Raw genomic sequence first — 109,329 nt, forward strand, 5'->3', positions numbered from 1 at the left:
TCGTTCACCTCCATCGTTGATACGCGCGATACATCAGATCCAGAGGTACGCTCGTCAAATTCGCGACGGCAAGAGCTGCTAATTGTATGAATAATGGTATGTCCTACCCAATCAACCATAAAGCTATGGAATTCCTCCTTGCTGAAGCGCCTAGAATAATGCCCCTGAAGACCAACTCACACTAAGCTGTATTTACTCGTAGTGTGTGCTTGCGCACTGATCTCTCGCTGCGCTGAGCACTCTATTCAATTTCTCATCTCAATTATCTTATCGTCGCTCGGTCATTTGAGGCTCATTACATTCGTCTAATAACTTGTCCATCTCTAAAGGTAAGCGACAATTCCTAAGGACACCTTCAGCCAACATAACACCGAAGTCGCATACGTTTCATACTCTTATGCAACGCCATTGTTGGTAGCAATTGCTGACAATGACCCACTAGCTTTGCGCCGCTCTTTCGTTGACCGCTGTTGACGTCTCGGGAACCATATTACATTCGTTGTTGCGGCGTGGCCACTTTCGAACCCCTACCTTCGTTCAAGATCCCCAATCAGCATTACGTCGCTGGCGGTTGCGTCCAGCTTTTGGGCTCTCGCGCTCTACCTGTCGTTCCGGCATATACTCGACACATCTTGAATTGACAATACGCGCGTAAAGAAAAGTGCAAGGGCTGTGGTATTAGGAGTAGCCTAGGACTGTGACACCCTAAGCGACTGGATACTATTGTAAAAGGAGTTTTTAAGGATTGTGGGGGTTGGCTCTCGAGTTTCCTGGCAACAGATTCTGGCAAAACAATCCTTGTCGCGGTATCGGGCATTGAAGGATGCCAATGAGAACACAAGAACTTTCTTGTCAAATCCTCGACGCAGAGAACCTTGAACATTGCCAAGGGGCCTCCGAGAACTCGGCAAGAAGTTGCTCGTACATTCCATGGTAAGCACAACAGAGCTTTCCCCCATGACAATGGACCACAACCGAGTGGATGACTGAGTTGGGTTAGGCGAAGAGATATACCTACCTTTGGCAATGTTGCTGCTGCGGCCGGTCCTCTCTTCCTTACCGATTGCGCGATTGTTCGGTACGTAGTAATATCAGCCTTAATATGGCCCATCTGACTAATACGTGCTCAGTAAGCTTCTTCCTCCCCACCCCCTACCCCAAACCGGCGGCCCAGATCTTTTCCGATATACAATATTTCGCGCATATTTTATAACGCTCTGAGGCCCTCCACTGACTATTTGCTATGAAAGTGCTTGTGGACAAGCACGGTGTGCAGTGTAAGCAATTCCTTTCTTTCTTGAATTTCGTTTTCAACTGCGGACACAGCGTTACATGACAATCTCATTGCTCGATTCACATTAACGTTGCCCTCGTTTAGGTGTCGAGTTACGAAAGTGTTGGTCAAGTGAGACAAACCATGACTATGACGGGAAAAATGTGATTTCGGTACGACTGCGCCTTCTTGCGCAAGCAACGACTCACCGTGAGCAGTGCCACAATGCGTATCAAGAGAGTAAATCTACCTAACCATGACGCCTCATCTTCACAGTACTGACACAAAGTAGTACCCACGGGGCATCCAGACCCTGTACAGGAGCCATTCCCCCTGCATGAGCAGCGCCCGTATGAGCGCGCGGTGTCGAACCCACAGACGCAGCCAGCACCTGCCAGGTTTGATTCGACTGAGTACCTCTCAACAAAGGAACTTTGGGCCCACAATGAGGTGATGAAAGCGAAAACAGAGGAGACCACCCGTGGGAAAGCTCAGAGGGAGTATAGCGGCCGGTGCTACCTGATGGAAATTCATTGTGGCAAGAAAAAGCAAGCCTTAAGGCAAGCCATTATCACCGTAGCAGCCGCCGCAAGACCTCGATGGCCTTTGCTGAATAGGATTCTCCACATACCTATACTGATTGTTCTGTGTCCTCTGCTTAGCGGGTATTACCGGTACCAATGCCATCCTCGTCACCTAAGTGATACCATACCAATGCCAGCCTCGTCACCTAAGTGATACCATGCCAATGCCAGACTCGTCACTTAAGTGATACCATATATACGAGGTTCGGCTATAGGCCACAGGTTACTGCCCCTTTCGTAGCTGGTCCAGCTGCATAAATCCGTTCCTATCTAAGCCACACAAGCCCACGGTAGCTTATGCGGCCAGCGTGATGTTAGTTGTAGTGTGTTGGCTTTATCTTGTTGCCTGGAAGGTATAACTCTCTTATCACATCAGACACGATGGTTACTTTCACTTGAAGGGCTGAAGTAAGCACGACATAGCAGCACTTCTCCAATTCACTCTTCCTCATGTGCACAGATAGCTCATCCACGCATCAGCCGCAAAACTTCGTAAATGCCGCTAAAACGACAGGAAGGATAGCTTACACTTATGCTGAACACCAGAGTCGCAGCCAATCGCAGGATGATAATTCTCCTGCGCGTGTATTGAAGCCAAGGGACGGCTGCATTATTTTCCTGCATGGAGAGCATAGTCGATCCGCGGATTCGTATGATAGTCTTCGAAGCTGCTAGTCAGTAGAAAAGCACAGATATGGGCGAGTCAATGCGCCGGGAAACGACAGATAGCACCCTAGAAAAAGCGAATAATCCGTGAAGTCAGAACCTTAGAACGTAAATCAATTGAAACATCGCAAAGTACCTATGGTAGTAGAGGAATGTACTGCTGCTTCATGACAACGGCACGGCTCGTGCATTTTCGCCCTACGACGGGAGTACCAATTCGGACCTTCATTTCATGTGGACTTTTTTGACTCTTTTCTTGTTTGACGTGAGTCACTGGAGGTGTCTCAAACCGAATGCGCAATACTGGATGCCCATGGGTTGACCGGGTCGGAACGTGCAGCTAGCCCGAGCCCTGGGTTCAACATAGCTGGCGAAACAGAGCAAGGCCGAGTGTTCAGCGCTGCTTGGCCGTGTCGCAAGACCGCTCATGTATAGTTCTAATATTACGCCATTATCGAAACTGTTATCTCTTTCAAATAAGCCACTTTTCATTGATTTCTGATGGGTGGTGGTTACGAGTATGGCCCACCAGAATCATGGCCTTGGCCTTGGCCCTAGCCACCGGCGGCCCGAGCGGGGAAGTACCGCGTCCATGTCACGCAGCCTACCCACGCTTCAATGCCACCACCACCAAAATGATCCTCTGGTGCTTTACTTTCCTTGCACTCACTGTGAAAATAGCCCTTGCGGCTGGGCGGCCCCTTTTCAAGGATTGTAACCAACTGCCTCTGCCAGAGTCCACTTCGACGGAGCTGTTATACCTACATCGCAAACTTGTCGAGACCGAATCGATCACGAGCAACGAACATGACGTAGGCCAATGGCTCGCGTCTTACTTGCGCGATAAGAATTTCACCGTAGAGACCCAGGAGGTGTCGGAAAACCGCTACAACATCCTCGCATACGGCTCGAAGCGCCACACTACAATCCTCGTGTCTTCGCACATAGATACTGTACCCCCTTTCTGGCCGTACTACCATAATAAGACCACCGATATTATTGGCGGTAGGGGCTCCGTGGATGCTAAGGGCAGTGTTGCTGCTCAAATCATAGCTGTCCAGGCTTTGAGAGAACACCTGCGCGATGATCTGTCGCTGTTATTCGTCGTAGGCGAAGAGACCGGCGGTGATGGCATGCGCGCGTTCTCTTCCTGGTCTGAGCGACCGCAGCCCAATTATGAGGTCGTCATTTTTGGCGAGCCGACCGAGGGCAAACTTGTCTGCGGGCACAAGGGGATACTGAGCTTCACCCTGCATATCAAAGGCAAGGCAGCGCACTCAGGCTACCCGTGGCTAGGTGTCAGTGCCAATGATGTTCTCACCGAAGCCCTTGGGGAATTGTTGGAACTGCGAGAGAATGGGCTTCCGTGGTCCGCGAAATACGGCAACACGACAATGAACTTCGGGAAGATTGAGGGTGGTGTGGCAGCTAATGTAGTCGCAGAGACGGCTTCCGCAAACGTTGCTGTCCGCCTAGCAGCCGGCACACCAAACATTGTTCGAGGTCTTATCGTCGGCGCGTTAGCAGATGTGAAAGCGCGCGTAGAGAAGATGGGTGGCGACCTCGAAATCACATGGGCTGGCGAAGGATACGCGCCCGTGAACATCGATTGCGACATCGAGCATTTTGAAACGATGACGGTCAACTATGGGACTGACGTACCACTTCTGGCAGGCGACCACAGGAGATATCTCTATGGCCCCGGAAGCATATTTGTGGCGCATTCTGACCATGAGGCTCTGAAGAAGAAGGAGCTTGAGCAGGCAGTGCTGGACTATAGGCGGCTCATCGTGGAGGCTTCGAGAATGGATCACCAAGACCAACAGGAATTGTAAATACTGGCACGGACGATGAGGCACTGGACAAGCTACCAGGCTCACACGTATCCATTAAGTAGCCTTTAAACACCACGATGTGTATCTCGAGGCATGCTCGACTATTAACAGCACGGAGCGTAGTCCTGTAATATCTAGACGCGTTAACCAATCCGCTCGAGGAGAACACGGGAACATCCAACTTGTTGATAAATAACCAGTATACATTACATGCGCCGCATGTGCCACTAATTCAAAAATATATAATAAGAATCCTCCGCGAAGTTTCCGATCCTCAAACACATCTATCGATCTTCCTCACGCGTCGCTCTCGCAACAGTCTGATAGGTCCTCTAGCAAGACTTGACGGCCGAGGCGGTGTACTTGCAGTAGTTGGAGGGACCCTTGGAGACGGAGCTGGGCTCATGTCCAGGGGTGGTTCCCTTGAACTCCTCGCAGATGGCCTTAACGGAAGAGGCGCAGGTGGAAGTGATGGTGGCAGTTCCCCCGAAGTTAGGGTTGATACCGGCGAGCAACTTGCCATTGTATGCCTTGACGTTCTTGATCACAACGCTGCGAGAAACGGAGTTCTTGCAGTTACCGCACGCACGGTAGAGCTTGCCGAAGTCCTAGAGAGACAACGTTAGTTTGTCAAGCACAATGGATGCGAGGAAGAGCAAAGGTTGCACTTACCATCACAGTGAAACCGTCAATGGTAACGGTTCCCTTTCCGTTGTGCTGGATGACCTTGTCATCAGCACCTTGGGCACCTCCACCCTTGACGAGCGCGTTGCCATCACCCTTGAGGGACAGAGCGTCCTCACAGACATTGGTCCACCATACATTCTCGATGGTGCAGGCACCCTTGCAGTGGACACCCTCGATCTGGTCTATACCTCTGTCAGTATGTTCTCTTGTATCATGCAGACGCCTGGGATCACATACCAGCACCAATGATGACGTTCTTCAGGGTAGCGCCATTCTCAAGGATGAAGACCGCATCGGCGTCACCGCCCTCAGCCTGGCCAGTGCACTTGACACCACGGCCATAGGTCTTGTAGCCACCGTCGAAGGTACCGGAGACGGATTGCGCCTTCTTGTAGGTGACCGATCCCTTCGACTTGGGAACGGGAAGCGTAGCACGCTTGGTCAAGCTGAAGAACTCGTTGGGGGTCTGCTGGGCAGGACCGGCGGCAATAGGAGCCACGAAGGCAGCAACAGCGGCGATAAGAGTGAACTTCATTGTGAATGAGTGGTGTTAATCGAAATTTTTCAGCGGTTAAGTGGTTCTTGGAGTAAGTATGTAAAAGAATGGAATAATGCTAATGAGAGTGGGTTGCTTCGAGCAAACGAGAGACTGAAGTAGGACAGAGAATGTGAGGCTCAAGAATGAGATGCTTTTCTGGGGATGCGCCTCCCCATGTCTTTATACAAACCCTCGCCCGCTCCCGCTTCGTTGCGCCCTCACAGTACTGACCGAAAACCACAGTGTACGATTCGAAACAGAACGTCCTTCCGGCGCTATGCCCCTGTGATACTCTCTCAGATATCGAATATCTCCCTCTCGAAACACTAAATAACCGCAAAAGGTATCGTGTACCTTGGCGCCGAAGGGCCAGGTTGGACTGACAGCGGCGCAACATGACGCGGGACTCTTGGCAGCTTGGCAAAAAGTCTTCGACATCTTTATTGAGGCCTTCGAGACTGCTCGTCCGCTGGCCGAGATGATTTCCACCCGTCTGGTGAGAATTTCTTCCACCTCGCGTATCGGGGGCAATCCCCTGTACCCTGAACAGATCCGAAATTGCAAGGTTTCTAGAACCGTTCAGCTTGATTATCCACGAATCAGAAAACTGCAGCGAGCGCTAGCGCATGTCTACTGGTACTGAACCATGTTTCATGATAGCGCGCATTAGGACAATGTTCTGACATGACAGGCGATATTTCACCGAGATGGCGGCCGAACTTGAGGACCATGAGATGAGAGCGCAACGGCCGAATCACGATATTCAGGTAAGCAAAATGGCTAGTATCAGACGAAGCGGTACTTTACTTCCATTCGCCTTCTTCTTCGCAAAGGCCCGTCTATTTCAACGAACGTATCTCACTGAACACAGATGAAAAAGGACGTAGAGTTACCAGTTCTTATTCAGTATACCGTCTTTACTTCGTCTAAAATTTAGAAATATCGAGCATCTATCACACAAGAACCGCCAACTCTTCCCTTCCATGTCAGAGATTGGGAACATGCGGGACATGTCTTCATATTACAAGTTGATAAAACCCTGCCGCCGTATGCGGTTTCTTCAGAATAGTAATCTCCTATTCGCGCTAGACCCAACTCGATATCAGAGGCCAGTGAATAAAGGTAGAGGGGAACTTATCTGGCTTTTGAAACCATATAGAGAAATTTTAGGTCTATAGCACAGGATTGGAGCTGCTCGGCAGATTGCACATTCTAAGGTGGTCAGTTTTCCGCTAGTAAGAAACCCCGGGAAAGTCGGGTGGTAAGTTGCGTGGCAAGTTGCGTGCGTCGACCATGAATGCGGACGGACAGAAATTGGTATTGGTGTCGAAGCCGAGCGGCGCGACAGTTGCAACTATGAAGCAGACATGTCCAAGCAACGCGTTCAATAACAAGGCGAAACCGAGAGCGTCTGTTTGCCCTCACCATATTGCACTCGTAAATATCATCCAAAGTGAGAAGCTAAGGATGTATCAACAGCCTACAGTCTCACTGCTGACGTGGTTCTCCGGTGTAGTGGTTGAGTGTAGTGGTTTATTCTCTGCAATAAGACCTATCGGCGATTACCGAACAGCTGATAATAATGGAGCTATATAAGGGAGGCATTGATTCAGATGTCAAACAGCTTCATCCTTAATGCCACCACTGCTACCTCTAGTAACACCACTTCCACCTCTGGTAGCACTATTACCACCCCTGCCACTGCCACTGCGTCCACGATATGATGCTTGGGACACTGCCGGTCTATCAGGCTCCGTGGAGATTGTAACGCCACCACCAGGGGTGAGCAGATTCTTTCCGCCATCAGTGGCGGTCTTCTGACATCCACTATTAGAGGCGGTCCTGTTCTCTCCACCCTTGGGGGGCGGTCCTATTCTCTCCACCATCAGAGGCGGTCCTATTCTCTCCACCATCAGAGGCGGTCCTATTCTCTCCACCATCAGAGGCGGTCCTATTCTCTCCACCATCAGAGGCGGTCCTATTCTCTCCACCATCAGAGGCGGTCCTATTCTCTCCACCATCAGAGGCGGTCCTGTTCTCTCCACCATCAGAGGCGGTCCTATTCTCTCCACCATCAGAGGCGGTCCTGTTCTCTCCACCCTCGGGGGCGGTCTTCTCATATCCACCCTCAGGGGCGGTCTTCTGCTGTTCACCTTGAGAGGCGATCTTGTTCTCTCCACCACTAGAGGCAGTCTTATTATCTCCACCAGTTGTTCCATGTTGAGCAGCCTAGCTAGTCGCGGTTGGTTCCGCGTCGGTAGCATTCCACTCGAGATCTTTCAAGTACAACCTATCGTGCATGGACACCACAGGAGGGTGCGGGCTCGACCAATTTTTATAAACGCGTGACAAAAACAACCTCGGCCTAGCCCTGGGTGTCTCTTGATTCGTCCGAATTTGTTGAATCTGCTCCTCAGAGAGCGGGCGGTGCTGACACTGACAGGCTTTGCCATAAGGACACTCTGTTGTAGTGCCGAAGACGTAACGACACAAACAGAAGTCGTCGGCGCGCTCATTGCCGAATCTCTCCGGATACAACATTGCGTCGTCGAAATCCTTATCACCACTCGGGTAACTCCATGAGTCTTTGATCACGGACACAACTGCGACCTTCGGACGGGGTGTGCATCCCAGAAGCAGCTGTGCTTTAAGGATCTCCTGGAATTCCTGAGCCACAGCGTCACCAGTAACCATCGACAAGGGTTCAATACACTGTTATGGTCAGTATGCTATTTCAGAGACTTACTGCCTCGTCACCGCTTAACGCCTTAGCCACACGGGCTCTCGTGATCTGGTCCCAGTAAGTTGGCCATATCTCGGATCAGCGCAACCTTCGAAGCCAGATCATCTTCCAATGCCTTGTTGGCTTCTCGTAAATTCTTCTCTGTGGCCTGTGCTTTCGATAAAACTTTCATGCAATCAGCCTTCCACTGGTCCCGGTCCTTTATGACTTCTTCTTCTTCAGTGGTCATCAAGCGCAGTTGTTCTGCGGGCTGCGGAATGCTGAATGCGGTTTTGTCCATGTCTGAAGACACCTGGTTGTTTCTTTCGAGCACCTCATCGCGCTCACTGACGATCCTTCCGTGATCTTCCAGTTGCTTGCGCAGCTGCTTACATTGAGCTTCCAGCTGGCTGTTCTTTTCAAGCGTCTCATCGCGCTCACTGACGATCCTTCCGTGATCTTTCACTTGCTTGCGCAGCTGCTTGCATTGAGTTTTCAGCTTGTTCTTCTTCTTAAGCGCCTTGTTGCGCTCACTGATGATCATCTCGTGGTCTCCCAATTGCTTGTTCAGCTGCTTGATTTGAGCTTCCAGCTGGCTGTTCTTCTCAAGCGCCTCGTTGCGCTCAGTCATGATGTCCTCGCAGTCGCTGTGAATCTCTGAGAATTCGTTGAATTTATGGACCACTTCTGTCCACTTGCTGTGGGCCTAGAAGCTATTAGTATTGTCTGATTTGGGGAATTGATGATTGGTGAAGGCTCAGTGGGTATTGCGGTTCGGGAGGCCGCGGGTTTACTGGACGCAGTGATGGTCGAACTCACCCGCTGATAATGCTCATTCATCTTCTCGAACACTTCCTGTCCACGCTTCTCAACCACTGCTACCCCCTTGGCAGCGCCTTGCTTATACATTTTCAATATGTAATCGTTCAGGTCGTTCGCATCTCTTCTCGACTCATACATCTGCTGCAACTCGCCGTTCGGATCGCGATCCTCTGCCAGCAACTGGTCCTCCCGTTTGTCGGCTTCAATAGCCTCTTGGATTTTACGCTCATCATCTCTTGTTGCCGGTGTATACTCAAATGGAAAGTTAGCCACCTCAGCTTGGAAGTCGTATTGATTGAATTCGACCATAGTGGATGGGGTGGTGAGTGGAGGCAGGAAGTCAGATCGCGCGAAGTTCGGGGGGCCCTTGAGGAGGGAAGGCGCCTTCCATGCCCGCCTCGGCGCGATGCGGAAAGCGCATGTTCCGTGCGTTTGAACTCACATAGCATCGGTGGTGGAGGCAGCAGCAGTAATAACGGCCGCTTGCTCTGATCGAATGCTTTCGGGTGGTCTCACTTGTCATGCGCGCTTTCCTTGCACATCACAATGGCAGGTATGAGGGAGGCAATGTGGAAGTACTGGCCTACTAAGAGTGATAACAAAGTCAAGGCTCTTTTATTTGCTCAAATAAACGCTGTGATCTCGGCTCACAGTCCGTTTCGCCGTTGTGCTGCTGCCTTTACAGGCACATAGAAGCCCGCATCGTCGGCAGATCCACCACGGCTGGACGGATCGGCACGGTAGAAGCCCAGTACCGTCCGCTCTCCCTGGTTGACGAGGAAGACGCACGGTCGCTCCGCTCGAGAGCACTTGTCGCACGCAGTGAATGGCTGTGAGAAACTGGAATGATTCCCTCCGCGTCCAATGACATGCGTCAAGACGCAATCCGTGTTGCCAGGCTCATAGCTAGCCCACCGCTTCTCTTTCTTCCGATCTCCCATGAAGTGGGCATGAAACGCAGTCTCCAACTCGGTCCCTAGTTGCGCTGAAATGTCGGTTTTCCAGCTGAATGTACCGTCAGAGTCGACTTTAGGTATCGCGACCGGGAAGCGACTGTGTCTCTTAGCATACGATAAGCAGTTTATTGAAGCGGAGGGTAATCACCGTGCGATCCTTTCGCCAACTTTCGAAAATGACGAGCTCCGATTTGGTGTTTCATGACTCGGACTAGATGCGTAGCCACTCCTGGCTTGGCTATTCCCTCTAGCCAATTGTGCAGATGATCTCATGGGTTCGGGGATGAAGTTCCTCCGCGTTGATTCAGACCTATACTGCTCCTCCGCCATATAAGGCAGACCATTGTTCGTCTCTTCGCGTCGTGTGTCCCTAGGATAGAAGGCACGGGATTCCCTTGGATGCCTATAGCTCTCTCCGACCACCACTTCGGGCTGGTGCTGCTCTACCGCCATATAAGGCAGACCATGGTCTCTCTTCCCAAATCGGTGGTTATGAGTCTGGACCATATGATTCTGCTGATATGAAGGATGACGCGGGACCGCCCCATTATTTGGTCTCGAAAATGTGCGCATTTGTTCCACCGCCATTTCAGGCAGACAACTCGTTTGCTCGATCCGCCCCATCGGTTGGGCGGGCTTGTTGGCGTTGGGCCGAGGGGTCTCGCCCCTTTGGAAATCAGCAGGGTGGTACGTATTGGTGTTGTTCCAGTGGCTGTGGATCGGCCTCTGGAGCCCAGTGAACTCCCGTGCACCTCTTGCCGAGTTTCTGCTAAGACTGAGCGGGCTGTTCGGCGGCTGGCTATTTCTGCCGTGTTCTTGATTCGTCAAAATCCCACCTCTTAGGCTCTGCCTGCTCTCAACGAGCTGCTGACTCGGTATGCTCTCGAGTCCCAGCGTCTGGCTACTACTGATAACATGCTGAACCCCCGGGTTCGCACTCTCCAGTGTCTGCCCGCCCAGCGTCCGACTAGTCGCCGAGGTGCGCTGACTTGAATCGTCTCTACTATCGAGCGTTGGGTTACTCAACTTAGGGAGGTAGTTTGGTGATCTATGGACGCTGACAGTCCCCGCTCCATAGTTTGCTCGCTTCTCAACTGGCTGAAGCAAAGATTCAGTCGCTGGTCTTTTCTCTGATGGACCTGTCTTCGAATGCTCTTCGTGGTCCTCTACTGGTGGGTTTCGCTGCCGTTGTTCGTTGGCAATGCGCACCTTTTCTGTTAGTCGAGTGAAATCAACCACAGCTGGGCTTGACACCGAGGAATCTTTGGCCAGGTACTCGGAAATCAAGAGACGATTTGAATCGTCATCTTTGGACTCCTTGCACTTCGAAAGTGCACCCGATAGCTTTGTTGCTGCTCCTAGCCGGGGTTGTGTTTAGCAGAGGTCATACAAGGTGGGTACTCAGTGTCTCAGGGTCGTTGATGCCGAGTGTGAGACATGTTCTTGTCCGCTCGCAGATGCTGAGTATACTTACCGCTATGAACTCCAAGTGCCTCTAAAAGATGGCTATTCATGTGATTGGCCTTTGAGTGATCCATCTCCTTTGCGAACCTATGTTGCAACATTGCGAAGTGGGTGATGAAGATGGTGGTGAACATGGGCGGGGCAAGACCTCCGAGGAAAGAGCCACCATCGCTCCTGCCCAACTGACGCCCCATGAGACGCTAAATTGATTAGCGTATCGATTTCGCGGTATTGCATATCGAAAGACCGTAGTTAGGGCCAGGTGCATCCACCGTTGTCACTTTCCGTTAATCAGTGACAATGGTGCTTCCGAATAAAAGGAGAGTTTCTGACCTGCGAAAGCCAGAAGCGGATCAGCCTGGGAATCCCGCAACGATGGGCATTCACTGAGCACGGGTCCGATTCTGAAGAAAATGATTCTAAGAATGAAATTAGTTGATATCTAGATCAGTGCTTATTTGCCTTCCACAACCCACCCCACTGTAATGTGGTATGGCCGGTATTCTCAGCCCAGATAAACTACTGGCTCTGCTGGTTTAGCCGAAGTGAGTTCCAGCCGCTCCAAGCTCAAACGATTTGTGATGCGCCCTAGAGTACTTCCCTTGACTGTAGTATAAGGCAGCTCGGCAGACCCCAATTCATATGCTTTGGGAGCGGATGTGAAGGGTTCATTACTCAAAACTTGCCAAAGGCCTGATTGTAAAACAGGACAAACGTACAAAAGGAGTATAAAGCAAAGTGTTGACCGCCCAAAAGCCACTGAGCCAACGAATCAACCGTCTTGCTCAATCATCGTCCGTTTCCCACCCGTCATCATCACCCATCGTAGCAGGTTTACGATTCCAAAAGACATCATACACCTCACCCAAAAGAGCACGACCCACAACGCACCGTCCGTAGCAATTATAACTGATGCGATGCTTCTTCGCGCCAACCAAGCGACGCCGGGAATTGTGGATTGTTGAAGCACGGAACAAGAGGTCGTAATGGCGGATAGGCACGGTGAGTTTGCTTAGCCGCGTAGACCGAGTAGCGCGATAAGTGAAACGGTGATTGACGCCGAAGGTATATATGACGCCGGAGGGGCTACCGGTGTCATTGGAAATTGGTTCAGCGCGTGGCTCTTAGAGGTCGGTGTTTTGAGGTAGAACTTCTGCATGTGATATGGGCTTCCAGAATGACCACGAGTTCGAAGGCTTGTGTTGTACAGGCAACGGCTCCAGCAGTACAGAAGGATAATGGAACGGTGGCGCTTCGACTTCAATAGCTTTAGGACCTAGGACCTCAGCGGGAGTCCTACTTTCGGTCTCTACGTCCGGCATTGACCATTTGGCGTAGCCACCGTGAAATTCTTGATCTCCTAGTGCCTGGAAGGGGGTTGGAGACATGATACAAATGTGAGTAGCGGATGGCTTACCTTTGATAGTCGCAACCGCTTCGCCTTGATACGCACTGTGGCCCTCACCCAGAATAGAATTGCAGATCTTATCTCGTGGAGGGTCGATGTTTAAACCTAGTTCAGGCTCTGGACTCTTTGGCGGGGATGCTGTTACTGGCCGAGCAACTGCATTTGAAAGCGCAGATTCGGCTTCTGCTTTGGTTACCGTATCCTTGGATTCCGACTCGACTTCTGATCTAATTGCTGAATCTTCAGGCTCATGGGATTCGACATCTGTAGGTTTGAGCGCTTCATCTTGGGTCTCGTCGATAATATCGATGTCAGAGCGGTCGACTAATGCATACTCGAAATCAAATGCTGACTCCTCGTTCTTGCCGAATATGAAGAGTTTGGGGCTCTTGGGAATGTCAGTTCCAGACTGTTCTAGCTCGAACAGAGGCATAAGATCTGCATCCCCAGCAGACTTGAGATTATTGCCCAAAGTAGGAGGATCATGACGAGCAACTGTATCTTCGGCGATCGCATCTTTCGTCAAGCCCACCAGAGGGTTCCTTCCGGAAGAGTTTGTTCTATGTTCTGTCCGTTGCTTAAGCTGCTCCTCGGCGTTCTTCGTTTCGAGATCTCCTTGTTCGCCGATGAATTCTTGCATGATCTCCGAGATTTTCTTTAGCTTCTCCATACTGGATGCATAGCGAGAAGCTCGCGCCTTGTCGTTCTTGTTTTGCGGGGGTGCTAGATCGAAGAGAAGATCATACAGAAGCTGGCAATCACGAGGAGGCTCTTGCGAAGCGTCTAGCGTGATGAGTGCTTGGCTACCGTCCCACAGAACCTCCGTCCTTATGCGGGTGAGCATTGTGTAAGCTCGGCGAAAGAATGCAAGGTGGTCGAAGTTAGCGTAGAGTTCGTGATCAGCCAACTGAGAGGTTGCATGATTCAAACCCTGATCGTAGTCGCTTTCGCGATTGGAGAAGTCTGGAATCTTCAACCTATTTTTCTTGCGTGTCTTCTTGTTATTCGTTCTCCGTGCACGCTTCTTTGCGATTGTTGCGAAGATGATGCAAGCCTTTTCTTTGACTTGCGCGAGCTGCGGGAACTCTGCACCCGACGACTCCTCTGAACCTTTGACAGTAGCCTCTCGAAGATCGCTCATCAAGAGTGCGAAGATATTGTGTAGTTGCAAGGACCGCTTACTGCCAGACTTGGTGCTGTAATATTCCCGGATCCTGTCTTCCAAGGGAGTATACGAGGCGAGGCCACGTTTTTGCTTGGTTGCGGGATTGAGCTGACGAGCTTTGCGAGAATCTTTAGCAATGCCACGGGGAGATGCGCACAAGGCTAAACACATGCGCTGAAAGAACACGTTCGGATCTGTAGGCGGGCCGCCAACGTAAATTCGCGCCTGTCCTTGGGATTGAATGATGAATTCGAGGTCTGGCCAAGGGCTAGCCAGACCTCCCAATTGGCGGCAAGCATTGTGGAGATGAGCAAGAGCAACCGTAAACCACTGGACCTTGATCCTAGCTGCGCTGTGATACGTTCGGTGAAAGTCCCACATTGTCAGTCCGCAGAGGATTGGGTGCGCGGCAAAGAAAGTGATGTTGAGCAATCCCGACACCTCTTGGCTGTCATCTTTGCTGAGCTTCAGCAAATAATGTCGAAGTGATTGCAAGATCGGCAGAAACTGGTTAGAATACTTAGTGTCGCCGACTGACATGTAATCAGGTTTCTCGCCCTTGTTCCACAATTCGTCTTCGTAGTCTATGTGTGCTTTCATGATTTCGACCATGTCTTTTGAATGATTAAACATGTCCGAACTAACCTCCTCCATGCTACCTGTAATAAGAAGCAATTCTTGGATGTCGAGTAGGATCTGGAACCCAAATGGAAGCCAGACCCGAGACCGTGCTTCGGGAGAGCCGAACGATTCCGTAAATCGGTCACTAACCACCAGTTCATTTGTGCCGATTGACCGGAAGTGGAGAAGGAACTGGAGCCGGAAAGCATCAACTGGTTGAGATCCTTGTGTCGCACCAACGTCTTCCGACTCAAGAAGCGAGAAACTCCTCATATAACGGATACCATCGCAACATAACAAATCACGCGGGTACACCGGAAGTTCGCTCTTGTCGGCCGGCAATGTCAGTTCTCGCTGATTCTCTGGTACTAGATTCAGGAGACCCTCGACAATTCCCAGGATCTTTTGATTGTTTCCGTCATCGTCCAAATCTTCGACAAGCTTTATCACCCATTTCTGGACCTGAGCGAGTGCCAAGTCAGACACAATGGCGGCCGTCATCGTACCAATCTTGCGCTGGACCCAATCACTCCAGATTTGCTTGACACGTCTTCGGAGCAGATAAAGGTCGTATAAGAAACAAAGCACCTCGAAATCTCTATCCAACTCTAGTTCTGTCTTTGACGCTTGCGGAACTGCTTCTGTGACATTGTGTGGTGTCGAGCGGTTGTCGGAACCTGGCCCCGCTTCAGGTCGATCAGATTCAGCTTGTTTGTTCGCGTCGGCATCCGTGTCATCGTCACTGTCGTCACAATCATCGGTATCATTGGACAGACCGAAAATGACTGCCCACTGCTGGTGGAAGGATGCTTTCTTGGTATCTAACGGCGGCTTGTGGGCGTTACTTTGTTCTGATGGCTTTGACGAGGGAAAGATCCACTCGTTGAACATTGTTCGGACGTCGGTCAAGATCGTTATAAAGTACGGATGCTCTTCGTCAGATTTCTGCTGCTGACGATAATGCTCGGTGACTTCCTTTCGCAGGCGGATAGCGTCGTTCAGATCTGTGAGGCCCGAGGTATCGTCCGAAGGCATTCCGGACTCGGCGACGGCTTGAGCTACAGCTTTGATATCTTTCCAGTGGATTTGGTGTGATTTTGATTTACCGTTCTTCTTCTGTTTTGTCCCGGCAGCTTTAGCGGCAGCCTCGGCCTGAGCGGCAATCTCAAGCCCACGCTGTTTCGCTGTTGTCATGAGCCATCCCTCAAATCCGTCTGTAAAGGACTTGTATCGCTTGTACGTCTCAGGTAACTCATTTAAGCCGTAGTAGTTCATGTATGCGGTTGACATTGAGATTGGCGCGGACGCTCTGCTTGGGCAAGGTGAAATTTGAATGGGTGAATGGAGAGTAAACAGTCGTAAGATCTCGAACTGGTACGAGTCAAATGGTACGAGTCTAGGGCGTGGAACTGTCAGCACCAGCCGTGGTGGATCGGTGCGAGGGTTGCGAGCGAGAGAGCGACGGTGTAAGCATGCAGGCGCAGTGTTTATAAAGAATCGAGTCAAAGCCATGGCGAATTAAAGCGAGGTCTCCTTCATTCACCTCTGGTCAGTGCTCCCTATGAAAACAGATAGCCCGCTGCCTAAAGGTTACCCAAGCAACCGAAGACCAGCTCTCAAGTGACAATGGTGACCTAGAGGCGCGGAAGCACACCCTATTCCGGAGCGGCCTGGTATTACTGCGAATCATCCCTGGCACAATGTTCATGGTTCGAGTGTTTTGGTTTGAGGAAGATCGCTGGCAAGGTTCGATGCTGCGCAACTGAAATGTGGAATAGCCACAGTATAGCATCAATATTTAAGAGCTACCATCGTTGCAGATTCAGTATCGGTGGGCAGAGGAAGGCAAGAGAAAGTGTGCTTCAGTCGGTCAGTGTGTGCGGAAACACGCATGAACAGCGAGCTGGGTCAAAAAAAGAAGAGACTGACTCATAGGCAAAACGCAAAGATAGAGCTCTTAGTGATTTGGTGGGGTACGGGAGCGCTGCCGACGCATATTGACGCAAACGCGCTCCACCTGGTTCTCGGTGAAGAGTGAGTCGACATCAACCCCAACAGAAAAGGAACGATGAAGCGACGTTAATTTTCACGTCCCGTCCCTGTTTACTCCAATGATGTGTTCATGAGTTCTCTCCGTTCACGTGACCAGTAAATGCAGATCCATCTTCCTTCATGCCTCCTCTTCCTCGCCCTCTCCCTCCTTTTCTTTATCCTGCCTTAATGTACTTGTCGGTACCTCGCTCTGATGCCCTGGTTTCCGGAACACAGCCTGCATCCAGCAACGGTACATTTTCAGCCTCCGTTGCCGGTTTACAAGCATGCGTCTGTCGATTCCAAAATGCACAATCTCGAAAGCGGGCCGCGGCGAGTGCGTTGTGGGCTCAGATGCTGTCCTCGAGGCTTCTTCAACCCCTTCAGCCTCCTTTTCTAGATGCAGATCGGATAACTGTTGTGTTGATGCCGCCTCATCGGAATATCTATTCTGTGTCTTCGCCTCACGCTGAATCGAGTGCGCTTCGCCGCTCCATATTTCCTCCAGCTCTTCTTGTTCGAAGAAGTATACGCGCGTACCGTCGCCTCGTACGTAGAAATTCTCCTCCATGTACCTTCCCTTCTTAAAACGCACCTGCGCCAGATCACCTCTTCCATAATCCCTAAACAACACCTGCCCGCCCGGCTTCAGCACTCTCCAGACATTCTTCACAGCCTGGTCCCACTGCCTCGGATTTAATGCCGAGAAAATGAATATCATAAGCACGACGTCCACACTGCCTTCTTCTATACCAGGAGGTAACCCTCCGTTTTCCGACTCTGGCGACGCAGCAACGTCCCACACATCCGCCTGTATAAACTCTGGATCGTACAATTCATGCCCCCGTATCAACTCGACCGCCTTTTTTGAGAAATCACACGCATGAATCTTCAACCCCTTATTCTTCCTCTTCTGCAATATCGGAAACGCGCTATTCCCCGCACCGGCGCCCACCTCCAGCACCACCGCGGGCTTACTATCCTCCTTCGTAACCTCATCCAGCACCGGGAACTCCTGCGCCAACCATTTCCTATTCTTGAAGAAATTCGTCTTGTTGTTCTTATAGAACAAGTTCCACCACTTCTCGGGGTTGTCGTTGAACCGCTTCTTGTCGAAGTCGGACACGGGGTCTGCGCGCTGCTTTTCGTACTGCTCAGATGAGAAGGACTGGTAGGCGGGATCGACGTCGACGTGGTCCCACGCGTTGAATTCGAAAATGTTGTCGCCTTCCTCGAGGAAGCGAGAGCCGAAGGCAAAGGGATCGCTGCGCTTTTGATTGTTGGAGGGGGAGTGCGAGCGGTGCGCAGGTTTGCGGATCGGGGCGATGGAGGCGGGGACGCCGTATGCGTCGGATCCGGCTTCAGCTTCGGGCGCGGGTTGTGAGGTGTCTGGGTCTGAGGGAGGCTGGGACGTGGGTGTGGAGGTGGTCGAGGAACGAGGAATAGGATCGACGGTTACAGCGAAGCGCATGTGCTCCATGGCCTTGGATAGTTGCTGTTTGGGATTCTGTTTTGTGGTTTTGGAATTATCGGTCTCGAAGCGCTGGCCGGCGATATCACTTGTTGTGGGCTCCATGTTGGGCGAGCAATCACTCAGAGAACGTTGAATGATATGCTTCCGGCGGATTCACAGCATGCGGAGGAGGGGCAGCGGGCGTGGGAAATTTCGATATCGATAAGAAAGTGAGCAAAACCTAACCTCCTTTCAGCTAGTCCCCGAGCTTCGTTCCTGGCGGCACGACGTCAGCCAATCTACGTTGCACAGTTTCACGGCTCCCGTCACGATGATACTCACATCTCACAGCTTCCTCTTTACGCCAAATACACATTGAAGCATGTCTTTGAGGTGATATTAGCTCTTCTCTTTCCTCTCTTTGTGCTTCCTTTTCTCCCCTGCGCCGCCGCATCCCCTCCCACAATGGCAGCTCTACGAACCTTCCGCCCTCTCCTCCGCGGGCCAACCCACCGCCTCGCAGACCTCCCCCAGCGCCGCACCTTCCTCCCGAACCCCTTCCAATCCTCACTTAACCCTCTGAACGGCTCCGCGCAACCGCAGACTCTCACAGCGAAACGAGTCCTCCCATATCCCGCCGCACCCATCTACTCCATCGTTTCAGATGTCCAGAGCTACTCCTCCTTCCTCCCATACTGTCAATCCTCCGCAGTAACGCGCTGGTCATCGCCCGATGCTGCATACGCTCGGAAATGGCCGTCAGAAGCGAGCCTTGTTATAGGCTGGGGCAATTTGACTGAGTCCTTCACCTCGCGCGTGTTCTGCGTCCCAGGCAGGATAGTAGAAAGTATCGGCGGGGACACGGAGACAGAGTTGAAGGCACAAGATATTACGCACCACCTTGAAGGAGCACAAGATGCTGACAAGGGCGCGAGAGGCGCAGCGAACGGGTTGATGACGCACTTAAGAAGTCGCTGGACGATTGAAGCGCTGGGGAAGGACATGACGGAGGTTTCGTTGGCGCTGGAGTTCGCGTTTTCGAATCCGATGTATATGGCACTGAGCGCCGGTGCGGCGCCCAAAGTCGCGGATATCATGGTGAAGGCGTTTGAGGAGAGGGTGAAGAAGCTGCTTGATGGGAATCCGGAGATGGCAAGGGCCGAGCTGGGGGAACTGGAAGGGAGTAGACTGATGAAGTAATGGATGAAGGTTGCGTTCTATGTTTGGAAATAGGAAGCGTATTCGGGCGTTCGATCTACAGTGCATTAAAGCAGGGCGTTCCAAGCATCATAGATTCACTAATATCAGAGGCATGTCCACAGTCTGCAACCCACTTGCGTATCTGATACATCGAAGTATCATCGGTCTTCTGTCGTGTGAGGTCGCATATATTCTATCAATTACTACATAACTCCCGATGGTTCAGCCCAGCCCAGCCCAGCCATGTTCCATAGAAGATCCAAGGATATCATTACATCATCCCATCATACAGTCGCACGCCCATGGTTCGCCCTCTCGAGGAAGAAACCCAAAACATCAAGCAGAAACATAAGCAGATAGAGGATCGGATGTTCCCTAACCATTGCCACCTCTTCATCCGTCGGCGCCAGACCCCTCTGCACTGGAGAAAACGGTTTCGGTATCTCTTGTCGTCCACCCGCTGCGATAACTTGATATCCACCCACCGCAACTTGCTGTGCACCTACTGCAACCTGCTGTCCAGTCACCATAACTTGCTGTCGAACCACCGCACCCTGCTGTTGTCCCACCACCGCAACTGCCGTCAAGCCATCCTACGACCCCACCGCATGTGCAAACACCTTCGCCGCAAGATCACTCAACAACCTTGCCTTGTCCGACTGCGGCAACTCCTGAAACACACTGTACACACTCTTTCCCCTCGCATCCCTCACCGCACCTAGCCTATTCCCCGCCACCGCACCCGCCACCATCCCCGGGACATTCGCAACTATGAACCCCATAGCCGCGCCGCTCGCGCCTCCAATCATGCTCCAGAACTTGCCCGTCGGATGCGCGTCCGCGCCCTCAGCCATACCTTCCTCCCGCAGCATCTCTTCGAACACCCCGCCGAACTGATCTTGGGAAAAACGGTTGTGCGAGTCCTCTGTGTCGCCCGCAGGCGCGCTGCCGAAGCCGAAGGCGGACCAAGGGAAGCCGCCGAAGGTACCACCACCAGCATTATTCTGGCGGGGAATTTCTTCTTCGAAATCGGGCGTGTCAGGGCCAGAACTGGTGAAGGACTGGTAGCTGCGGGCGGAGTCGTAGTCGCGGCGACGCGTGGGGTCCGAGAGCGTGTAGTAGGCGTCATTTATTTGCTGGAAGCGCTTTGTGCGAGCGGCACGCTCGGGGCTGTCGGACGCGACGCGGTCGGGGTGGTGTTTGAGGGCTTGTCTGGAGAGGGGTTAGAGGATGTGTTGGGTGGCGGGTGGGCTTGAGTACTTCTTGTAGGCGTCGCGTATTTGTTGCTGAGTTGCTTTGTCGCTCACTTCGAGGACCTTGTCTGGGATGGATTGTGAGAAGCTGGAAAAATAGTACGATATGATATGAGCTTACAGTAGTCTACTCCAGGAGCTGTGGTACGTTAGCCTGATGCTAGAGGTGCAGATGTGATAATTGGGCTTACCAGACATAGTGAGAGATGTGCAAGGAGTGGTTCAGGGGTAGGTTTGCGACTGTGTAGGAGAAAGCTTGTAGGACGAAGACTATGTGACGTTGAGCTTGAGCGCGAAATCGCGTGGAAGTTGGAGCGCGAACCGTGGCCAGACGTCTGCGCATTCGGATGAGTGACGTCAGTGAACAACAGCCACTGGGTGTGGCGCGTATCTGCATGTGATGCTGAAACTCGAACCGGAGAAAACTGAGAGGCAGACGTCTTACTTCGATATGGTACCGCTACTCAAGACACATATATACTGCATATCGCAGGCTGAAGCCTGTACGAATCACTCGCAGTGCTAGCAGTGCCCATAGTAAGACACATTGCAAATACAAGGTAAAGCAAGCAACACTCGATTGTTCAAGGGATTCTCATGTCCCCAAGCACCATGGGTGCCACCCATCCAGGAAGGTACGACCGTCCGACGCGCCAATGTATCCAGCGCTATGCCTGTAGAACACACATGTGCACCTGCTATGAAAAAGACCCGTTGAAAGAAATGTGCAGAAAAACAACCCAGAATCGAATTGAAAAGAGCCTCCCCATGAAGGAAAATAAAGCATGAAAGTAACGTTTGAAAAACAAGTAGGGATTAGTTCTTACGGCGACTTTTCCCACCTCGCCGACGTCTCTCGCCTTCCTTACTGCCACCACTACCCGATGCTTGCTTGCCTGTGCTCTTGCCCGGCACGCTGGAGCCATTGTCGTCGGTCTGCGAAACCGTGTGTTCACTCACATCGACCATGCCACCCACATGCGGGATTGCAGGGTCAGAATAGCTGCTTTGCATACTTTGCCTGCCTGTTGGTTGCTGGTTTGGAACCGGTACACGGCGCGGCATTGCTGCATAAGGCGCTTCGGCAGAGGCTACTCTTCGTGCAAATTGGGGTTGGGCTGATGGTTGAGCGAGGTGACCTGCGGCTTGATACTGAAATGGCTCAGTACTGTGGTGCTTGTATTCAGCGACTGGAAAGGGAACCAGCTTCGGAGGCTGCTGCACAGTGGAAGAACGGCTGCGCCCACCCGACGAAGCTTGACGATCTGTGTGGTCCTGAGCAGAGAGGCGAGAAGATGAAGACCCGGGCCGTGCAGCTAGAGGCGGAGTCGGCATCCGATAGCTTACAGGAGAACTAGGGAAAGCGCCTGGAATATCTCTTGAGGTTGTTGTAAGGCGTAGAGGAGACTGTGGAGGAGTTTGTGCTTGCGGTGCTCCTTTCGGACTGCCCTTGTTCTTCCCTTTGTTCGCGGCATGTCTTTCGTCGCCCTTCGAAGCTGGACGGGAGCCTGGACGCAATGGCGACCCTTGCTGGCGAGTATCGCGGCCGTTGTAGGCTTGATAAGTGTTGATGGGCGCAAACATTGGTTGCCCATTCGGTCCTGGCACAAGAAAACCTGGCGGTGCCTGCTGAAAAGTCGACTCGGTGGCATTGGACGTTGCTCGGGCTCGATTGCCAGTCTTCTCCTTCTTCGACTTGTCCTTGCCTCCGAAGAGAGATGAGCGGCGCTGGTTCTTCTTCGATCGTGGGCTGCTTGAGCCTGGTGCGCCGGTGACACTCGAAGCGGTGGCCATATGAACCACAGGTGCGCTGTGTGGCATAGCTCTAGCTTGCGGGCGCGCTGCAGGCGCCCTTTGCCGCCACATCCGAGTTTGATACACCTCAAGTTCTTCAGGCGTAAGCGACACGTCCGCGTCACCAATGGCTCTAGCCAACCGAATCTTGTCCAAGGTGCGCTGAAATAGAAGGTCCTCATATTCAGCGGGAGACATCATGTTGCCCGCATCTTCATAGTATCCTTCGTCCTCCACATACCCGTACCCGTACCCGTAGTCATCGCCGTAAGCTAATCCGTCTTGTTCCGCCGTGCGCCGCTCCCATGCTCTTAAGTCCATGTCGTTGAAGTAGAGCTCATCCGGATTTAAGGGTTCCTTGCCATTCGAACTATTTGAAACCATGTTGAAACCTTGATCTAATAATGCGCCATTGTTTTCGTCAGAACTGTCCAGTTCTTGAAATCTATACACGTCCTCCTCCGCCTCCAAATATTTCCCCACAACTCCTGGTGCTCCTCGTCCCCCTGGTGGTCTTCCCCAGAGGGGCGTACTGAAAGGAGCTCGCGGCCGACCACCTAGACCGCCTCCTCGGAAAAAGCTGACTCGATTGGCTTGTCCATGAATGCGGCATGGCCCAGAATGGTGACACCAGAGGCTCCAATGAGCCAGAGAACAGTGCTGAATGGGGAAGCCCAGAAGCCGAGCGGGATGCAAATGACCAAAAGCGTCGTGTAAAGCTGGGACGTGGTCGCGCGCCAGCTACCAATTTGTAGGTCGTTTCCCTGGAGCTTGCCGATTCCGTACATACCACCAACGAGCATCATGATAACGAAGAGAAGGGTCAGGTTGGTGAGCAGGCTGTAGATGATGAGCATGGCGAAGACCGCGGCATAGTTGCTCGAGAAGTAGCTCAGATTGTAGTTGACTCTGCTCTGCACCTCGCCGAAGTTGGCTGGCTTGGAGATGCGCTTTACGTCGAAGAACTCGGTAATGGGGCGCAAATTGGCGAATCGGCCGGAGAGCGACTGCGACTGCAGGCCGTCGAAGCGACCAGCGAGGTTCAGTCTGGACGTCAGAGCGTCGATGGGGATGCTGAGTCGTGACATGATGTTCGGTTGTTGTGTGGAGGTCTGGGTGGGTTGCGATGGGGTATCGGGCTCGATGAGGTTCTGTTGAGCTTCGTAGTCTGCATTGGGCGCCATTGTCAGTAGAGCGCGGTGGATTCTGGTTGCGAGGGAAATTTGCGGTGGCGTGAAGTGCAGAGCTGGAGATGTGTCTTTTCCCAGAGGGAGAGTTTGAGGAATTTGAACAAAGCTGGAGCCTTACCGATGTCGCTAGAGTCGCAAAAGAGTGACGGAGTTACGCGGCGGGCGCTTGTCGTACGGACGTATCGAGGAGGCTGGAGGCTGTGAGGGTGACAGTACGCGCGTGCTGGCGGAGTCTGAGATATTCTTTGATGAGTAGCTGAACCCTTGCCCACGAGCCGATCCCCTAAACTACGTCCCAGAATAGAAAGAACTAGGCGGGTTTGGCAACGGCTACCGAGTTTCACATGCCCTGTCACCGGGCACACCGTCCACAATTTCCATCTGGCCTCAACAGCCAAAAGTTCGATTGCTGCAGGACTCGAGAGCGTGAAAGAAACCGGGTGTGCTCGGGGTTTCGCTCTCTTTTTCTGCTGGCGCCCGCGTCACCGTACTATCAATTCCATTGTCTCCTCCCATTGGACCACGTTAGGCTACTTCACCGACGCACAGTGCAGTAGAGTGCGTCCCTCCCACCATCCGCGGCCACTCAAGACGGCTTCACCGTCCCCACCGCTCAACCTCCGCACGCCATGAAACCCAGTGCGCTCTCCGCACTGGTGCTGTGCCTGTTCGCCGCCTTTGCAGCTGCCTGGACGAAAGAGGGTATGCAGTGTCCCCTTTGCAGTCTACCGTTTGCAGCGTCCCGCACAATCCTGGGGGTCATGCATGCGGGAGCCTGCATCCATCCACGATGCGTGTTAACTAACAGTTACTGCGACAGACCACGAAATCTTCCGTCTGCGCGATGAAGTTGCCCTCCACAATGGCGACAATGTGACCTTCTACGACCTGCTCGGCGTAAAGCCTTCGGCCTCGCAAGACCAGCTCACGAAAGCTTACCGCAAGAAGTCGCGCGAGGCCCACCCTGACAAAGCCAGGAAGAATTTCGAGGCCAAGCGTGTTCTTGACAACAAGAAGAAGGGCAAGAAGGTCACAAAGCCAGCCACCAAGAAGGAGGTCGATGCGTATATGAAGGAGGCCACTGCTTCTTACCAAAGGCTCTCCGTCGTTGCAAATGTGCTCAAGGGGGAAAGCCGTGAGCGGTATGACCATTTCCTTAGGAACGGCTTCCCCAAGTGGAGGGGCACCGGTTACTACTACAGCCGCTACCGCCCTGGACTAGGCGCTGTGATCTTTGGCTTGCTCGTCGTCTTGGGCGGCGGCATGCACTACTTTGCCCTTCTCATGGGCTGGAAGCGTCGCCGGGAGTTCGTCGAGAGGTACATTAGGCATGCGCGCAGGACCGCTTGGGGTGACGACACCGGCATTCAGGGCATTCCAGGTGTCGATGCGCGCGCCACTCCGCCGCCGGTCAACACTCAGCAATGGGCCGGCGACGATTCGGATGATGCTCCTCAGGAAATGGCCCCTATGAACCGTAAGCAAAAGCGCGCTATGGAAAAGGAGAACCGCAAAGACAAGAAGTCTACTGTCGCGAAGAAGGCACGCAATTCCGGCATCAGCACGCCCGTTGAGGCACAGTTGACCTCTGGCCCTCAGGGCGCTAAGAAGCGCATCGTTGCGGAGAATGGCAAGGTTCTTGTTGTAGACTCTGCTGGCAATGTCTTCCTCGAGGAGGAGAGCGACGAGGGCCTGAAGCAAGAGTTCCTCCTCGACGTAAGTTGTCATCCCCAGCTGTCTTTCAGTGCAAGCTAACCATCACAGCCCGACGAGGAACCGAAGCCTACGATCTACGACACTTTGCTGTTCAAGCTTCCCAAGTTTGCCTACAACCAGACGGTCGGCCGTCTTACTGGAAACACCCAGGCTGTTGAAGAACCTCTTTTGGAGTCGTCCGATTTGCCTGAGGAGGAAGCCGCTCTTGCAAATGCTACCGCGAACAACCTCAATGGCGAGACAAGGAAGCGCAGGGCAAAGGCTAGAGCTATGAGGTAGTCTGCATTTGTGGAGTTGGTCACGGAAAAGCATCTGTTTTTCAGTTCTATACCATGGCAGGACAGGCGGTCAATGCAGTGTCATCTAAATCTAGTGTTTGTTCGAAGGCGGTTAGATGTAAGATAACACGATTCATAGATCTATTCAGCATGCGCGATAGCATCTAGACATCATTCATCATTACGACGTGTTTGACTGAGCTGATCGATCAACTTGCTGACAATCGTTCGAGCACGGATTTCACTCCAGCAAATGCTCGCTCCGTAAAGAGCTAGCCTCCGCATGAGTTCCTGAAACGGGACAATTCGACCCTCATGCCTAAGGCTGATTTTCGCTTACAATTGCGCCCCAATCTTTCAGCTGCGTCAATCCCGCGACTTCTTCACGAAGCCCTGATTGGCCACCTCTCGCAGACCTCAACGCAACAATCTCACGGTCTTCCTCTCCCAACGATTCCCGAGTACGCCACGTCTATACAACGTTAGGTGATTTCTGCATTAGGGTGAGGAAGCGGCTGTGAATATCTTGTGTGCATCCTGCGAAGGTACTCTCGCCCCTTTGATCCCCATGGACCATGGATGGGCGTTTACGAGCAGGGTTCGCAGAAGGACATACTTGCAAGGCGGCGGGCGTACAAGATGGGGGACTCGCCCGAGAGAGTGTGGCCGTGGTGTCGGGTACCCTTTTTCTTGTTCCCATAAATTCTGCACATTGAGGCTCTGTCGTTGCTGCCATGCGGAGCTTGCTCTCTACCTTCTACGCGCTGCTGGCTATTGGAGCGGGGGACTTCACGCAGCCTGATTCTTCGCAGGGCGACTTCTACCAGTCATGGAGAATCGGGGACATCATTGATATACAATGGAACGCGGGGTGGGACTGGGGTAAGGGGGCGCAGCCTGATGTTGCGGATTTGTTCGTCATGTGGTTTGAGCATCCCACGGGGTTTTCGCAGTTGGTAAAGGGTGCGTACTCTCCTTCCTCCCCTCCATTTTCCCGTTGTGCTTCACATGCTAACATGGGTGCTTTCAGCGAACGTGAGTCTAGCGACGAGCGGAAAGTACACCTGGAAAGTCGATATCGCGAATGACAAAGTCGCGCAAGAACCGAAATTCGGGTTTAGATTCAGTCAGCATACTGAGCGGGAGACATTCGATATGGACCTTCCCAAGATGCCTAGTAGGGGGTTCATACTGAGCCAGAAAGCATCCATATCTTCTTCTTCTCCTTCTTCATCAACTTCAGCGACGAAGACGAAATCGAATGCGTCCGCTGGTTCGGGCGTTTCTGTGTCTGCACCCGCGTCCTCAAAGTCTGGGGGAACGAACAACGCGGAACCTTCAGAGAGCGCTGCGACAGAGAAGAAGACAAACACGGCAGCGATAGCAGCGGGTGTGCTTGGTGGTTTAGTCGGCGTAGCGGTGATACTTGGAGGTTTGCTATTTCTACTGCGGCAGGCGAGGAAAAGGCGAGAAGCGGAGGGCGGAGAAGGGCAGGCAGGATTGGTAGAGGGTCAGAAAGGACAGCATGTGCATGCATACTACGTGCAAGAACTACCAGGCGCGCCGCCCTCAGAGCTTCCAGGGGATAGACACGGACATTCGAGAGAACTGAATGGGTCGACGCCTAGGGACTGGCATTAATGAACGAGCAGCAAAGCTTGACATGAAATGGAAACAAAGATAACGACAAGATGATTGTGCAGAACGACATAGATAAGAGGGCAGATTGGAGGAACCTCGAAGCGCAACTTAGTCGACTCATCGAAATTGAGGCATCGAGAATTGTCGACGCTACACTCCTTCCGAGCGCGCTCTTCACACTGGGTGTGAGACGCCTCCATGCGGAGTATGAATCGGCAGCTGCCACTATCACTCCCAATGCAGTAGTCACCGACCAGCGCCAATAGAGCTCCGCCGGCGTTCCACTCGCGCAGTCATGCCGAACCACCTCCAAAACGACTGTGGTGAGTTACAAAGCTTCTCTTTATCTTTTCCTTTTGATTCGCTGTGACTCGAAAGATCGGTGTGCTAACATCATTAGTTGCCTAGGTCAATCTAGCTGTCGGCAGTAGATTTGCAGCACAGTGATGCGACAAAGGCCGAAGCGGACGTAGCAATGCATCCGATAATAAATAATCTCTCTCAAATTCGCTATGGCTTCAAAAAGATGTGATCAGATTACAGGCCGCAACACTTTCTGTATATCCGTAAGCTCAACGAAACTGTGGCGATCCGTGACAGGCACGCCAAACCTCATCACACCAAATCAAACCACTCATGCTCCACTCTCCCTTCCCTCGATCCACCATCTTCTCCTTGCGGCTCAAGTGCCTCCCCACGCATGAAGCCGTCCACATAACACTCCCCAATAAGCCTCCAGTTCCCATCATCAACTCTTCTGAGCACGTACGGTACCCTACCTCCGAACAACACCACTACGACGTCCTCGGACGTCATTCCCGCAGGCCCCAGTCCCAGATGCCCCGTTGAAGTGACGAAAAGCCGCCGGTGGAGCATTGGTGTCAAAGCAGATGTGTACCGCGAAGCATCAGCTATAGTATCTCCCGTCTCAGTGATAGGCGCTTCTAGAGTGATTTCAGAAGAGGACCACTTCTGTACTGAAGGACGTATCTGAAGCGAATCGGTAGAAGTAGGAGGTATCAAATTTGGCGTGAGGGTCGAAATGCTGAGATTCGACCTGAAAGCTCTATGGAGGCTATACATCGAGCCTCCATCGGGTGTTGTGTCGGGCGTCTTCGGCATTGCCGTACGCAGGAAGGCGCGGAAGTGCGTGAGGGACTCGTGGCGAGCATCGTTTTGCTCGGGTGTCAGGCCGGCGGTGGTAACAAGGAAGAAGGTTCGAAGGAATGCTTCGTTGGACAGGTGGATAAGGTGGGATCTGCATATGGTGAAGAGTTCTGGTAAAGTCTTTAACAACGTAGGATGTGGGCTATCTATCAGCGACACAGTAGTGGAGGTAGAAGTGGTTGCCTCAGGCGAGATGACCGGAAGGCATGAGTCTACGTCCGCAACATGTACGCCTTCCAGGCGCAGAATATATTGTGGAGTGTGCGGATTTCGAGACACCGGAAGATTGTTCGAGGCCCTGTGGAATCTCTCGACGAGCAGTTTCCAGCCCTCGTCGCTCTGAGTGACGGTGTACGCGCTTAATTCACACGCGCGCTGCGTCTCGAACCATTGCGGAACCCATGATTGGTGACCCACGTCGGCTAGGGTCCCGTACGTTTCTGAGACATGACCAACTTGAGAGAAGATAGTCAGGGATTTTGTTTTGTCGATGCAATAAAGCGTGACCGCCATATACACATCTTGCTTAATGCGATTGTAGTCTGGCGTCAATGCCTTCGGCCATTTGTCCGGGGTCCTCGTTTCTCCAGCTAGACCCAGTAGCGAAAAGATCTTGTCGCGCGGATCTGTAGCTTGAAACGGTCGAGTTGATTGGAGCAAGGAGCTCAACTCCCAAACGTCGCTTTTTGAGGATAGATCCAGGATTCCTTTCAAGAGCTTCAATCGTTCAGCCCGGAACCTTGGATGATACTGAATCAATGCGGCTATGGCTTCTTGGAACCGGGACCACAGGAGCTGAAAGCCTCCACATAGCAAAACAGGATCACCTGGAGAAACGACTACCTGAATTTCAAGCCCAAAGTCAGCCAAGGTTGAACATTGATTGATGCCGAGGGAATGAGATGATCGATTAAACGTCAAGAAAACGACACTGAAGAGTGACGTACCTCTTGGATAATCCAACATCTTTCGAACCAGGAAAGATCCAGGAATCTAGACAAGGAACGCCATCTTTCGTCTTCTTCCGATGGCAAGGTCATCTTAACATTCGCCAATGAGCGACCTTCAATGCACGCAGCGGCCTCCTTCTCCTGTGCCTCAAGCCTAAGACGATACAGATCGCTAATGATCGACATCGCACCCCGAGCGCTTGTATCGTCTGCGCCTAGCCAGATCACAGTATTTTGAGCTCTCTGGTAGATAGCGCGCATCAAGCGCACTTGCTGCATGCGCTCATTAAAGTCGTTCTGATTGATGCATATCTGATCAATCCAAAACCACTCGACGCGCGACCAGGCCCCGTACTTGTGCAGGCGTTGAAGACCTTTCTTGAGATTAGAAGAGACCTTGAACAGGTGGTTATTACACCACATATCGGAGTGCTGTCCACCTTTCCCCCAGCAGTAGCTCAACGCCTTGAAGGGTGGTGGGTCGGTGAGACTGAAAGTCTCGATCTCGCACTCCACAGACGGTCTTGCTATGTGTATCTTCACTAGACGGAAAGAGTATTCCGTAGGTAACTTCTCGTATTCGTACCTTTGTCGATGGAACGGTGCGCGGATCCGCCCGAAAAAGCTCTCTGGTTCGGGCTCGGGCGTTGTAGGATTTGTCATGGAGGCTTGGTTGGCAAGGGGAGGCAGGGTGTAAATGGGCACTGCCCATGCTGAAATCTTAGAGAAGAGTCCATGAAGTGCGTGTACGCATTTAGTCCGGACATGGCCAGAATGTCGCCGGAGATGATCATATCGAATGACATTGTACTGTGCATCAAAGGCACCTGGGAGCCATGGTACACCCGCGAGGGCATCGTCAGGTGCTTGCTGGAGCAGTTGAATAACTCTAGAGTTCAAGTGAAGCAACGCTGAAGCAAGCTCACTTTGCGTCTCCTCTTTGTCCGGATGTCAGTTGTTGTGGAAAGGGAGTGACGATTCCCCGAGAAAGAGGAGTCCCACTTTGAAAAACACATACGTACGATCACCAATTGCAAAATGAGCGCCCGCCTGCTTATAAAACTTCACATAGGTTTTCGCCAGCATCTGATAGCCCTCTTCAAAGCTCGCCCTTAACTTCTTAGCAGATTCGAGATCCTTTTCATTGTTTTTCAGCAAGCCTTCCACCCGGCCATCCCAAATTGCGATACCTTCTTGGAACGCTTCGCAGATATCCTCACATAGATGTTTGATCTCTGGTTCGCGATTTGAGATGTCCGTGTTTTGATCGTACATTGCATGAGCTGCGCGTATGCATAGTGGCGGGCATAAGTAGATTGTGCAGTGTGAGGTCAAGGTCGGCCTCCAAGTTGGTGGGGGCCAGCATGCTCGCACAGGTCGGTCATGATCGGTCTCGCGTGCATTGCCAAAATGGACGGCGGAAAGCTGCAATGCGAGGCTAGGTCCATGCAGGCGGATGGGTAATCAAGGTTACGCGGTAGGCGCGAGTAAGCCTGCACATGTGATACGCAGCGGGATGATAGATGACAAGGCATTCAAAACTTCGCAATGGCTGAGACAAGTGACGAAGTGGCAACGGCTAGCGTGAACCCTCTTGGGAAGTTGCATGTTCCTGAAAAGGCGCGATGCGAGTCGAGTCGCGGAGCTCGTACGAGGAAGCTACCTTTGCTAGGAAATATCTCGGAGAAGATAGCCGTTAGGTCAGAATCCCTCGCATTTGCCAGACCGCTATAATCCCGAGTTATTCAGAATCTAGTGCCCGAGTAGCAGATGGTGATCAGGATCTTCCTGACCTACTCATTCACAATATAATTCGAAGACGCTTGCGAATACGTGTTGGTTCAAGACGGAGGTATCAGACTATCTATTATTCCCACGGACCCTTCGTACCAGGCGTCCGATCCACAGCGCGACCGAAGGGAAGCTTATTCCATAGGTAAACGTGGTATACAAAGCAATATACACCTCGAGGGGCAGCGCAATAGATGCCGAAGATCATCTTGTCCAGAGTAGATCCTCCGCATAACCAGCTCTTCGGCAGATCTCAGCAATTGCATCATCCATAACAATCATGTACACAGCTCCAACTCTCTCCTCATCTTTCTCATCCATCCACCAACTCCGCCGGGGTATCTTTAAACGACGCCAGCCTTGCGGGCGGCCATCTGACATCACTGTTAGATTTCCAGACGTAATCCATAAGGCGACCTCATCTTACCCTCTTCTGGATCAACATGCCGATGACGAGAATGGCGACGGCACCGACGATGGCGAAAACGACGATGACACCGGGTTCCCTGGCAGCGAAGTTCTTTCGCTTGACGAGCTGGGAAATAGCAGCTTCGCTGCGGGCGACGAGGGACATGTCGATGGCGGCCATTGTGACTGATTTACTGTGTGACAATGTCAGTTGCACGTTCGCAAGACATTCGAGAAAGCGATCCGAGAGGCACGTAGGCATCGCACATCCTATCGAGAGCTCGGGCCTTGTTTATTAACGAGGATCCGTTGGCGCTAGACTGGTTGCGAAAGAAACATCGTCACGATTGCCGACAAGGAGCGCCATTGAAGCTCCAATGGCTTCGCAGATGGTTGGTCCAGCGTACCTTTACGACGGAGAACGTGGGTTCCGGGAATTGAGTCGATGAACGATGGCTTTAAAGCTGTCCTGAAGCTGTGGAGGACAAGAGCTGGTCAACGGATCAGTCGGGTCGGCGTCGCGAACAATGGCTTGGAGATGGACTCGAGAGGGCGGCGAGACAGAACGTCCAAAACAGAGCGACCGAGGGCCTTGGGTGGGTAGCGGCCTTATAAGAGGAGCGGGTCGCCGAAAATTCTGCTTTTATGAGGCATTTGTTCGGGCTGGTTTGGCCGCGCGGGACCGGCGGGTCGTTCGGCTCAAGCACCCCATGGCAATTGGTCGCCTAGACAACGGAGATAAACACGTACCTGGGCAGCTGGTGGGCGGCGAGTTGGCGGGCTCAAGGGGTTGCAGTGGGCTCAGTGGAGATGTCGAGGAGCGGCGTGGACTGAAGAGGTGGGAAAGGCTGGGGAGAGGAAGCAAGCTGGTGCTTGGTGGGCAGGAGCTAGGCGAGTCAGCCAATGAGCAAATAGCGGGACCGTGAAAGGCAGGAATGATGGAGGTGTGCGCGATCGGCAGCCATGGCTCGCGGGCGCACGGGCAGTCACTCGCTCCAGGTACGCACCGGCGCGTGAATCGCCTCTTCTTGAACGTGCAGTGCCTTGAGCGTCCTCACATTCCTTCGGCCGGAGCATTCAGCGCTGCGATTCACGATGACTTCGGCGCGTTCCTGGTTCGTTCGCAGCGAGCGCGACCGCCCCAACGTCGGCTCCACATGCGCATCCTTGCTAGCGGGGGCGGGCCTTCACATCGCACGCTGCAGCCATTAGGTCATCTCACGCTTATCTAAATGAGCCGCCAGCAAGCCTCGGCGCGAAACCCCAACAGATGAGGCATTTCCGGCGGTATCTAGCCTCGCCTTGAGACTCTCCGGATGCACAATTCGCGCACGCGAGCCCATGCGCGCCCAACACTCACCGCCGGCACCCGGACATCCCACGCGTGACTGATGCGGCTCCGTTCACTCTGCCGCAGCGATCACCACCAAGCTTTTCGTCATTCGCGCTTCATCCGCGCCAAGTCTGGGGCGCCGCATTGGCGCCCACCGTTTCATTGGCCGTCGCTCTTCACTCGTCACAAACACTGGCTCGTATCGTGCCCGTTTCCAACGACATCTGAAACTTATATACACTCCAAGAACTTGATAATATGTACAAGAGCGTTTGACTACTCTACATCAGGCTCGTCCTGCCACCGATCTCGGTTCCGCCCTGTCCGCTGGGCATCTCGCCGTTGCGCCCGACGACGAACTCTCTGTAGATGCCTTCGAGCCTGCGTCGTTCCTGTGCGCTGATGCTGCTTCTCGTCGTCGCTAACGAGCTCTCGATATGTGACCATTGGATCTGAGGCTCTTTCCTGTCTTCTTCCTCCTTGGCACCATCGTCTTCGTCTTTGCTGCCAGGCCTCTGTTGGTGCTGCAGCTGTTTCTGCTTCCTTCGCATCGCCTGGAGTGCCTGAATCTTTTGTGCAATGAGCGCACGCTCGCTAAGCTGACTGGAAGGAATCGGCTTGGAATCATCCGGGGTCGTGTGGGCATCGCCGTACCGGAAATGTGTGAAGTCTGGAACGCGGTTTTCCTTCCCTTGCTTGCCTGTAGCATCCGAGGTCGACTTCTTCTTTGCGTCTCCGCTCTTGGTGGGGTCGCCCATCTCAGTGTCTCCCAACACATCGTGAATCGCCTCAAGCTGAGCGTTGTAGACCACCGCCTGGAGGTCTGCCCCTGAGTATCCTTCGGTCCTTTGGGCAATTTCGCGCAAGTTCTCTCCCTCAGGACCAGTTTCCAAGAGTGATGGAGCGAGATGCAGCTTTCGCGTGACGGCCTTTAGTATATCAATACGTTCGTCCAACGCTGGCATATCACAGATGAGACTCTTGTCGAGACGTCCTGGGCGGAGAAGTGCCGGATCGATCAGGTCCGGTCTAGAGGTAGCAGCGAGGACATACACACCACTCAAACCCTCAGCACCATCCATCTGCGTGAGCAATTGATTGACAACGCGATCAGTGACGCCTGTCGAATCGTGGCCACGCTTAGGGGCGATCGAGTCGAATTCGTCGAAGAAGAGCACACAGGGCCTGGCGGCTTCGGCCCGCTCGAACAGGTCTCGAACGGACTTCTCGGATGCGCCGATGTATTTATTCAGAATCTCCGGTCCCTTCACTGATATAAAGTTGAGCCCACATTCGCCCGCTACAGCAGATGCCAGGAGCGTCTTCCCGCAACCAGGGTACCCATAGAGAAGAAGACCGGATCGGAGGCGTAGAGGACACTGCGCAAAGATGGGTGCGTAGGTCGTTGGGTATTGCAGTGTTTCCAGCAATATCTGGCGTGTCTCAAGAAGACCGCCTATGGAGTCCCATTTCGTAGTAGAAGACTGTAGGGTCACATTGCGCAAAGATGCTGGAGTGAAGCCAGCTAGGGCTTGTGTGTAGTCCTCCCTCGTTAATGAGATCGAAGTCGTATTGGAGGAGTCTGTGACAGAGCGTATAAGGGCTTCGTTTCGTGCTCGCGATGTAAGTAGGACCAAGTCACCAGGCATGTATCCGTCGGTCTGCCCAGCAAGATCCAGGAAGTCGATCGACGAGTCCACCACAAAACCATCCTCTTCCGTTTCGGCGTTGTAATGTATACTGGAACCACTTGGCTGGCTGCGGTGCGAGGTGCTGGGACGACTGTTCGATGGCGATGTGGGGAAAGCATGTCCAGTAGGAGATATCCCATTGGTTATCTTCGACTGCGTTTTTTCATCCTGATGAGCTAGCATTTCGAGGACCTTCCTCCTGCCGTCCTTGTTCGGTGCCTTAAGGCTGACGTACTCTCGCACAATGTGCCCGCCAACGATGACATTGTTGAGAGACTCCTTCCCCTGTGCTGTAGCCAGCAGTACTACTCCGGTGTCCAAGGTGCAATATTGTCGCACAATAGCCACGATACTTTCGCTAACATGCCGACTTCGTCCGTTCTCATTGCCCACTTGTAACTCGGTTTCAACCGGGCACAGCTTATCCAAGTCGTCAAGAATGACCACCGCATTGCCACCAGATCTAGCGCCCCAAGCTGCGGAGGCGAATAGACGGGTGAGTGTCTCCTTGATGGTCGACACTCGGATTTCGTCAGTGACAAGCTTGCGGCAAGAGAAGTAAATGGTGTTGAAAAGATATTCAGTGCGGAGTTGGTGGGCAAGGAGCTGAGCGCATTCTGTCTTGCCTGCACCAAGCCCTCCGGTTAGCAATACAGACGAACTGTGCGTCAAGTGCGCCCGCAACTGCTCGATTAGTGGATCGATGCCGACTAATGCTGGCTGTGTTGACGGAAGTGCATCCCCTTGCTGTACGCCCCTCGTCCAGCTTGACGGCGCGGGAACCTCTGCACCAAGTTCTACAGCAAGTTTTCTTTCTGGGAAAGATATCCATGAAACGCCGGAAGGAGGTTGTGGTGGATCAAATCGTACTATGCCACCCTGCCAGCTCAAGGTCGAGTCGCTCGTAGGAGGCAATACCATGCCATCAGTGACAGGTCCATCTAAGAGCCCGTTGAGTTTACCGTAGGCTTCTTTGATTCGCTTTATCGCCTCTTCATGATCCTGTTTTGATTCACCACCGAACCGTAATGAGGCATTTGTTTGGCTTCCAACCGAGGCAAACGGGAAGATCTTGATTGTTTTGACGAACGGATCCTTGTCTTTAGAGCCAGCACCTTGCGGTTTGATAGAAGACGGTTTGGCGGTTTGGTTCGGCGCGGCTTCGAGGCGAACCAGACCGCCTACGAAGCCCCCGCAGCCTAGTACTCGGCATAAGTCAGACGATAAAGCGACATGACGACTATCCGGCGCATCTTCCCATGTTCCGATCCTGGCAATGACTCGCGCTGCGGCCTTCTCCTGTTCCTGCTCTTTTGACATATCAACCGGCTCTTGCAGACCTGCTGGCTTTACGACAGCCACAGACACCCAAGCGACACCCCTTAGCGCTTTTGTGAGAAGAACATCTTTGTCCACCCATATCTTGAGTCCTTCTGCGCTTGAGGCATCTTCTTCATCAAACCACTCTTTTGCCACAGTTCGGTCTACTCCACGAAGAAACACCACCCCACGACTGGCTTGCTCGTCTCGGCCGCTTCGTCGCCTGACAGTACTCGCGGTACTCTTTCCGCTCTTTCTCGAAGCTCCGCCAACGCTCCGGCTTTCGCGCCCAGTACTTCGTTCCGCCTTTTGTCGTGTTTTCGGAGCAACAATTACTTCCGCATCAGGCGAAATCTTGACAAACTGAGATTCCGTAGGCGGTGCAGGAGCGACCGAGGTCACGATAATGTTTGCAGTGGTAGTCGGCGACAGGTGGAGGGTCAACGGGTGCGACGACGGGCCTTGCGGGTTGGGCAAAGCCCGTATCTGAGACAGGAAGTTTAGTTCCAAGAATTGGGCATGCAGCTCAATCATCTCCCAGTCCACAGGCGTCAATGGCTCAATGTTGATGGTATGCGCTTGTGGTGGGTCCACGTGCAGTAATATCCCAACCTTCTGCCCCTCATTCAGTCCGATAAGACGCGCGAATGTCATGTCCACCTCAATTGTCTGGACATCTTGTTGACTGGCAGCGGGGCCACCTCTTGTACCGCTCAGTCCGTCGCGACTGACGACTGAAGCAAGCTTGCGCTTGCTCTGCATGCCCGTCCATCCCAGGAACACCGACTTCTGCGGCGAGGCATTCTTCGATTCTGAGGCACCGGATGGAGGAGTTTGGCGGTATGAAAGTTCGACCACGACATTCTGCGCGACCTATACGGGATGCGTCAGTTTGTCCACGAAGGAGGAAGTTGCGCCTCGCATACGGTATTCGCATTCACCAGCACAGAAACCAGCGATGAGGGCAGGTTCACGAGACAGTTCTTCAAGGATTGTTGCAGCACAATTTCAGCTTGTACGACCTGACCCGCAGGCTTCTTTGGTGGCGCCATCACAACAATAATACAACGTGAAGTGTAAGAAAAGAGTTCGCAGCTCGCTCTGCGGTTGCGAGAGCGCTTGGGGCTGCCGAGGTTGTCGGCGCCGACGTCTGGGAGCTCCCCAGGCGGTAACAGGCGGCAGAAGAGCTGCCCACCATAGCCAATCAGCGCCCGCTGCCCCTGTCGACGCGCGACGCGATCTCGAACGCGCTTGAGCATCGCCAACCTCTCCACTGCTGCGACCGCTTCCCCTCCTCGGACCCCAATTTTTTGCCTTTGATCGCACGACGCGCGCAACTATAGAAACACAAGAAGCAATGGCGCTTCTTACCGAGAAGTCGCTCGTCAATTACGAGGAGCAAGAAGGTTTGTGTACTGCGCAAAATGCACCGGAAGTTAGCTGACGGCTGCTACTCTAGCCGCCTTCGTAGATTTCCTCCAGAACTTCAAATCTTCGTCCACGGAAGCCGCAGATCAGCTTGGAAATCTGAATCTCAACGGCGATGGCGACAATGACGAGTACGACATGCTTAACGAGTCGGACGACCCCGCGCCAAATGGGAACCGGAGACGCAACCGGACCAAGGCAAAATACGTGGAGATGCTGCAGGACATTGCAGACAGGACGAAAACCAATATCTTGATCGACCTCAACGACCTAGAGACTTGGGAAAAAGCTGCAGATCCCGAAGGCCAATTCAAGCTCACCGAATCTATAGAGCGCAATTGCCATCATTACATCGAAATCTTTTCCAGAGCAGTGGACAGATTGTTGCCTCAACCATCGCAAGAGCCAAACTTCAAAGATGATGTTTTAGACATCATCATGACCCAACGGTCAAAGCGAAACGAGAAGATGCAAGAGCAGCAAGGAGGCCAAGACGGGGCTCAGGCACCACCTGAGCTGATATTTCCTCCAGCTCTAACGCGCCGCTACACCCTGAACTTCAAGCCCATAATACCGTCTGGTGCTAGCAGTCAGCGGAGCATGAAGGCCTTGGCCGTGAGGAACGTCCGTGGAGAACACCTAGGCCATCTCATTACTGTTCGTGGTATCACTACGAGGGTTTCAGATGTCAAACCTGCTATTCAGGTCAATGCATACTCCTGCGATCGTTGCGGATGCGAAATATTCCAGCCCGTGACGAGCAAACAGTTCACTCCATTGGTAGAGTGTCCTTCAGAAGAATGCAAGAAGAACAACACCAAGGGTCAACTCTTTTTGTCCACCCGCGCGTCGAAATTCTTGCCCTTCCAGGAGGTCAAGATTCAAGAGATGGCGGACCAAGTACCTGTCGGCCACATCCCTCGGCAGCTAACGATTCACTGCCACGGCGATTTGGTCAGGCAGATCAACCCTGGCGACGTGATCGACTGCGCTGGTATCTTCCTACCTACCCCATACACAGGCTTCAAGGCTATCCGCGCGGGGTTACTTACTGACACGTACCTGGAAGCTCAATACGTGATGCAGCACAAGAAAGCGTACGACGATATTGTCCTGGCGCAGCCGACCCTGAAGAGGATGAACGAGCTAGAGCGGACTGGTCAGCTTTATGAGTACCTGTCTCGTTCGATAGCACCTGAAATTTTCGGCCATGTCGACGTGAAGAAAGCACTGCTTCTGCAACTGATCGGTGGCGTAACTAAAGAAGTCGGTGACGGCATGCGCATCCGTGGTGACATCAATGTCTGCTTGATGGGTGATCCTGGTGTGGCCAAATCTCAGCTTCTAAAGTACATTACTAAGGTTGCTCCTCGGGGTGTATACACCACTGGTCGGGGAAGCAGTGGAGTCGGTCTCACCGCTGCTGTCATGCGGGACCCAGTCACAGACGAGATGGTGCTGGAAGGGGGTGCTCTTGTACTGGCCGATAACGGCATGTGCTGCATCGATGAGTTTGACAAGATGGATGATGGTGATCGGACCGCCATCCACGAAGTCATGGAGCAGCAGACCATTTCTATCAGCAAAGCCGGTATCACGACCACTCTCAATGCGCGCACATCAATCTTAGCTGCGGCTAACCCTCTGTACGGCCGCTACAACCCTCGCATTTCGCCGGTCGAAAACATCAACCTTCCGGCTGCGCTTCTGTCGCGTTTCGACGTTCTTTTTCTCATTCTTGATACCCCTTCGCGAGATTCGGACGAAGAGCTTGCTCGCCACGTTACTCATGTTCACATGCACAACGCCCACCCTGAAGCCCCCGGCGGCGTAGTCTTCAGCCCCGCAGAAGTGCGCCAATGGGTCGCTCGTGCGCGGTCATACCGTCCTACGATTCCAAAGGAGGTATCAGACTATCTTGTAGGAGCCTTTGTGCGTATGCGACAGCAACAAAAGCGCGACGAGGGTACTAAGAAAGCCTTCACGCACACTTCGGCCCGTACACTACTGGGAGTTCTTCGGCTTTCGCAAGCTCTGGCCCGTCTGCGTTTCGCTGAGGAGGTCATCACTGAGGATGTAGACGAAGCCCTCAGGCTGATAGAAGTCAGCAAGGCTAGTTTGTATACCGACGAAGGCCGCAGGGATGACCACACACCGAGTAGCAAGATTTATCATCTCATCAAATCGATGGAAGCGAGCGGTGCAGCAGCTGTTGGTGATGGAGACCGGGGCGAGCTCGACCTGCGCAGAGTCAGGGAGAGAGTGCTTGCCAAGGGCTTCACAGCAGACCAGTTCGAGCAGGCGATTGATGAGTACTCGATGCTGGACGTAAGTCTTTACTGTAACTCTTCCGAAATGAAACCCGGACTAACACACTACCACAGGTTTGGCAAACAACTGGAGAAGGCACACGACTTGTCTTCATCGAAGCGGGTAATGAAGACATGGACGACGACAACGACTTTTAGAATACAATTTTGCGATGATGTTGGCAAGGAGTATGAACGATTCACAAGCATGGCGTATCGGGCGTTAGTTGATGCTTCGCGCTGGGGGAGTTGCAGGTTTGGGTACAGCTTGCTGTATCGGCCATGAGACGATGATCGATGCTCCAAAGTCAATCTGCATATCCATGAACATGTTTTGGTCGAATGGTTCTTTTCTCTGTTTTCACATGCTTCAAAAAGTGCAGGTGGCTGATAAGGGTGGTGCACGACATCGCCAAGATGTGGTAGGGCTGTCGCGTGCTGCAACCGGACATCATCGTGCTTGACAAGCTTGCGCGTGCGGACCATCAACCACAAAATAGCTTGAATCAACTCATTTCGTTTCCAATCGCGCGGACATCATTGCAAAGCAGGCCACGCAGCGACAAGCCACAGACGAGCGCACCTTCCCCAACAAGCTTACGCGCAACAGCAAGCGCCTCTATTGGTCTAGAAGCCCAAGCTTCACACCAACAAGCCGTGGTCCGTATTTCGCGCGCAGCGACGTCTCCGTCTTCAGTCGCCCACCTCAGTCTTCTACTCCACACGTCCAACTCACAATCTCGCACACAGACACCAATTGCGCCGCAGACATGGCAGCAGGAACATTTGGGACATTCCTCATTATCGGCCGTAAGCGAATACCCCCACCTTCCCCAGCTGCCTCAGGCAATCAACGCGCAAGCGCAATCGCATGAACGACAGACACTGACAGACTTACCAGCCGTGTGCTTCTTCCTCGGCATCCTCTTCGCCTCATTCCCGTACGACTACAATGTCATCTGGACGACCCCAGAAGGCCCTCGCGATGTCTACTTCAACATCCTCGAGGACCATCTCAAGTTCTTGCATGCGTCGCCGCCCATCATAAGTCGCATCCTACACATTGTAATCGGCACCGGTCTTCTCGGCTTCCTGACCAAGCTCTACAAAGCGTCGCAGGCTAACATGCTGTTCGATGGCGCGTCGCTTGTGCTTTACATGGCTGGCATCACGGTATACATTACCAACATTGTCAAGGGTCTGCGTGTGGTCACTGCGGGCATCTATGGCAATGTGGACGTTAAGGACGATGAGAATGCGGATGACTACATCAGCAGAGAGGACACGCTGAGGGTGTTTGCGGCGAGTAACACCATCTTGGCGTTGGTGCTCGTGGGGGGTTTTGGTGCTACAAGCGGGGCAGTGGTATGCGTTGAGGAAGGAGGAGGCAGAGATCAAGGAGATTGAAGAGAAAGAGCAGGAGAGGAAGGCAGCGGGAAAGAAGAAGCAGTAGGCTGAATGACCTCAAGAAACCGATGGGCCATCGGTCGAGGTCTAAACTTGGGTTTTTGCTAGATAATGGGGTAGTAGATAGGCGGCAATCTTGCGTTCATCTCGCTGTGGGTCTACGTATTGGGTATTTGTAGACATTGCTTTTATTGGCGACTGGGACGACCCCAATACCATAGTCGGAAGAAGGGTAATCCAGGATGGTCACATGGGTTGCAGCCAATCTGCGTCTTTTCCTCTTCTCTCCTTCGTGTTACCTCACCTTCTTTCCTCTTCTTACACTCCAAATGCATCAGTTCCTTTCAAACCTCAGTGTATATGGGTCGACGCTGAGGACACCCTTAAAAGAGTCGGGAGATGTATCGGATCACCCAAGGATGTGCTATACAAGTATCACACGGTGCTATATAATGCGAGGGTAGGAAAGTTGGCCGGGGAGGAACAGAAAGCCTGCATCGACCGCTGCGGACGATATTATCTCAAGTCATTTTTTTCGTTGCTGCATTGGTACCGTTGCTCGAGAGGATAGCCTGTTTGTTTGCGCCAGCCTTAGTCGCAACTTCTTCACTCACCAGCCGCGACCGCCCCCTCGAACACTCGTCAACCACAGTCGCCGCTCTTCTTTACTGCAAATCCGTCCCAAGCCACCTTCCATTTCTCGATCAACCCGTTTGAAGCTCCTGCTGCACTACATCCGATTCCTCCAGACGTATCCTCAAGATGCCACCCAGAACGAGAGCTCGACCGATGAACCCGCTACAGTCGCCAGGAAACCTTCTGCTCAGCAAACAGTTGGCAAGCATTTCGGCGACGCTTGTGAGTGCTTCAGAGCGGAGAGACACGGCCGCAAAAGAAATCGCGAGTCGAGGAACGAGCGGCTCTTCAACACCAATGCCTCCTGTCCGGTCACCTCCGGCGCTGCCGCTCGTCGACTACCCTTCCTCCTCTCCACCTCCGGGCAACGGCTCGACGGTGGTCAACGATTCTTCATCAGAGAGCATCGAGCTTGCGACAACTGATGGCGCCCAAGCTGTGAATCTAGTCGACAATAGCGCGGTCGGACATGGACAGGATGGTGAGATACCTGGGCGAGTCTTTGTGGTCTAAGCTAACATGAAAAGCTCTGCCGAGCTCTCTCCTCGTACCTCAAGCAGATAGCAAGGGTGCTCCCAGTAGAATTGAAGACGTTGTGGTGATGATGCGAGAGCTCGAGGAGATGTCTGGAAGGGCCAGAACGCCGACGGAGCTCTCAGGCGAGGAAGAGGTGGAAGACCTTGAGTCGCTCCACAAGAAGTATGAACTTTCCGGTATTCCTACTACGCTGTTGTGCTCGAATCTCGGCATGTAGCACGCAAGATACGCACTGAAACGGCAGACGATCTTAGACTTTCTCGGAAGGCTAACATAGTTTGCGTTTAGATTGAAGCAGCTGCTCATGCCCTCCCCCAAGCCAGTCATTGCCAAGCCTACTGCAGCAGAGACGCAGCCTGTACCGCCCTTCGTCGTTGGCCCTACGTTACAACGCATCGAGAGTGACCGGAAACGAGACCATGGTATTTCACGGAACGTCCTCTATTATGCCGCTGCGCTCCAGCTCGAGAAGGCTGGCGTCAAGTGGGAGATAGCGCAGGCTTGGACCGCCTATTTGTTCAGTGCTGGTGCAACTGGACATGATGCTGTGCGTGAGAAGCAGCAGCTCGTTGAAGAAGCGAAAGCTGAGCTTGATGCCCTGATCAAGCAAGTGCTTGATGAGGAGGCGGCATACTGGGCGAACCAGGAGAAAGTCCTCCTCCCACGTCGACTCTTATTGTCCAACATATCCGCGGGCGCAGATGCGGAGGAGGTGGCCTCGTTCCTTTCGGAATTCAAATATGACATGTGAGTGTAGAAACTCTATACTGGGTCTCGAGCTGACGGTCGGCACAGTCAGAACATCAAGATGTTAGCACGAGATCCTCTTTCACGGACCCAGACCGCATACGTTGATATGTATACCCAGGGCGCGGCCAAGCAGGCTTCCTACAGCATGGGGTCTATCTTTGGCTTGATTGTCAAGATCCGTCTTGCTGCGGATGGCGACTGAGCCAACGGTCGCAGCTTCCTCCTGACGCGCATCACTACTTGTAATGTTGTCGTCTGGCTGGATATTGTGAGATAGGGCTTGAGCACTGAGTCTGAGCTTACGGGGCGGAAGTGGTCATATGCCTAGTCCTGGCCAATACTCAACCCGTCATGGCACTATTTCTGGAGGCTACATGGGTCTCTAGTATCCTGTGGTTGTAAGGTATCCGCAAATCACGCTCTGGATCCGGAATTGTTCACGTCTTGTTCACATTGCATACTGATGAAGGTTACTTTGGTTCGGTATGATCGTCGATAGCATGTTCACGTTCTGGCTTACTTGACTTGGAAGAACAGCTTCGCACCGAATGCAATAGAACAATACAATCATAACCCCAGCGGGATAGGTGAGCATAATAAACCGGGTTACTTTCCTACGTATCCCTCTTCGAGCTCGTCAGGTCATGGGTCTGTGACTAAATTCAAAGACGAAACAGTTAGACCTTCCGTGCGCGTCCCTCTGTATAAAGTACCCTATTCTCCTAAGGGCTGTCTTCTAGCTAAATGAATTTCTGCCTATCGCTCAAAAGCTATTATCATCTTCTCCTGCGATGATCTGATGAATCAATCATGTCGGACAACAACAAATAGCTGCTCGGAAACTGTGCGACGCATCTTGCATCGGAACACAACTCAGTAATGAGGGAGAATGGCCCAGTGAGTGAATTTCTAAGAAGTTCGGAGAAGGGCGTTTGCGAGCTCGCACTGTCCAGGGCGTTCCTGCCCTATAGCATTCCGTTTGCGCTTGCCTTTCACCTTGTTCTGCGGCCTGTGTATCTACTCCACTTCAACCTTCCGTTTTCTCCCTATTTCCTAGACCCTATCAATACTCTTTCCCGTCTCGACCTGACACACGGCACCGTACTAGCGGCTGAGATACTCCGTGGCCCACCGGATCAGGCAATACAACGGCAAGATTCACTTCGACCACACCAGATGAAGCCTCTCTTGCTCAGCATCTTTGCTGTGGTTGCCTCTGCGGCTCACCCTTATTGCCTGCCCGGCCAGCCGTGCTTCCCCAGCGAGTCTGCCTTGTCCAGTTTCAACGCTTCGGTCAACGGTCGCCTGATTGCGCCGATCCCTGCTGGCTCACCCTGCTACGAGACCACTTATAACGCCGAAGCATGCAAGGCGGCCGCCTCCAAGATTGGTGACTTCGAATTTCGGGTCTCTCAACCCGGTGGGGTTATGTATACCAACTTCGAACTTGGTAATACTACGAAAAACCCTGGTTGCCCTCTTCCTGAGCTGCCCAAAGACGGGTCCGCGCCACCTCCGATTGCTGGGGACTGTACACTTGGCCAGACGGCTTCTTATGTCGTCAACGTCACCGATGCAGTTCACATTGCCCAAGCTGTTCGGTTCGCTGCCAAGTATAATCTGCGTTTTCGAATCAAGAATGTAAGTTACATGAGGTGGCAACATGAAGGTTCGGTGCTGACTCAAGAACCCAGAGTGGTCACGACTACACAGGTCGCTCTACCGGTGAAGGCGCATTCACTATCTGGACGCATTATATCAATGATGCACAATTAATAAAGGCTTTCAATCCATGTGGTGGATACGGTGTGGGACAAGATGTTATCTCCGCTGGTGCTGGCGTTAATGTAGCTCAACTCTACGAAGCTAGTGGGCAGAATGGAGTGGTGACAATTGGAGGTTGTGAGTGCACTGAGACTATGCCATTTGGAGCAATGATTAACCGGTGCTCTCACTTCAGATACAGCTACTGTTGGCGTAGCAGGCGGTTACGTTCTCGGAGGGGGTACAGGTAGGTTTTCAAAATTGGTGGTCAACTCTGTTGTCATTACTCATGATTCTGACAGGCCCTTTTGGCGCACTCTTTGGACTTGCAGTCGACAGTAAGTTATAAGCGCCATCAATTAGATCAATGCTAATTGAATGTCTTCTTGCAGATGTTATCCAATTCGATGTTGTCACAGCGGATGGTGAGCAGAAGATTGCTAACGCATGTTCCAACCCTGAACTTTTCTGGGCTCTCAGAGGTGGTGGTGGAGCTTTCGCTGTGGTCACACGGGCTTATTTCAGAGCATACCCTGCTTTCACAGCTGTCAATACGTTCTTTGGCCTTATCGTCTGTAGTGATAAAGACAATTACGCGAAGGCTCTCGAGACCTTAGTTGACCAACAGGGCCCTTTGCGCGAAGCTGGTCAGCTTGTAAGTCAAGTTGGTCTCCAGATTTTTCTATGGACTGACGGTAGTAGGGTATCTGGTCAGCCAACAAGGCACTCCGCACTATCACGATCATATCGTTCCGAGCTTTCAACACCTCATCCATTGCATCGCCTGAAGATGCGGTGCGCTTGTTTAAGCCCGTCCTCGCGAGCTCATCCTGCAAGGCAACAAATAAGACAGCGCAATTTACAGGACGATCAAGCTGGAACGATGCGTACAAAGCGTTTGTACTGCCTATCATATCTCAAGGAGGCCCAGTCGGAATTAACATCCTCAACATCAGCCGAATGATCAAGCCAGCCATGGCCGAGGTCGGATCTCAAATGAAGAAACTGGCGAAATACATCGCCGACCTTCCTCCGGAGGTTTCATTTCTTTGGCAGAACGACATCGGCGTAGCGACGCCGGATCGCTACGTCGCAGCCGACTCAACTGCAGTCAACCCGCGGTGGCGGTATGTATGGCCCCAGGTACACGGCGGTACCAGTAGCTGACATTGACCAGTGAGACTTTCGCATTCATTAACGCCCCCGTGACTGGGCCGCGCAATGGCACTGTGACTTCTCAGCAGCTTGCTGAGTACGGGGAGGTGTTCAAGGCGTCGGACGAGGAGTTTGGATCTGAACCTTATTACAATGAGGAATGGAGCCTTGACGTCGAGGACTGGCAAGCTCGCTCTTGGGGATCCAATTATGCCCGTTTGTTGGAGATCAAAAACCAGGTTGACCCAGATAGGGTGTTCAATTGTCCGCGGTGCGTGGGCAGCGAGGATGGGTATTGAGATTTCCAAGAAAGGCTGAGTTGGACGTCAGATGGCCATTCAAGCTTTAACACGTAAGAGAATGGCAGATGAGTAAACATGATGTATCTGTTACGTTCTGGATGCAGACTCACTTCCATGTCAGTCGCATTGCCGGATCTTGTGTGATGCCTATGAGGTGATTCTGTATGGTATAAGAGGAACAACGCATCGTCATATGCACGTACGTTCGATCCACGACCACGAAGAATCGCCAATATCGTTCTAGAGCATTCATTCGTAATAGTATCTATAGCAATGGGGGATATCCAACAAAAATCAAAAACGTGACAACATAGGTGCAACAACTTCCTCCGCCAACGTTCGTTTCCGTTCCCAGCCTTCGATATACATGCTCTTGCGCACTCAATCCTTCGGGCGGCCTACACCTCCTCGTCGTGACCCGCATGTGCGCAACGCTCTTACCGACAGAATGACTTCCCTCTGTCACTCTCACTCACATAAAGGTCTGCGCCATCTTCGCCAAACTAGCCAAACCCCCAATCGAACTCGCCACGTTCTGCAAATTCATCCCACTCCCCGCAACGCCACCACCACCGCCTCCTTCCTCCCATACCCCTCACTCCCATAATACCCTCCCTGATGCCCTCCCCGGTATACCCTCCCCCTCGTGCACCCTGGGCACCACCCATGTCCGGCAGGTTGACGCCAAATTTCCGCGCGAGCTTGGTGAGCACACCGCCCGAGACTAAAGGCATGATGACCATGAAGAAGACCTTGAAGGGGTGTCGCCGCGCGTAGGACCACAGGCGGTGCAGCAGCTCGCGGAACTTGTGGTAGAGGTATTGGATGTAGCCGTCGCGTGGGGAGCGCTTGTAGCGCGAGGTTGAGGCGTGGTGGCGCGAGGTGGAGGAGTAGGAAGACCCGGCGTAGGAGCGGGCGTAGCCTGGGCGAGAGGAAGAGTGGTGTCGACTAGAGGAGGAGTTGAACCAGCCCATTGTGAGAGGAGTGTGGGGTTTAGAGAGGGATGGGTTCGCGGGCGCGCGATTGCGTGAGAACGGGTGCGGATGCGAGTCGAGCGTCCGCGGTCTAGAGGTGGGTTTGCGTGCGTGGTGTGCTTGCGATTAAGCTGGGCGCATGCGACGATGGTGGAGCTATTTGCTGCTTTCGTGAATGCTGTCGTTGTCGCAATGAGTCGTCCGACTCGGGCAGCAACTCGTCCAATGCCAAACCCAACTGCCAACGCTCCTCTACTCGCCTCCGGTCAAAGTGGATCGAAATCGGGCTGCGACGGTCCAGTCTTGCACTTCTCTTTCCAATGCACTGTGTACTGTCCAATCGCTCACTCGCAATACAAATTCAGCCGGTCGCACCCCGTCGGTAGGATTGAATCGATAAAGGAAGAACAGGTGGAGGCGGGAGATTCGCGCAGCGAAAAGGGACGCGCAGAACGGGTGGAGCTTGGATGGAGCTTTGATGGAGCTTGCGACGACGGGGATGATCGCCAGGCCGCAGACCGCTCTTTGGGGGGTTGGGGCTGGGCCGAAGCTGCAGGGTTCAGGCAGGCCAAGTACCGAAGGATCCATGCACCGTGTTCTGCGTGAACCCATGTTCTACGTGGGGCTGGCGAGTCATTGGGTGGAGACGAAGCACACGTTTTGTCTTGTGCGTGCAGTTGTTGAGGCATTCTAGATGTCGAGTGGAGAAGGGAAGGAATGACTGCTATGTGTTGTTCTAGTAGTCGCTAGCTATGATAGCTACCTGCGGAGCGGCCCGCTCGACCAGACTCTGTCTTTCAACTGCTCGCACCGTAGGCTAGACACATCGTCGACAACACAAACTTTGAGCATGAATTACAAATGCACTATCCACGGCGACCCAGCCATATTCCGAATCGTATCCTACATACATCAACATCACCCTTCAGCTCAAGCCATATCCCTATGCCCGCAGGTCCAGACTGATAGAAAGAAATAATTACAGCGTCGCTTCGCTACATGTCAACACAATAATGCAGCTCATGCAGATATGCATATATGCCAAAAAAGTGGATTCCGCCTAACTTTTACCGCCTGAAGCTCGAGCTCAATCCTGAAAACGCATCGGGAGAATGCCGCCCTCCCATCAAGCCAGCAAAGTCCACGCTTTCGTTACTAACATGCCTCGACCCCTGTTGGACCTGTCGTGGTATCGCAGAAGCTGGCTGTTGCGCTCCCGCTTGACTCTGCATTGCAGCGAACGGATTCATATGCCCTGCTGATTGTACAGCAGGTGCTGAAGCCGGAGTCTGGATTGGTGGCGTCTGCGCTTGTTCTGGTAGCTGAGGAGCAAGCTGGGGTTGATTATAAAGCGCGAGAATGCTTTTCTTATCGAAAGGATTGTGTGATTGTTGAGCATGCGCTTGTTGGGCATAATTGAACTGTGAGTGTGCATTGGTGGCCTGCTGGTTCTGGAAGGCATGTGGCGCCTGCTGATTTGGGATCTGGTTCTGTTGTTGCATCATGAAGGGGTTTCCCGTTTGTTGCGGTTGATTCTGAGTTTGTTGCTGGTACTGCTGCTGTTGCTGCTGCTGAGCGGGTATCTGGCCAAAAGGATTCGCGTTGTATGAACTCGTAGGTGTAAACATCTGACTTCGAGTAGATTTAAGGAAAGGGTTACCCGGACTGCTAGGGGATGACATGGACTGGTATTGCGGCTGCGGCGGTGGCGACTGTGATTGTTGGTAGAAAGAGCCGTACTGCGGTGGCATTTGCGGCATCGGTGGGGGTGTGAATGACTGTTGGAAAGGATTGCTCTGCGCAAATGGTGGGTTCGGTTGCTGCGCGTAGCTCCCGGTCCTGTTCGGAAACAGTGGCTGCGGCGGCTGTTGTTGTTGCTGCTGCTGCTGCTGCTGCTGCGAAGATAGTTGCAGACCTTGGAAAGTCTGTTCTAAGCTTTGCTGTTGCTGTCCAAAAGGATTCGACTGCGCGAAGTTTTGCGGCTGATGGTACGACTGCTGCTGAAATTGACTACCCTGCTGCTGCAATGCAAGTTGGTGGAAAGGATTGTTGGGTGACGTTGGTAGCGTCAAAGATTCTCCGTAGGGATGCTGTTGTTGAGTCTGAATAGGCGGTACTTGAGGCTGTTGGTGCTGAGGCAATGGCGCAACAGCATCGAGAGCGTCGAAAGGGTTCGTTGAGGTCGTGATTGTGGCTGCAGGCATAGTGTGGGCCTTGTTCAACATGAGTCCATTGACATCAAGTTTATCTGGTGGTGTTGGCGTGTTCCCCCTCGACTTGCCCGGATTCTGCTCGCCAAGTCTGATCAACGCCTCCACTGCCCTGTCCAGATTGCCATTGAGTCCCTTCAGCACCTGAGAGTTCCGCTTATCGTCTGGGAAACCCATGTCCCGCAACGTAGCCAGCTTTGAATCCAGCCCATCACCGGTAACGCTTGAGCCAAACACTCTCGACGGCTTGTTCACCCGAGGTGGAGATACATCGTGACCGCTGAAGTTGCTTATCCCAGGGGAGATGGGGGGTGTAACACTCTTGTATTGTGTGGAAGCCTTCCGCAGCCCGAATCCCAGTCCTTTTGTTGGTTTTGGCGGCAGCGGTGGAGGCCTATCCTCTACGGAGCTGGAGCTACCCGTATTCGACCGCGTGCCCGGCCTCGAGTCGGTCATAAACAGCCTTTGCTCGTACTTTTGTCTGATGTATCGCTCCATTGCACCGTCCACTTCGTCAATATCGATGGGCATTTGCGCCTTTACGTTGCGAGGGTTGTACGTCTTGTTGGATTCGGTGTTGCCAATGCGCTTCATGTTCTGCGGGGCGTAAGTGAATGTGAGGGAGTTTGGATGCAGTGATTCGTACATCCACTTGGGCGCTGTCCCACTTGTCCATACTCAGCGACTTGACTTTGGAGATATGCGTGCCCAGCTTTCGATGCAGCGCCGCGCACCGCATGCACAGAAAGATGCCCACCTTAGGTCATGTTAGCCAATGTCTTTGCGTGTTCGTTGGCGAGACGGATTGTTAAAGCTTGATGCGAGGGTTGGATCGTGGCAGAAGGGGTCACATACACTCCAACTGGCCCATCCTGTGCCTTGTCAGTCGATTGGACTTGGAAGCGGGGAGTTGCAGCACTCACCTGGATTGCGAGCTCCGCAGTCGGCACAAACGCTGTTGCCTGGCACATTCTTAATGAGGTCCTGCAACGTCCGCTCGTTGCGCGCCTGCTGGCGCTTGTTCAGCACGGAGGCCATGCTGTGGTGCTGGCGAGGTGCGGCACGCGCGACCTGCGAAAGGGCACGGAAAGGAAACCGAGAACGTGCGCGGTACGAAGCGAGGGAGCGTAGGAGAAAGTAGGAGCGTCTGTAACGTGTCGGCGCCTATGACAAGAGCGCAAGCCGAATCTATCGGCGAAGGGCAGGATTCATGCTGGCGGCGAGGTCGAGGATCATGAAAAGGGTGCGGCATCTGAGCTAGCACCAGACAGGATGACCTCAAAAAGGCGGGCTAGGCTAGGCTAGCCTGGGGTCCGGAGGGCAACGTGGAAAGCACGCACCGATGCATCCTGGGAAGCTGCAACCCAACGCCGTGGCACAGCGTTGGACGTACAGACGCCGCGCGCTTGCAAATACGCCTGATCAGCCCGGCACTCGCTATGGACCTTCACGCACAGCTGTCATTATGGCAACTGCTGGATTTTTGGACTCTAGAAAAAGAAAACCAGTTCCATTTTCGCGGCTCCTTATGGGGTGTCTCGTCAAGCCCGTCTCCTCCGATAGTGCACATGTGCTTCACGTCAGCCACGCCGCATGTCCCGCGGCATCGATATCAGACGTATTCAAGGCCATTGAAACGCTGCTCTTGTCTGTTTGCCATAGATATATAATAGTGTACTCAATGAATAATTATGAAGTCTTGCAGACGTGATGTAAAAGTATAGCTGGTTCTTGAGTATGCGCCCCGTATACTCTCGCACGTAGCGAAGTAGGTCCACAGCTACCGACAGCCTACCGAATGCTTGATCATACGATTTTCAGGTCAATGTTATCTCGTCAGGCTGCGCCCAGAATGCTGATTTGTTGGTATCTGACCATGAAGAATATTTACAACGAAGAACCACATTTTCCGTGCTCCCGACCGAAGAGCGCCTTGAGTAATACTACCCGTGCATCCGCCTTTACTGAGGGACGGTCTGCGGAATCGACAAGGTGCTAAGCTTCCAGGTCTTGCCGTTGTCAGACGTAGACATCTCGCCACCAGTCGCACCGTACTCCCAGCTGCCCGAGTGCTTGAAGCTCGTGTCGGCCTTGTTCAGCACAATGGTGACATCTTCCCAGCCTAACAGTGACATCGTCAGTATCATTCACTTCTTTGCTAAATATCGGACGTACTGTGAGCGCTAGCAGCGGCGCAAGTGCCTTGAGCACACTCGAGCGAGATGTAGAAGATCTTGCCGTGCTGCCCCTTGCTAGTATTAACGGTAGAAACGAGCTTGCCGTCAATGTACACGTTCTGGTCCCACAGCTGAGTGCTCGAGTTGAGCTTGTAGGTCGTCTTGACCTTTGAACCCGGAGACGCGGGCACAGCTTTGCCGGCGGTGACTTGCGAGCCGACCAGTGTGTATGCGAAGTTGCACCATTGAGTAGCTGGCATGTTGGCACACCAGTAGCTAACACGAATCTTAGCGAAAAGGCTTCAGGTTTTGTTGGTGTATGTATGCGTACTCTGCAGCAGAGTTCTGCGTGACTCCTTGCAGGAAGTCCTGCTTGTCCATCATAATGGCGCTCCAGAGTGCGGCATCCCCAGAACCCTGTGGGCTTGGTGCTTTGCCCAGGACGAGGGTAGCGTTGGCTTCGGTGATGTAGTTGTCGCCATTGACGTTAAGAGTGACAACGTCGAGGTTAGCTTGGGCGAGCGCAACCAAAGCAGCGACAGCAGCGTAGACCTTCATGATGGTAGCGATAGTAGTACGTGAACCGGAAAAACAAAGTCTTGAGACGAAACGAAGGTATAGACCGGCTATGCAATTGACGAACTTGTGCGTACAGCTACTACTTGGCGGCCCGCATACCTTATATACGAGGTTATTGTAGTCAGGGTACTGTAGGGTAAATTGAGGACCAGAGTCCATCGGGCGATCTTGCTCTAATTATTCCGTGCATAGTGGACCGGTGGAACGACTGCTCGTTGTATTTAGAGCAGATATTAATGAGTGAGGGGTCCGGGACAGCTATCGCTGGGGTGTCCCATACCTAGGTTAGCACGTTTCAAATGTTTCGAGGCTGTTTATGAAACAAGCCGCCGCTGCGAGGCGCAAAGCTGAGCGAGACGTTCGAATTCTCGGGGCGGGCAGGATGAAATCCAAATGCGAGCGATGCGTCGGTCGATTGCGTCGTCATTTCTTCGACTGAGCCTGCTCCATGAACGTAGGTTAAACCCAAAGGTATTCAAAGATGGCGAACTGCTGCCCTTGAAGCTGCAGGATCTCTTCCGCGCTTGCAGTCAATGCATGGTCATTCAGATGGCGGGTGTTTCCGATACCCGTTCCTCTCTGTGATGGCAACCGATCGCACGAGATCGTGGTCGTCCTGAGATGATCACGGCGCGCTTGTTGATGCGTCCAACCTCGTCCACAGGTGCACACCTCCCAAGACGGGAACCTGATTCAAAAGCTAAGCTTTGTGGTCCTCGTTTCTCAAGCGTGCCCGCACACGGTGTAGTTTGTCTGGACTGCAGGTACACCTCGATACTACAGTGAAAAAAGCGTCGAAGCCTAAATAGCCCAGGTAGTTTACTCTAGTACGGCAATATGACTAACCATCCTATCGACGAGCAATGGCAGTTGATTATCCGTTCATTGTTTATGAAATGTGTGTGAAGAGGAAGGAAGGTCGCGCGCAGAGATTTTGAGGAGCAGACGCCAAGGCCTCGGCCCGACCATTGCTCCTGGCCAGCCTACTAGGTCAGAACTTTCGCCATGCTCCTTCCTGCCTCCGTACACGCACATCGCGCAACCTCAACACTAACTTGGAGCGTGCCGGCCTGGAAATGATCAGTGTCTCGTCATGATGGTCAGGCAGCTCTTCGCTTGCGCTTGTGTTGCGACCCCACATTAGCCTGCTTCGTGGTTCAGTTTTCCATGGCCTCGGAGTTACACTTTTTAGCTATCGCAGTGGGAGAGCGAAATTGGTTTTTAGCAGGACCGTGTCTTCTCCACCCCATCCATTGCCATTCACTCGGATGCGTGGGACTAAAAAAGGACATACATCTCTTCTTATAAGCTCATCGCTTGTATTGTGCCGCTCACCGAATTCCTGATCTCGGTCAAACTCCGAACGCAACCCTATCTTGTAGGGTGGTCGCCCCATATGCGTCAACAACGTTGAAGCTATCGAGAAGGATGAACAGGATGCTGACTTGGTCTTCGCAAGCAACTGTCTCAGCTCGGAATTTGTCGCGTGGCTTCGGAGATCCTGATCGCGGAATCGTGGCTCGTGGGCTGAGTTGAACATTTCCACGATGCGGCGCGAGCTCTGAATCCACCCGGAGGTTACCTCGTGGCTGGTGGAGTCCATACGAGGGCGTTCCAATTGCGAATAGATTAAAGTGCTTATTCTTCGACTTTACTATGCAGTTGATGGAGACTCAGCCGCATTTTAATGATTAAAGTGCTGATGGTGGACCATGAAACGAGCACCAGGATCACTACAATGTGGCTGTGCTACGCCGCGATTTTTCGTCCTACACCGCGGAGCTCTATAGCTATACCGAGCGACAAAAAGATGAGGATTCCACTGTTGCAAGGTCAGCGTTGCGTTGGCGTAGCTCAGCCCGTTGCAACCTCCCACTGCATCCAGAGCCCTTGTTGCTGCGCGGACCGCTGAGTCCAAGGCGTGTGCGAGCCTGTCCAACAATTGCGACGAGATGACATCGCGTCCTGGTGGGAGATTCACATATGATATCTGGGCGCTCCCATATCTAGTAGTGGCTGGTGGCATGGTCGTGGGGAGACATTGTGCCGAGCTTACGGACTGGGGCATCAGCACATGCTGCCCCCCTTTTCGTACCGTAAAAATATAAACCGAAGATCGACGTCATTCTGCGAGGCTCAAGCGTTATAGTGGGCATCGCAGGGCTGCGAGAGCAGGTACTCACCATAGGTAGTTGCTAAGCCCTTGCATTATCAAAGTCCAAGGTAAATCTTGGGATCAATCCAACACTGCCATTTCAACGGCGCTGTGTGTGGCGTAAAATGTATTTCATGTGACTGAGTCTATCAATAGCTATTTTCTTTTCCCTACATGTTTCACTGAGAATTTGCGGCATCTGTGAACCCCGTCAGATGGTGAAAACCCTTGCTGCTATCCAGACCTCGACCGTGCCAAGACGAAGAATTGTGAATGTCGGACGTGTGTTGCAATGGACTGAGACATTACAAAGATGCGACTCAGTGAGATCATCATCAAGCCATTTGCGTCTGTACTGTGCAAGCCTGTAGCGACCTGTGCTGCAAATACACCTAGTTGTAGGGGCTGCAACGGCGTAGATGAAACGACTGACACCGGATGCAATATTGAATAGTGGCTCTTTGCGGACTACAAAAACCTAGTATGAGACTGATTGGGCACTTTATGTGATATTGAGGGTGTCACTGAATCATTGGACAACGTTCTGCTTACTGTTGTCCGGAAAGGAACGATATGCGGTGGCGGGTATGTCGAGATGGTGAGTTTGTATCGTTTGAGTGAGTGACTTAATTCCTTCGTACTGCCAAAGGTCTAGTGATACGTGCTAATGTGCACTTGTGGCCCAGGTATCGCGAAGTGCTCGCCTGTCTGTTTGAGTTCGGGGTTCATATGGCTGGAGATCTGGACTATGCCAGCTCAGTGCATGACTCTATAGGTTTCTGCGGTGGTGTGAAAGGCGGTTGCAGCCTCGCCCACAGTTGAAGTAGGTAGCATGTCAAAGACTTGATTCGGGTTTGGAGGAAATCCCACTTACATAAAGAAGGGGCTCACGAACTCGACAGGTAGTTGTGTGCTTACATACTGAAGTCTTGAAAAGAGTGAGGTCAGACTAGAGGGACAATTTTGGCACGTGATCGGTTTGGAATTGGTGTGCGCTCTACACCAAGAGGTTGTGGTGGTTCAGTGGATTTGCTCGTTTCCTGCACTCAAATTCGAAAGCTCTTCCTCAACCCACAGGCACCTGTAAGTACGAATGCGCAGCCAACGTAGTGTCCCGTATCCGCCACTGTGGGTGATCACTGATAATCTGACACGCACATTACACCTGTCAAACACTCTGATATCTGGATCGACCATCTGTTGTGAAGCGTTCACTGCATGTTAACATCCGACTTTACTCAACCCAGGCTATAAGCTTATGGTTTTGAAACTGCTTGGTCATCTATCGAGGACGTTTTCAAAATACACAGAGGCGGTGTGGCGAGTATCGCAAGGCAGATTCGTAGCCGCTTAAATCCGGAAGAACGTTGCGCTTTCTCCGATTCATTTCAAGGTCCCGCTGCTCGATGATGCAAAGTATCGTGGAAAGTGCTGTCGGTGAACTCGCTCACTGTTGCGGTTTAGCTCCCACAGCCACTACCCAATCGTCCAATCAGAGATAGATGCAGGCAGCACTAGAAGCGCCGGCTCCAAAATGTCACCGCTCTCACGACTACATCCAACTTCCCTGCGCCAACGCATTCCCTGACGATTGCCCAGGATGCACACCGATCCTAAAGGCGTTTTCCCTATACGATTGCAGGCTTCCGGATGTCCTCACGATGTTGTATTTTCGGTGAAGGCCACGCCGCTTCTTCGCTTCTCGCACGGTGTTGACATCCTAGCCTTGAACCGTCAGAAACTAGCAGGCCTGCCCAGCCTCAAGCACGGTCTGAAGCTCAGTCAGGGCCCATGATACTGACGTTCCATCGTGTAGGATTAGTGCACTCGGATGCCAGTTCTCATGGCTTCAGGGCGCGAGGCCTGCGGAAGTGCAATATCACCCGGAGGCTGAAGCACAGCCACTTCTCGATTTAGGCCGTCAGGCTAGCGTACGCCGCAACATGTTTATTACGAAATCTCGAACCGAAGCCAATCAGGCTAAGCATGCCGTTGTGGATTTACTGCTTTTGTCCGAATTCACAGGGAGTAGGTAACGGGGCGGTTGCTCCGAACGCACTTCGATCCTGTGGTCACCAAGCACAAGTACCTGCATCTCGTTACCGTTGGGCTGGTGACAGATGTCGGGACGTCCGTACTGCCACGGCCTTGTCACACACCCTCAACTTCAACCGCGGACGTCATACGACTCATGACATGAGGCAGCAGAGCAATTGGCGCGCTCTGCTTTACGAAGAGGAGGACGACCACCGCTATTACTGAGCACGACCATGAATACCGAAACACTCACAGCACTGTGCCCCATCGTATCTTATGTCTGGCTACCGTATATGGCAGCAAACGCCCTACAGGGCTGTCGAAGGCTAAAGCGTATCGGTCCCGCTCATACCCCGGACCGGTGAACTAGTTAGTACTCCTGCAGACCGTCATGGCACTTATGTGCACACGCTGGCTTAACGGGAGGGCCGAGCTGGCCCGCCTGTTCCCCACGCGACTAATTCTGACAACTTTTTCTTTGCTGTCTAGTCCATCTATGACTGTTGGCGTAGATGCCTAAAATTTGGGTACACTTGAAGGCTTGTACTTTTAGTACCCTGGCCCACCTGCAAAGGTGGCCATGACGCTCTCCAATCAGCTCCTTCGTGTCATGGGCAGCCTCAAGCCGGCAACCGTTTCAGTCAAGGGTGTTCATCATTCATCGTCTAACCCGACCCACGGAAATCTGCCGTCATCAACTTAGGCGAGTCGCGTCGGCCCCGGTCGCATAGTCCTAGAGTGTGAATACATAGAGGACACTCTGACGTAGAGTCACTATCCATCCATCGTCAGTCGTTCGTTCCTTCTACCTATCCTTCGGGTACAGTTGCGCCTTTCCTTAGTCTTTGATTTAGCCACCTAGCAGGCATCTAGCTCCGCAGCTGAGCGTGGACTATCTCGTTTCAATTGCGCTGCCTCACAATTCATCGAGTGTCTCAGTGGCAGTTTACACTTGGCCCGGTGCCAGGTCCATCACCACCTTGCGATGCAGCAGTCTTGAGTCGTGTGTGTGCTATATATCATCAGTCAAACATCGGAACTCCAATGCCGCTCATATCAACACGTTGAACCTTCTCAAGTCAGTACCACGAGCCAGCAACCTGTATCGATACCTACTGGAATACCAGGAGCACAACCAGCCAAGAGAGCAAGAGTCTTGCACGACATGTCACAGAATCAACCAGCTAGTGACCAGTCGAATATGTCTACACAAGGAGGATCTTCGTCGTCGGGCAGGGACCCGTCCAGGTCGAAATCTGACGAGTGGTCGGAAGTGAAAGATCCCAATGAGCGCAGGAAGATCCAGAACAAACTTGCACAAAGGCGTTTTCGTACGTACTTTGTTATCTGCGAAGGCTCGACACTACTAACGTGCTCATAGGAGACAAGGTTCGAGAACAAAAGGAAGAGGCAGAACGTGAGGTCGAGAACCAACGCCGTGCAGGTTCTGCGTACGCTTCCCCTGATCCCGACAATGTCGATCAAAGCCGCGACCTCTCGGGCCTCCCTTGGGGTGGTATCTCTATGAGACACATTGTAGAAACCGGAAAGACTCGAGAGGAGAAGTCACAACGGAGCTCTCGTGAGAGCTCTGTATATGCGGCGGCGTCGCGCACTGGCGGCAGCAGTAGGTGAGATGTCCCATGTGTGAGTTATCTTGACCCCGAATCAGCCTATGATCACTGACTTACGCCTCCCAGAGTTGGTTTGCGACTCACCGATCAATTTGCACGAGGCTATCCGGCGTGGCGATACTTTCCCTACCGTCACCCTGGCTGGGGGTCAAGGTAGTACATGGCTCGTCGTTGGATATGTTTCGTGCGGGACAAAGCATTCCTCAAGAGTTATCGTTCTGGCAGCCTTTGCGTCTTGCATATATCCGGGGGGCGGAAGTGGTGTGAAACAAGAGTAGTACGCCTTGACGACTATGGCGCTCTCCTTCTGGCAAAGGAAATCGCGAGCGTCGAGGGTCGAGCTGCTGGCAGCTCATGATCGGTCATTTTTTGCAGCTCACTTTCCTACTTGGATATCCTCTCGTGTTCGTTTAGCGCAGCATTTTCCATCTTACCCTAATTATCGCTACCACTATAAGACGTCGCACTCGGCGATTCTGCCCCGGGCAAGCAAAGGTCCACATGGTGCACAGTACGGTCTATACGTATGGTATTTTTAGTCTCGTGAAGTTGTTCAACAGCGGAGAAAGCCTGAGCGCTTGCGGATATGTGCCGCGTGCAACGGCATTGAGATCAGACCCTTCGGGCCGGTTCGTACACTACGGATCGCGTCAGAGCCCGAGTCTCGATAAGCCGACTGTGCCGCACAAGCCTCCACGATGCCTGCAAATGCGCTGTATATCATCCAGCATCACGACGCCTGATTGGCTCATTTATTCGAATACTCTGCAACGTCGAGCGGGGAGTGGCTCAGCTACTTCTGAAACACAGTGCCATTGCACAACTTCAACGTGGGCATTTCTTTCCACCTCGACTTCGCACGCACGACTTTGGCGCCCCTAGCAGTCGCTCCCCACATGGACTCTCGTGCAAGGCATTTTTCAGGTGATCGCGTGCTAACGCGCACGGGAGAGTACACGCGCACCAGAGCTTGACTGTGGGACCCCGGACTCAGTGCGCCTCGCAGCGGACTGCAGAGGTGCAGGGGTGGCGGAATCGATTGGTGAGTGCGAGGTCCAAAATGCACGGCGAGGCTGAGCGCACAGCCCACATGTGGCTAGAGACCGCTCGCCTAGCTCGCCAGAACCGTCTCACGCACCTCCACCTCACTTGTCACACTTCACCCTACGACTCCACCATCGAAGCGCTTCGTTGCCGGCCCCTCCGCCCAGTGCCACGGATCTGTGGCTTCTGCAGAGCCTGGCAAGAGCGCGGCAACAGCGAGAACACAGTCTTGCCGCGCTTGAGCGACTGCTGATGCCTAGTCCATCCATGCCTGCTCGTTTCCGGAGGCCTTTGAATCAAGTCAACAGCGTTACACCACCTGCATCCAACAGCCGTGATGGTCGACTGGCCAACGGGGAGTCTGTATCAAGCAGGCCTCATTAGTCCCCAGGAAGCTGGCGAATATCGGAGCCTGAGATGCTACTAACCGTCATAGCTCCGTACGCAACAGCCCTATATCAGCGCGTCCCGACGGCTTGTCCCGCACTATCAGTTCGCGGCGCGGTCACCTCGTATTTGTAGAAGCGGGAAGCTCTGCTTTGCCTTTTGACGTCAAACCATCTCACCGCAGGGCATACTCCCTCGCCGTAGCCGCGACCGCTTAGGCTCTAGCCCCCTCGAGAGTGTCTATTGGTGAATCAACCCAATTACATCAGGGATGAGCACGTTCTATCTGGGGTACGGATATCAAGTCTGCTAACCATGCCCCGGGCGTAGCGACGAAGCTTTGCTCTTTCAGACGACGTCCAGGCCCTCATTCGTCCTTGATCAGCCCTGGCGTCAAACGTGCTAATCACGGTAGACGCTTCAGCCTCGCCTCTTCCGCCGATATGCACTGCAAAACAGTATAGCTCGGGCCACTCCGAACGCTGTTGTGTCTCGGTCATTGGCTTGACCTCACATGCTGCCTTCAGGTCCTTGTTCTAGCAGGCTCCGACCATGCTAATCGTCTTCAGCTAGAGTCCTTGATTGTCACCGCATGCCATCCGCCGCAGCCTCTGTGGCGTTCAAGGCCAAACTGTCAAGCGCCTTCACGGGACTGAACAATAGTGCAAGACATTGCAGGATCAGCTAGTTTTGCGGCGTAGACTGCTTCGATATATATTCTAGTGACGGCATCCTGCTATCAAGCCACAGCACGACTTGCGATCCTTCCTCATGTCCGCAGAACAGCTCTCCAAGTTGTCGCTCAGTGATAGTATGGTCACTACTCGAGCTGGAGCGGCTCGGTTGCGAACAGGTCCTCCGCAGACTCCGCAGGGATCACTCACATCGAGCCCCATATCTCCGACTCCATCTTTGATCGAATCGACCAACGGTCATGTGTATGACATCTCAGCTTTCGACGAAGACCTACGCCGGAGAGCCAAGATAGGCCTTGTCAAAGACGACAACAATATCCGAATGCGATTCTGTGGGGAGAACGATGATGGCACAAAATACTTCTTCCATCTGGATGATGACATCACTGTGAAGCTAGAAGAAGAACGAGTTCCAAAGTGCAGCTGTGGAAGCGTGCAAGACAGGAAGGCCTGCAAGGTACGTGGTGAAAGCGACGTAGACCGTGATAACACTGACTTTCTGGAAGCACATCTTCTGGATCCTGGGTCAACTTAGCTCAGTTCTACCCAAGAATCAGACAATTCAACTGGCAGAGGATGGCTCCAGTGTGAAAAACACCCACCCGGCAGAAGTCTTGCAGATGCGTTCTCTCCGAGACTTTGCCGATCATCTCCATTGGGTAGTCGAAGATGAGGACTTGCCGGAGACCGAGGAACTTGTTGACGAGGTAGATAACATGATGTCGTGCTTCGAACCGACGGGGCTTCTACCTGCCGAATTCAAGAGCGAAGATACCCGAGAGCTCTCAGATTTGTCGCGCATGTTCCGAGAGATCCGGTCAATCATCGTGGAGCATGCTATCCGATACCCAGCCTTCTTCATGCAGCTACAGGAGAAATGTACACCCGAATTCCAGGTGCAAGTGTTCTTCGAGAAAATCAATAAGCGCGTCGATGGGGTCTTCAACGCGTTGGATGAATACATCGAGAAAGGGCCGACCAACCAACGTTCCGAGTCTCTCGATGTGGTGAGCTGTGCCGCCCGCCTTGGCTGCTTGGTAGAGAAGGTTGAAGAATACCGTGATGATTCACTTCATTCAGACGCCGGGGAAAGAAGGGACGACACAGAAATCGAAAAGCTGGCAGCCGTAGCTTATTTGAGGATTCTGGACGAGGTCACGCGTCGCAACTACAATGCCTACGCTGACAACACCTGGGGCATGCCGATGCCGCCGAGCGATCCAAGCAAAAACAACTTGTTCGTCTGCTTGATTGGATCTGCGAGCGAGGAAAATGGGTTCTTTATATTGGATAATCTTCGAGACATGGCACCACACATCGTTCGCCATCACAGCGTGGATCTAGGCGACATCGAAAACCGTCTCCGAAACACAACGTTGACACCTCCTGCTTACCTCAATGCTCTCCGTACGCTTATCCAAGACAAGAGGAAGAGGGCGGCATCTCAAAGTGGCGGGAGCAGTGCAAAAAGAACAATGCAGTGAGCTTGTTGGCTACTGCTCTGTGTGGTAGGAACCCTGCTATTACCTTCGAACGTTCCCTCGGCCAACTTTCTGGAATTGCTATATGGGTAGTGTTTTGATCTTAAGGTACAATGTGGGTCAGTTTTTCCTTTGGAAGGTTCAATGTTGGACTGGGACTTTTTTTGCGATACCTTCTCCGTCGCCCTCCTTTGACAAAGTCATGCTTTGTGCCCTTTGGGCCCTCTTCTTTCCCTCTGCGGATGGATATTTCGATTCTTTTCGCCTTTCTGTTTCTTATATGCTGCGTCCATGAGTCCATTCACTTGACTTACGGCGGTAGCTGTTTAGACTTTGCTTCTTCGGCTGCGCTGCTCCTTGTACACCTCACTCCTTTTCTCCTATTGCACTTGGCCACTTGTACATACTCACTGAGTTAGTCTGACTAGAAAAGAAAACCCCAAATGCAGTCTTTTGTCCTGCAAACAAGCAACATTCGAATCCTTAGGCAGTGGCCTGAGTGTCGAATGATGATCGGACACGTAGTACAGTGACAGGTTGACCGAGTTGCAGACTGAATCGGGCATCGTAACACTACATACAGGGACCGTAAAAAGCTTGTGTGCAGGGATCCAGTCCTCCATATGGGGGTCCGACCACACCCTGGTAACACGTCCGGGGCCTCGCGAAGAGACGACTCCTGCAGGTAAGCGTCCAGCTGATGAATGCAGCGGGGCATCCAATGCAACGGGCGCGCTGCCAAGGCGCGAGGGCCCCTAGTCGCACAGGAAGCATGCTCCAACTGAGCTAACAGATGGCTGAGGCAAGACTATTCAAATATTGTGTGGATGTGGGCCCAATACGCATAAAATATCGGGCGTTTGCATGTTCCACAATCGTGGTGTGATGTCGGAACAACAATCCCTCATGAATCAGCATGAAGGTGGGTTTGAGGCTTGTGTGGACCATGAGAAACAAGAGGCCAACATGACATGCATGCTCGCGCGTCAAACATGCAACACGAGGTGGGTTGGACCAACACACATAGCCAGTCGGCTTCTGCTGGAAGCGCTGGACTTCGTAGCTGTAGCCTGCGGGGGCTCAAATACTTCACACATTCGAACGGTCGTCTGGAGACGCGTTTCGGGCCGTTCTTTGTCAGTGCTCCCCTTTGCGAATGGGTCCGAGAAGCTCTACACACCCTCCCGCCAAACGTGGTGGTTGCATACAGGTGCATAGGTCCCCTTGCTACTAATGCCTGCCACGGCAAGTCCTGACGACGGTCGCTTAGAATAGCCACGAAAGCATGTGTATCTAATCGAATAAGCCCTTATCCTGCGGCGGAGAAACAGGAAAAGGCAGCGTCAGAAGTCCGAACGAAGCAGCCGTTGCCGGCCGTGGACCTTGAAGGCTCCGACGCCGGTCGTACGCTTGCAGCGATATAGCGGACCGTGGTGAAGAGGAACGAAGAGCGGCCCCTGAGTGGCGAGGAAGTGCATGCGAGACGGTCCCACGCATCTTCATGGACCTGTGTCGGAGATCGTCAGGATGCCGTCGCTCATGGTGGGCCGGCGACGCAGACGGCGCAAGGCTTGTTGGCTGGAGGGCGGCCATGTCGCAGTAGCCGTGTGTTAGCTGTCGCCGCTGCGCCCTCTGATTCGTCGCGGCCGCACGTCGTGCATCCACACGCGGCCCTTTGTCCCTTCCCTGGGAGAATGCGGGGAAGGCGCGCCTTCCTCGACGGGGTTAGCCCGTAGCTGATCCCGCGTCGCTCTGGGAGCGTCCCATATTAAGACGGTCCATCAGCGCCCTCTGCTCACATCGCCCTGCATTCCTCGACAATCTGCTGTGATTGCCCCTTCCGACACTGCTTGTCTGCTTGTACCTCGCTGTGAAACTGCTCCACACCCCTCCATCACGCTACCACGGCCTTATCGGACGCCGGTGACGTGACGCATCGCGCTTGGTAAGTGCACTTCAGCTAGCTCGGGCACATGTCTGCTATTTCTACCCCCGCGCTCCCACGCCTCTTCTGCCTTCCACACTGCAGTCGACCACTCGCAACCGCCAATTGACCTTGCTCCAGACGACAACCGGATCGAACACCCAACCCAGCCTCTCCCGCAACCACAATCTCCGCCACGCCCGCCATGTCCTCCGACCGCAACTCACCGCCGCTTCCGAGCCCCGGTGCCTCCGATCGAAGGCGTGCCTCCGTCACTGGCCAGACCTTCCGAGACATCTTCGGCCAGGGCAGCGCTCCCGGCCAGAGCCAGCCGTACCCAGGCCCCATCACCACGGCTGCTGTCAACGCCCAGCGACGACGTCTCTCCCTCACCACCATCGGCCTCTCGGCCTCGCCTAACCAGAGCTCGCCCTTCCAAACACGGCCCCGCACCGAGAGCCTCTCCAGTGCCAACTCAGGCTCCGTCGACGAGAGCCCTTTCGAGGATGATCCGGCTCCTTCCGCAAGCAGCAACCCCGCCACCCCATTTGCTCGGCGGTTGAGCTTCGGTGCCCGGGCCATGCGGGATGTCAGGCAGAGTAATGGCAGTGTTGGGAACTCCAATGGTAGACCCTCCATCCATAAAGTCTCCTCTCCCCCGACTGCAAGAGGTCGAGGTCTGTCTTCATCCACGTCTACTGCCCCAAAGCCCCTTTCATCCAATGTTCTGGCGACGGCTTCCGCATCTCAACGTTCGGAACGCTCGCCCTCTCTTCAATCATCTGATGTTTCTCATGTACTCGCCGAGCATTTTAAGCGCCATCCCGACCAAGCATTTGGAGAACACGAGCTGACGACTATGCTTTCAACTTCAGGCGAAGGCTACAGTTTTGCAGAGAACCTCCGTACCCGAGCCGAGCGCACCTCCATGTCTGGTGTCAAGCCGATGCAGACCCAGCCTCCCCCGCACCAGCGAGCTAAGAGCGTAGCCATCATGGAGCCTCCCGTTCGCGAGATGCCCAAGCAGCCTAAGGTGCCCGACGCTATGCAGGAGCGTATTCTCAAGGGTGACTTCTACATGGACTAGTGAGCCTCGTGTTTTGCCAGTACGAAGTTCAATCTTTTCCATGTATACTAGCGACTTGTTCTGCATAACGTCTGGCACCGATCTCGATATATAAGAGATTGCTCGATCTGGGAGCGCGAATCTGGGTTGTCTTGAAGCCTTTTGGACACTTTCACCGGAATTGCTCATGCAATGCTCAAGAAGCTGGAGCAGACTGAGTTACCATTGTTTTACCGGATCACAACACCGAAATCTACGTGTTTGGATCCCGATCGCCAACCCAAGGCTTGCTCATGGCTTCAGGCATGCGCCCATCAGCAATGTTCCTAGGTACGGACGCTCGGTCCCTTTCGACGACGACTTGATCAGGAGTTTTCTGTAACTTCCAGAATATCGTCCTTTACTTTGCATCGTTCCAAAAACACACAGGAATCGTCTTCCCACACTGTTCACACGAATGCTATTACGCTACGGAACAGCGAGTGGGAACCAACGTTTCAATTATGGTGGGGTCCTGCTCATAGGCCATGGACCCCAACGCGAGGCTGGATCGGCTACACGGCGTTTGTTTTGTACAGTACACCACTGTCATGACTTTCTTTATCAACCCACAAGAATGTACGCAGAAACAGGCTTGTTTCGGTAGGGATTACTGGGTCCGGGGGAGTTTTTGCGGATGACAACGTACCTGGCGACGCACGAGCATGATTCACTCAGATTGGACAGACAGCTGCTAAGACATGTAGCTATATCTGCTAGATACAAAATCAACCAATCTGATACAATCGCTTTGTCTCCACAACAAATCTGTTGAATGCTGTCGGACCCTGACAGGGCCGGCTCCACAGCTCCACACCGTCCATGCAGGCATGCGCGCTGCGCCGTGCCGCCCCGCCTCGCCCGCCCATAGATTGTTTACATTTCGATCAGGCCATGGCACGATCCTTCCCGTCGTACGAGCCGTCCCTGATCTGACACAGGCCCGGGAGGTTGGGTTTTGGGCCCACCTTTTGTGTGTTGGGTCTGCGTCCTTCACATTCCGGGCTTATCGGTGGGACAAGGGAAGTTCCGAGGGTGGGAGAAGCTTTGAAGGTGGGAGGGATTGGAATGTGGAGAGGGTGACACGGGGTTTGGATGCGCGAAGGTGTGCTGGAACTGGCGTGCAGAGCGGGACTTTAATGGTGTGTATGTTTCGAGAGATTCGTGTGGTACATCCTTGGATGGTGCTGTTAGTGCTACCACCATGTGGTAACATTAGGAACACTGAAGACTGGTGAAAGAGTGCGGAGAGGGAATGTGTTTCGACAAGCGCCACGGAATCGTGTGATGCACAACGAAGCTTGACGCGGTGAGACTGATCAAGTAGATAGGCAGGGGACATTCAGTCATCACAGGGGGTATATTGATCTATGATTCTGGCATCTCGGGCTTTGCACCACCTCAATTCCTCCATATCCGAATTTGCTTGTCGGCACCACCACTTCCGACACGCTCGCCATCTGGACTCCAGTCGAGCGCGAATACTTGGTCCTGATGCCCTGGTAGATCTTGTTTCAGCTTTCCGGTCCGCATGTCCCACACCTTCAATGTCGTATCCTTGCTGCAGCTCGCCAACAACCGACTATCTGCGGAGAAGCTCGCCATGTACACCGGACCAACGTGAGCGCGAAGCGTGAAAAGGAACTTCCCATCCCGAGCGGACCATAGCTTGACGTGGTTATCCCAGGCCGCAGACGCAAGAAGATTGCCGTCGGGCGAGAAGCAAACTTGGTTGATTTGCTTCTGGTGGCCTGTCATTCGTGTGACGGGTTTATTGCTGGTGAGTGGGGTCCAGAGGAAAATCGTGCAATCTTCCGAAGCGGTTGCCAGGCGCTCCACGATCTCTCCGTTTGTCGTTGCCGCCTTTTCGAAGCGCGATTTCGCTTTCGCGAGCTTTTCTTCTGGTGTTGGCGGTACCTTGCCGGTGTGGTCGTGGTATGAGGTTCGGAGGACGAAGTCAGTGGAGAGCGCGAGGTGGTTTACCCAGTGTGCGTGGCCCGAAAGTGTGTGGATGAGTGTGCCATCTTGGGCGTTCCAGACTTTGATGGTCTTGTCGTGCGAGGAGGTGTATATTCTTCCTGTGCCTCCCCATTTCACGCATGTGACGCTGCCCTTATGTCCTGCAAGCGCATACTCCATCTTCCCACCAATCGCATCCCACACCCTCACCGTCCCGTCCTTGCTCGAACTGGCTACTCTCGGCCGTCCCTCTTGTTGTAAATGGTAAGGTTCCCAAGTCAGACTAGTTATGAAATTTGTATGCCCTTTCAGCGGCCCACCGATCTGCTTCCCCGTCTCCGGATCCCAAATCCGCAGCTCGTTATCGTAACCCCCCGACGCAAGCAACGCGCCGTCCGGCGAATAGCTCACCGCCAACACCCATCTTGAGTGCCCCTTAAGTGTATGCGCTGGCGTTCCCGTATCACAGTCCCATATCCTCACTGTCTTGTCCCCACTCCCGCTCGCCATCCGCGAACTGTTCTTCGGACTAAACTGCACCGCCAAAATATTGTCCCCATGACCACTCACAGCCGCAGCGCACCGACTCACAGCCTTCACTCTAAAGACCGCCTGCGGCGCGTATTGCAGCACGACCTCCTCTTCGGCCGTCACTCTTCCTGGCTTCACTAACGAGTTGTACACATCTTCTTTGTCGCCGAGTGCCTCGGGGGACTCGCCGTGGTAGAACCGGTAGGGAATCGCATCGTCGTCGAGCTGGTCTTTGAGGCTGTTGAGTAGGAGATTGAGGTTTGTGGTCGTAGCTTGGGAAAGAGGAACGGTGAGCACGGGGAGGGTTCCCGAGGTGCCAGTGCTTTGGTCGACGAAGCGGATGCGGATGCTGCCATCGGGGATGGACTCGGTGGGGGCTTGAGTGCTAGACGCTGCAATGGCTTCGCGCTTTTGGCGCTTCGAGGGCGGGGGGAATTGGGTTGCCATGTTGAAAGGATCAAAATTCCTGGTGCTGTACTGCAGAACGCGAACTTTTGGTGGGGAGTTTGCGACTCCAAAATTTCGTTGCTGGTTATCGATAAGGATGGGCGCTAGCAGGGGTGACGCGCGAAGCGATCAGTCGTCACGCGTCTGTGAGGGTTGTAAGGTCGCTCTTTCCTCAACCATGGAATTTCCTCTGAAGCATTGAGGATGAGGAACAATTGATCCCACACTGACTACGCAGCTTGATTAACCATCATGGCTCACCGATCGAGGCCACCTACCTCCTACAGCACCTCGGCAGGCTCATCGTACCCGACGCACAGCTATAGGTATGGCGAGTACAACACAACTACGACGTCCCGTCCAAAGACACGTCGAAGCACTGGTAGGCCTTCGACAGCTCGCCCAAGGACAGGTGCATCTACCATTGCCCGTGTCGAAGCTCAGACCGTTATCTGTGCCGTCGCCGAGTCTCGCGGCATTTCACCAACAGTTGGCATATCCTTTGTCAACATGGACACTGGAGAAGCTGTGCTTTGTCAGATATGCGACAGTCAGACCTACGTCAAGACGATTCACAAACTACGTGTCTATGGCCCATCCGAGATCCTTATCGTGTCCACATCTGCCAGTCCCAAATCGAAGTTGTTCTCAATTATTGACGAAAATTTGGAACTCATGGATAGCAAGATGACACTTCTAGACCGCAAGTACTGGGCTGAGAGTGCCGGCTTCGATTACATTAGGACGCTAGCACTTGACGACGACGTAGAGGCCATCAAGCTCTCGGTTTCTGGCAGTTACTATGCGGTTTGTTGCATAGCTGCTGTACGAGGATTGATCGTTTTACGGGCCTACTAGCTAAAACTATTCAGGTGCTGAAGTACACTGAGTTGGTTCTCGGAATCAAATTCCCGTATCATTCGCTAAGGATGAAGTACGAACCATCAGAGGGTTCTATGCTGATCGACGTTTCCACCATATACTCACTCGAGCTTGTTCAGAACTTGCATAATCCGAAGTCAAAGGACTGTTTGTTCGGCCTTCTCAACGAGACGCAGACTCCGATGGGAGGTCGACTTCTTCGCAGCAACGTCCTCCAGCCGCTTACTGATACCGACACCCTGAACAAGCGATACGATGCTGTAGACGAGCTTCAGGTGAAGGAGGACATTTTCCATGGCACACGTTCGGCATTGAAGAACTTTCTGGATGCGGACAAGATACTGACGGCTGTATGGTTTGTAACTAGACAGCGACGTGTCGTGCTAACTTTTCTGTTAGCTCATCATCATTCCGACCAAACCAACTATACAGACTACGGAACAGAGTATCAATCAGGTTATCATGTTGAAGCAGTTCATCACCTCAGTCTCGCCCATATATGAAGCGCTCACTGGAGCACGAAGCTGGATGTTGAACAATATTCGCGAAGTCTGTGTGCATGGAGACTCTCCTGCTCAATGCTAATCTGTTCTAGCTCTGCGCCCCTGAGAACATCGTGTCGGTGCACGACCTCATCAACAACTATATCAATGAAGACACCACATATGCAAAGCAGCCGCTTGAGCTCCGGAACCAGCGCAACTATGCGGTCAAATCAGGAGTCAACGGTTTGCTCGATGTAGCACGAACAACCTACAAAGAATCAATGGAGGATGCCTATCAACATGCCACAGAACTGAGTGGTAAGATGCCAGTTACCTTGGCATTGAATGGAACTTGATTTCGTACTATAGAGGAATATGACATCAAGCTCGATCTCAAATACGAGGCTGGTCGGAACTTCTACCTTCGAATACATACGGCAGAGCTAGAGGACAAGGTCCTTCCGCCAGTATTCACAAACGTGTTCAAAAAGAAAAAGATGGTCGAATGTCAGACTGTGGAGTTGATGAAGAGGAACCAGAAGATCAACGTCTCTCACCAAGAGGTCGTGTTGATGAGTATGTGCACCTTGATAAGATAAAAGACACAGCTAATACAGGCAGGCGACGAGGCTGTCCAGATTCTTATTGAGGAAGTGCGTGGTCACATGTCAGCGCTCTTCAAGATTTGCGAAGCGATTGCGATGCTCGATATGGTCCGTGGTCTTTCTGGCTTTCGGATCTTCTGCTGACTAGATCAGCTGTCTGCCTTCGCTCATCTTGTGACTATTAACGATTACGTTCGCCCTCGCATCGGTGATACCCTCGGCATCAAGGCAGCAAGGCACCCGATCCGCGAGAAGATCATGCAGACAAAGTTCATTCCAAACGATGTGTATGCTACGCAACAATCCCGCTTCCAGATCATTACTGGCTGCAACATGAGCGGAAAGAGCACCTTCATTCGCTCGGTCGCCCTCCTGTGCATTATGGCTCAAGTGGGTAGCTTTGTTCCCGCAAGCACCGCATCCTTCCCGATATTACATAACCTCTTTGCCAGGATTGGCATGGACGACAGTATCGAAAGCAACGTGTCTACATTTGCAGCAGAAATGCGGGAGATTGCTTTCATACTGCGGAACCTTGAGCGGCGGAGCATGGCTATCGTTGATGAGCTTGGCCGCGGCACCAGCACCCGCGACGGCCTTGCCATCGCTATTGCTATCGCCGAGGCTTTGGTTGATAGCAGGGCTTTGGTGTGGTTTGCAACCCATTTCAAGGATCTGGCCACCATTCTCTCCGAGCGCAACGGTGTCATCTGCCTTCATCTTGCTGTTGAGGTAAGAGTGTCATCCCATTCAGGATGTCTTACCTCATTCATCGTAGATCAGTAACGACGATACTATGACAATGCTCTACCGCGCCGTCGAAGGCTCTGTGCAAGAATCCCATTACGGTCTTGCCCTTGCCCGCCTTGTGCCCTTGCCATCACAAGTTCTCTCCGACGCCGCCTACTTCGCACACAAGCTTGAGCGCCGCCTTCATCAGAAGAAGAAGACCTCCAAGAACGTCATCGCCGAGCGCCGTCGCAAGCTCATACTCGACCTCAAAGAGCATCTTGTACAAGCGTACAAAGGCACGTTAGAGGGTGATCTGTTAGCTTCATGGTTGAAAGAGTTACAGAAGGAGTTCGTCAATCGAATGACAGCTATCAACGAGGAAGAGAAGGGTGCTGTAGAAAGCGAGGAGGAAGAGGACGATGTGGAGATGAGGGAGGAGGATTTGGGTGACGATGAGATGATAGATGCTGGGAATGACTCGCGTGCTACGGCGACGGAATCTCGCGAGCGACCGCCGACAGTGATCTCGATTGATTCGCAGGTGTCGTCATCTACGGGATCGTTGTCGACGATCAGGCCGGCTCCGGAAACGATGTCATCGGTCCGAGCAGTCTCAGAAAACATGTGGTAAGGCGGTGCAGGGCACACTCATGCAGTGGATTGTAAGAGCATTGCGTCCTACTACGATGAACTATAATGCGCAAGTGCGTATCAACAGCTGTCGCCGATGTAGCAGACTTAGCTGTACATAACTTAATGTGGCATCGCCCACACACACATCGCTACAGTTCCTCCTAGCACAGCTTATAATGCAGTATCATGCTCATTCTCCTCCCACCAAATCTGCCCCAAATTGAAAGCCATCATAAATGCACCCTCCTCGCCCCCACTCTCCTCTACAACATGTTGGAAGTACTTCTCGAGCCTCTCACACACTTTCCCCCTCACCCTCAGCAACTCCGTTAGCAGAATCTTCCGCACTGCTTCATACCGTTCCCAAGACACCGGCCGCTTGCACCACACGAACTTCACTGCGTCAAGAAACTCTTCATCGTCGTACTCGCCGTTGACAAGTCGAGATCGGATGGTAGCGTAGATGGTGGAGAGGAGGGTGGGGTCTTGGGTGTAGATGGCGACGTTCACCATGCGCACTAGCCGCAGTAGCGACGACCGCTGCGTTCGCTGAGGATGGCCCGCGCCTTCTCCCAGAGAGTTCACGCTATCATGCGAGGGGACGGCAAGCGAGTGGGTTTTCCAGAAGGTGACAGCGGCGTTGACCATCCAGTCGTGGAAGGGAAGATCGATGATTAGTGTCGGTGAGTTTGGAACCTGGACGGTACGGAATCAGTGGTGGTTTGCTTTGAACAGGTTGGGAGGAGGGTGTTACTGTGTGGCAAGCAGCGTGTTGCTTGTATCTCTTAGCCGTAAAGTATAGGCACGGAGCGAGTAGGTGGAACTCGTAGCCCTCTGCGCAAAGGATGACGAGGGTGTCCTCGGGCCATTGTGTAGCGTACTGGACGAAGCTAGAGGAGGGAGTTAGATAGAGTGATAAGAATGCTGAGACGGATTAGGCGTACTCTTTGTGGAGTCGCTCTTTCTGAGCCTCAAGATCTCTTACGTTCTCGGTAATCATGTCTTGGTCAAGATTGTCCCTTGCCCATGTGTTGACGTCGATGTTCCCGTTGCCATCACGAGGGAGGGCTTGCTCACTGGGATTGTACATGGTCTCTGGCATTATGGGCTATAGTATAGTTAGATCTGAGAGTTTAAGTTGAGGTGCTCGCAGGGAGACTTTGGTGGCTGCGGTCGATATTTGAAACCATGGTCAGCGCGGCGTGGTCAACTGGTGTGAAAGCGAAGGTTGAAAGACGTGGGTAGACAAGCTTGAGCCTTAAGTGTCACAAAGCTGGCTTTGTCGTAAACAACGGTGAAGACGATGCAATTGTCGAATCGATGTTGCGTTGCACGATTTGCGTTGCAGGAAGTGTTGCATAAAGTGACTGAGCTTATCCGAATGAATAGGCAAAACACGTCCAACAGCCCACCATGCTATCATGTTATGCGCGTGAACGTCCATTTTAAACTAATACAGTCGTGTGCAAGGTACTCGCAAAGAACCTGCCCGACGTGATCGAGCAGCGTGCGGTCTTTGCCAAGGACAACTTGAAGGAGAAGTTTCGTCGTATTTACAGAATGTTGTTACAGGATGATCAACGCCCGGTCCGATGCTTTTGAGGTCTTCTGCCGTTAACTTTGCTTTCTTGCAGAGCTTTCCCTACGATTGACCAATCGTCAACGCCACAGATGCGGTGCTTATTCCTCTATTTCCCCTTGGGATTTCCCGTCTGCGCCTCGTAAAACTTGTCTGGCCATACACCCTGCATCATGTATTAGCCTGGGTTACTCGGAGACTTCTCAGTCCAATGTGCCTTACCGTCGACTGCTGGCTCGAGATGTTCTGCTTGTGCGCTTCCGTGTGCGGGCCCTTGTGCTCGCTCGTCTGCCTCAACTCAACATTCTCAGAGTCACCTGCATCATTTCATTAGCCACTGCTCCACCATCTATTGAGATTCAGTTGCTATGCCACATACCACGCTTGGTGGCTACCGCAGGTGTCGAGTAGGGTGTGCCTCCCCCGGCGGTAAATCGGTCCTCGATGTTCTGTGTTTCTCTCGTCTTGTAGGGATTCGGGAACCAATATTGGCGCATGAACATGTAGTAGGTGAAGCCAACGGCACCACCGGCCATGAAGATCTTGGGGATAGTGAGACGACCCGACATTCTTGTTGAATTGATGAAGTTTTTCGTAGGCCGAGAGAAGCGGAAGAGGTCGGTCGAATCGTTTGCGATTGAAGGGTGCGAAGAGGTGACGGGAGAGCTACGTGTGCGTGGAGGAATTGAGAGTGACGTTCGCAGCGGTAGACGCTTCTTCCTAGGTCATGCGTGTTATGCCCTTTGCGTACAGTCTGTCGTTGCTGTTGCCAAATGTTCGCGTCATCATGGCGTTAGCGTGAGAGCTCCCCTGTAAATCGGTCTTGGCAGGGACATCCCTGTAAGTTGAGGCTGAACGGCCTTACGAGCTAGCTGTGGCGCTCCTTTTGCGAAACCACATCTCCTGGACGCTCGAAGGGACACGCGACCACAACGAAGAGGTCTTGGACGGCACAACGATTCCTCGGGAAGGAGACAGGCGTACTCACCTCTAGTCACTCGTTCAATCCCATTCCATGAGAGAGCAGGCAGCGGGTGCTGAGGCGCATTTTGAACGATAAGAGGCCAACTGGCGGCATCAACATGGACGGTGATCCAGCGGTCGAGCCGGAGCTCGACCGATTCAGTCGCATACTGCCCCTGCCATATCGAGTCGCTTTGATTATAGTGATGGGTATGCGCTCTGCCTGCAGTATCATAGATTGAGCTCACAAGGTCTCGCAGGTGTATGGGCATGGGGTTTGAACCTCCACTATCTCTCTCTGATACGCATCGATGTGCCGTCCCTTATTCGATACCCGGCGCGCAACTCCCCGCACCACCCTCCGCATTACTTGTCTTGCTACCGCGTTGCACTCTCCCTCACCGTTCCGCTCGTCCTCTCCTTGCTCTTGTTTTGGAGCCTCACGAACGGCAGCCCCGCAGACATCGCCGCCTGGGAGATCCTGCCCAACCTTTACTTACTCATCCTCGTAATCGGCTTCATCGTGCCCATACCATTTGTGAGCAGGAATGGAAGACACCGGACACTTGCGACCCTGAAAAGGATCAGCATAGGAGGCATTGCGGAGGCTCAAGATGGGAAATTCGGGGACATCTTGCTTGCCGATGCACTGACGAGTTATGCAAAAGTGCTTGGAGACCTATTCATCAGCCTGTGCATGTTCTTTTCGTCCAAGCACAGCTCTACTGGCCCACCAAACCGCAACTGTGGAGGCTCCTTCTGGGTGCCGTTCATCATATCGATACCCTCGCTTATCCGTCTCCGCCAATGTCTTACCGAGTACGGACGCGTGAAAAAGGCGAACAAGCAAGCAGGACAGATCAGCGCCGCGACAGGCTGGGGTGGCGTCCATCTCGCGAACGCTTTAAAGTATAGCACGGCGTTCCCTGTTATTATCCTCTCCGCACTGCAACGTAGCCCAGAGCCCTCAAAATTTGGTATGTCCGAAGCCACGCTGTTCCGCCTATGGCTCGCCGCCGTCTTCATCAATTCAGCATACTCGTTTTGGTGGGATGTGAGCCGGGATTGGGATCTTACTCTCCTGCTGAGCAAAAGAGAGAGGGAGGATCCAGAGCATCCATGGGGTCTAAGGCGGCATCGCTGGTTCCACGCCAAGGAGTTCTACTACGCAGCAATCGGCATCGATGCTGTGCTGAGGTGCACATGGAGCATCAAGCTAAGTCCGCATTTGGACCATTTCAACGACTTAGAGGGAGGCATCTTCTTAATGGAGGCCTTGGAAGTGTTCAGAAGATGGCTCTGGATTTTCTTCCGCGTCGAGACCGAGTGGGGTGAGTGTGCTTCATGTTTACACAGTAAAGAGTGGAGAGCTAACATGAAGCAGTGCGTAACCACCGTGGCCCTGCACCAGACGACATCCTGCTTGGCGATTTTGCGAATGCATCGAACAAGTACGATGAGGATGACTGATGAAACTATGGTTCAAAGGTTTCGATGAAGCGTCTAGCATATGCATTTTTGGGCGTCATTGAGCATTTCCAAGGTAGTCATGCAAACTAAGATACCAATGCAGTCTCTTTTCAGCACCCGCTTTGCGCACTTCTACCGACCACAACAAGATCGAGTTAAATCTTGCTCCACGTCGCCCGTGTGTGACGTTCAATTTTTTTTAATTTTTTTTATTACATCTTCACAACGTTCTCAACTCGAGAATTTCGTCTGACGTGTGGCCTCGCTTTCACAGCCACTGTTGAAGAATCCGAACTCCGCCTCGATTTCTGCAAGCTATCCTTCCAAACTAACCGACAAGTCTACGATCAGCCAACGTGCAATTCAACACCATCCTCGCCACAAACGCTAATAGCCACACATTCCACACCATCTCTGCGGTCCGGTCACCAATGGTCAAGCGCTGCGACCATGTCGCGTTCAAGAAGTGCGCTCATACCTGCGCCGCCTATGGTGCTAACCCGGGCGGAGGTATCGCTGTGGCTTTGTGTATCAGTCTTGCAATAACATTACGGAGGGTATTGCTCGACAGTTAGGAGTAGGATGATGGTGAGGGCAAGGGGGTTCGAGTGATGGAGAATAACATGGTGCAGGTTTCTGGATCCGGATACCTGTGCTTGAGACACTTGCTTCAGTATACAAATGACTGGATATTCACTCTGTGTTTGCCTTTCAATAGCGGCTAGATAATCAAACAACATTCCGGAGTCACTCTCAGGCTTTGAAACTCCATCTTTTGATGACTGATAGAGCAGACGGAACTCTGATATGACTCCGAGGGCCATCTCCCTAAAGCTTACTACCTTCATCTACGGCCTCAGCCGTTGTCAACAAACAGGGCGACCCTAAGGGACACCATATGCAGCCTGTATTTCACCCATTCAGACTTCTCACCTTCACCTACCGCGGCCCGCCTTCACCCGCACAGATCCGCAGGCAACACCCTTCACGTGACGCTCACACTAGCACTACTAGCGGCTTCCAAACCTCTACATAAACCCGCCCGCGCCAGTCGCTTTACTCTTCTTTTTCTTTTCTCTTTTCATACTTACCTTTTTGGGGTTCACCGAGCTCAAGAGTCGGGGCACCACACCAGGACCACGCATTGCACGGCGCGGATCGGTTCAGGTTGTTTGTTTGTCTTCGGGCACTCATCCGGAGTAATTTTTATTTGTCGCAGTTTGTTGCGCGCTTCATTGGTGTGCCTGGCGATGCTGGGGCATTGAGGAAGGGCTTTGTGGATATATCGATAGGTATTCGGCGTGGTGAATCGCCTTCTTCAGTGGCGCTTGGCACAAGGTTCGTATTGTAACGACATTGGGCTCTCGACGCACGGATGAGTTTCCTCTTGGTTGACGGTTCACTTTGGCTGCACTCTTTCGTTTGCTGATGGACGGGCCAATTATAACAGACACAACGTGCAGCTTGTCCACATTCCCGGGCTCTCAAAAGATGCACTTAGGCTGCGTCCAGACAGTAGAAGCGACACCATCGTGAGTACCCTGGCGCTTGGGAGTTCTCTTCCTTTATTTCAGTGTAACATGTGCGAAAGGTCGTAGGTCCGTAAGGTGTCGGTAGCTAACCTGGAGCAAATTGCAGCGAACGGAGAGTCGGCGAACCCAAGTTCTACATTTTCTGAGAAACCTGTCTCAACAACGACATTCGAAGTTCGATCGTGTAAACTATTGTGGCGCACATGACAGCCATGATTTCCCTGAGCTCTCAGCCAGCCACTGCCACCCAGAGGGTCCCCCGCACATGCACCTCAATACCCGCTAACAGCAGCTGAAATGCAGCCACGATGTCCATGCCGGCCAGGCATCATGATCGTCTGTCTGCGCAGTCGTCAATCATTTTCGGAACTTATCTGGACAATTCTAGATCTCTAATGCCAGGTTTTTGCAATAGTAATTCAGGGCCAACACTGCTTCTTCAGCCTCTATGAGCTGGATGAAACAAGTCAGTGCTTACAAAGAAAGACGTGGGTGCATTCTAACGTCGTTATTGTTAGCCTGAGCGGCTGATGTTGGGCTATGATCTAGGTTGCTAGGGCTGAAGAGCTAGCACTGCTCTACCGTAGGTCCCTCGAAAGCCTAGTGGACGACGGACTTGGAGATGCTACCTTTGTTCAGGTATTTAAATGTCGTCTCTATGGAGCATACAGCTGCTGTACACCATATACCTCGACAGGAGTTCTCGACCATGTCTGTCCCAACTACACCCGCTTTTGTACATGTTGGAGCCTGGGATGATGAGACTAGGAAACACCCAGCTATGAAATGGATGGAGGAGTACACTCTCAACTTTAACAAGCGTGGAGACTGGGACCAGGAAGAGAGTGATTGGGTGAGTTCGCTTCTCCCGCCCCAAAGCAGCACGATTCCAAAACTACCCCACTCTTTTTGGAAAGCGCAACCACCAACATCTCACCTCTTGCAGCTCTCCTCAGACTTCACGCTCATCAAGCCGGATGGAAAGACTTCCACAGGTAATGCCGCCGCTTTCGCCGAATCCAAGGGCATGTACCAGTATTTCACATCCGAGTTTCATGAACCGTATTTCCTTGTCACCTGGGAGACGAACGAAGGTTGGGAGATGCTCGGTCAAGCCTACTTCTTTGCAGAGCTCCCTGGTAATGCGACAGCCCAGGAGAAGAAAGCTCAGGACCTGGCTGGGAGAGAGTGGGACGTCAAGATCCCAGCCGCCTTTCACTTCGTATATGTGAAGCAGAAGGATGCGTCACATGATGGTATTGTGCTGAAGAGGACTGAGATTATGAGTGACAGTCTGCCGGCGGTGCAGATTCTGATGGCGAGAGGGGTTATACAGCAGTGATGGGTTGGGGGGCCGAAAGGGTCAATCCGAAGAGCTCAGTGCTGGGTGATGTAGTTCTTTAAGATGTAGTTGTTACACCAAATTGTATACTTCTCCTAGTTCACACTGAATGCGAGTCTCTCTCTGAACCTTGTATCGACCTTGAGCCTCCAGCTTGATTACCGTCCTGTTCAACATCACTACCTGGCTCTTGTGAGTCATTTGCAAAGGTATCTGCTCCTCCACCATACTCCTCATCCAGTCTTTTCATCAACTCTTCTCCCGGTAAGAGGATACTCCGATCAATTGCCAGTGGTAAGCCACGATGTCTACCGCGGACCATCACAAACAGCATGACGACCTTGCTGAGGCTGGCGAAGCGACCACTAAGGCTGTAATCTTCTCCAGGCACTCCGGTCGACAGTCCTACAGTACCATACGCAGACGTCACCTCGAACAGCAGCGAGAATACATCGAACCCTGGATCTGCGGCACGAAGGTGACTTCGCTCGATGATGCATACAAGGAAGAAAGCGAGGAACTGGAACCAGATATCGTACGCCAGCTGCTTTTGAAGATGAGATGCTATGCCGGCAGCACTGTCATCACCCTCCTGCAACCCAATTGATCGCTCTTCGTACGTATTTGTCTTGCGCAGCGTCATCACCAGTGGATAACTGGAAATGTACATTATGACCAAGTAGGCCACTAAGCAAGCTGGCGCAAGTGAACTGAAAGCTATTATGTACGCTCCTGATGTTCGCAGACCGGTGGCTTGGAATAATCCGTCCAGAATTCGTTTTCCAACTGACATAACTTGGAAGTCTGGCATGCCGATGTTTAATATCTCGAAGCACAGCCATGCAGTGATATCGATGGTGATCTGGATAGCCAGTAAATACCATGTTTGTCTGCTCGGAAACAAGTAGATGAAGCAGCGTCGAGGATGCTGCAGAAGGAACTGTAGCGTGTTGCTCAGGCGAGATCCTTTAGGGACCATCTTCTTCATGATCCATATGGTCAGTCGGAGGAAAATTGGAAACTGCGTTTGTCCGATCAGAGCCAGTGCACCAGCAATGATGAGTATGTAAGGCATGCCACCAAACGGGACGAAGTTGGCATTGAGCACGTTGAGACCGCCGTTCGCAAACTCGGTGACCGTTGAGAAGAATGCCCACCATCCGGGGTTCACACCACCTGGCTGTGCGTTACGAAGGATGTCGCGCGTTGTGGAGCGATATGCGTATGGCATCAGGAAGACGATGCCAAACAGATACCAGAAGAGTTGATAGCCAATCAGGATGAATAGTAGAGCCTGCAAGGCGCGGTACTCCACACCACCAAGCTCAAGTCTGTCGTGCTCACTAAGCTCCAAGAAGCGCCCTCTCGAGTCCAGGTGTGGCTTGAACGAGACATAGTCATGCTGCTCTGGCCGCAGTTCACTCGTAACACTGTCAAATACGCGCGAGAAGAAGCTTTTCGCAAGTTTTGTCTCCCAAGGTGTAGGCACAAACCCAAATCCTGTCTGATGATGGAACGTTCGCCTCTTGTTCAATGGTTGGATTTTGACCTTTTTCGGCTCGGCTTCTCCCGCTTTATCCTTTCCACCTTTACTCCGTTCAGCATTGTTGCGCTGCCGCAAGCTGACATTGCCGCTTCCGCTGCTCCCTGCGTTCGTATGACTTTTCTCAATGTCCTGGACCAACCTCTTCATAGTGCACGAGTGCCTCACGACCTCAGACATTCTTTTACGGAACAATCTTTGCCGGATCAGAACAACTACCATCGAGACAAACGGGATGTTGCCAATCATCATTAGTACACAGAGGACAGCTTGTTGAAACCCGGATAAATCGCCCAGATTCACGGGATTGAGCCCTGCACACAGTTAGACGTGCGCCCTACAGACTGAAGTCGGATATTCGAGTATGAAAGGCCTTGATTTCACAAATCAGAGGGTGGACGTTAACGAACCGGTAGTTGTCATAGCGCTACATGTCAAGAACAGCGCGTCCATGTAGCTCAGATGGCTATCATAATAGCCATCCTTCGGTCCATTTTTCACACCTTCGCCGTAAACGATGACTGAGCTGATCGCTATAACGATGATGAAGTACAGCATATGTGCACGGTAGAAATTCAACGTGAAGAGCTCATCGCGGATATACCGGATGAAGTGCTGCTTCGCTTTGCGTGGTGAGGGCACATCGTCGATTGAGTCGGCCATGTTGCCTGTCAGCACACGCGGTTGCTCGCGACGACAATGGAGTCGGATGTGAAAAGATATGCATTGTCACTAGGAGAAGGTCCGTGAATGTACCGGATTGTTGTTGAACGCTTGAGCTGGAGGCAGTGCAATGCCAATTATTTGGCGTCGCGGCATGATGTCATTGGTTGATACGGCAAATCGCGCATCGCCGCACGCGTCCGGCGTGTGCCAGATCCCCTTTCATCAGACTTCGCTCACTTTGACTGAGTATTATTCTCTTTGTACCCGTATTTATAATGTAGGCCCTGACGATCTGGCGAACAAGAGCTAGTAATGACGATTCTCATAAGAAAGTCTCGAGGGTAATTTGGTTTGGCGGTACGGCCTCGCTCCTAAAGTCCTACTAAAGCAGCTTGTTCGGGGACTTAGTTATTACCCCTGGGGCTCGGCCTTTGAGCTCAAAACCGACTGCATCGTTAAAGATCACTGCTTGCGAACCTTACCATATCACAGCAAGCCTGGTTGGCTGATATCTTCAAGTGAAATTTGGTCAAAAGTCCTCTTGCATGTGTTGATATGGAAATTGTGTCGAAGTATCTTTGGTCAGCTTCAACTGGGTTATTCGTCTCTAAATCCGTCACGCAATTTCTAAACGACATATTTGACGGCAAGATTCATTGGCTTTACAGTTGGACTTGACAAGTTTGGGGATCGTATGGAAACATTATGGTAGGCGAGTGAGAGCTCAAAAGCCCTCGGTATGCCAAAGTAGTCTGGAAATTAGTATCTCGGTCGCAGGCGGCACCATGGACCACAAGACATCGAATGGCTCACGGGATTGATCGACGTCAACCTGGAGCTGAAGTTCGAGCTGGAGCATTAATGGCTTATTAAGCCTTGATCATTGACTCCATGAAAGTACAGCGGGAAACGTCTTTGCTGCGTAAGGCATCATCTAATTAGACAATGCATAACATAATGAGAGGTAGACCACATGTATTACCCCTCAGTCCGATCCCAGTGACAGTCAGGCTACATCACGTAAAGTAGTGCAACCCTACACATATTTTCCAATGATCAGCTTTCCTGGGCCAATTCACTCCAGTGTCTGATTAAATTGCTCTTTGCCTATGTTCCAGACAGAGGTCTTCTTGCAGTCACCAGAACTACATCACAGCATTGGGTATTCTTCCAGCAATATTCCGTTACGGCCATGTCGAGTAACGGCACCCGGTTCTCGATCTCCAGAGTAATAAACCGGCTGTGTTATGTCCGCGCAGTCACTTGATGATCAGACTGGGATGCGTGTAGAGGCTTTTTTGCTGGCAATGTTAAGACTTCATCACAAACCAATCACCAGAGACCTTCGGATTCAGTTGCGATCATTATTATTTCGACATGCTCCTTCGTGAGAGTGGATATTGGGAGACGAGTCATATATACAGGCAGACATGCGAGAAATCTGAAGCGGGAAGTTCTGAAGGGGAAGAAGAAGACAGCCATGATTCGGAGAGTCCCGAAGATGGAAACTTTTCTAGACGAGGAGGCTGGATCCGATTCTGACGCGAGATTGGAATCAACCCCTTCTAGCTTTACAAATCCGTAGAGGACGTTCAGAGCTTCAGGGCTTTGGTCACACAAAAATGCAAATTCTTACAATCACAATTCGCAGTAGACCATTATCCACGCACTGTCTCGTAATCTATTCCCGGTGGTTTCGAAGAACGTAATGAGCCGAACAAGATCAGACGAGATGGTGCTTGAAAGTCAATAATAGTGAAGAATTTCAGCTCTGCATCCGGCTTGACGACCCTCAAACACGTTAGCGTCTTCGAAGATATGGTCAGTGAATATTAGCAAAACCTTCTCCAGCCCGGACATTCGAGTGTGATTTGGGTAGCCGCTGATGGTCCGATAGATAGACTACTTATCGAAGACGAAGCGTACGACAAGGTGAAGAGCCTCGCATCGGCGCCGTGCCTCAATCTTACCTGAGGGTGAACAAATGCGTGTAAGGAGGAGCCCAATCACAAGGGCGAGCATCAAAGACATAACATAACATCCAGCAGCAGCGTACGCAGAGGAATTTTTGAAAGCGCCTTTCTGCGTCACCTTGATTTACGGCGCGACGCATTGTACAAAGATCGTTCTCGAGCTCCTTCTCATCCGACGTATCGGCCATGTCTGCCTTTGGATCAGAGTGCACAATGTCAACTACCGCTATACCTCGATCTCCCTCCGACGAACGTGTACATGTTGTTGTCGAGTCGTAGACAAACTTGTGCTAGCGAGGGTGCGGCGGGGCTGTGCTGGAACCGTGCAGGCATTCCACTGGGAGGTCAGGCCGATGACCGCGCCGATTTCGAGACGAAATCAGTAATAACCGGCAGACATCAACGAAGAGAAGCTGAAAGGGTAAGCGGCGACCGTCTCCAGTATATGGTACGTCGCTAAAGACTTCTCTTTCGATTGGCGCGGCTACCGCGCCAACCGCGGTGCAGGACTTTCTGAGTCGACTCAAGACCAGATTGACTCTCGATGGTTTCGCCTTGTTCTTCTATAGTCGCCATTCAGATGACGGTCATCCTGATAAATCAAATAAATGCAATCAATCCCACGAATGGGATCGATTCCATCAGCGCAAGACGCCATGCACTTGGCCCCCACTCACCATTTTCCACCCACTGAGCGGCAGCGCAATGCAATGCAATGCACCAAATCGTTGTCGTTATATCCGCGAGCCGGCGATCCTTTCGGACCATCTCTTATACTCGCCCAGCACATCTCCCCTATGCCCATTATCCGCGTGATAGTTCGCGACGCGTCACGCCACCTACGCCACCTGTGCTGTAAACAGCATAGCTCCCCGCTTAGGCTCCGCGGAGCCAATCCTTCTATACGAACCCCAACCTTATTTCCCAAAACCATGCGATAAGGGCGAAGCACTGATGTTTTGATGGAGAGGCAAGGCGCGATATCTCTCTCTCACCGATCAATTAGGATGTCCGAAACCACATAGTGAGCGCTAATGTTTCTGACTCTGACTCTGACAAAGATTGGGAGGGATCAGGATCGCTGCACAGGTGCCTTGCGGCAAGCGCAGGCGCACGTACACGTGCCATGGAGCCCTGCCCTGCCCGGGGGCTATACGGATGCGTAAACTCCCCGGTGCGGTGTGATTCAAGATTCGAGGGGTTCTTGGGTTTGGGTTGCTAGCTGGGGGTACAGTATACTTGGGTGGTACCGGAGCACGGGTAATGTACCCCTGAACTGGATGGTCGATGGTAAAGGAGCATTTGAGGGACGGACGGTGAGGAATGGGCGGCAGGTAGTGTTAGCGCAGGCGAAAAGCTGGGAACATAGTTACCGAGATACTGGAAGATGTTCTTGTGGCCAGAACGATATCTTGACGGGGAATTTGCGAAAGTGGCCCTGAGCGGCAGATGCCGATGGGCTACGGCAAGACTAGGTTCACGAATACACTTCTCTTAGCGTCTAAGATGAGTTCCGAGGAGGACACGTCGTGCGCGGGATTCGACGATGAATCGCCCCTAGTGAAACTGGTGTGGACGGTTGACCACCATAACATGGTTCAGAAAGAACAAGCATAGGCCTGAGGTGATGAAACATATCTCCTGCAGGCGTGAAATACACTTAAGCGTTCGAATGCAGGAACCAGATGAGGAGCTTGATATCAAACGTAAGACGGTTGTACAACTTGAGATGTTGGCGAATCATATTTCGAAGTGGGTAACGCACAAGACGCGGCTCGGCCATTACCCCGCCATAGGCTCGCCACTGAGTATGCAAACCAATTCGACGCATGTCGGCCTCGAGGCCAGGAACCTTGTATGTGGCTGTGGCTTCTCAATCACATGAGGTGAGAGCAGAGGGAGCACTTCGGTCCTTCTTGATGCAGTTCATCGAAAAATCGATCTTTGCTCAACCAAGTCAATCCACGAACATGTATTGGCAAACGATTGCCACTGGCCTCTAGGTGTGGTACGTGATCGTCAGAGACGTTCGTAATGCGCCGTTTGCATGTCTCATCTCATGGAATGCCTCGCTAGACTCGATGTCGGTCTTATGCAAGGTGACCACACAACATGGTAGCACAAAGAAAAAGTAAATTTCATTTCGAAACGGTGGCATTTTCTTAAGCCGTTGAATCAACAATCCGACGGGTTCCCACGGAATCGAGGGACCGAGGCAAGATGCCGTGTGCCATGTTGTTGCCGGTGGTTACCTCTGACCGACGCACTTGCGGCACCAACGACCGCTTCCTCTGTTGTGGTTGCATTAGCATGTCATCCAGCTACAGTAAGAGGAGATTATGAAACATATGCAGCGGGTAGCATAGGCGACGGCCAAATTTGAGCCCGGTCATGATCTGGCTTCTCGTTGATATAAGCAATCGATCGAGCCCGACGGCAGGCCTACGAGCAGTGGCGTCATCCAGGAAGTGGCCAGAAATTGTTATGGAATGCGCCTCTTTGCAATGGAACGGACACCTATGTCGAGTCCTAGAAGCATGCGGCTCGCTTCGCCGCCAGGCACACCGTTCAGTGCAGTGAGCTGAGTCGTGTGGAGCGTCAAAATAGTCGCCCGTACGCCTGGGCTTCTTGAACGGTGAAGATGGAAGGGGCCAGTAGAGATGATGGTTGAAGCGAGACGAGTCTGAGCGCAGCAGCCCGGGTGCGGTAGAGGCGCCCATTCGGCCCGGAGTTTAACAACGCACGTCGCGCACATTATCCATCGGTGAGCCGCAAATCACCTGGCCAGCTCGAGTGTGCCGTAAATAACAGTCTCACTCCCAGCGCTGTGGGCAAGGTCGGGGATGCGGGAGAGGACAGCAGGCGGCAGGGTGCCGTAAGCAGTGAATGCACGGGGACGTGCAGACCTGTGTCGACGCCAGCGAATGGGGGAGGGTCGCGCTGACGGGTGCAGCGTTGGCTTGGCCATGCCGACGATTTGATTCTGTGCAGCGGGGCCAGGATGGAGAGGCAGGCCGGACGGCGGGCGGCATGGGAGGTGGGCAATACGAGCGCGGTGTGGAGCAGCGGGAGTGGACGTTGGGTTAGCATGGAAGTTGTGGGGGAAGGCGCGACGCGGTTGCAGCTGCCACATACAGCCGGTCTGGAAGGCGCGGCGGCCTCGCATACACAGTATAGCAGGCGCTCGTCGCTGGCTCGCTCCGGGCCCGCTGGACTCGGGAGCAGAGGACGTTCCGGGCCACAGTGCGGCGCCGAGGGCACGTCGCACCCGGTGCTGGTGGTGCGGAGCGGCGTGCTGTTGTACACAGGACGACGCGGACGGGCAGCGATGGAGGCGCTCTCTGGCCGCCCAGGATGCAGTTCACCAGGCAGCATGAGTCGTCCGATCTCCGCCGGGCCGATGCCGCCTGGCCTGCTCCACCGCACGCATCCCACGCCAGCGTCGAGCCCAAGTGCCCAAGTGGCAGCCGGCATCCGCGGCGCGCAGGGGTCGTCGCCTGCGCCGCGCAGGCTGCCCGATGGATCAGTCCCGCCGTCCCCCGAATGCTTTGCATGTCACGTTAGCGCGCAGGCGGCATGCACCCTGGCGACGCCCCCACAAATCAACAACCCGTAAGAACGCCTCCTGCGCCCTAGCGAGACAACACGACGCCCCCGGCCGCTTGCCTGTGCAGTGTGCGACTGGACGCATCCTTCGCTCGTCGTCCGCGCCGCAAATGCTGCGGAGTCCCTCTGCTGCTGCCATGCCATGAACGCTCGACCCTGAGACCTCACCCTCACCCCCTTGTGCAACTTCATTTCCAGCACCGCCGCAGGCTCCTCCCGCCCATACGAACCGCTTCATATCTCTGCCGCGGCCCGCTCCCGCTGACCGTCAATTGTCCTCGTCGCCGCCACGCCTCCCAGTTAGCACCTTCACTCCAGTTCCCCGCTGGCGCTTCCGTCATGAATCGCCGCCTCCCTTCTCTCCCTCCTCTCAGAGACATGGTCGACATGTCCCAGGCCCGTGGAACCCCACCCTCGCAGAATGCCTCGTGGACCGCCATCAATCACCGAGCAGAGGGTCCTGTGTCTCCATCGGCGCATCACGCAAACCAACAGCTGAATGGCCAATCGTCGCCGCCCTCGCATCACCAGGACCAAACGGAAAGAGGCACTCTGCAACAGGACTCGACAGCTGCCAATTCCTCTTCCACTGATGGCAATTACGGTCGAGTTTCCTTGACCGGCCATCCTCTGCGTTTCTCTTCAGGCGAGCACCAGATTGCGGGGAAGCCAATCACAGCGCGCCAAGACTCTGCCGTCTTTCCATCTGCAACTTCCCAAACACCAACAACTGTCCCTTCAGGAAATCCTACTTCTCTAGCGGGGACCAGTCCGGAGTTGCATCATCGCACTGCTTTTCGTGATGCCGCGAGTCATCCTCTCACACCACCCTCCGATCCCTCTTCCCTTCAATCGCATTCCAGCAGCGTCTCAACACATCCAGCCATCTACCATAGGCCTCGAAACCTACCTTCTATAGGAACTGCACAAGAGTCTGCCGAAATGGCCGCTGAACACCGCCGAGAGCGTTCTCATTCAGACGATTCGAGACCCACCGCACTACCTTTACCACAGGCCGCACTTATTTACGACGGAAGGAATAGCATGCCCCCTCCTCCCGTCCCAATTGTTGCACCTAATCTACCTCGCGAACCAACTGCCACGGATGCCACCTCACCTCCGTCGAGTACTGATTCCTCACAGCAAATCTCAAGGTTTTCATCGGATGCATCCAACGCTGATGAAGAAAGTTCGGCGGACAAGTGTACTTTTTGCCACGAAACATGGACTTATCCACCACCAGACACAAGTGTGTTAGTCCAGGGGAGACCATCGCTTACTCTCCAGGACATGCAACAAAATATGGACGCTCTAAGTACCTTCACCAGTAACTATCGAATAAAGAAAGAGGCGGATTACCAAAGGTGGAAGCAACTTCATTCGGGTGGGCATTGTAACTGTACGGAGCATCAGTCAGGCAGCAAGAGGAAGCTTGAAGGATCTGTGGAGGACACATCCCCTCCTACTAAGTATCGAAAACGCGCAAGCGCGACTCCACCACGAGTATCACATTTGACACCACCCCCGGATCCGGCGAGCGATGAAGCTGCATCCGGGCCTCAATATTTCGAAGCCAGTTTAGGCCCGCGGATACCACTCGATCCTAACGTTGCTCGGGTCATAGGACGGTACATACCACCTGCGGATGACTCCAACAACATGTTCTATGACGCACACGGAGAGAGAAAGACAGTTAAAACAGAAGAAACTGCACACTAGGTAGTAGGATCAGCTCAGGGAAAACCAGTTGCATCTTCGTGGCCAGCGAGTTGTCAAAAAGCGCCTCCCCCCCGGCTCATCATCGCTGCTCGTTATCCATGAACTGGCCTTGCTCCACTTCTAGCGGACCTGGTCGGATCCTGAAGTTCAGCACGACTCGTTGTGCGATTTCCGCCAGAGCTCGGCAGCATAACCCGTCCTATCAAACGTTCGAACGTCGCGTTTCATATACATGCATCTACATCTCACGCATGGCTCGCATACCTGTACTCTACTTCCACATATACCCCCGTACGACCTTCATTACTTCAAGCATCCATAGCATATCTGCATCGCATCAAAAAGCCGTTTTATCCACTCTCTGTCCAAAGCATTCTGCACCATGACCATTTACAACGTGCACGATTCACTAGGTAGGCCCGGGTCCCACCGTTCTAACACAGATCCTGCACCTCTTCCGCCCCACATGTAGTCCGATAGGCGCCACCACATTAGAATTCAGCTGCATATCAACAGATTCATCTATATGCATTATATGGAGAATCATTGCCCTTCGGCGTGGGCTGGCGTCTGTCAGCTCGTACGTGCACCTATCATCGAGGCTCGGTAAAGCCAAGCGACAAGTCCGGTATCTGACGCGAGGCGAGGCGAGGCGAGGAGAGCTCAAAGAAGAAGTCTCATGTGCAAGCCCGTGCTACGAGTGCGTGGGCAGCTGCATGTCAGCAGAAGAAGCCCTTGACTGGCCACGGAACCAATGTTTGCCTCTGCTGAACGGCGTGCGTTTCGAGAAGCGCGCACAACAGGTAACTGCCTGATAACACAGCTGAAGCTCACTCAACCATTGGCAAGAGGCTGGCTGGAGATCGTCGACGAAGCGACTTGGAAGGAGGGAAAGCGAAGAGCAGCAAACATTGTGCGCCTCGGTGCGTTACTGTGTCTGGACAACAACCCTGTTGCGCTTTTGGTGCGAGCGGGAATTCCAGCCAGGCCAAACGCTGATTGGATTCAAGGAAAACAAGCCGTAATTGTGAGGTTTCCTGTATTACCTGGGAAACTTTGCGGTGTCAGCTGGCGGAGTTTGGCCCGTATCATGCAAGCAGCCCGTCTCCGAGTGAAGGTGTGCACGGTACGATATTACAACGGTGCCTAGACAAGAGGACGCCCGTATCCGGTCGAAGGTTCTTGAGCGGCTGCACGTCTATGCGCAATAGACTCTGTCGAGATGGTCGATTACGCACGACAAACAGTTCCAGATGGCGTTGGTGTGTCACGATACCGAGACAGGCCAACGGGCATGTGCCCTGCATAGCGTGGGAATGGACTGCAGCGGCACAAGATCACGCGTCGCACTTGGGGCGACAGCTTCGCGCCGATGTATGGCACGGCTGTGCATCCGTTGGGATGGTGTGTTGATCATTGATCGCTGGCGACCATGCATGGCAGTTGCGAAAATCAGACCAATATGTGTGCCGCAGCACGGTATTCATAGCAGCGGCAACAAACGCCGTCTTCAACCGTGCATGGTTCGGGAGCCCGGAGCGTTGCTCGATCCCGCTTCCCCAGCTTGGCGATGTCGCCATCATTCGTGGAGACAGGCTGCGGGGTCCTGCAACGTCTTGCCCATTCCCCTCGGTCCGCTGCAAATAATTCCGATGCAAAGGTCGCCGTGCTGTTCACGAGCGCACCTCGTCCGCGCCGTCACAGCTGCATTTCGACGCAATCAGGGACCAACACTTAGCGCTGCGGATCGCCTGCGGAACACCAAACCTTCGACTTTCCAATATCGCGCCGGCTTGCTGCACCGGGGCACCGCCCGTTCCAGGCAAGAAGCCCATGTCTGCGCTCCCCGTAGTGGCGGCTGCACCAATCGAACACCAAACAAAGTCGCAACCTCACGACCCGGCTAGCAGGCCAGCCATCAATGCAGCGCAGAATCACTTTTGCTGGCCAGGGTGTCGGGCAGGGTGTCTTCTGAGCGGATGCACGTCGCCTTTGGTCGCCGTCCGTCGCCATTCGTCGCCTTTGCGCCACGCCCCACGCTGCCCTCTCAATTAGGACGGAGGAGGGCGCATCGCCGTCGCACGAAAAGCGTAAAAGCCGGCACAGCAAGGCCTCTGACGTGCAACGGTCCGGCGCCAATGCAAATGCGTGGCATGCTCTGCAGATTGCGGAGATTGAAGACACGCTCTTCCTCGCGGCACCGCGCCGTCGAAACTCAACATCGTGCTCGTCCTTCGACGGGGTTTGTGGGAGCAGGGGTGCGGCTTCGGATTCGGGTTGCAAACGAAGTGCCCGTGTTTGCGCAGCGACGGCATCTCAAACTCTAAAACTGGCGGGACCCTGTTCCTTGAAATGGGAATTTGTGCTGAAATGGACCGCTTTTGGCGCCGCGCGCGACTGGCGAGCGGCTGGTGCCGTCCACGGGCGGGTGGACCTAGCTTGAATCATGGGCGAGATTTCGAACTGCGGGGCGAGATCTGGACGGCTCAGGGTGCGCGGCACTGAGGATTCATAGAGTTTGGAGTCGACTCGTGCGGGTATTTAGGACGCGCAGTTCCGCGGGTTCGTATTCACTCTCGTTCGCGAACTGTAGTTTGCTTCGCTTGGTGGAGATATTGCCATTTTGCCGTTCCAGAGAGGAATGGGAGGGCTGAACGGGTGATGCACGCCGCATATACGAGCTCCCCTGGATGCGAGGCTGTCAACGGCGCTGATGTAACACACATTGCGATCGCAATTTGGTCTTCCTCCCGAGCCCGGGCAAGCTCGCGGATATTGATGAAGTGCGAAGGTGAAGGATGGCTCAACGAGTCAATCGCAGGTGGGCCGGTGGGTCCCGCTGAGACGGAAGGAATGGTCATCCGGTCGCCGCGAATATCTCACTGCATCTGCACCATTGTGAAGGAGATGCTACAAATTTGCATCGCTACCGCGCGAAATGCTGTGGTCCGTGTCTGCGGGACGAGTCAGTAGCCTTGGTGATGATATTCCGGTGCTACGGACGATGTAGGAATTACAGACGATGTAGGAATAGGACTAGGTAAGCATCGTGAGCGTAGTCCGATATTTATCGGCAGCAAGACGTCCTCACTTAGACAAGAATCTAGGCCATAGTGGGGCCCTCCGCCTTCTTCTTTGGCCTCAAAAGCTTCAGCCATACGGCAACATTCATGTTCATTATTCTAATGAAGAGTTGAATGAATGGACTTCGCCGTAAGATGATGGTATGGTTATGTCAATTCTTTTGTCGTTGTACATGTATCCTAACATGCTGTAAGCGTGGAAGCTAATGAGGATGACGTCCGTGACTTGATGTATACTGCGAAACAAACGAACCAACACAGCTGAACAGAATACTGTCCAACGACCTCGCTTCATCAATCCACCCAGCCCAACCGTCCATCAGTCCGACCGTACTCACTCCACGTACGGACACACTAACGCTTGAACTCAAGTCGCTGGCCGAGGCAAGGCTCGTCAGCGCCATGTTTCTTCTCCAAGCCCACAAACACCCCAAAAGCGTAGTTCTGCCCTATCATTGCGCTTCCCAGCTTCAAAATTCCATCGTACATCATCGACTCGGCAGCAGACGGTAGCTCTGCGTTGTCTTTGAATATGTCCTTGTATCTCAGCCGCATGTGGAACTCTGACAGACTGTCGGAAATCCATGCCGGTGGCTCAAGGCAGGAAAGATCGAAGATGTCTCCGTCGGCGGATTCGTCTGGGTCATCGTCGTCGTGAACAGCATCGCTGCTTTTCCCGGTCTCATCATCCTCCTCGTTCTTGTCTTGATCTTCCACTCCATGTTCCTCGTCCTCGTCTTCGCTCGAATCCTCGAGGGCTTTGAAGAATGAATACAGGTGCGGATGATAATCCAGCTTGAGATATCTTACCGGAGCGCGGAACTCCAACACCCTCAACCGCGGTTCGTCATCTTCGTTCGGTAAGAGCAGGCTGTAGAGGGTTTCCAAGGAGCTTTTCTTTCCCGTAATCCACTTCTGCTTGATATCGGCCGGGTATGCTTCCAAGTGATACACGGTGCACAGGGAATCTAGGTAGACGATGACGTCTTTTGCGTTTGCTGGATGTAAGAGAGGCTGCAAGCGGTATACTCCAGAAAGTGAATGGGGCGTAAAGACGCACCACACGGCGTGGTCTTGGAACTGCTTGATGCCTTCTGCGAGCATCTGCTTGCTTGCGAGGAGCCATTGAGGAAGGGGTTGCTTGGGTCCTACATAGATACATGTATCAGTAAATGGCAGATGATCAAGCCTAGGAACTGCGACGACTGTTCGACCTACCTTCAGGGATATCAGGCCACGAGTCGTAGAGAGCGCAGATCTTGGCCCCGATCCGTCCGAACACTTTGTCGTTGTCTTCAGCATCCCAGGCGACTAGCATAAAAGGCGTCTGTTTCCAGAGGCTGTGATAGACCATATCGCGGATCTCGCGTGGACACCTGAAGAATCGGCAAAGATCCAACTCTTCTTGCCCGTCCTCTTGCTTCATCCGGGCGAATGCAACTTCCTGTTCGCAGCGCTTTTTACGAGCTGGTTCCACCACCTGGTCATCGAGGTCGATCAATCTGTGTTTTCGCTCGCAAAGAGCCATCCTTGGGGTATGTTTATCAAAAAGTGTTTAGGGAGAAGAGGATGAATGAGACGATGCGCGCGACTGCTATACATCACCAAATATTTTCTTCGTCGACATAATTGAGTGTGAGGTCGTACATCTGCACTGCCGACCACTTTGGGAGGGTGTACTGGGATCTTCTGCAGATACATCGAGATCATGGGCGCTGTAGATGCAGTGGGAGGAACCGTGAATGCAGTGGGAATTGCAGTCATGCAGTGGGATTTTCCCCATGTCAACCAACCAATGACTCGGCAGGCGCGTACAGAAAATTTTGGTGTAACATCTCGACCTTTGCGTCGCAGAATCTCGAAAACATCGGTTTGGTACGAATACTATTTGCGTGCTGTCCTAAGCCACCGCACAAGAGTAGGATAGTACACAAGGAACGCGCTGTTGATGACATTAGCAATGGTGACTGACGAAACTCGGTTGCAGCATAAATTTATAAGTGCGATATTGAGACTTAAACATAACATATATCTATTCTTCAGGCCGCAAAACGCTTATCTCGTTGTTTTCAGAGCTGTACAACATAAGACACGAAAATATCATCGCGCTGTCGTTAAGTTGAAACTTCCGTAACCACCGTCTGCGCATGAAGCCATACGTTAGACACCTCTCAAAACAAGCGTTCTGGCAAGGCAAAGTATGTTTGGGCATTAGGCTCATCTTTCTGTAGACAGGGATTTCGCGCAGTTTACATATGTTCGATGCTCTTGTATCAATCTTTCTTGCTCAGTCTCATCAGCGGAATCATCCCCTGTTCTTTTCCACTGATGTTTGGCCGTATTTCCCACAGGTTTCATCTTCTCAAGCCACATTCGAGAGATTTCCCCTGCTACTGGCGATGTCCACAACCAGTCCGGATACCCGCCGAATCTAAACAACAGTGTGGCTTCAACGAAGCGATATGCTCGACCCGACAGGAAGTGTTCCCTTTCTTCAGCCCCGCCGATTTCATGTTTCACAGTACTGGTACCCCAATATACGTCGTCATTGTGCCATGGAAATGAGGGTCTGGTAGGATTGGTGTGTTCTTCGTCAACTGATGTTCGCGTTGGTCTATCAACAAGATAGGCGAGGGTAATTCTATAAAGGAGCTTTCCCGGAACATGGTGAGAGGATTGCAGGCTCTTTCATACAGCAGCAACGATAGTACTGGTACGCAGCATCGATGACTGTGAAAACAGTGTATATGACGGTATTGGGATTTAACGACGTTGGACCAGGATCTCACCTTCGTCGACCTCTTATCTTCGCCCTTCCCTCATCTGCCTCTTCATCGTCTGATATATTTTCGACTCTGGCTTTGCTATTCCCAGCCTCGACCGAGGCAATAGAGGTAGCTTTAAATTACCAGTCAATCTGATTTACTCGGGATTTCGGTAGCGGTAGACGTGTTGGACGAACATAACGAACCTCCGACCACAAGTAGTCATAGGTGATGTCCCTCAGTTCGCTGGGTATTCTGCAAAGGCCAGAAATCAGGCTGACTTTAGTGGTAGCTTTTCCCTCGTCCCAGGGCTCCCCCTCGTAGATTGAGCTGTCGTAATCGCGACCGGCACTTGGATCGGCTTTAGAGGTGCTACATTGCGCTCGAGGGCAAATTACAAGATCATGAAGCTGACTGTGAGAATCGTGGCTCCGAACTGGGCAAGTGGTGTTTCCATATTGGAGCGAGCATTCTTTGAGAAAGTACGCTGTTCGCATCATTGCTGCTGAATATGATATTCAACAGGTTGCACATGATTCGATGATGGCTGTCGCTTTGGCTCGAGTCTCTGGCTGGGTCGGCCGGGAATATCCTCAACTGCATGGCGCCTGTTTAGTGACCCTTATTCTAGATGCGGATCGTTGGATCAGTTGGAATCAACTTGGAACTGTAGATTCTTCCTTCCTAAGGATAACTGGTTCCATATCGCGATTAGAAGGGTTCGAACGGAGTCTTGTAAGTATTGCATGCCTATAGTATCAGCCTCGGAGGCCAATTGGCCATCTGATAATCCCAGGTTGCATTGTACTTGGGCGGTTTTGCAATGTACAAACTAGGCACTTTCACCTGGCGGTGCTTTGTGTTATACGGGCGGAGAGTCCGCTACGAGGCTGGAGTAACCCATTCAGGGAGGTCTGTCTCCAGGCTGAACGGCATGAATTAAGAATCCCATCTGATTATCGAATCTGAATACGAAAGTACGAAAGTGCGAGAATGTGTAAGGAGGAGGTTCCCCAAGTGTGGCCCAAGCTCCCCTAGATCACGAGCCGAGGTCCACACCTCTCGGCATCTGAGCATCAGTCGCCGCAACGCGACAACGGTGACACCCATTGCGCGCATCCGCCGCCTACCTCGATATCCTCTCTTCGCACGATGTCGTCCGCACCGCGATTCGTGTACCCCTTTGCCACCTCGCCCGATGTCATCCGCTCGCACCAGAAAGACGCCTACTTCAGCGGCGTTCTCCTCGAACAACTTACATCTCTGCTTCGTAAAGTCAAAGGCGCGCGATATGCACATACATACACATCGGAAACACGTGTTTTCGGCGAGCTCCTATACCTCGGCCTCACCACATTGATCGGAAATCGGACGTTGGGCGAGGAATATTGCGATATCATACAGGTGGAGGGGGAGAGCGGAAGGCTGCCGGCTTTGGCGAGAAGAGCAGCCTACATAGTAAGCTGTGTTCTGGGGCCCTATGTATTGGGTCGGATATTACCAGCCTTTCGGAAGAGGATACGTGCGAAATTGGAAGCAAATCTCAAACGATACGGCCGACAACACGCCAAGGCACAGCATCATACGAAAGAAAATGGAAGCACGAAGCCGGTATCCACGCCCATTGGCGCCCGCATCCAGAACTACATCCTCCAAAACCTAGACACTATCACATCCCTATCGCCTGTCTATGCGCTATCATTAGCGACCTTCTACTTCGCAGGGAGCTACTACCACCTCTCGAAGCGAATATGGAACCTCCGTTACATATTCACGCGCCACGTCCAAGAAAGCGATCAGCGCATGGGCTACGAAGTCCTCGGTGTACTCCTGATCCTCCAAATGGCCGTCCAAGCCTACCTCCACCTCCAGAACACCATGTCCCGCGACATAACACAACCAGGCCTCGGCGCCGGTATCGGTATCGGCACGTCAGCCATGGTCGGAGGCGGCGCCGAGGTGTCACTCGATCCCAACGCATATAGCGCCAACAATGCGCTACTTTTCGAGGCCTCGACGGGCATGGCGACGTCACCGCCGCAGCTGCAGAAGTGGACGAATACCCCGGTTGCAGATAAGCCGAGGTATGAGTTGAATGATGATGAGACGATGGCCTGGATAGGGGATAGCAATAGGAAGTGTACGTTGTGCTTGGAGGGCATGAAAGATCCCAGCGTTACGACATGTGGGCATGTATTTTGTTGGGTGTGTATAAGTGATTGGGCGAGGGAGAAGCCGGAGTGTCCACTGTGTAGGCAGAGCTGTTTGGCTCAGCATATATTGCCTTTGCGAGGGTAGATGCTAGAAGTTGATTGGTAGAAATCACCATGAGCCTTTTCGAGAAGAGATACTATTTCCAATCCGCATGGACGAGTAGTCAGCTTCAAGACGTGCATGCTACCAACACGCTGTTCTACTAAGGCATATATAACACACGTTCAAGTCCCTGAAGAGGCACAACTAGAAGACGACTCCGTGACGCTTTGGTCTACTTAGAGGTTTACACTGATGGTAAGCTGTAACAACAGGATTCGTGGCATGAAGGAGATACCGAGGCTGACGTAGACATTGGAGCGCGTAGTGGAATCCTCAAACATGTTACAGGAGTCTGAGAATGTACCCAATACAGCTGAGTATCAGGATATCATCTTGCTACCATGTTCAAATTTAGCATTGTTCTAAAATGCTCCATGCATCCAAGCTTATACCACTTCGCAACTAATCATCGACCGCTAGAAGTCCAGCAATGGAGGTGATGTCAACTGACAGTCGACTAGACATCTACCTTGCGTGCGTGCAGTTTTATTCCATGATTCCCCGAATATTGAGCGTGCCGAGTCTACGCTGCCTAAGCAACCGCCGTCGAGTTGATTGCGGTAGCGTTGTTGGTAGCCGCAATCCTGCCTACGTGATGGCAGTCATTGAAGTCCTTCGATTCGTAGCCGGTAATGCAACGAAACTTGCGCTGGCCCCATTGGTGCCGCTTACCACGATTGCGCTTCCACCGGCAGTCCCAACCATAGCCTCCATACGCAAAGCATTCCCCGGCCTTCGAGTTATCAACGCGGAGCATGGGATACATCCAGGTATCGCCTTCCTGGCGTCCTTTGTCCTTGTAGATGGCTGTGATGCGTTGTCAGCCAATCCAATTGAGAGTGTATGCGGTATATGTGCGTAGACTCACTGTAATGGTGATCAGGGGCAGTGCAGAAGTGCATCTCGACTTCTTCGATATCAGGCCAAGGCCACTGGGATCAACTTCAGCATTGCTGCAACTCAATAGCTATGCTGATTGATCTTAATTAGATCGATCACTTACGTCGTCGACCCAGCAGCCTTTCTTGCCCTTGCAACGAACGCCGATCTTGTCTCCGCTCACGTCGTCACGTTCCCACCAAAATTGGTCAGGGTCGGGGATATCGTCGCAGGTTGGGTCATTGTTGAAAACCATGTACCCGTTGGGTTGCGTGCCCCATGGAGAACCTGTGGTATCCTGCTGGCCGTGGATACGGTATAGGTCGAAATTCGCCGAAGCAAAGTGGACGAGTGCGACCAGAATGGCCAGAAGGTACACGTTTGCCGGCATCGCGACTGATTTGCGGAATCTCTCACTAGTAATCAATGTGAGTTGAGAGGTGGTGTTGTTCGCAGGGTGGTATATTAAAAAAGTGTAGGTTACGAGTCGGAGGGCTTTCATTGGGCAACAGGAGCGATGAGAGCTTACGGGGAAGGAGCGTTGGTCAACCGTACCGAAGAAGGAATTATGGTTGCACGTAAAGTGATCTTAGTTTCTCAAGTGAAGGCACGTTCCTTACCATTTGGGTAAAAGAACAGTTCCCGCAAACGCTCTCTAAGCACGACCCACCCAGAGAGCTAAACATGGATATCAGCACAAACAACTGATAGCAAGAACAGATGACAGATGAACCATGACCATGTGAGGGTCTTTTTCAAACCAAATCGACGATGCGCCAAAACCAAGACTTGGTGGACAAGATGTGGAGAGTATTGCTTCGGCGGAACTCATGTCGACCTGGATATTCTGAACGGGGCATTCAATGCGATTCGCTACATCAAATGAAAGTAAGACAGGTCAGCCATGTGCTTGAGCTTTCACTTGAAAGGTTCTCACGATCCTCTGCCCTTCTGCGCATGTACATGGAAACCTCAGCAGGATCAGTCTTCGAGCGCAGCTACGATGCTAACGCTCGTCCTCTGACTTTAGTGACAGAGTCGCGTTTTTGCTCTGTGCAAACTACCTTGAATGAGGAGGACTTCAGAGACTGCTTGATTATGAAAATGCCCGCGAGATTGAGATCGGGGATCAGATTAAACATCTTCGTGTGAAAGATGATTTCTATTCTCATGCTACGAGCATATGTATAAGCACTGCTTGAACAAAAAGTTAGTATTGATCTATGAATCTATTTGACGGTGCTTCAGGAGCTCAAATAGCTCTTACTTGTCTTCATTAGACATTGTGCATGGTCAGTGACCACTACTACTACAGATAGAGTCTACCACCGTGCTAGGACGAACATGCTTACGACTACAACATCCCAACTACAGCACTCACCATTCAGGAGATAGTGCACGCTGTTCGAAGACCACAGCGGACGCTAGGTACGGGCCGCAATTGTAGATCATTAGGCGTGGACCATACGGTGACGAGCAGTGACATGCCAAATGCTCCGCTGCTTGTGCCTCGCGCCAAGGACTTTGAGGAGTGATCATAGGGGTCGGTTAACACGGCGACTGAGAAGGCTAAGGAGAATCTGTGGTTCGGGTTAATCTTCGTGCATCAGTCGAGGTAATTCGTTTGTGAGGCGAGCAAGTCGTGCTGTTCCTCGGATTGGCTTTTAACGCCAACGGTACTTACCATGGTATCACAAGGGAATATGGTAAACCTCGCCCTTAAGGTAGTGCCGGTGATTCGGATTGGTATCTGCGAAAGCCTGGTACATATCCATGTTGCGACCTGTGCATATTGTCTGAAATCTTTGTGGTCAAGTTTGTGTGCTCATCCTACCGCCATTAATGAAATCTTAAGCCAAACATCCGCCTGACGCTAGCTATTGTACGTGGGGGGGGGCGATCGTCATGAGAGTCTGATACCATCATATAGGATCTATAAGATGGACTATGAATGAGGCGCAACGGCGACGGCGGCGACGAAGGAGCTCCACCAGTGAAGGTCCTCATTCTGACGACTTTACTGTCCGAATAGTCTTGTTGCTACGTTCTTCGCACGTCTTAGGTACTCGCATGGCTACTTCGGGGGGAAACTTCACGAAAATCTCTGCTTGCTGATTAGCCAAGGACATAGGATCTCGAATCTGAGGATTCATGATGTGATAAAGCCTTGTAACGACTCTTACCGTGCCTCCAACGATCATATTATCAGGTGTTCCAATACTAGGAAGGCGTCGCGTCGCCTGTTGAATTGATGTTGAATCGTGATCAGCTGGAACTGACTTCGAGTTTGTCGATATCGCGGGGAGAGTCAAAAGGCCCGGAAACAACTCGGAAAGAATGCCGCAAGCTTACACATCCGTAAAATGATCATCAGCATGCTTTGAAACCATCGAACTTTATGCAAAACACCCTCACCATCCAGCACCGACCCTCCCTCGTCTAAACTACTTTCGCAAAACCTTCCCTCGAAGCATAACAGTCGCACTCTCTACACCAACTACCCCATCTAGTAATCGTGTGCTAGTTAAGTCCGCAAAAATGCACACCTAGTATGGCCTTCTATGCCGACCATTCACATCCATCCCAAAGTCGCCGAGCCTACATTGCCGGCTGTCTTCCATCCCCAAACTGCCCCTGCATTTCGCATACCAAGCACTCTAAGGTCCGCCGCACCCACCATACCGGCAACAGCCGGCCTAATGTCATAGGGCTGTCGAACCCCCAAAAGCTCAGACTCATGAAGCTCAGACACCGAGCAAGCATTTGAATCATCGCTTCACAAGGCACACTCGGAGGCTCAACGGCCATTGCATGAACAGTCAGGAGGCGTTTGCCGTTCGATCGCCCAAACGTCCTCCATGAGAGCCGTCATTTCATTTGCCCGTTCTGGAACGCCTGCGGAAGCATGCTCACGGGTGCATGCAAGCCAACATGTCTTTCCCATGCAATGCCATGCTTTCGATCGGATCGCGAATAGACCTCAACGGCTGCGGTTCCACAGGATGCGATAGCTTGTACAGCGGCAAGCGAGTGCGAATAACGTCGCGTGGAAGCAGTGACTGGGTGCAACAGGCAGGAGGGGGGGCTGCATGGGTCAGCCGTGGCACGGGGTACGTACCCGTTGTGATGGGTGAAGGGGGGTGTACAGTCACCCTGTGGACGGCGACGTCGCTTAATCCCGCGGTGTTCTCGGAATGGTTAAGGAGATGGGTCGTGTAGGCAGAATCGACAGGGCGGAAGATTGCCGCGGAGAATTTGCGCTTGAATGGCGTGTTCGGGATACTCGTGCGAGTGAAGGGGGGCGTGTAGTCGGGAAGGATTGCGCACGCGGGACAAAAATACACCGGTATACTGTGCAACTATCGTCTACCATATCTTTCAGGGTTTTCTGACTCGGTAATCACTGGAGAGGCGTACACTTAACCTGATGTAGGCGGATTTTGTAGACGCATTGAGAAGATGTACATATGCGAATATTGCTTGTGTGCTTTGACACGTCAGCCGCAAAATCAAGAACAAAGCACGATGTAGCTGCCTATTACTCGAGCTTGCATGATACCTTACCTCAGAAGGCAAAAACAGAGTCCATAGGGGTCAGTGATGAGATCGTCGTTACTCACTGGCGATCCTATCATTGCTCCGACGGTAAATGGATGGTTGGTCAAGAATCAAGGTCGACAGAGATCTTTGCGAAGAGCCGAGTTTGAGAAAATACGCATGACTTTGTCATTGCTGCGTACTAGATCACTCACTTCCGCGAAATACAAGAGGTCGTCCAGGGTCATAATCCGATCAATACAGATTAAATGCTGGACAAGGAGCAGGCTCAAATCCCAGAATACGCATGATAACTGATATTGAATCCAAGCCTGCATGTGATCGTATAAGTAAGACAACATAGATACTTGATGGGTCGGCCCGCACTGCAGGTGGCCTAAGATGTTGCTGCACCGCCGCTCGAGGCACGGAATCATCTCCATAGGCGACAGAATGCAGCGACGATAGCGTCGCCACATTGTATCATGATGTTGCGGAACTGAGCGGTAGTCTCTACCCGAATCATTGCAGCGTAGAGCTGTTGCCGTGGCTTCCATCGGTAGTACTAGCCTAGTGCAGTTTATGAACAGCCAGGCTCGAGCTCCGTGCGAAAACAGTCCTTGCGGCCCTGCAAACGGAGTCCATTGCAAGCTTTGAACTTGACGGGGAATATGAAGTCGGTGCAACATCATGTGTAGACTGCCTCGTAGTATCCAGCTACGTTTGGTGAGCGATGACGTTGAATCAGCCTTGAAAACGCCCCGCGTTTCAGTTACCAGAATTCCCCGCCGAAGCCTGGAACCCTGCGTCAGCGCCGTCTCGCAAAAACCTCAACTCCATCCCATTGACACTACTCCCTACAAGGTTTGTTTCGCGATTTACTTCTCGTGCGAATAAACGGTTTTGCGGTAGATCCTGTACGCTCCCCTGATCGAAGCCCACTATGCCACCCCACGAAGGTCTCGTCCATCTGGAAGAGTACGACTGGCGCGATTCCAACGTTGCGCTGATTAACTCTGATATTGATCACAAAGTCAAACATCAGTCCGCTTCTACGGAGCCAGCCTGGAACAACGGCGTCATCGGGCGCGAGCCGGGCCTATTTATCTGGCGCATTGAAGCTTTCGAGGTCGTGCCTTGGCCCAAAGAGCAGTATGGCTCGTTTCACGAAGGCGATTCCTACATCATCCTGCAGAGTGAGCGGGTAAAGAAAGCTGCAGACGAACAAGGAGGTGATGAGGACCAGGACAAGCTGGTGCATGACATCTACTTTTGGTTGGGAAACCATACCAGTCAAGACGAGGCTGGAACAGCAGCGTACAAGACAGTTGAGCTGGATGAATTTCTCCACGGAACAGCGATCCAACATCGAGAGCTGCAATCGTCACCTTCAGATTCCTTTTCGGCATTGTTCCCGCGCCTGAAGATCTTGCGAGGTGGGGTACGTTCCGGTTTTACACATGTCGAGACCAATGAAGAGCCGAGACACACCGACACGCTGCTGCGTATCTTCAAGCACCCAAGTGCTGGCGCTGGTCGCGAATATGTCTTAGTTCACGAGGTTGAGCCAACATGGCAGAGCCTGGACGAGGGCGATGTTTTCGTTCTCGACAAGGGCGACAAAATCTTTGTGTGGCAGGGCAAGAATTGTGCACCGATGGAAAAATTGAAGGCGGCACAAGTAGTCAACGACATGACTATTGCGAAGCATGTGGAGGTGGAGGTCCTGAGTCAAGCAGAGTCGCGATCCAAAGTAGTGGTAGATTACCTGGGCGGCGGGGACATCAATCCGCTGGAAACGACGTTCAAAGCTCCCAGACCAGTGTCTAGCGCAACGGAGCGCGAAGCGAAGAAGTTGTTCCGGCTAAGCGACTCTGAAGGTCAACTCTCATTCAGCCTTGCCAAGGAGGGAAATGGAATTGGGATAGAGGATCTGGACGGAAACGATGTGTACCTGTTGGACGCGGGAAGGACCGTTTGGGTTTGGGAAGGGAGGGACGCGAGCAGGGCAGAGAAAGCAATGTGGCTGAAAGTTGTGCAGCGATATGTCGCGCAACAGGAAGACGCGGCCGGAGTATCTTTTGCGAAAGTGTCGCAAGGGAACGAAGGCAGGGCCTTCGTCACCGCTCTTCAGGCATAGGAATTATGGCCACGAATCGACCAGCTTCTACTCTAGCTCGCAGTTGTTTCTGAATGAAGCCTAGGAGTGTAGCTCTGGAGAGCGGAGTGCGCGCTGTCAGTACGTACTAGATTGCTGCTTGGTAGAGATGGTCTCTCGGCACTTGCCAATTCCAAATCCATGCTCCCACTTCCTGCAACATGTAATGTACAGCGTTAGCAGAGCGTTCATGTAAGCGGAACGGTGACAAAGAGATGTTTTGCAGTAGTGTATATATCGCGCTGGCGTCTCAGAAAGGCCTAGCTTTATTAAACCCAAGGCTGACATTGCGCGTATTGTTTGCGAAGCCCAAACCACCAAACATGCGCGAACGCAAGAATCAGGTGTGGGATATTTCGATGTTCAGCTCATACTTGAGCCTGAATCTCGGATCATGTCGGCGAATCCCGGTAGATTATTCAGGCTTCACTGGCTCGTCGTGTGCTTTGGACTGATGGACTGACTGCCAGGCAGCTATATCCTTCCAAACAGAGTTGGGGCTGCACTGATTCGGCAAGCGGCTCGTAGTCCGCTTAGTGTGCTCGCCAGAGAGGTGATCCGGGGGAACGGTCACGGTGACGAAACGGCAGGAACGTAGACTCAGACAGACAGACGTTGTGGCGTCGATCCCGGGCGAAGAGCAGGTTGCATAGTATTCCAAGCTCTTGGGTGGTGCAACGTGCAAATGCAGGGGCAGCAGGAGGATCCAGACGAATGGCATGTAGTGGACGAGGCGGCGGCGTCCCCAGCGTTGTCCCGATCTGGCCGTGGATCGCTGGCCCCTGCGGCCCTGCCGACACTGGAGCGTGGACGGAGTTTTCGAAGGCAATCCTACACCTTGCCCCACAGGTGCACTGCATTCTGAAAGCTCGCATGCTCGTCGTAAGTAAGATGGGCGGCCACAGTGGGCCAGGCAGCCATTGCTGAGGGCAGGCTGATTCGAGGGCCGCAGGGGCACCATGTAGGTTGGCTGTAGCTTGGCCGTTTGGGGCACAGTCGCTCCGTCCTAAGTCCGGCCGTGCGCGCGAGGCTCTGTGATAGTGATGGGCTCCCGCAGCCGTTGGTGGTGTGCGGCTCGTAGCGGCCCCGTCGCCCAAGATGCCGCGCTCGAGAAGTTGCCGTTGCCGCCCGTTACGCGGCAGCAGCTAGCCGGCAGAGGCGAGCCAGCGTTGCGCGGTGAAAACAGGCCGCTGCCCGTGGTCTTCATGGTGATGGGCGGAGCTTAAGCCTGTGGGGCCCAAGGCTAAATTGTTGTGTCGCCTAGGTCTGCAGCGTACCTAGGGGGTCCGGCGTCCGCACACGCTCAAGTGTCGGGGGGGCCAAAAGCAGAGCCTCTCGCAAAAGAAGTCGTGTGGGGTGAGCAGAGCAGCGTGGCCGTTGCGGGTGGTGGAAGTGGATGCAACGCGTCTGGTGGGTTGAGGAAGGCACGCGTCGGAGGGCACCTTCTCTTCCCGGCCACTGAGGCGACACCGGGAAATGCCATTGCATAGGCGCATGGCGCCAGCACAAAGACAGGCTGGCCCCGTCGTAGGTCTACCTAGAGGCTAGTGGGCACCGCGTTGCGTGCAGATGCATCGCATCGGCATACTATGGTATTCGGGCGCGGCGAGAGCGACGACACGGCGGTGCTCGTTGTGTACAATGGATACCTTGACGGACCGGACAGGAAGCTGCCATGGAGCACTGGCAAGCACACTAGCCAGATGGTGCTCTAAGCCGGCCCCTTCGGCCCTCCATCGTGGGATACATCCTCCTCACCACCTAACCTTAACCTTAATCACACCTCATCACGCCCGCCTGCGCCGCATCGAACCCGCGACGTCGTGCGGACCAGGGCCGGACATCTCAATTGCTACCGACGGGAGACTGCGCTTTACGCCCCGCTCTCCGTCATCGCCGCTACTCGCCCGACCGTGCAGCCGCCGCCATGCTTCTTCTATGCTTCTCCCGAATTCAGCCTGACGCGCCTGGCCCCTTCCACACCCGTTTCAACGATGCTTCTACGGAACATTCCAGGGCACCATGCGACTCCCGCGCTCGCTGGTAACGGGCCAAGCTTTCCCAGCTTCTCGACGATGTGCGCCGTAATCAAACCTGCACTGGCCCGCTATACCCAGTCCGACCAGCTATGCACTAGCGCTCCATTGCCCGACTAGGAGCACAATTTGTCAATCGAAACGGTGCTCATGAAGCGAGGCACCATCCATTTTATCGTTGAATGCTTGCATCATCGCTTGACGAGACCCAAGATGATTCGGCGTCTTTTGCGACCGCTCTGGTGGCCTCTACACCGCCGTGGGGTCCGAGACCCTGCAAAGTGAACAGCGGGGCGGTACTAGCAATGCCGGGACACCGTCATGGGCGACGGTCGCTCGTCCCAGCGCAGACTGTGAGAACAACCCGGCTCCGACCGTCTGAGCCTTCATCGGTTTTGCAGCTGAGATGTCTTCTCCGGAGCCTATTCCGTGTGCCGTGTACACTCATTAAAGTGGTCAACTGTGACGCAGTTGTATAAGTCCAGCCCACAGAATGGGTTCTAGGATCATACGACATCGTCGACTATTGCAACGCCTTTGAATTTAGTCTATGATCGGAGGTCCGGGATAAGGTGGGACTGAACCGGGGCGTCCCTATCTTACACTACGTGGTATGTGCTCGGCCTATTTCGCATACCATTCCAGATTACCTGAGCTTTGTTGTATGCCGCAAGGCTGTATGCTTGATTCGACCACTGACCTAAAATAGGGTGCTGCCGGGCGTAACTTAGCCTCTTAGCCTGGCGCTTCGCTTGTCACGTGAAAAGAGGACCTTGCTTCCTATTCGCACGAAAACAGTTCACGGGTCATCCATTGCATGCCTACTCTCCGTACATGAACCTACAAATCCCTTTGGTGATTCGTACGAATAAGGCGTTCACTCGATTTCGCTCGCGCTAGATAGCTTTCTCCAAGACACACACACCTATACAGTCATCCACACATCAACTATTACGATTACGACCACCAAATGGCATCGAGGTACGACGGCCGGGGTGATAATCCCACTATAACTCGTCGGAGACACGTACTGGCATGCGCGAGATGCAGAGCTAGGCGAGTAAAATGTGATCGCGCACAACCAGCATGCTCAAATTGCATCAAAGTCGGTGCGCTTTGCCAGCCAGTTCAGCAAACAGGCCCACCAGGTGGATCTGCACCATCACGACCGGGGAGTAGAGAACCGGTAGAACGGAGCCGTCTCACAAAGTTGGAAGAGGAAGTAGCTCGCCTTTCAAGAGAAGTCGACAGCAAATCACCTTCGCGGGAACCATCGTACTCACCTCCTCCAATCGAGTCCGGAAATAACCGCTTATCCGCAAATCCAGGAAAGCTGGTGGACGGAAAAGCTCCCGGATATCTGAGTCCTTACTCATGGGCGGTCGCTGCAGGAGAGGTAATGCCGCTTCTGCTTACCAAAGAGCCGCTCCGCTAATGTCCTTCAGATGTTGCCCTTCGAACCTACAGTGAACCAAGGGGTTACGGAAGCCTTTGGGGAGGAGTCACTTGGCTCGGCAACGGAAGAGACTCTACGAATGATTGACGACCGGTTACACGAGACTTTACTGGAAGCATTCGGTCACCGAGTAGACCCAATCGTTCGAGTACTGCACTGGCCATCGTTCCAGGAGAAATGCAATATTTTCAGGCAAAGAAGACGATCACAAATGCAGATGCAAGCAGGCTCTCCGTACGCAGGCGCATACGTACAGGAGACACATTACCCTGCACCGCAAACTTCGCCTTTCACAGGCTCAGCTATCCCCACCATCCAAAGTCCATCTCTGGGCGGCGACAAGCAGTCAAGTACGAGTTTCGATCGGGCCTTCGCCACTCTGCTCTGCGCTGTGTACTATGCTTCCATTATTTCCATAGTGCACGGACCAAATCCTTCCGACCTTGCCCAGAGCATCAATGCTGTTGGCTTATGGTCTGCACTGAGAAGGGAGATGACCTCGAGGCTGAACATCATGGACGAGAGCTTTGTACAGGCGGCTTCAATGGAATTGCTACAAGCCATGGTGCTGTATCTGGTGAGTGATCCAGCAAACCTCTTCGCTTCCATCCTGCTAAGGAACGCTTTCAGTCTGTCGAACTTGGCACCGTCAATCCTCAACGACAATGGTTGCAGCTTGGTACAACGATACATATGGCTCAATCTTTGGGGGTCCATCGGGATCCTTCTACATTCGGTCTCGGCCCTATAGAGATCGAGACGCGCCGCAGATTATGGGCACAAATCTGTGTCTTGGACGGACGACTTGCCGAACAGCTCTGCCGCGAGCCCGCCATTAATCCGGACACCTTCGACATCTCTCTTCCACTAAGTCTAGCCGACCGAAGCTTAACCGAACTTGATTTACATAGCAGGTCGACGCACCAAGGCTCCGATGTGGATCTCACAAGGTTTCAAGAAATGGAGGATTCTCAGGAGCATGCGGTTCCATTCTCGCCAATGGCACTACTTATTGTAGAGGCAGAAACAGCACGCCAACAGCAGCAGCTCCTGTGTCTCCGATATAATCCCCGAGATCGCCCACTTCGAACAAGCTCTACTTCGCCAATCGCAAAGCGAGCCATTCCATTCTCAGGCCGAACAGACAGAACGCAATGGGCCGACGAACTGCAAGCCAGGTTTTCGGCACGATATAATTGGGATCATTACGACAACTCGGATCCGCTACAATATTTGGTGGCCGAGATATGCCAAATAAGTCTATTGAAGATCAAGCTTATGGGCAGCATGACCCAGCGAAAGGAATTGTCTGCCACAAGCCCTTACGGGCATTCGGAGATTATGAGGTAAGTTGTGCCTGGGCTTTCGCAACCTCTTCACAAACACTGCGATTGCCATTTTCCATGTCTACATGTCAGACACAGTCCGACTAACTGAAATAGCACCTTCCACGACGCTCTGCATCTGGCGTCACGCTGCGCCGGTCTGATGCATCAATACTCGAACTCGCCTTATAATTGGTACACTCGACGTGTCCGCGATGTTTATTCCTGTTCGTTTCTGGCGGTGGCTCTCTCTTCCGACCAGCAACTCAGCGTAGAGGATACAAGCGCGGCCTGGTCTGTTTTAGATCAGCTCTTCCCCGCGGATGCCGCTCAGCGACCTATGGAGCCTGGAATGCGAGAAACACTACTTGAGAAAATAGTCACAAAAGCCCGCATAAAAAAGGAGCTGCGACTCCAAATTCCAGTTGGTACTCATCTTGGAGATCACGCTATGCAAGCGTCAGCTGGAGGATATCCGGCGCATATTGCCCCTCATCCTCCAGCCACTTCTCCTGCAAATTTTGGTCCAAGATCTGGTTTCCAGACAACTGGTAATATCTTCGAAGACTGGGATGCTCTAGTGCAGGAGCAAATCTGGCCTGGAAGCCTGCCAGGTGACAATAATTATTGGGTATGACTTTCTCCGTTCTGTTCCATAAGCTTCTTCCGACTATTCTCATTTCACCTCGGTGCCATTGTAATCCCTGCTGCTGCCTACGATATAAGAGTGCGGTACACTTGTAGCTGGTCTCGTGCCATTGCCTTCTTTTTGTATGCTTTGAATGTAGTAGCGCCGCTTATATGCCGATGTCATGATGGACGAAGCAACTGTCCTTTCCTTACGATCTAATTTTCTTGTCACTTTTGTTTCTCACCCTCTGTCGTTGCTTAATTTGGCCGCATGCTCAGTCACTAATTGACTAGTCGCCAGCTCAGCCATACGTCCAGCCCTTCAAACGACAGAGCTTTTTCCCATGCTCAGTCTCAGCCCTTTGAGACACCGTCCTTACGCTACCACACTCTACCTTCAACGCCACACATTACGACAACTATCATTCTCGACCCACACCTACACCCCTCACTAGCTGTCAGTTCTGCCCCTTCTACGGGGGAGATACGACCACGGACCCAAGATGTTGCTTCTCCAGGGCTTGTGAGTCCGGTAGCACATTGGAGCCAGAGCCTACAATCAAGATCCCCAGTCCGAACACTCTCAACGCAGACCCTTCCGGAACCTCTTGTGCACAATACCCAGCTATCACGGACCCCCACATGGCCCGGACCACAGGATCAACTACAGATACCCGTTGGGCTCACTCGAGAGCGATCGGTATCACAACCTCCGTATGTGAACGATCCTCTAAGTCCCTTAGACCATGAAGGGCAGAGGAAGCGGTCCGCATCGAACCTTGGAACCAGACCTGGGGCACCTGATCTAGGCTTCCTGGGGTCGAACACTTAGGCAACATCTGTCTCACTTAACGTGGTCCGGTCGAAAAAATCATGATCACGAAAAGAGCTAAGTCTTCCTACAAGAAAGAACATGTATGCATTGGTTGCAGGATCTTTACTTGGATGATAGTATGCCGCATCGAGAACCGCTACGAACATTAGCACAGCCTTTCAAGTGCAGTTAGCCGGCTTCGCTTCTTCATGTAATGAGAGTCATCAATATCAGATATACCCCGCGGAGCATATATTGCTTACGCATGTCGACCGGAAGTCGAGAAAAGCCCAATGTAATTTACTTCTACCCAACGGACCTTTGCTGCCTCTTGGCTCTCCCTTGATGATTTTGCTCTTACCGCCCTGCGCTAACCTACTTACTAGTCTCACCCCGCGGTGTCAGGTCGCAGCCATGCATACGCCCGTAAGATATCATAAGGAACCGCGTAGTATCGGCATTCTACCATCCCTGGCGATGAGTCAGCTCACCGCGTTAAAGGTTGTCGCTTAACGCCCCCGTCAAGGTCACCATTTCGTGCGCAAGGCTAACCTTTCCTGGAACGATGTGACATATTTAAAGGGTACAGGGCGTAATCGTCCCAATCATTCCACACCCGGAGTCACAGTAGCGCTAACATATGCCGACCGATGAAGGCCCTTTTATCCGACTTCGATGTGCCGGTTGTCAGTCGCCTACCCTATAGACGTCTTTACACGACACCCCTAACCTTCTTCACTTGGTCGATCATAAGCAACTTTGAGACATTACGCGTGGGCAGAGCTGCAAGAGGTGTGGCCTTCATCTTTTGCAGGGCTGCCGAATGCAATGCGCGCACAAGACTGATGGCACCCGCAACGTATCACAGCAGGGCTGGTCTTGGATGCGCGATCGCTCATTGCACACAGGAGCAAGCGACTAAGGCATGTGTTTACTGGTAGTTGGCGACTGCCCGTATTGTGCAACAGCTATGCACATCAGGTGAGGATTGATAAACACAGCATTCTCTGGTCGCA

The 109,329-nt window shown here is 52.8% G+C and overlaps 36 protein-coding genes across 36 annotated transcripts; 16 read left to right on the forward strand and 20 right to left on the reverse strand.

Annotated features, from left to right (window-relative positions):
- Positions 1-3,158: 3,158 nt before the first annotated feature.
- Positions 3,159-4,358, forward strand: N0V89_012291 (uncharacterized protein; the record flags this gene model as incomplete). The annotated part of the gene is made up of 1 exon (XM_056221012.1): positions 3,159-4,358. One exon carries the CDS (start codon positions 3,159-3,161, stop codon positions 4,356-4,358), a length of 1,200 nt encoding a protein of 399 aa, XP_056064999.1.
- Positions 4,359-4,690: 332 nt separating this feature from the next.
- N0V89_012292 (uncharacterized protein) lies at positions 4,691-5,580 on the reverse strand (the record flags this gene model as incomplete). Its single annotated transcript, XM_056221013.1, has 3 exons — positions 4,691-4,966; positions 5,031-5,227; positions 5,283-5,580. 3 exons carry the CDS (start codon positions 5,578-5,580, stop codon positions 4,691-4,693), a joined length of 771 nt encoding a protein of 256 aa, XP_056065000.1.
- Positions 5,581-7,413: 1,833 nt separating this feature from the next.
- N0V89_012293 (uncharacterized protein) lies at positions 7,414-8,277 on the reverse strand (the record flags this gene model as incomplete). The annotated part of the gene is made up of 2 exons (XM_056221014.1): positions 7,414-7,765; positions 7,853-8,277. The coding sequence occupies 2 exons, from the start codon at positions 8,275-8,277 to the stop codon at positions 7,414-7,416; spliced, it is 777 nt and encodes a 258-aa protein (XP_056065001.1).
- Positions 8,278-8,351: 74 nt separating this feature from the next.
- On the reverse strand, positions 8,352-9,436 carry N0V89_012294 (uncharacterized protein; the record flags this gene model as incomplete). Its single annotated transcript, XM_056221015.1, has 2 exons — positions 8,352-9,011; positions 9,125-9,436. 2 exons carry the CDS (start codon positions 9,434-9,436, stop codon positions 8,352-8,354), a joined length of 972 nt encoding a protein of 323 aa, XP_056065002.1.
- Positions 9,437-9,774: 338 nt separating this feature from the next.
- Positions 9,775-11,648, reverse strand: N0V89_012295 (uncharacterized protein; the record flags this gene model as incomplete). Its single annotated transcript, XM_056221016.1, has 3 exons — positions 9,775-10,180; positions 10,394-11,441; positions 11,558-11,648. The coding sequence occupies 3 exons, from the start codon at positions 11,646-11,648 to the stop codon at positions 9,775-9,777; spliced, it is 1,545 nt and encodes a 514-aa protein (XP_056065003.1).
- A 1,023-nt stretch (positions 11,649-12,671) lies between these two features.
- On the reverse strand, positions 12,672-16,016 carry N0V89_012296 (uncharacterized protein; the record flags this gene model as incomplete). The annotated part of the gene is made up of 1 exon (XM_056221017.1): positions 12,672-16,016. The coding sequence occupies one exon, from the start codon at positions 16,014-16,016 to the stop codon at positions 12,672-12,674; it is 3,345 nt and encodes a 1,114-aa protein (XP_056065004.1).
- Positions 16,017-16,911: 895 nt separating this feature from the next.
- N0V89_012297 (uncharacterized protein) lies at positions 16,912-18,348 on the reverse strand (the record flags this gene model as incomplete). The annotated part of the gene is made up of 1 exon (XM_056221018.1): positions 16,912-18,348. One exon carries the CDS (start codon positions 18,346-18,348, stop codon positions 16,912-16,914), a length of 1,437 nt encoding a protein of 478 aa, XP_056065005.1.
- A 342-nt stretch (positions 18,349-18,690) lies between these two features.
- Positions 18,691-19,425, forward strand: COQ10 (Coenzyme Q-binding protein coq10, mitochondrial; the record flags this gene model as incomplete). The annotated part of the gene is made up of 1 exon (XM_056221019.1): positions 18,691-19,425. The coding sequence occupies one exon, from the start codon at positions 18,691-18,693 to the stop codon at positions 19,423-19,425; it is 735 nt and encodes a 244-aa protein (XP_056065006.1).
- Positions 19,426-20,018: 593 nt separating this feature from the next.
- N0V89_012299 (uncharacterized protein) lies at positions 20,019-20,876 on the reverse strand (the record flags this gene model as incomplete). Its single annotated transcript, XM_056221020.1, has 4 exons — positions 20,019-20,637; positions 20,686-20,746; positions 20,800-20,817; positions 20,870-20,876. 4 exons carry the CDS (start codon positions 20,874-20,876, stop codon positions 20,019-20,021), a joined length of 705 nt encoding a protein of 234 aa, XP_056065007.1.
- A 618-nt stretch (positions 20,877-21,494) lies between these two features.
- N0V89_012300 (uncharacterized protein) lies at positions 21,495-22,856 on the reverse strand (the record flags this gene model as incomplete). Its single annotated transcript, XM_056221021.1, has 1 exon — positions 21,495-22,856. The coding sequence occupies one exon, from the start codon at positions 22,854-22,856 to the stop codon at positions 21,495-21,497; it is 1,362 nt and encodes a 453-aa protein (XP_056065008.1).
- A 173-nt stretch (positions 22,857-23,029) lies between these two features.
- Positions 23,030-23,656, reverse strand: YIP3 (Prenylated Rab acceptor 1; the record flags this gene model as incomplete). The annotated part of the gene is made up of 1 exon (XM_056221022.1): positions 23,030-23,656. One exon carries the CDS (start codon positions 23,654-23,656, stop codon positions 23,030-23,032), a length of 627 nt encoding a protein of 208 aa, XP_056065009.1.
- Positions 23,657-24,291: 635 nt separating this feature from the next.
- Positions 24,292-25,657, forward strand: N0V89_012302 (uncharacterized protein; the record flags this gene model as incomplete). The annotated part of the gene is made up of 3 exons (XM_056221023.1): positions 24,292-24,364; positions 24,483-25,378; positions 25,427-25,657. The coding sequence occupies 3 exons, from the start codon at positions 24,292-24,294 to the stop codon at positions 25,655-25,657; spliced, it is 1,200 nt and encodes a 399-aa protein (XP_056065010.1).
- Positions 25,658-31,623: 5,966 nt separating this feature from the next.
- On the reverse strand, positions 31,624-31,875 carry N0V89_012303 (uncharacterized protein; the record flags this gene model as incomplete). The annotated part of the gene is made up of 2 exons (XM_056221024.1): positions 31,624-31,807; positions 31,868-31,875. 2 exons carry the CDS (start codon positions 31,873-31,875, stop codon positions 31,624-31,626), a joined length of 192 nt encoding a protein of 63 aa, XP_056065011.1.
- Positions 31,876-33,227: 1,352 nt separating this feature from the next.
- Positions 33,228-37,009, reverse strand: PEX1 (Peroxisome biosynthesis protein pex1; the record flags this gene model as incomplete). The annotated part of the gene is made up of 2 exons (XM_056221025.1): positions 33,228-36,830; positions 36,884-37,009. 2 exons carry the CDS (start codon positions 37,007-37,009, stop codon positions 33,228-33,230), a joined length of 3,729 nt encoding a protein of 1,242 aa, XP_056065012.1.
- Positions 37,010-37,314: 305 nt separating this feature from the next.
- On the forward strand, positions 37,315-39,853 carry mcm7 (DNA replication licensing factor MCM7; the record flags this gene model as incomplete). Its single annotated transcript, XM_056221026.1, has 3 exons — positions 37,315-37,363; positions 37,417-39,713; positions 39,770-39,853. The coding sequence occupies 3 exons, from the start codon at positions 37,315-37,317 to the stop codon at positions 39,851-39,853; spliced, it is 2,430 nt and encodes an 809-aa protein (XP_056065013.1).
- Positions 39,854-40,464: 611 nt separating this feature from the next.
- On the forward strand, positions 40,465-41,147 carry CSH3 (the record flags this gene model as incomplete). Its single annotated transcript, XM_056221027.1, has 3 exons — positions 40,465-40,504; positions 40,596-41,026; positions 41,058-41,147. 3 exons carry the CDS (start codon positions 40,465-40,467, stop codon positions 41,145-41,147), a joined length of 561 nt encoding a protein of 186 aa, XP_056065014.1.
- An 887-nt stretch (positions 41,148-42,034) lies between these two features.
- N0V89_012307 (uncharacterized protein) lies at positions 42,035-43,226 on the forward strand (the record flags this gene model as incomplete). The annotated part of the gene is made up of 4 exons (XM_056221028.1): positions 42,035-42,218; positions 42,265-42,436; positions 42,563-43,021; positions 43,070-43,226. The coding sequence occupies 4 exons, from the start codon at positions 42,035-42,037 to the stop codon at positions 43,224-43,226; spliced, it is 972 nt and encodes a 323-aa protein (XP_056065015.1).
- A 974-nt stretch (positions 43,227-44,200) lies between these two features.
- On the forward strand, positions 44,201-46,242 carry N0V89_012308 (uncharacterized protein; the record flags this gene model as incomplete). Its single annotated transcript, XM_056221029.1, has 7 exons — positions 44,201-44,665; positions 44,719-44,926; positions 44,985-45,035; positions 45,091-45,126; positions 45,181-45,443; positions 45,491-45,915; positions 45,966-46,242. 7 exons carry the CDS (start codon positions 44,201-44,203, stop codon positions 46,240-46,242), a joined length of 1,725 nt encoding a protein of 574 aa, XP_056065016.1.
- Positions 46,243-46,748: 506 nt separating this feature from the next.
- N0V89_012309 (uncharacterized protein) lies at positions 46,749-47,219 on the reverse strand (the record flags this gene model as incomplete). Its single annotated transcript, XM_056221030.1, has 1 exon — positions 46,749-47,219. The coding sequence occupies one exon, from the start codon at positions 47,217-47,219 to the stop codon at positions 46,749-46,751; it is 471 nt and encodes a 156-aa protein (XP_056065017.1).
- Positions 47,220-48,286: 1,067 nt separating this feature from the next.
- GTS1 lies at positions 48,287-50,467 on the reverse strand (the record flags this gene model as incomplete). Its single annotated transcript, XM_056221031.1, has 4 exons — positions 48,287-50,026; positions 50,076-50,186; positions 50,285-50,301; positions 50,353-50,467. The coding sequence occupies 4 exons, from the start codon at positions 50,465-50,467 to the stop codon at positions 48,287-48,289; spliced, it is 1,983 nt and encodes a 660-aa protein (XP_056065018.1).
- A 923-nt stretch (positions 50,468-51,390) lies between these two features.
- N0V89_012311 (uncharacterized protein) lies at positions 51,391-52,164 on the reverse strand (the record flags this gene model as incomplete). Its single annotated transcript, XM_056221032.1, has 3 exons — positions 51,391-51,551; positions 51,605-51,882; positions 51,938-52,164. The coding sequence occupies 3 exons, from the start codon at positions 52,162-52,164 to the stop codon at positions 51,391-51,393; spliced, it is 666 nt and encodes a 221-aa protein (XP_056065019.1).
- Positions 52,165-57,578: 5,414 nt separating this feature from the next.
- Positions 57,579-58,168, forward strand: N0V89_012312 (uncharacterized protein; the record flags this gene model as incomplete). Its single annotated transcript, XM_056221033.1, has 3 exons — positions 57,579-57,708; positions 57,759-58,008; positions 58,078-58,168. The coding sequence occupies 3 exons, from the start codon at positions 57,579-57,581 to the stop codon at positions 58,166-58,168; spliced, it is 471 nt and encodes a 156-aa protein (XP_056065020.1).
- A 2,045-nt stretch (positions 58,169-60,213) lies between these two features.
- Positions 60,214-61,621, forward strand: N0V89_012313 (uncharacterized protein; the record flags this gene model as incomplete). Its single annotated transcript, XM_056221034.1, has 2 exons — positions 60,214-60,594; positions 60,644-61,621. The coding sequence occupies 2 exons, from the start codon at positions 60,214-60,216 to the stop codon at positions 61,619-61,621; spliced, it is 1,359 nt and encodes a 452-aa protein (XP_056065021.1).
- A 2,126-nt stretch (positions 61,622-63,747) lies between these two features.
- On the forward strand, positions 63,748-64,629 carry N0V89_012314 (uncharacterized protein; the record flags this gene model as incomplete). Its single annotated transcript, XM_056221035.1, has 1 exon — positions 63,748-64,629. One exon carries the CDS (start codon positions 63,748-63,750, stop codon positions 64,627-64,629), a length of 882 nt encoding a protein of 293 aa, XP_056065022.1.
- A 1,419-nt stretch (positions 64,630-66,048) lies between these two features.
- Positions 66,049-67,584, reverse strand: RSA4 (ribosome assembly; the record flags this gene model as incomplete). The annotated part of the gene is made up of 1 exon (XM_056221036.1): positions 66,049-67,584. The coding sequence occupies one exon, from the start codon at positions 67,582-67,584 to the stop codon at positions 66,049-66,051; it is 1,536 nt and encodes a 511-aa protein (XP_056065023.1).
- A 252-nt stretch (positions 67,585-67,836) lies between these two features.
- On the forward strand, positions 67,837-70,919 carry MSH4 (MutS protein msh4; the record flags this gene model as incomplete). The annotated part of the gene is made up of 8 exons (XM_056221037.1): positions 67,837-68,409; positions 68,457-68,816; positions 68,866-69,015; positions 69,062-69,269; positions 69,321-69,527; positions 69,573-69,664; positions 69,710-70,288; positions 70,335-70,919. The coding sequence occupies 8 exons, from the start codon at positions 67,837-67,839 to the stop codon at positions 70,917-70,919; spliced, it is 2,754 nt and encodes a 917-aa protein (XP_056065024.1).
- A 173-nt stretch (positions 70,920-71,092) lies between these two features.
- On the reverse strand, positions 71,093-72,023 carry N0V89_012317 (uncharacterized protein; the record flags this gene model as incomplete). The annotated part of the gene is made up of 3 exons (XM_056221038.1): positions 71,093-71,617; positions 71,676-71,811; positions 71,866-72,023. The coding sequence occupies 3 exons, from the start codon at positions 72,021-72,023 to the stop codon at positions 71,093-71,095; spliced, it is 819 nt and encodes a 272-aa protein (XP_056065025.1).
- Positions 72,024-72,609: 586 nt separating this feature from the next.
- Positions 72,610-73,069, reverse strand: N0V89_012318 (uncharacterized protein; the record flags this gene model as incomplete). Its single annotated transcript, XM_056221039.1, has 3 exons — positions 72,610-72,666; positions 72,723-72,817; positions 72,880-73,069. The coding sequence occupies 3 exons, from the start codon at positions 73,067-73,069 to the stop codon at positions 72,610-72,612; spliced, it is 342 nt and encodes a 113-aa protein (XP_056065026.1).
- A 513-nt stretch (positions 73,070-73,582) lies between these two features.
- Positions 73,583-74,933, forward strand: ERD1 (protein-ER retention protein; the record flags this gene model as incomplete). Its single annotated transcript, XM_056221040.1, has 3 exons — positions 73,583-73,673; positions 73,724-74,794; positions 74,845-74,933. The coding sequence occupies 3 exons, from the start codon at positions 73,583-73,585 to the stop codon at positions 74,931-74,933; spliced, it is 1,251 nt and encodes a 416-aa protein (XP_056065027.1).
- A 2,241-nt stretch (positions 74,934-77,174) lies between these two features.
- Positions 77,175-77,807, forward strand: N0V89_012320 (uncharacterized protein; the record flags this gene model as incomplete). Its single annotated transcript, XM_056221041.1, has 2 exons — positions 77,175-77,318; positions 77,412-77,807. The coding sequence occupies 2 exons, from the start codon at positions 77,175-77,177 to the stop codon at positions 77,805-77,807; spliced, it is 540 nt and encodes a 179-aa protein (XP_056065028.1).
- Positions 77,808-77,907: 100 nt separating this feature from the next.
- On the reverse strand, positions 77,908-80,013 carry N0V89_012321 (uncharacterized protein; the record flags this gene model as incomplete). The annotated part of the gene is made up of 2 exons (XM_056221042.1): positions 77,908-79,664; positions 79,782-80,013. The coding sequence occupies 2 exons, from the start codon at positions 80,011-80,013 to the stop codon at positions 77,908-77,910; spliced, it is 1,989 nt and encodes a 662-aa protein (XP_056065029.1).
- A 10,738-nt stretch (positions 80,014-90,751) lies between these two features.
- On the reverse strand, positions 90,752-91,925 carry N0V89_012322 (uncharacterized protein; the record flags this gene model as incomplete). Its single annotated transcript, XM_056221043.1, has 2 exons — positions 90,752-91,545; positions 91,616-91,925. The coding sequence occupies 2 exons, from the start codon at positions 91,923-91,925 to the stop codon at positions 90,752-90,754; spliced, it is 1,104 nt and encodes a 367-aa protein (XP_056065030.1).
- Positions 91,926-94,314: 2,389 nt separating this feature from the next.
- On the forward strand, positions 94,315-95,658 carry PEX10 (peroxisome biogenesis factor 10; the record flags this gene model as incomplete). The annotated part of the gene is made up of 2 exons (XM_056221044.1): positions 94,315-95,302; positions 95,606-95,658. 2 exons carry the CDS (start codon positions 94,315-94,317, stop codon positions 95,656-95,658), a joined length of 1,041 nt encoding a protein of 346 aa, XP_056065031.1.
- A 352-nt stretch (positions 95,659-96,010) lies between these two features.
- Positions 96,011-96,748, reverse strand: N0V89_012324 (uncharacterized protein; the record flags this gene model as incomplete). Its single annotated transcript, XM_056221045.1, has 2 exons — positions 96,011-96,285; positions 96,478-96,748. The coding sequence occupies 2 exons, from the start codon at positions 96,746-96,748 to the stop codon at positions 96,011-96,013; spliced, it is 546 nt and encodes a 181-aa protein (XP_056065032.1).
- A 4,089-nt stretch (positions 96,749-100,837) lies between these two features.
- N0V89_012325 (uncharacterized protein) lies at positions 100,838-102,034 on the forward strand (the record flags this gene model as incomplete). The annotated part of the gene is made up of 1 exon (XM_056221046.1): positions 100,838-102,034. The coding sequence occupies one exon, from the start codon at positions 100,838-100,840 to the stop codon at positions 102,032-102,034; it is 1,197 nt and encodes a 398-aa protein (XP_056065033.1).
- Positions 102,035-105,533: 3,499 nt separating this feature from the next.
- N0V89_012326 (uncharacterized protein) lies at positions 105,534-107,506 on the forward strand (the record flags this gene model as incomplete). The annotated part of the gene is made up of 3 exons (XM_056221047.1): positions 105,534-106,121; positions 106,175-106,890; positions 106,987-107,506. The coding sequence occupies 3 exons, from the start codon at positions 105,534-105,536 to the stop codon at positions 107,504-107,506; spliced, it is 1,824 nt and encodes a 607-aa protein (XP_056065034.1).
- Positions 107,507-109,329: the final 1,823 nt, after the last annotated feature.

This window comes from Didymosphaeria variabile (assembly GCF_027946475.1).
Source record: "Didymosphaeria variabile strain IMI 356815 chromosome Unknown scaffold_10, whole genome shotgun sequence".
Classification (NCBI taxonomy): domain Eukaryota; kingdom Fungi; phylum Ascomycota; class Dothideomycetes; order Pleosporales; family Didymosphaeriaceae; genus Didymosphaeria; species Didymosphaeria variabile.